The 144,179-nt window shown below is 43.2% G+C and overlaps 1 protein-coding gene across 4 annotated transcripts; it reads left to right on the top strand.

The window, feature by feature from the left end:
* The first annotated feature begins 62,958 nt into the window (after positions 1-62,958).
* gnb1l (guanine nucleotide binding protein (G protein), beta polypeptide 1-like) lies at positions 62,959-136,668 on the top strand. Of its 4 annotated transcripts, none has more exons than XM_073051880.1 (7): positions 62,959-63,108; positions 90,115-90,245; positions 102,389-102,514; positions 112,379-112,541; positions 117,793-117,891; positions 134,004-134,219; positions 136,262-136,668. In XM_073051880.1, exons 2-7 carry the CDS (start codon positions 90,130-90,132, stop codon positions 136,526-136,528), a joined length of 987 nt encoding a protein of 328 aa, XP_072907981.1. In that variant the 5' UTR covers positions 62,959-63,108; positions 90,115-90,129; the 3' UTR covers positions 136,529-136,668. The 4 variants fall into 4 exon arrangements, with proteins under 4 accessions (XP_072907981.1, XP_072907980.1, XP_072907982.1 ...); XM_073051879.1 differs by having other exon boundaries at positions 62,971-63,097; XM_073051878.1 differs by lacking the exon at positions 62,959-63,108 and adding an exon at positions 83,364-83,476.
* Positions 136,669-144,179: the final 7,511 nt, after the last annotated feature.

The following is a 144,179-nucleotide window of genomic DNA, read 5'->3' as shown; positions in this document are numbered from 1 at the left end:
AAAAAAAAGTAGTGAGTTAGTGTTCATGGGTTCAGTGTTCATTCAGAAATTGGATGGCAGAGGGGAAGAAGCTGTTTCTGAATCATTGAGTGTGTGCCTTCAGGCTTCTGTACCTCCTCCCTGATGATAGCAATGAGAACAAGGCATGTCCTGGGTGATGAGGATCCTTGATGTTGGATGCCACGTTTTTGAGATGTCCTGGATGCTACGGAGGCTGGTGTCCATGATGGAGATGACTAAGTTAGAATGCTCTCCATGCTACAACCGTAGAAATTGCGAGTGTTTATTGGTGACATACAAAATTTCCTCAAACTCCTAATGAAATATAGCCACTGTCGTGCCTTCTTTGTAGCTACATTGATATGTTGAGCCCTGGATAGTGTGGTGAACTACATATACCTGTCTGGACATGCCCCCTAATGACTGCTCCTGTGGCTCCTCCCACAGACCCCTGTATAAAGGTGATGGAAGTCTGAGCCCGGCCTCTCAGTCTCCAGGATGTAGTATGGTGGTCACTCACTGCTTGTTCCTTCTTTCAGTCAATAAAAGCCGATACGTCGCTTTTACGTCTCAGAGTGAGTTATTGATGGTGCATCAATTTTATTGACTGGAAGTTTTAAAACATGGAAAGCGTTTTACGTCCAGAAAGATTGGATTTGGACCCCCAAGCCCCTGAAGCAGCTCCTGCCTTTGAACTCTGGCTTGCATGCTTCCAATCATACTTGGAGGAGGTTAGTGCAAGTGAACCCGCTGTTATGCACCGAATTCTCCTCTTGAGGGTCACCCCAAAAGTTTATTCACTTATCAGGGATCTGTCGACCTACGAAGGGGCACTGGACGCCCTCAAAAGACAGTACCTGCGGCCGGTGAACACCGTCTACACAACACATCGTTTAGCTACCCGACGACAGCGGCCTGGAGAATCGAGTGCCCAATTTCTCCGAGCCCTACAGACACTCGTCCGAACTTGTGATTGCAAAACTCTCACGGCGGAACAGCATGCGGAGCTGCTAGTACGAGACGCCTTTGTGACAGGAATGAGGTCAGTGTACGTGCGTCAGCTGCTGCTGGAAAATCCCGACCTCACCTTACGCTCGGCGATCAAGACGGCCGACACGCTGGAGGCTGCTCTGCACAACGCTGACGCTGTCCAGCCGCGCGATTCCCCGCTGGTTCCATGGACACCTCAGACCCCGCCGCTGCCGGTTCCCACGAGCGAATTCGCCAACGCCGCTGCCAGTCGCGATTCCACGAACTTCCCGAACTCGACCACGGCTGTGGCCAGGCGAAAGCCTGAGCTGTGTTATTTCTGCGGGCTCGAAAAGCACCCCCGAAAACATTGCCCGGCCCGAGAAGAGACCTGCTCCAGCTGCAGGAAGAAGGGCCATTTCGCCAAGGTCTGTAAGTCTAAACTACGAGCGGGGTCGGGCAGCGCGGCGTGTGAGACATGGGGGCCGCCATCTTGCATGCCCGGATGTGGGCGGCCATCTTTGTCGGCGTCGGCATGCCCCGCCCCCGACCCACCGGTGTTTACCGGGCACCAAGCCGGCTCAACTCTGGCCACCGTAACCCTCGACCAAAGCGCCCCACACCAGCTTGCAAGGTCAATGATGGACATCCTGGTGGAGGGGCACAGGACTAGCTGCCTGTTTGACACAGGCAGCACTGAGAGTTTTATTGACCCGGACACAGTGCAACGCTGCGGACTCATGACACGGCTGGTAAGTCAGAGGATCACCTTGGCTTCTGGGTCACATTCCACAGACATCCGGGTGGGTTGTGTAGTGACATTGGTGGTGCAGGACACAGAATATCGGAACTTTGCGCTACTGGTCATGCCTCAACTGTGCGCGCCTGTGCTATTGGGGCTGGACTTCCAGAGCCACCTGAAAAGTGTGACAATGGAGTATGACGGGCCCCTCCCATCAATCACTGTCAGAAATCCTCAGTTTGGTGGGTCTTCGCCATATACCCCGCTACTGACCACACACACACACCGACCCACACATCCCACCCACACCATGCCAACAGCTGCGCTACTGACACTACTTGCAGCCTCTCCACCCTCAAGATCCCTCCCCCATCGCTGTTCGCCAACCTGACCCCCGACTGTAAACCGGTGGCAACTAAAAGCAGGAGGTACAGCGTGGGGGACAGGGCCTTCATTCAGTCGGAGGTGCAGCAGCTGCTCAGGGAGGGGATCATCGAGCCAAGCACAAGCCCTTGGCTGTCCCAGGTGGTTGTTGTTCGGACTGTGCAGAAAAATAGGATGGTCGTGGACTATAGTCAAACCATCAATAGGTTCACGCAGCTTGACGCGTACCCCCTACCCCGCATCGTGGATATGGTCAACCAGATAGCTCAGTACAAGGTGTACTCGACAATAGATCTGAAATCCGCTTATCACCAGCTCCCCATCCGCCCAGAGGACCGCCCCTACACCGCCTTCGAGGCGGGCGGCAAGCTCTATCACTTCCTGCGTGTCCCCTTCGGTGTCACAAATGGTGTCTCGGTCTTCCAGACGGAAATGGACCGGATGGTGGACCAGTACCAACTGGAGGCCACATTTCCCTATCTGGATAACATCACCATCTGTGGTTGCAACTGGTCGGATCACGACGCCAACCTCCAACGATTTTTCCAAGTGGCCGAAGCTCTGAACCTTACTTATAACAGGGACAAGTGTGTGTTCGGAACCACCCGACTCGCTATCCTTGGGTATGTCGTGGAAAACGGGGTCATTGGCCCTGATCCCGACCGTATGCGCCCCCTGTTAGAACTCCCTCTTCCCACCACTCTTAAAGCCCTCAGACGGTGCCTGGGTTTTTTTTTTCCTATTACGCCCAATGGGTCCCCCATTACGCAGACAAGGCCCGCCCCCTGGTCAAGTCTACCACATTTCCCCTCTCTGCCGAGGCCTGCGCGGCCTTCAGCCGCATTAAAGGGGACATTGCCAAAGCAACGATGCATGTGGTGGACGAGACCATTCCCTTCCAAGTAGAGAGTGACGCCTCCAATTTCGCGCTTGCCGCTACCCTCAATCAGGCAGGCAGGCCAGTAGCATTCTTTTCTCGTACCCTTCAAGGCTCTGAAATTCGGCACTCCACGGTGGAGAAAGAAGCCCAGGCCATAGTGGAAGCTATTAGGCACTGGAGGCACTATCTCGCCGGCAAAAGGTTCACCTTGCTGACCGACCAGCGCTCGGTTGCGTTCATGTTCAGCAACCAACAGCGGGGCAAAATCTAAAATGATAAAATTTTGCGGTGGAGAATAGAACTCTCCACCTACAACTATGATATCCTGTACCGGCCTGGCAGACTCAATGAGCCCCCTGATGCCCTATCCCGGGGAGCGTGTTCCAGCGCACAGCTCGACCGGCTATACGCCCTCCATGCAGATCTTTGCCACCTGGGGGTCACCCGATTTTACCATTTCGTGAAAGCCCGGAACCTGCCGTACTCCCTGGAGGACATCAGGATGATGACCAGGGACTGCCAAATCTGCGCTGAGTGCAAACCGCACTTCTACCGTCCTGAAACGGCGCAACTTGTCAAGGCCACCCGCCCCTTTGAGCGACTGAGTGTTGACTTTAAGGGCCCCCTTCCCTCCACCGACCGCAATGTCTACTTTCTCAATATTATCGACGAGTACTCGCGGTTCCCCTTTGCCATTCCCTGCCCCGACACCACTACCACGTCCGTCATAAAAGCCCTGCGCCAGCTCGTCACTCTGTTCGGATATCCCTGCTATATCCACAGTGATAGAGGGTCCTCCTTTATGAGTGACGAGCTGCGCCGGTACCTGCTAGCTAGGGGCATTGCTACTAGTCGGACCACGAGCTATAATCCCCGGGGAAATGGACAGGTGGAGAGGGAGAATGCCACAGTGTGGAAGGCCACACTTTTAGCCCTTAAGTCAAAAGGGTTGCCGGTCTCTCGATGGCAGGAGGTCCTCCCTGAGGCACTCCACTCTATCCGCTTCCTGTTATGTACGTCCACCAATGCTACCCCTCACGAACGCCTATTCTCTTTTCCCAGGAAGTCTGTCACTGGGACCACCCTACCAGTTTGGCTGACGTCCCCAGGGCCAGTGCTGCTCCGGAAACATGTGAGGAGTAATAAATACTCCCCACTGGTCGAGAGGGTTCACCTTCTACATGCGAACCCCCAGTATGCCTACGTGGTCTTACCTGATGGGTGGGAGGACACGGTCTCCGTCCGCGACCTGGCGCCCGCAGGAGCAGCAGACCACTACCCCGAACACTCCACAGTAACTAAGAACCCTGTACCCGAGGTGACACCGCGCACACCAAGCCCTACACTGACCCCTCACGACACTCCTATACCAGGTGTCTCATACACGTATATTCCAGGCGCCTCGCACACGCGTGAGGGATCACTGATGCCTAGTGGGCTGACACCTCCAGTTAGGCCGGAACCAGCACAACCTCCGTCTCCGGTGCAAGCACCACCGGTGCTACGTAGATCGCAGCGACAGATTCGACCACCTGATAGACTTAACCTGTAAATATGCTTGTCAGGAACTTCGCCATATGGGGACTCTTTTTAAAACAAAGGGGGGGTGAATGTGGTGAACTACATATACCTGTCTGGACACGCCCCCTGATGACTGCTCCTGTGGCCCCTCCCACAGACCCCTGTATAAAGGTGATGGAGGTCTGAGCCCGGCCTCTCAGTCTCCAGGATGTAGTATGGTGGTCACTCACTGCTTGTTCCTTCTTCCAGTCAATAAAAGCCGATACGTCGCTTTTATGTTTCAGAGTGAGTTATTGATGGTGCATCAGATAGATCCTCAGAGAAATTGCTCATTCTCTCCACTTCTGATCCCTCTATGAGGACTGGGTGTGTGCTCCCTCGTGTTACCCTTTCAGAAGTCCACAATCTGCTCTTTGGTCTTACTGATGTTGAGTGCAAGATTGTGGCTGTGGCACCACCCAACTAGCTGGCATATCTCGCTCCTGTATGCCTTCTTCTCACCCTCTGAGATTCTGCCTACAATGGTTGTATCATCAGCAAATTTATAGATGGCATTTGAACTGCCACACAGAAGTCTGAAGTGGCCACCCATACAGATAATCTCATCATATCAGTTCATTGCGATAGTGGAAGGGATAACGCAAGAAGAAAATTATATACAATGCAGAATAAAATGTTACTGTTACACAGTGCAGGCAATAAAATGCAAGCCAAAACAAGATGGACTGAGTTCATCTGATCATACTAGGGGACTGTTCAATAGTCTTATAAATGTGGGGTAGAAGCTGTCCTTGTCTGGTGGTACAGCTTTGGTATCTTTTGCCTGATTCGGGGTAGGGGTGGGGGTAGAAGACCAAATGGACAGGATGGAAGGAGTCTATGATTACTTTGGCTGCTTTAGTGAGGCAGTGAGCAATGGAGACAAGGGTTCGTGGAGGGGAGGCTGATTTCTGTGATGAGTCAACAACTCCCTGCGGTTTCTTGTGGTCACGTGCAGAGCAGTTGCCGTACCAAGCATGACGCATGTGGATGGGATTGTTTCCATAGTGCATTGATAAAAATTGATCAGGGTCAAAGAGGCAGTTTGGAGGTGTGAAGAATGCTTTGTGTGTGTGATTTCAGTTAGCAATTCACTTATAGAACACATGAAGTATTCATCCCATACTTTGGACTAAGAAGCTTGGGGCCCTGTACCTGCTGGATTATTGCAAAGTTGACCTGGATATAGAACACACCTAGAGGATGATAGATTCTTCACCACATCTGAAAGCCTTTCAATTCAAGTGCTGTTCCTGTCTCTGAGGTCCCATCAGGCTCTTGAAATGTTCCCACAACCTAAGAACTCACTTTCAAGGACTCTTCATCTCATGTTCTCAATATTTAATGCTTGCTTGCTGATTTATCTATTTGTTTATTTATTTATTTATTTATTTGTATTCGCACAGTTTTTTGTCATCTGCACCCTGGCTGAACACCCTAGTTGGGCAGTTATGGCTATCGTTGGAACATAGAACAGTACAGCACAAGAACAGGCCCTTCAGCCCACAACATTGTGCTGAACCAGTTAAAAAGCAAATCAAAAACACACAAACATTAATCTCTCCATCGTCCTTACGTCCATGTGCCTATCTAAACTTCTCTTAAAAGCCTCTAACATATTTGCCTCTACCACCATACCAAGCAGTGCATTCCAGGCACCCACTACTCTCTGAGTATTTACCCCTCCCATCCCCTTTGAACCGACCCCCTCTCAGCTTCAATGCATGCCCCTTGGGTTTAGACATTTCAACCCTGGGAAACAGATACTCTCTTTCTACTCTATCTATTCCTCTCATAATCTTGTAAACCTCCATCAGATCTCCCCTCAGCCTCCGGCACTCCAACGAAAACAGCCCAAGCCTCTCACCCACACCCTCTAAACAAGGCAGCATCACACACAATGTAGAATGCCCACAAGAAAATGAATCTTAGGGTTGTACCTGGTGACATATCTGTACATTGATAATTAAAAGTTACTTTGAACTTTGAATAAATAAAGTGGTGCCAGAGGTGCTGTGTGAGAGAACAGAGGTGTGGTGGGTGCGCTGGAAGGGGGCTAGCTCCTGCAGACTGGTTCTCCCATTGGTGCTCCTCTCCAGTGTTCGCTCCCTAGAAGACAAGCAGGATCATGTTCGTCTGTGGCTGTGAGAGATGAGGAATTGCTGTGTGCTTGTTCTTGCAGAAACGTGCCTCCAAGATAACATCACATGCATCATCAATCTTTAGGCCATACCACTCAGGGACTTGTGCTAATTTTATTTTGTGATTGTATGTACCTTGTTTTGAACATTGGCACTGGGAGAACAATGCTTCGTTTAGCTGTATGTGGCTGATTGATAATTAAACTTGAACTTGAAACTCTGATACCTGTATCCCAAGAAGAAGTAAATAAAATTGACATTAAGTGACGTTAGTTGAAATACAAAAATTATCATGGAAAGCAGGAAAAGGACCTTAATACTTTGCAAAATGCTGCCAAGGAATTACTTTTACTTACAGTACTGTGCAGAAATCTTAGACGCATATATATCACTAAGGTGCCAAAGATTTTTGCACAGTACAGTATCTGTCAACGTGGAGCACAGAGCAAAGGATGGTGGGAATGGTGAGGGGCGTGGGACAGGTGGCAGAGGAGGAGTGCCAGGGGTGGGACAGGGGAGGGTGGCATGGGTGCAGACACACCCAACCCCGAGACAGACAGACATACTTTATTGATCCCGAGGAAAATTGGGTTTCATTACAACAGCACCAACCAAGAATACTGTAGAAATATAGCAATATAAAACCATAAATAATTACCGAAGATTCCGGACTACAGAGCGCACCTGATTAAAAGCCGCTGGCTCTAATTTTAGAAATAAAATCAATTTTTTACTTGTAAAGGCCGCACCGGATTTAAGGCCGCACCGGATTTTAGGCCGCACCGGATTTTCGGCCGCAGGTGTCCCACGTTGTAATATGAGATATTTACACAGAAAGATATTACACGTGAGGATTTTTTAACTTTTAATTAAATCCATATGGTAACAAAAACAAATACATATTGCAAATGCTTTTTTTCGAACCGTGCCCGTAATGCGGCTACTTTTAAATATACGTTGCGTATACTTCTTTACTGAACAACATTCCAATATCTCCTAACGACTGGTAAAAAATATATATACTGCAGCCTACCAGGAAAAGTTATTGATCGCCTTTAACTTAAAAGCAGCGTTTTCGCTCCGCCGCTCCCCCCCCGCCGTCCCGTTTTATCGCAAACGGCATTTAAAAGCAGCGTTTCGCTCGGCTAATGTGCTCGCCCCCTCCTTCCCGTTTATCGCAAACTGGTATCCCACAAGACGCGGCGAAACCGGGTGTGACGTCATAGCATCCCGCGATGTAGTACAGAAAACAAATATAGTTAAAACACTTCTAACTTTAACTAGAAAATGAATTACTAAGCGAAAATATTATAAACTAAATAACTGCCATAAAGGCAGCACAATGCTTTTCTTCGAGTGTTTTCCATGTTGATGAGGGTGAGTACAAATGACTGATTTACAATAATTTAATTGTGAAAGTGCGCTTGATTTATCGTACAATTTCATTGGACCTCTGTGAACTACTCATCAATTTTATTGGTCTACTGTTACGAGGCAAAATGTTTTCGGCGGCATGAAAAAAAATCATGTATTAGCCGCTCCGTTTTAAAGGCCGCAAAGTTCAAAGCTGTTCAAAATGTGGGAAAAAAGTAGCGGCTTAAAATCCGGAATCTACGGTAAATATCAGATTAGGTAATTTGATTCCAAACAATTGGTTTATTGATCATTACAGAACATCTCTCTGGTGCTTCCCGCTCCCTCCCCTCTCCCTTCCGCTTTTTCCAACCATGATTCCCCTCTCCCTGCCCCCTTCCCACTCTCAGTCCACAATAGAAACTCATATGAGAATCAGGTTTATCATCACTCACATACTGTATGTCATGAAATTTGTTGTTTTTTTGCAGCAGCAGTACAGTGCAATACATAAAATCGTTACACTACTGTGTAAAAGTCTCAGACATCCTAGCGATATATATGTGCCTGAGACTTTTGCACAGGATTGTAGCCAGCTGTCATGGTGGAGTTATCCATACTCGTTCTGCACTTCAATGTCAGTCTCCAGTTCTGCCCTGAAGCCTCATAAAGCTGAATATTCCAGGATATTCCTTGAATTTTCCACAGGTTCTTATATTTTTATACATAATTGGCTTTAGTTTCAATGGGATTATATTAATAGTGAAATAAAGACAGAAGTATTTTTATGTATGTGCACCTGAAATTCAATGATTTGAAGGCATTAACTTCAAGCACAGTTTGTAAAGTGATCTGTGTCGAAGAATGTCTGGCAAACTTACAAATCACAGTACAAATACAACTGATATTCTCATATGACGCAGAAGGCCCCTCAGCCCATTGAGCCTATGCAGGCTCACAGAACAATCCCATTCTCCTCATCATATCTTCGTAATCTTTTCTCTCTCATAGGCCCATCAATTCTCCCAGCACCCAACAACACCAGGGTTAACCTACCTGGGTGGTGGGGTGGAGATACATCTCTACCAAAGGAGGTATAAAGTGATCCTTCCCTCCACTACCCATGGGCAAGGTGTAGCACCTAATTAAACCCCGATCAGGGTCACGTGAAGCCATGGGAGCAGCCGGTGTATATCACAGGTCCTGGTAATGTGACCACTGACACCAAGCAGACAGTCTGAGAGTATTGATAATGGCTGGGCTCACCCATTTTGTAAAGGCACTGCCCAGAGGAAGGCAATGGCAAACCACTTCTGTAGAAAAACTTGCCAAGAACAATCATGGTCATAGAGACCATATTCACCTACATCATACAATGTGGATCATAATGATGAGGATCATCATCAATGAACCCACCCATTAGTGTGTATTTGGGATGAGGATGAACTGTGAGCACCAGGAGTGATCAGTCATGGGGTCGATGTGCCACACGTCATCTGAAACACAGGCAACACTGAATGGTAGGTTCCAACCCAGGTGTACAAAACCCTGAGGGGCATAGATAGAGTGAATAAACTTTACCCCAGGGTAGGGGAGTTCAAAAGTAGAAGGCATGGGTGTAAAATAAGAGGGAACAGATTTTAGAAGTCATTGAGGGCAGTAGTTAATTGGGACCTCTTCAGTGCTGATATAGTTCTGCTACCCATTATCGTTCTATTCTTGTTTCAGTTTAAATTATTTGACATTATTTCAGAACGCAGCATAATTCATGATTTATTTCAACTCAATACAAAATCCAAACGAAACAGTGTTACTCCAGGGTCAAGGTGCAAACACAATACCACCAGTCACACACAGCACAAACCACGCAGAATAAAAGAGTCCAATACTCACGCCATCAATCCACAGGCGACCACAGTAGAACCTGGACACCACACCACACTGCCACCCAACACCCCGGCACAACTGTGTCTGAGGCCCAGTCCTTCACATACAAGACAACAAGCCCATATAGAACAAAATTACAATCACACGAAGTATACTCGTATATAATCAGAACCCCTCCCCCCCCCCCCCCCCCCCCCCCCGAGCCCATCGAAAACTTCAGTCAACCTCCATCGACTCAGGCAGCAGCACGATGTGTCGCTCCTTCGTTTTCTCCACCAGCAAGCAGCTCGCTGATGCTGTAGACCTGCAGTACGTTAAGTATGGCAGGAGCTTGTGATCATTACAAATGTGTTTAAGTACCTTTGATTGAACGTACCACCATCTTATCAGAATGATTTATTATTTAGTAATACTGTAGCGAATAGGCCCTTCCAGCCCTTTGAGCAACTCCACAACCCCCTCCATTTAACCCTAACCTACTCACGGGACAACTTACAATGACCACCCGATACACCTTTGGACTGTGGGAGGACCAGGGAAAACCCACACATTCCATCTTGGATTGGTAACTGCGTCGCTTATATCAATGTGTTTGATGATGCCGGGAGAGAGAGGGTGTTTTCCTTGTAAATGAAAGCCAGCAGCTATACAAAAAAGACAGTACATAATGGCTGAATAGGGAGCTCAGGAGGAGCCTCTTTCCCCAGTGGAATTTGCAATGAAAGGACCAGTAGAACTGAATACCCGAAATGCATTTAAGGAGAAGCTGGATAAACATTCAATGGAGAAGGGACTTTAAGGATATGTTGACAGATTGAAATTAAGAGTGGGTGGAGAAGGTTGTGTGGTGGACACACACTGGTAAGCACCATTGGGCTGAATGGCCTGTTTCTACATTGTCAGGCGTCCTACGGCTGATGAAAATATTTATTTCATTTAGAGATGCAGTATGGAGTTGGCTTTCTGGCTGCTGTGTATTTGATATTTCAACAATATTTGAGTAATCTAGAGTGTACTGTATATATATCCCGTGTCTATGTTTGAATCAGTTTAGTGTTTTGAAGTTACAAAACATAACTTAGGCAATTAAAATGAATCTGAGATGACTATGGACCCGTTCAAGTGCCGCACCACCCCAGCGACTCCCGATGGTGCCGACTTAATCTTAACCTAATCACGAGAGAATCGACAATGGCCTATTAACCTACCCGGTACATCTTTGAACTGTGGAAGGAAACTGGAGCACCTGGAGGAAAACTCACGCACTCCACAGGGAATGTACAGGGACTCCTTACAGAGGATGCTGGAATTGAACTCGGATCTCTGACACCCTGAGCTATAATAGCGTTACACTATCTACTACACTGCTGTGGTGCCCAGTATTTGAGGTCAAAACGATAGAATGTTATTTGTGGTCAAAATATTTCCATAACACTACAACTGTGGAGTACAGGAAAGTTCTGGGGAATATCAGAGAGAGGTGGGTGTGTGGAATGACCTGCTAGGGATAGTGGTAGAGGCAGATACATTAGGGGCATTTAAGAATCTCTTAGATAAATGGAGGGCTATATAGGAGGGAAGGGTTGGATTATCTTGGAGTAGGTTGAAAGGCCAGCATAACTTCATGGGCCGAAGGGCCTGTACTGTGCTGTACTGTTCTATGTATATTTCAGAGCTAATTTGATAGATTTTGGAGCATGAGGGTATATAGCAAGAGGAAGTATGGGACTTTAAATTGCCTGGCTTTTGGGCATGCATGTGTCCTCATGTAATGAGATCAAATTGCACAAACCCAATATGGACAGACCAGCTCCAACTCCACCAAGCCCGGCTGCAAAAGGAGAAGGGTTGGGCACGGGGCTGGCAACCCCATCCTGTAAAAACCCAGTGTTCGGAAACACTAACAGAAACTCCAAAAACCTTGTACCTGGGAGAGGAAAGTTCTTAAACAGACTGCATCTAGAAATGACTTGAAAGACTGGCCCAGGACAGAGACTCTTTAGAGCTGCTGTCGGCAGCTTTGCCCCAGTGGGGTTGAGGTGCTTAAGAACAAAGAGAATCCATAGTCTCAGAATTTTACTGAGAAGGTTCCACGATGCTTGTCCTGGTCTCTTCCATCCCCAGATACAGGGGGCAGTGATGGACAAAGCTCACAGTATAACTTCTATCTCTATTTATAGACCATTTTCACCCACTCCCCTCTCAGCTCGAGCTCAAAATTCACAGATTTTGTATGTCCTTTTCTCTTCAGTATTACACAAAACGTTAACAGACTACCTTCTCATCCACCTCTATTAGCGGTGCCTTCGTTTACCCCTTCGGTACGGTCCTGTGCCGAAGTCTTAGGCACATACATATAGCAAGGGCAGTAATTTTATGTATTGCTGTTGCAAAAAAAAATTCATGACATATGTAAGTGGATTCTGATATGGGTCTCTATTGTGGACTGAGAGTGGGAAGGGGACAGGGAGAGGGGAATCATAGTTGGGAAAATGGGAAGGGAGAGGGGAAGGAGTGGGAAGCACCAGAGAGACATTCTGTAATGATCAATAAACCAATTGTTTGTATTCAAATGACCTTTCCTGGTGTCTCAGGGCTGGGCGTGTCTGCACCCACACCACCCACCCTCCCCACCGCCCCGGCACTGCTTCTCTGCCACCTGTCCCACAACCCTCCCATGATGCTCCACCTTTGCCATTCCCAACATCCTTTGCTCCCAGCAGATTTACAAACTTGCTCTCCGCTCCAGTACTGTTCACAAGTCTTTGGCATCTGAGCTGTATATATGTGCCCAAGACCTTTGCACAGCAAAGCAACTGAAAGTTGATCTTGGCAAATGTGGTGAACTACATATACCCGTCTGGACACGATCAATAATCCCTGCTGCCTGCTCCTGTGGCTCCTCCCACTAACCGTGGCTCCTCCCACGGACCCCGGTATGAAGGCGATTGGAGACAGAGCCCCGGCCTCAGTCTCCAAGATGTAGTGTGGTGGTCAATTGCTGCTTGTTCTTTCTTCCAGCCAATAAAAGCCTATATCTCGCCTCATGTCTCCGAGAGTTATTGATGGTGCATCAGCAAATAATTAAAGTTCCCTGACTTCATTGCATCATCATCACTGAGGCCTGACACAGTCAGTCTGTCAGAAACCTCGTTCATGGTAGAACTGACAGCTCCTTGGGAAGACCGGGCTGAGAAGGTGTTTGAGCGTAAGAGAGCCAAATACCAGGAACTGGTAGAGCAGTGCCAGAGGCAGGGTGGAGAGCACGATGTGTGCCTGTACAGGTTTTGCTGGCAGCTCACTGTGCAGAACCTACTCTCTCATTAGCAAAGAAAAGAGCCAGCAGGACTGTCACAGAGGCTGCTGAGTGAGCCTCTAGATGGCTATGGATCAAGCGGAGTGACCCATGGACCAGTGCTGCTGGGACACCAGCCTGATCATCCCTGGCTGGGTTGCCTGGGCGTGAGTGTCTGTTGTTGAAAGATACGACGACCCCAGGTTACATCACTGACGATGTGTCCCAGCACGTCCTGCGATATACCTCAGTGTCTGCTTGAGTGCGTTGGTGTGCCTACCCCAACCACTCCTTGTGGTAATGGGCATCATCACTCACACATTAGTCTTTTTTTAAACGATTTGTCACGTGAACTTTGAAACATACAGTGAAGTGTAGTGTTTGTGTCAATAATCAACACAGACTAGTGATGTGCTGGGGGTAGCCTGCAAGTCTCATCACCAACACAGCATGTTCATCACTTGCTACCCATGAGTCTTTGGAATGTATGTGGGAGGAAACCAGAGCACCCAGAGGAAACCTACAAGGTTATGGGGAGAGCATGCAAACTCTTTACAGACTGCAGAGAGAATACAATCCCAATCACTGACATAACTGCTGTGCTGCCAGTTCCAAATCTCTGTCTTAACATATGCAAAATAACCATGGGCACCTTCCCCATCCTTTCCATTCCCAAAGAAGGGTCTCAACATGAAAAGGCTTCCTCCTTCCTTTCCATTCCCAAAGAAGGGTCTCAACCCAAATGTCTTCCCTCTTCCTTTCCAGTCTGGAAGCAGGGTCTTGGCCTGAAACATTGACTGCTTGTTCATTTCCATAGATACTGCCTGACTTGCTGAGTTCCTCCAGCATTTTGTGTGCATCGCTTTCGATTTCCAGCATCGGCAGATCTTACAACCGTGTAGCTAGGCATAGCTCAAATGCCGTCGATAAATTTGTTGATGATAAACCATTGCTGGCAGACTCTCAGTTGGTGACGAAAGCACGTTCAGGAGTGAGATACACCAGCTAGTTGAGTGCTGTCGCAGCAACAACTTTGCACTCAACATCAGTGAGACCAAAGAGCTGATTATGGACTTCAGAAAGTTTAAGATGAGGGAACATGCACCAGTCCCCTTAGAGGGATCAGAAGTGGAGAGAGTGAGCAATTTCAAGCTCCTGGATGTTAATTACTCTAAGAATCTATCCTGGTCCCAACATTATCAATGCAGCTATAAAGAAGGCTACATTTCTTTATATCAATGGCTATATTTAATTAGGAGGCTGAGGAGATTTGGAATATCACCTGAAATACTCGCAAATTTCTACAGATAGTCTGTAGAGATCATTCTAACTGGTTGCATCACTGTCTGGGGGGTTGGAGAGGGGCCACTGCACAGGATCAAAGTAAGCTGCAGAGAATTGTAAATGTAGTCAGCTCCATCATGGACACTAGCCTCCATAGTATCCACAGCGTAAGACCATAAGATATAGGAGTGTGTGGCGATTGCAATTACCAGCCGCACCATCAACTGGGCATATTGAAGTGTCCTGTAGCCGACCATCCTCCCGATAAACTGGGAAACGACTGAGCTGTTGCATTACACCAGCCTGAGCAGATGGGGCTGGATAACTGGTTTGTGCCATTCTGCTACAGCCAGAGGGGTTTTCTCTGGAGCTGCCTCATTTATGCCGTACCTTTTTAAGGAGAGGAATCTTTTCTCTCCCCTGCAATTTACTATGGACTTACCAGCATCGAATATAAACCCGCAGTCAGGAGATGAGTGGTGTCTCTTGGTTTGAGGAGTATTTACTATGTTGTTGTAACCAAGTTCTGTTCTGTTTAGCTGGTTCAAGTTTGGACTCTAGAACAGTTCTGTTGAGTTTGTAAATATTTTGAGTAAATAAAAGCCCTATTTTTTTCACCTTTACCTGCTCTCCCAGTTTTATGCTTGTCCTGGTCCTTCACAGAGCAGAAGTAGGCCATTCAGCCCATCGAGTCTGCTCCACCATTCAATCATGGGCTGATCCAATTCTTCCAGTCATCCCCACTCCCCAGCCTTCTCCCCATATCCTTTGATGCCCCGGCTAATCAAGAACCTGTCCATCTCTGCCTTAAATGCACCCAATGACTTGGCCTCTACAGCCACTCGTGGCAACAAATTCTGCAGATTTATCACCCTCTGACTAAAGTAATTTCTCCGCATCTCTGTTCTAAATGGATGTCCTTCAATCCTGAAGTCGTACCGTCTTGTCCTGGACTCCCCTACCATGGGAAATAACTTTGGCATCTCCAATCTGTTCAGGCCTTTTAACATTTGGAATGTTTCTGTGAGCTCCCCCCTCATTCTCCTGAACTCCAGGGAATACAGCCCAAGAGCTGCCAACCATTCCTCATATGGTAACCCTTTCATTCCTGGAATCATTCTTGTGTCAGTATATCCTTTCTAAAAACTGCACACAATACTCCAAGTGCGGTCTCACAAGTGCCTTATAGAGCCTCAACATCACATCCCTGCTCTTATATTCTATACCTCTAGGAATGAATGCCAACATTGCATTTGCCTACTTAACCTGGAGGTTAACCTTTAGGGTATCCTACACAAGGACTCCCAAGTCCCTTTGCATCTCTGCATTTTGAATTCTCTCCCCATCTAAATAATAGTCTGTCTGTTTATTCCTTCCACTAAAGTGCATGACCATACACTTTCCAACATTGTATTTCATTTGCCACTTCTTTGCCCATTCCCCTAAACTATCTAAGTATCTGCAGGCTCTCTGTTTCCTCAACACTACCCGCTCCTCCACCTACCTTTGTATCATCGGCAAATTGAGCCATAAATCCATTAATCCCATAGTCCAAATCATTGACATACACTGTAAAAAGCAGCAGTCCCAACACCGACCCCTGTGGAACTCCAGTGGTAACCGGCAGCCAGCCAGTATAGGATCCCTTTATTCCCACTCTCTATTTTCTGATGATCAGCCAATGCTCCACCCATGCTAGTAACTCCACTGTAAAGCAGCCTCATGTGCGGCACTTTGTCAAAGGCTTTCTGAAAATCCAAGTACACCACATCTACTGCATCTCCTTCGTCTACCCTGCTTGTAATTTCCTCAAAAAGTTGCAGTAGGTTAGTCGAGCAGTATTTTCCTTTCAGGAAACCATGCTGGCTTTGGCCTATCTTGTCATGTGCCTCCAGGTACTCTGTAATCTCATCCCTAACAATCGATTCCAACAACTTCCCAACCACTGATATCAGGCTAACAGGTCTATAGATTCCTTTCTGCAGCCTCCCACCCTTCTTAAATAGAGAAGTAACATTTGAAATTTTCCATTCATCTGGCTCAATGCCAGAATCTGTCGATTCTTGAAAGATCATTGTAAATGCCTCTGCAATCTCTCCAGCTATTTCCTTCAGAACCCGAAGGTGCATTCCATCAGATCCGGGAGGTTTATCCACCTTCAGACCATTAAGCTTCCTGGGCACCTTCTCAGTCGTAGTTTTTACTGCACAAACTTCACTTCCCTGGCACTCTTGAATGTCCAGTATACTGCAGGGAGCGGTGTCTCAGGAAGGCAGCGTCCACAATTAAGGACTCCCATCACCCAGGTCATGCCCTCTTCTCATTGCTACCATCGGAGGGGGGGGGGCGGGTACAGGAGCCTGAAGCACACACACTCAGTGATTCAGGAACAGCTTCTTCCCCTCTGCCATCTGATTTCTGAATGGACATTGAACCCATGAACACATCCTCACTACTTCTTAATTTTTTGTTTTTGCAAAACTTATTTAACTATTATATATTACATGAATACATGAACTATTATATAAAATACATATAAAAACATAAGTTACAATAAATATATATACATATATATTTACTGTAATTCATGTTTTTTCAATATTATCATGTATTACACTGTACTGCTGCTGCATATCAACAAATTTCATGACAATGCCAGTGATATTAACCCTGATTCTGATTCTTATGCATATCACATGTACGGGCAGTGGTATCCCAATAATAAAGGCAGGGACAGTCAGTAGTTAAAGACATGGTGCAGCCTCATTCCTTTCAGAATGGCCACTCAGTTTTGTATGTAAATATACAACAGTTAAGGCTTGGAGTTATAAATGAGAACGTGAAGATATCCTTTGCTTTCTAAGCCAGTTTCACCATTTAATAACATCATGATTAATCTTCTACATCTTCCACATTCCTGCTCTATCCCCAAATCCCTTGCTTACTTTAGTATGTGAAAACCTGTCAATCTTTGCCCTGAATGCATGACACAAAAATCCCCAGCTCTATGAATCATGAATTCCAAAAAACAAAACACAGCTTTTTAAGGAGGAACTTTCTCCCCATTTCACTCATGCACGACTGACCAGCAACACTTATCCTAAGAAGGTAGCTTTTCTGAAACGCCACAGGTAGCACGAGTACCCTCTCAATATCTACCACATCAGGCTTCTGAAGAATTTGACTTATTTCAATGGAACAGTATCTCGTGCTTATACTTTCTGTGGAACATAGACCTGCAGTAGTGTGCAAGAGTCTTATTTTATTTACTTATCCCTCTATCTATTGATTGATTGAGATACAGCGCAGTTTAGGCCAGCCAGCAATCCTCCACTTTAACCTTAGCCAAATCATGGGACAATTTATAATGACCAATTAACCTAAAAACCAAAGTATTTCGGAAACTACTGATCCCTTGGAATCTTCACGCACAACACTCTCGAGTTTATAGAGAATGGTGCAAAAAACAACAAGTGTGCAGCAGATCTGTGGGTGAAAATGTCTTGTAAATGAGAGGGGTCAGAGGTAACTGTATGCAGCACATCTGGTATGGGTGTGGGTCACGTCACAGAATCAAAAAAACCTGCAGAAAGCTATAAACTCAGTCAGCTTCATCAAGGGCACTAGCTTCCGTAGATCCAGGACATCTTCAAGGAGTGATGCCTCAAAAAAGCAGCGTCCATTATTAGGGACTCCCATTACCCAGGTCATGCCCTCTTCTCATTGTTACCATCAGAGAGGTGGTACAGGAGCCTGAAGACACACACTCAACAATTCAGGAACAGCTTCTGCCCCTCTGCCGTCCGATTTCTGAATGGACATTGAACTCATGAACACTACCTCACTTCTTTTTATTTCTGTGTTTGCCCTACTCGTTGAATTTAACTATTTTATATATACTTGCAGTTTTTTCTATAGTTATCATGTATTGCATTGTACTGCTGCTGCGTAACAACAAATTTCACAACGTATACCTGTGATATTAAACCTGATTCTGTATCTAATTCTGATTTAATGACAAGTTACAAACTGAACAAACTTGACTATGGCTCAGCATTTAACACTATCGTTCCCTTAGTCCTGATTGATAAGTTACATAACCTGGGCCTCTGTACCTCCCTCTGCAATTGGAACCTTGATTTCAGAAGACCACAATAACAATATCTGCTCTTTGCTGACGATCAACACTGGCGCACCTCAGGGGTGTGTGCTTAGCCCACTGCTCTGCTCTCTCTATACCCATGACTGTGTGGCTAGGCATAACTTAAATACCATCTATAAATTTGCTAATGATAGAATCATTGTTGGAAGAATCTCAGATGGAGACAAGACGGTGTACAGGAGTGAGATATACCAGCTACTGGAGTGGTGTCACAGCAACAACCTGGCACACAACGTCAGCAAGACCAAAGGGCTGATTGTGGACTTCAAAAAGGGTTAGATGAGGGAAAAAAATACCAATCCTCACAGGGGGATCAGAGGTGGAGTGAGTGAGCAGTTTCCTGGGTGTTAATGTCTCTGAGGATCTAATCTGGTCCCAACATATCGATGCAGCTATAAAAAAAAGGCAAGACAGCAGCTACTAGGAGTTTGATGAGATTTTGGTTGTCACCGAAAATACTTGAAAACTTCTACAGATGTACTGTGGAGAGCATTCTGACTGGCTGCATCACTGTCTGGAATAGAGAGGTCTGAAAGAAACTACAGAAAGTTGTAAAATTAGTCAGTTCCATCTTGGGCACTAGCCTCTGGAGTGTCCAGGACATCTTCAAGGAGTGATGCCTCAGGAAGGGGGCATCCATCATTAAGGATCCTCATCATCCAGGATATGCCCTTTTCTCATTGCTACCATCCAGGAGGAGGTACAGAAGCCTGAAGGCACACACTCAATGATTCAGGAACAGCTTCTTCCCCTCTGCCATCCGATTCCTAAGTGGACTTTGAATCCATGGACACTACTGATGCACCATCAATAACTCTCTGAGACGTGAGACGAGATATCGGCTTTTATTGGCTGGAAGAAAGAACAAGCAGTAGTTGACCACCATACTACATCCTGGAGACTGAGGGCCGGGCTCAGGCCTCAATCGCCTTTAAACCGGGGTCTGTGGGAGGAGCCACAGGAGCAGTCAGCGAGGGGGGGGGGGCGTGTCCAGACAGGTATATGTAGTTCACCACAACTACCTCACTTTAAAAAAATATTATTTCTGTTTTTGCACTACTTTTAATTTAACTATTTAATATACATATACACTTACTGTAAATAATTTACTTATTATTTTTTTCTCTATTATCATGTTTTGCATTGTGCTGCTGCCACTAAGTTAACATATTTCATGACGTATGCTGGTGATATTAAACCTGATTCTGATTCTCATTCTCATTCTTTCTCCCCATTTCACTCCTGCACGTTTGACCAACAACACTTATCCTAAGAGGGTTTCTTTTCTGAAACGCCACAGGTAGTGCAAGTACCCTCTCAACATCTACCACATCAGGCTTTTACTTTATTTCAATGGAACAGCATCTCATGCTTATACGTTCTCCGGAACATAGACCTGCAGTATTGTGTAAAAGTCTTATTTTATTTATTTATTCAACTATCTATTGATTGATCGATTGAGATACAATGCAGAATAGGCCTTTCCGGCCCAGCAACCCCCGGTTTAACCCGAGCCTAATCACATGACAATTTACAATGATGAATTAATCTACCAACTGGTACGTCAATCTACTGTGGGAGGAAACCAGAGCACCTGGAGGAAACCCACGCGGTCACAGGGAGAACATGCTAACTCCTTGCAGGCAGTGGCAGGAATTGAACCCAGGTCTCTGGTACTGTAAAGCATTGTGCTAACCACTAGTTTACTATGCCATAGCTAGATTGCCTAAAACTTTTGCACAGGACTGTAGTAATTTTATGTACTGCACTGCTGCCACAAAAAAAAAATTGTGACATACATGAGTGATGATAAACCTGATTCTGATCTGGGTCTCTCTTATGGAATGAGAGTGGGAAGGGGGCAGGGAGAGGGGAATCATGGTTGGGAAAAGGGGAAGGGAGAGGGGAGGGAGCGTGAAGCACCAGAGAGACGTTCTGTAATGATCAATGAACCAATTGTTTGGAATCAAATGACCTTGCCAAGTTTTCCAAGGCTGGTGTGCCTGCACCACCACGCCCCTCCCCGGCACTCCTTTTCTGCCTCCTGTTCCACATCCCTCCCGCAGAGCTCCACCCCACCATTACCAACATCCTGCCGGATTTACAAACTCACTCTCTGCCCCACTTTGCCACATACAGAACTGTGCAAAAGTCTTTGGCACCCCCTGTGCCCAAGATTTGTGTACTGTGCTGTTGTCTGCACAATCACAGATCTACTCTCCCACCAACTAACTTAATTGTAAAGAGTACGTGTTCACCTGAAACCTTTTGCCAACAATGTGACAACTCTGCAGTCTCCCTGAGGGTGCACAGTTGACAGTTTAATCCACAAGAAAATAAGTGTTGCGTTACATGGTGGCGAGCGCCTGGGTGCATCAAGGCCTCTGTCTTAATCTAGCATTCTAGTCAAATATGAACTGTAATCACAAGCTCAGGGAAGTGCTTTGCAGACTTTAATTAAAACAATAATATAATGTCAGTGTACATGATTTAATTTATCACGGAAGTGAGAGACGGGCTGAAGTCAGGACTATATACACTCAGTAGCTTCTTTATTAAGTATACCTGATCAGTAGTGCAAATACCTAACCAGCTGATCATGTGGCAGCAACTCAATGCAAATAAGCATGCAGTCATGGTCAAGAGATTCAGCTATTGCTCCAACCAAACATCAGAAAGGGGAAGAAATATGACTTTGACTGTGGATATTTGTTGGTGCTCAGGAACTGCTGATCTCCTGGGACCTCCATGCACAACGGTCCCTGAAGTTTACGGAGAATGGTATGAAAAGAAACATCCAATGCATGGCAGTTCTGTGAGCAAGGACACCTTGTTAATGAGAGAGATGAGAGGAGAATGGCCAGAACAGTTCAAGGTGACAGTAACTCAAATAGCCACGTGTTATAACAGTGGGGTGCAGAAGAACATCTCTGCATGCACAATACATTGAACCTTGAAGACCAGTGTCAGTTGTGTGTGTTTGTGTTCAAAAAGCAGTGATTTTTGTCACTGATCATTGGTGAGAAATAAGCAGTAAGATAATTCGGAACTGTTTTGCTCACTGCGGTTTCAAGCATTCAGGCTTGGAGATGGCAGAAACGGCTGGGAATGAAAATGAAACAATACCACTACTTGAAGAAGTTCATCATCTTGATTGTTACAATGGAAATGAAGAGTTGGAGGATGCAATCATCTAAAGCATTTCATAAGGCAGTTCATTATCTGCACTTGGAGTTCACGCTGATTTTGTGCATTTACAGTCAGTCAAAACAGCACGGCAGATGAATTCCTCCATCATTAACTACTAGGAACTATACACAGTTTTATAGTACAGCAAAGTACTATACTGTAATTTATTATCAAAGATTCATACCGTATGCCATCTTGAGATACGTCTTCTTGCAGGTAGCCATAAAACAAGATAAAGCAATAGAACCTGTCTATTTATTTATTTTATTGACATACAACTGGGAGTAAGCCCTTCTTGCACCCAGCAATCACTGATTGAAACCTAGCCTAATCATGGGACAATTTACAATGATCAATTAACCTACCAACCAGTACATCTTTGGACTATGGGAGGAAACCAGACCACCCAGGGAAAACCCATGCGGTTACGGGGAGAACGTGCAAACTCCTTACAGGCAGTGGTGGAACTTGAACCTGTAAAGTGTTGTGCTAACCACTACCACCCCAATTTATTCTGCATTTCATTTAAATACACAAATTGTTACTCAGTTAAATGGTATTTTGTCCTTTTAACTATTTTCATGAAACTTGGGCTAATTGGCACAGCCTCTTAATTGGGCCACCATATACTGGTCCCGATGTGTCCCAATAAATCAGAATCCATTGGATGTACAAGATATGCAAAACATTTAATTGTGAGGCAAAATTTTGATTTCAAAGAGCACTTTGCATTGACAGATCAAACTGTACAAGAATGTAGTCTACTGCAAAGTCAGCTTACCACTGATAGTCAGGCAAAAGGCAGAATCAATGCAAGATATCTAATCTTAGTGTAAACTGACAATCATTTTTGTTTATGTAATAAGGGAATACAACAGAATTTATGAAAAGTTATACAAAGACTGACAAACAACCAAAGTGCAAAAGAAGGCAATAAATAAATAAACAATACTGAAACATGAGTTGTAGGGTCCTTGAAAGTGAGCCCAGAGGTTGTGGAATCAGTTATCCGTGCTGGTACAGGAGCCTGATGGTTAAGTGTTCCTGAACCTGGTGGTGTGGAAGCTGAGGCTCCTGATGGTAGCAGCAAGAAGGGAGCATGCCTGACTGGTGGGGATTCTTGCTGACGGATGGTGCTTTCTTGTGGCAACGCTCCACTCAAACGTGCTTAGTGATGGGAGGGCTTTGGCTGTGATGGTCTGGGCCGTATCCACCACCTTCTGTAGAATTCTCCATTCCTGGGAATTGGTGTTCCCATACCAGGCCATGAAACAACCAGTTAGGAACTCTCCACTGTGCATCTATGGTGGTTGTTAATTGTGTGTGACATTGACAGGAAACCTGAGTGGGGGAGCTTTTAAAGTGGAAAAGCCGTTGCACTGGGTTAGTTGCACTCTCCTGGCCTCAGCATCTGGTCCAGAGGTATGAACCAGCGTCACAAACTGGGGTCTTCCTTGTTTACAGTGGGTGACCATGATGTCTCCTGTGCCTCGTCATGCCCTTCGCTCTCCATGGAGCGTTGCAGAACCGCCTTCCTGGCCATTGGATCTCATCACCCAGTCCGCTGGAGCCGACTTCGCGTGCTGGGACAGGCACGTCCCTATCTCATTGGAACATTGGGCCTGCTGGCCCACCTGTTGAAATGGTGTACTGGTGTGTGGCCACTGGCAGGCAAACAGCTACTTGGAGCCACAGTTGACAGCTGAGTGCCTGGTGGGAACCCGGAATGGACATGACAAGCCCTTCACCAGAGGTGCTCCTCCTCCCTGCACATCCCTGCATCTACAGAGGTTTATCAAGTGTACCCCCCCCCTCTTTAAAATGGGTAAGCACAGCTCAAATGCCATCTATAAACTCACTATTAATACAACCATTGTTGGCGCAATCTCAAATGGTGACAAAAGGGCATGCAGGAGCGGGGTATACCAGCTAGCCAAGTGGTGTCACAGCAACAAACTTGCACTCAGCGTCAGTACGATCAAAGTATTGATTGTGGACATCAGAAAGGGAAGACAAAAGAACACACACCAGTCCTCATTGAGGGATCAGAAGTGGAGAGAGTAAGCAATTTCAAGTTCCTAGGTGTTAGTATCTCTGAGGACCTAACTTGGTCACAATATATCAATACAGCTATAAAGAAGGCAAGACAATGGCTATATTTCATTATGACTTAGTACGTCACCTAAAACTCTTGCACATTGCTACAGATGTACCCGTGGAGAATATTCTAACTGGCTGCATCACCAGCGCTATGAGGGGTGGGGGGGGGGGGGGGGGAAACGGCACAGGATCGAAATAAGCTGCAGAGTGTTGTAAACTCAGTCAGTTCCATCATGGGCAATAGCCTCCATAATATCCAGGACATCTTCAAGGAGCGATGCCTCAAATGGCGGGATCTATCATTAAGGATCCCCATCACCCAGGTCATGCCCTCTTCTCATTGCTACCATCAGGAAGGAGGTACAGGAGCCTGAAGACACACACTCAGCGATTCAGGAACAGCTACTTCCCCTCTGACATCCGAGTTTTGAATGGACATTGAACCCATGAACACTACCTCACTTCTTTTTTATTTTTGTTTTTTGCACTACTTATTCAACTGTTTAATACACTTACCATAATATACTGTTTTTCTCTCTATATTCATGTATTGCTGCCGCATAGTTAACAAATTTCACGACATATGCCAGTAATGTTAAACCTGATTCTGAGATTTACAATGCTAAATACACTCCAGATGTCTAGTGCCTCCAGTTATTCTTTGGCACGGCTGATAAACTGAGTTTAAGTTAATCCAATGTGTTGTAATTGGTACTTAGAATCAGAATCAGGTTTAATATCACTGGCATATTAAAAGTGATTTTGATTACATCTGTTGATAAGCATTTCCCTGTGATTTTACCATACTTGCATGCATAAACATATTTGAAAACGTTCTGATCAGCTGAGGCCCTCCATTGGTCAGGGTTGGCCTTGGCTGTTGTGTGCCAGTCGTCGACATGGTACATGTGCCAGGGCAGTACGATATGGAGAGCAAGCTGTGGTCCATGCAGCAGGCTCCTCCTCTCTACGTCGCTGTTGAATCCAAAGGAACGGCAGAGACCAATACAGTTTGGCAACATCGGCAATGCAGGGGTTGCCAGTCAGTATTGAACTCCAGCTCAGGATGAGTGGGTAAAGCCACAAGGTTTGAGATCAGAGTTTTCGTCCTCCACAATGAGACGTCAATGCTTGGCTGACGAGCCCCATCTGCCAAATTCTGATCCATATCTACTCTAAAGAGTATGACATTCTGTTGAATTGAAAACTCTCTTCCTTCACTTGGAACAAGAGCATCAGTGCTCTGCAAATCTATTATAATAAGCCTTTATCTTTATAAAACTTTATAAAACTCTGGTTCGGCCACATCTGGAGTATTGCATACAGTTCTGGTTGCCCCACTATAGGAAGGATGTTGAGGCTTTGGAGGGGCTACAGAAGGGGATTATCAGACTGTTGCCTGGTTTCGAGGCATCTGCTATCATGAGAGGTTGGATAAACTTGGGTTGTTTTCTCTGGATGTCAGAGGTTGAGGGGAGATCTGATGGAGGTTTACAAGATTATGAGAGGCATAGATAGAGTAGACAGGGAGTATCTGTTTCCCAGGGTTGAAATGATTAATAGCAAAGGGCATGCTTTGAAGGTGAGAGGGGGGTAGGTTCAAGGGGGATATGAGGAATAAGTATTTTACTCAGGTATGGTGATAGAGGAAAATACATTAGTAGCTTTTAAGAGATGTTTGGATAGGCACATGAATGTAAGGAAGATGGAGGGATATGGGCGTTGTGTAGGTAGGAGGGATTTGTATTTGGGGATTTTTGATTTGCCTTTTAGCTGGTTAGGCACAACATTGTGGGCCGAATGGCCTGTTGTTGCGCTGTACTGTTCTGTGTTCTACGTTCTAATGTACACACTTCAATAAAGAAACCATACAGAGCAGCCCTCTCTGTTAATTAGGTACAGCAGTTGCTCCAATAGATTGTATTACAGCAAGGCTTTTCTTTCAGATATCATCTCCTTACCCCAAACAAATTATTCTCCAGACAGCGTACAAAAAAAAACTAGCAACTTCCACAAGCTCAGGAGACAAGCAGCTGCAATGGATATGATTTTGTTGGCAGAGAAAGGGGCGAATCCTAAAACTCTTTCTCTCTCTCTCTCTCTCTCTCTTTCTCTCACAGACACACAAATTAAAACATTGCTTGGGTATTTCTGTAGCTAAATCGTCATGCTGAGTCTCAGGTATTTGGAGCTGTATCAGGTAAACATTTGTCAACGTGTATTCAAGAAAGGGCTCCCCATTCATGCAAATAATCAGGTAACATTCAGTGATAAAATGAGGAGCAAAAGATTAATTCTTGCACAAAATACTCGTGTGACCAAGCTGCTTATTTGACTCATTAGGACGACCATGTTTCCTGTTAGATCATCTTTAAGATTATTATTATTTCTCACAGGCTCTTCCCAAATTCTCCCAAACACCTGTGATTAGCCAAAGGCGGAAAACTGGCCCTGATGTTTGAACTGGCTTTACAGAGAATGAGGCTGTTTCAGGGTGCTTCATGGAGTAATCCAAATCTGCAAATAGGTTTAAAACACTCTGGTTTCATCTAATCCTGAAATCCAAACCGGTTTCTTAAAACCTCGATGTACCAGAGCAATGGGAAGAAAATAAAGGATCCTTTTGGTGAAATACAGGACAGAAAGGGCTGTGTGTATTCTTTGGATCAAATCCTCACAGTTTTTCCTAAGGAGGCTCACGAGGATTTTGTTCAGTTTTAAGTTTATTCAGTAGTGTGGTTCAGAGGTTCTTGGAAAGGGATAACATGCATCAAAACAGCCAGCGAGGCAAGACACCATTAACAGATTCCCCATGGACGAGTTAGTACAATATGCAATCATTAGTTCATTTCTTAAACCTTAACCCTTACATACTGTTCAGGTCAAATTTGACCCTTTTTGACATTTGACAGCAGTAAAAACACCCTAAATACCATTTTTTAGCCAAAATTTGATGACTTTTCCTAAAGTGACCCAAAATGGGCAAAAATGAAAATATTTAAAAATTTTATACTTTTGTACAGGTGCTACAAATTTTATACATTGAGGCTGTTCCGGGTCAAATTTGACCCGTATCTTTTGAAATGAATTTTAGATCTCTGAAATATTAATTATGGATGAATCACCCATTTATTAATGTCAGATAGGCTACTTATACATTCTAAATAGATCTGTGCTTCAAAATTTGGTATAGACACTTGTTATGAGGGGATTCTCGGGCCGGGTCAAAATTGACCCGCACCATACTGCGAAGGAATAGAATATGAACAGTATGTAAGGGTTAACAAAGAACAATTTTATTATGTTAGGGGATGTATAGAACCATAGAACATTAAAGCACAGAAACAGGCCTTTTGGCTCTTCTTGGTTGTGCCGAACCATTTTTCTGCCTAGTCCCACTGACCTGCACCTGGCCCATATCCCTCCATACACCTCTCATCCATGTACCTGTCCAAGTTTTTTTTAAATGTTAAAAGTGAGCCTGCATTTTCAACTTCATCTGGCAGTTCATTCCACACTCCCACCACTCTCTGTGTGAAGAAGCCCCCCCCTAATGTTTCCTTTAAACTTTTCCCCCTTCACCCTTAACCCATGTCCTCTGTTTTTTTTCTCCCTAGCCTCAGTGGAAAAAGCCTGCTTGCATTCACTCTATCTATACCCATCATAATTTTATATACCTCCATCAAGTCTCCCCTCATTCTTCTACGCTCCAGGGAATGAAGTCCTAACCTATTCAACCTTTCTGTGTAACTCAGTTTCTCAAGTCCTGGCAACATCCTTGTAAATCTTCTCTGCACTCTTTCAACCTTATTAATATCCTTCCTGTAATTCGGTGACCAAAACTGCACACAATACTCCAAATTCGGCCTCACCAATGCCTTATACAACCTCACCATAACATTCCAACTCTTACACTCAATACTTTGATTTATAAAGGCCAATGTACCAAAAGCTCTCTTTACAACCCTATCTACCTGTGACATCACTTTTAGGGAATTTTGTATCTGTATTCCTGGATCCCTCTGTTCTACTGCACTCCTCAGTGTCCTACCATTTACCTTGTATGTTCTACCTTGGTTTTTCCTTCCAAAGTGCAAAACCTCACACTTGCCTGTATTAAACTCCATCTGCCATTTTTCAGCCCATTTTTCCAGCTGGTCCAGATCCCTCTACAAGCTTTTAAAACCTTCCTCACTGTCCACTACACCTCCAATCTTTGTATCATCAGCAAATTTGCTGATCCAGGTGAAGTTCCAATGCCCAGATTTCCCAGGAGATCAGTTTCCTCATTTTTTAAAAACCACTGATCTTGTAGGCATTTGTAGAGTCACCTCCACCCATTTCAAGAAGAACTGTTTGTTACTGATGGACTTTGGAGGGGCATCACCATTATCATCATTATGTACTGTGCCATCTGACAATTGTTCTTGGCAAATTTTTCTACAGAAGTGGTTTGCCATTGCCTTTTTCTGGGCAGTGCCTTTACAAGACGGGTGACCCCAGACATTATCAATACTCTTCAGAGACTGTCTGCCTGGTGTCAGTGGTCACATAACCAGGACTTGTGACATGCACCAGCTGCTCATACGAACATCCACCACCATGGCTTCATGTGCTACACCTTGCCCAAGGATGTCCCGCAGACTAGCAGAGGGAAGGAGTGCCTTACATCTCCTTTAATGGAGACATATCTCTATCCTGCCATCCATGTACATACCCTGATAATAAATTTTCTTTGACTTTAACTACTGGTAATTTGTGTTGCTAGATCAGAAGAAAAAGCATAAATACAGGAGTACAGATAGAAGTTGGGTTGAGAAGAGAGATCAAACCTGTTAAGGGAAGGAAGACCTATCAGGTCAGGAGGCGTGGGATCCTGGGGAAACTTGGCTGTGATGATTCAGAGTTGGCTTGCCCACAAAAATTCAAAGTTAATTTACTACCAAAGTATATATATGTCAGCATATACAACCCTGAGATTCATTTTCTTGTGGGCGTACTCAATAAATCCGTAATAGAATCAATGAAAGACCACACCGACTTGGGCATTGAACTAGTGAGCAAAGACAACAAAACTGTGCAAATACAAAAAGAAATAAATAATAATAATAATAATAATAAATAAATAAGCAATAAATATTGAGAATATGAGATGAAGCACCTTTGAAAGTGAGTCCAGAAGTTGTGGGAACAGTTCAGTGATAGGGTGAGTGAAGTTGAGTGCAGTTATCCCCTTTGGTTCAAGACCTTGATGATTGAGGGGTAATAACTGTTCCTGAACCTGGTGGTGTGGGTTGGAGGCTCCTGTAGCACCATCCTGATGGCCGCAGCAAGAACATAAGAACGTAAGAAATAGGTGCAGGAGTAGGCCATCCGGCCCATTGAGCCTGCCCCGCCATTCAATAAGATCATGGCTGATCTGACCATGGACTCATCTCCACCTACCTGCCTTTTCCCCATAGCCCTTAATTTCTCTACTATGCAAAAATCTAAACCAACCTTGTCTTAAATATATTTACTGATTAGCCTCCACTGCTTCATTGGGCAGAGAATTCCACAGATTCACCACTCTTTGGGAAAAGCAGTTCCTCCTCATTTCTATCCTAAATCTGCTCCCCCAAATCTTGAGGCTATGTCCCCTATTTCTAGTCTCATCTACGAATAGGAACAACTTTCCTGCCTCTAGCTTATCTACCCCATTCATAATTTTATGTTTCTATAAGATCTCCTCTCATCCTTCTGAATTCTAGCGAGTACAATCCCAGGTGACTCAATCTCTCCTCATAGTCTAACCCCCGCATCTCTGGAATCAACCTGGTGAATCTCCACTGCACTGCCTCCAAAGCCAGTAAGGAGACCAGAACTACATACAGTACTCCAGATGTGGCCTCACTAGTACCCTATACAGTTGCAGCATAAATTCCCTGCTCTTAAATTCAAACTCTCTCGCAATGAAAGCCAATATACCATTTGCTTTTTTGATAGCCTGCTGCACCTGCAAACTAAACTTTTGCGATTCATGCACAAGCATTCTCAAGTCCTTCTGCACAGCAGCATGCTGCAATTTTTTACCATTTAAATTATAATCTGATCTTCTATTTTTCCTTCCAAAATGGATGACCTCACATTTTGAACATTGCACTCCATCTGCCAGACTCTTGCCCACTCACTTAACCTATCTTTATCTCTCTGCGGACTCTGCACAATTTGCTTTTTCACTCAATTTAGTGTCATCAGCATACTTAGATACACCACACTTGGTCCCCTCTTCCAGATCGTTAATGTATATCGTGAACAGTTGCAGACCCAGCAACCAACCCCTGTGGCATACCGCTCACCACTGAATGCCAACTGGAGAAACACCCATATATCTCAACTCTCTGCTTTCTATTGATTAACCAATTCTCTATCAAAGCTAATACATCACCCCCAACTCTATGCATCCTTATCTTATGGATAAGTCTTTTATGTGGCACCTTATCGAACACCTTCTGGAAATCCAAGTTAGTAACGTCCATCTGTTCCCCTCTATCAAATGTGCCTATTATATCTCAGAAGAGAGCATGACCTGGATGGTGAGGATCTCAGATGATGGATGCTCCTTTCCTGTGACAGTGTTTCATGTAGATGTGCTCAATGGAGGGGTGGGCTTTACCAGTAATGGACTGGGCTGTATCCACTACTTTTTGTAGGATTTTCTGTTCAAGGGTATTGGTGTTTCTGTTCTAAGCCGTGATACAGCCAGTCAATATACTCTCCATCACACATCTATAGAAGTTTGTCAACATTTTAGATGTCATTCCAAGACTTTGCAAACCTGTAAGTAGAGACACTGCGTACTTCCTTTGTAATTGCGCTTATGTGCTGGGCCCAAGGACAGGTCCTCTGAAATGAGAACATTTAAGTGCAGTGGTGTTTCCATATTAGGCTGCGATGCAACAGTCAATATACTGTCCACCACACAGCTCTCGAAGTTTGTCAACATTTTGGATGTTCACAAACTCCTGAGGAAGCAGAGGCACTGCTGTACTTTCTTTGTAATTGCACATATCTACAGGGCCCCAGGACAGGTTTTCTGAAACGATAACACTGAGGAATAACTCTCTCCACCTGTGATCACCCAATGAGGACTGGTCATGGATCTTTGGTTTCCTTCTCCTGAAGTCAAAAGTCAGCTCCTTGGTCTTGCTGACATTGAGTAAGAGGTTTTTGTAGTGGCACCACACAGCCAGCTTTTCAATCTCCCTTGGTATGCTGATTCATCACCACCTTTGATTTGACCTACGACAGTGGTGTCAGCAAACTTGAATATGGCATAGGAGCTGTGCTTAGATACACAGTCAAAAGTGTAAAGTGAGTAGAGCAGGGCCTAAGCACCCAGCCTTGTGGTGCACCTGTGCTGATGGAGATTAAGGAGATTCACCAATCTGAACTGGCTGGAGTGTGCAAGTGAGGAAATTGAAGATCCAATTGAACAAGGAGGTATTGAGGCCAAGGTCTTGAAGGTTATTGATTGGTGGTAGTAGATGGAAAGTAATCTGTCTGGAAGTCTGTGACCAGTGGTATTCTGCAGAGATCTGTCCTGTTCCTTATTGACTTCGATGAGGATGTTAATAAATTTGCAGATGACACAGTGATTGGTGGTGCTGTGGATAGTGTTGTAGTAGGGTTGCTGTAGGTTATAACTGGACATTGACAGGATGCAGAGCTGGGCAAGAAGTGGCAGATGGAGTTCAATCTGGAGCAGTGTGAAGTAATTCACTTTTGGAGGTCAAACCTGATGGCAGAGTACAGGGTTAATGGCAGGATTCTTAACAGTGTGAAGGAATAGTGGGATCTTGGGGGGGGCCAAGCCCATAGATCCCTCAAAGTTGCCACAAAAGTTAGTTATCAGGGTAAGAAGGTTGGCTTTCATTAGTCATGGGATTGAGTTCAAGAGCCATGAGGTAAAGCTGCAGCTCTATAAAACTCTGGTTAGACCAGGGGTTCCCAACCTTTTTTATGCCATGGAACCCTGCCATTAACTGAAGGGACAGTGGACCTCAGGTTGGGAACCCATGAGTTAAATCGTACTTGAATATTGTGTTCAGTTCCAGTCACCTTGTTGTAGGAATGATGTGGAAGCTTTAGAGAGAGTGCAGAGATTTACCAATCTGCTCTTTGGATTAGAGAGCATGTCTTAAGAAGAAAGATTGGGTGACCTAGAACTTTTCTCTTTGTAGCAGAGGAGGATGAGAGGTGTGATAGAAGTGTATAAGATGACAAATTTAAATAGAGTGAGCAGCCAATGCCTTTTTCTCAAAATGGCAATGGCCAATACAAAACAGCATAACTTTAACATTATTGTTGGAAAATATAGAATGCAGGGAAGAACTATAATTAGCGTGGAACTGGCCAGTGCAAGTGGTGTTACTACGGTATTTAGAGGAGAGTGTAGGGGGGATGTCAAAGGTAATGTTTTTACACAGAGTGATGTGTGCATTGTACTATCGGGGGTGGTGGTAGAGGCAGATTCATTGGAGATATTTAAGAGAATCAGGTTTAATATCACCGGTATATGTCATGAAATTTGTTATTATGCAGCAGAGGTACAATGTAATACATAATAATAAAAACTATAAATTACAGTAAGAAGTATATGTATCTGTGTCTGTTAAAATGTTAAATTAAATAAGTAGTGCAAAAAAGTAGTGAGGTGGTATTCATGGGTTCAACGTCCATTCAGAAATCAGATGGCAGAGGGGAAGAAGTTGTTCCTGAATTTCTCCGTTCAAAGTAAATTTATTATCTGAGTACATATATGTCACCAGTTACAACCCTGAGATTCATTTTCTTGTGGGTATACTTGATAAATCCATAGAATAATAACCATAACAGAATCAATGAAAGACTGCACCAACTTGTGCGTAGAAAGACACCCAAGATAGGCAGGTGGATGAAAGAAAATTGGACGTCAACGTGGGAGGGAATGGGTAGATTGACTGTGGAGTGTGTTAAAAGGTCAGGACAACATTGTGACCAAGGGGCCTCTTCTGTGCCGTACTTGTTCTGTGGTTGTGGATTCTGAATCATTTGAGATGGTCATTACCCTAGGTCCAAGTCACTGTTCAAAGTTCAAAGTAAATTTTATTATCAAAGTAGATATATGTCACTATATATAAACTTGAGATTCATTTTCTTGCAGGCAAACTTGGCAAATTTATAGAATAGTAACTATAACAGGTTCAATAAAAGATCAACCAGAGTGCAGAAGACAACAAACTGTGAAAATGCAAATATAAATAAATAATGAGAACATGAGATAATGAAATAAATAGTCCTCATCTCAGTGGATGAGTAAATAAGTGTAGTTATTCAAGAGTCTGATGGTTGAGGGGTAGTAACTGTTCTTGAATCTGGTGGTGCGAGTCCTGAGGCTTTTGTACCTTCTACCTGATGGCAGCAGCAAGAATAGAGCATGGCCTGGGTGGTGGGATCTGTGATGATTGATGCTGCTATCCTACAGCAGTGTTTTCTATAGATGTGCTCAATGGTTGGGAGGGTTTTACCCATGATGTACTGGGATGAATCCACTACCTTTTGTGTGATTTTCTGTTCAAAGGCACTGGTGTTTCCACCAATGAAGCATGCGCTGATTTCTTGAAGGATGATTGACGCAGAGACCGGGTACAAAGTGATCCAAACATTTTCCGTTTGGCATTAATTACCAAGCTTGACTGCACTTCAGTGAATACCTGTGGTCAGCTTGGCATGTTGGTTACTTCCTTGACATTGAAATAAGGGAAATCTTTCAACAGCATCTCTATTTAAATTACTTTTATTCTATCTAAAGTCATATATAAAAAAATTATAGTACAAATATTTTCCTGTCTGGCAAAGATGAAAAGTGCTGTCATCACATCAAGAAATAAAGTTGAAGGGTTATACATTTATATTGTAGGGATATTAGAATCATGAAAAACTAGAATGACACAAATATTATGAAAAAAATCTCAAGAATTAGAGCATTGTTCATTGGAATGGAAAAGGTTAAGGAATTTTGAACACTGTCCACCTCAGAAGTGTCACACAACCATGCCATGACACTACAGTTCCAAAAGGAGTTCACTAGGCTAGTTCCTGGCCTAAGATGGCTGTCCTATCACAAAAAAACTAAAGAGATAAGATCTGTGGAGCTTACTAGAATGAGGGATAACCCTAATGTGTTACACAATTGTGGCGGTGGACAAACCCAAGCACAGAACACGAGCGCGGAGGCAGGTGTTATTGATGTAGCGAGCGTGGAATCGGTATCCAGGAGAGAATCCAAGAGTGATGCTAGACTTAGAACTGACTGTCCTAATAACCATGAAACGAGGTTACTCACACCAGAGTTGACCAACGAACTGGCAGCTCCTTGTTGTGATCACAGGGTCTTTATCCTGCATTTCTGATGGAAAGCAGGTGTGTGTAGTTAGTGGAACCTGGGAATGATTGGAAGCTAAATGAGGGGATTGAGGCCCAATTCCTAAGGTAAATAGCAAGCTGGGGGATTGCCAGAAGGGACCATGACATAATGATGCATACAAGATCCTGAGGAGACATGACATGGTGGATACTGAGATGGTTCCATTAGTAGAACTTTGAACATTGAGACATTGCCACAAGATTTAGGGGGGGGTCATTTAATATTGAGGTGTGTAGGAATTTCTAATAACATTCTTTATCCGAAGAATGGATGGTAGGGATATGAAAGGTTATGCTCCTAGTGCAGATCAATGGGAGTAGGCATTTTAAATGGTTCAGCACGGACTAGATGGGTGGAAGGGCTTATTTTTGTGCTGTGCTTTTCTATGACTCTAAAAAAGTACATACAGTAATGCGCAAAAGCCTTAATCAAAAGTGTTCCAGCATCTTCAGAATCTTTTGTGTTTATCAGTCACACCCCATGTTCTTTCCACCTGAGTACTCACTGACCTCTGAACTTCCACCTATGGCTTTGCCCTGTTTGCTTTGCCATCCAGACAGATCATTTCAAACATTAGTACATCAAGGCAGTAACAATGAAAAGGAGAATTCAGAATAGAAGTTTATGACATTATGAGACACAGTACTTTGCAAAAGTCTTAAGCACATATATATAGTTAGGGTGCCTAAGACTTTTGCACAGTACTGTAGTAATTTTATGTATTGCACTGTACTGCTGCCACAAAAACAAAAGAATTTCATGACATAGGTGAGTGATGATAAACCTGATTCTGATGTGGGTCTCTATTGTGGGCTGAGAGTGGGAAGGGGACAGGGAGAGGGGAATCATGGTTGGGAAAAGGGGAAGGGAGAGGGGAGGGTGCAGGAAGCACCAGAGTGCTATTCTGTGATGATCAATAAACCAATAGTTTGGAATCAAATAACCTTACCTGGTGTCCTACCCCAGCACTCTTTCTCTGCCTCCTGTCTCACATGCCTCCTGCATAACCCACCCTCACCATTCCCAGCATCCTTTGTGCCCGCCAGGTTTAGAAACTTGCTCTCCGCTCCATGTTGTCAAAGACAGGACCGTGCAAAAACCTTAGACACCCTAGCTACGTATAGCTAGGATGCAGCAATAATTGAACTCAATGTCAGTAAGACCAAAGAGCTGATTGTGGATTTCAGGAATGGTAAGACAAGGGATCATGAACCAATCCTCATAGAGGGATCTGAAGTGGACAGAGTGAGCAATTTTAAGTTCCTGGGTGTCAGGATCTCTGAAGATCTGACCTGGTTCCATCATATCATTGCAACTATAAAGAAGACAAGACAGTGGCTATATTTCATTAGGAGTTTAAGGAGATATGGTTTGTCACCTAAAACACTTGAAAACTTCTGCAGATGTACTATGGGGGGGAGGTTGGTTCTACTGCACAGGGTTTAAAGAAGGTACAGAAAGTTGTAAAATTAGTCAGCACCATCTTGGGGACTAGCCTTTGTCGTATCCAAAACATCTTAAAGGAGAGATGCCTCAGAAAGGTGGGTTCCTTCATTAAGGACCTCCATCACCCAGGATATACCCTCTTCTCATTGCTACCATTAGGAAGGAGGTACAGGAGCCTGAAGGCACACACTCAATGGTTCAGGGACAGCTTCTTCCCCTCTGCCATCCAATTTCTGAATGGACGTTGAACCCATGAACCCTACCTCACTTCTATTATTTCTGTTTTTGCACTATTTTAAATTTAACTATTTATTATACTATTTATTAGTGGTGCTAGAAAGTTTGTAAATCCTGTAGAATTTGCTCTATTTCTGCATAAATATGACCTAAAATGTGATCAGATCTTCACATGTCCTATAACTATATAAAGAGAACCCAATTAAATAAACAGCACAAAATACATTATACCTGTTCATTTATTTATTGAGAAAAATGATCCAATATTACATGTATGTGTTGGAAAAAGTATGTGAACCTTTGCTTTCAGTAACTGGTTTGACCCCCTTGTACAGCAATCGCTTCAACTAAACATTTCTGGTAACTTTAAAGAGGAACTTTAGGCCATTCTTCCTTACAAAATTGCTTCAGCTCTGGGATGCTGGTGGCTTCCCTGTGTGAACTGCTTGCTTCAGGTCCTTCCACAACACTTCTATAGGATTAAGGTCAGGACTTTGACTCGGCCATTCCAAAACAAGAATTTTCTTCTTTTAAAATCATTTTGTTGTTGATTTACTCTTGTGTTTCAAATTGCTGTTTTGTTGCATCATCCAATTTCTATTAAGCTTCAAGTGACTAACTGCTATCCTGACATTCTCCTGTAAGACATTTTGATACAATTTTGAATTCATTGTTCCCTCAACGATTGCAAGCTGTCCAGACCCTGAGGCAGCAAAGCAGCCCCAAAACATGATGCTCCTTCCACCATGCTTCAGCGTTGGAATGGGGTTTTGGTGTTGGTGTGCAGTGCCCTTTTCCTCCAAACAGAGCAATGTGCATTTCTGCCACAAAGTTCTACTTTTGCCTCATCTGTCCACAGAACATTATCCCAGAACCATTGTGGAACATCCTGGTGGTCTTTTGCAAACTTGAGACGTGTAGCAATAATTTTTTGGGGAGCAATGGTGTCCTTCCATGAACACCATTCTTGTTCAGAGATTTTCTTACAGTGGACACATGAACAGAGAATTTAGCAAGTTCTAGAGATTTCTGCAGGTCTTTTGCTGTTACCCTTAGATGCTTTTTCACCTCCTCTGGCTAGGATCTTTATGTCCTCGTTGTCCACGGGAATGTAACCGGAGGATTGGAGGGAGGCGAATGTTGTCCCCTTGTTCAAAAAAGGTAGTAGGGATAGTCCAGGTAATTATAGACCAGTGAGCCTTACATCTGTGGTGGGAAAGCTGTTGGAAAAGATTCTTAGAGATAGGATCTATGGGCATTTAGAGAATCATGGTCTGATCAGGGACAGTCAGCATGGCTTTGTGAAGGGAAGATCATGCCTAACAAGCCTGATAGAGTTCTTTGAGGAGGTGATCAGGCATATAGATGAGGGTAGTGCAGTGGATGTGATCTAAATGAATTTTAGTAAGGCATTTGACAAGGTTCTACACGGTAGGCTTATTCAGAAAGTCAGAAGGCATGGGATCCAGGGAAGTTTGGCAAGATGCATTCAGAATTGGCTTGCCTGCAGAAGGCAGAGGGTCGTGGTGGAGGGAGTACATTCAGATTGGAGGGTTGTGACTAGTGGTGTCCCACAAGGATCTGTTCTGGGACCTCTACTTTTTGTGATTTTCATTAATGACCTGGATGTGGGGGTAGAAGGGTGGGTTGGCAAGTTTGCAGATGACACAAAGGTTGGTGGTGTTGTAGATAGTGTAGAGGATTGTCGAAGATTGCAGAGAGACATTGATAGGATGCAGAAGTGGGGCTGAGAAGTGGCAGATGGAGTTCAACCTGGAGAAGTGTGAGGTGGTACACTTTGGAAGGACAAACTCCAAGGCAGAGTACAAAGTAAATGGCAGGATACTTGGTAGTGTGGAGGAGCAGAGGGATCTTGGGGTACATGTCCACAGATCCCTGAAAGTTGCCTCACAGGTAGATAGGGTAGTTAAGAAAGCTTATGGGGTGTTAGCTTTCATAAGTCGAGGGATAGAGTTTAAGAGACGCGATGTAATGATGCAGCTCTATGAAACTCTAGTTAGGCCACACTTGGAGTACTGTGTCCAGTTCTGGTCGCCTCACTATAGGAAGGATGTGGAAGCATTGGAAAGGGTACAGAGGAGATTTACCAGGATGCTGCCTGGTTTAGAGAGTATGGATTATGATCAAAGATTAAGGGAGCTAGGGCTTTACTCTTTGGAGAGAAGGAGGATGAGAGGAGACATGATAGAGGTGTACAAGATATTAAGAGGAATAGACAGAGTGGACAGCCAGCGCCTCTTCCCCAGGGCACCACTGCTCAGTACAAGAGGACATGGCTTTAAGGTAAGGGGAGGGAAGTTCAAGGGGGATATTAGAGGAAGGTTTTTCACTCAGAGAGTGGTTGGTGCGTGGAATGCACTGCCTGAGTCAGTGGTGGAGGCAGATACACTAGTGAAGTTTAAGAGACTACTAGACAGGTATATGGAGGAATTTAAGGTGGGGGGTTATATGGGAGGCAGGGTTTGAGGGTCGGCACAACATTGTGGGCTGAAGGGCCTGTAATGTGCTGTACTATTCTATTAGTATTGCATGTTGTGATTTTGGTGTGATCTTTACAGGATGTCCACTCCTAGGGAGAGTAGCAACAGTACTGAATTTCCTCCATTTATAGATAATTTCTCTTACTGTGGACTGATGAACACTCAAGTGTTTAGAAATGCTTTTGTAGTCTTTTCCAGCTTCATGCACCTCTATATTTCTTCTTCCAAGGTCCTCTAAATGTTGATTTGATGGAGGCATGGTGCATATAAACAGATCTTTCTTGAAAAGAGCAAGCTCTGTCAGTAACCTGACTTTGTGTGTGTTTTTTATAGGGCAGGGCACCTCTACAACCCTCACCTCCAATCACATCTCATTGATTGCAACACCTGTCTCCAAACAGCTTTTGTAGAAGGCATTTCCTACAAATACATGTAATATTGGATCATTTCTCTCAATAAATGAGTGAACAAGTATAATGCTTTTGTGCTATTTATTTAATTGGATTCTCTTTATCTAGTTTTAGAACTTAAGTGAAGATCTGATGACATTTGAGGTCATATTTATGCAGAAATAGAGAAAACTCCACAGGATTCACAAACTTTCTAGCTCCACTGTGTATATAGTTATTGTAATTGATTTACTTTTTTTTCTATATTATCATATATTGCATTGTACTGCTGCTGCTAAGTTAAACATCTTCATGACATATGCCAGCTACATTAAACCTGATTCTGATTCTGATTCTGATTTGTGTGCCGAAGACTTTTGCACAGTACTGTCAATCAGGGAACAGAGGGGACTAGAGCACCGGCATTGAAGAGGAATCAGGTCAACCGATCACATTGAGGGGCCAAATGGCCTAAACCTTCTCCTAGTTTGCAATTTTGGGTAGGGTGTTAGAAGAGTGTAATGCTTTCCAGTGCCAACAGTAAGATTAGGGTTCAATTCCTGCCACTGTCTTTGAGGAGTTTGTACGTTCTCCCGGTGATCCAGGTGCTCCGATTTCCCCCCATTTTCCAAAACCATACGGTTTGGGATTTGTACATTGTGGGCATATAATGTTGACTCCGCAAGCATGGCAACACTTGTGGGCTGCCCCCAGCACATCTCGGATTCTGTTGGTCGTTGACGCATTTCACGGTATGCTTCGATGTTTCAACGTACATGTGAGAAATAAAGCTAATCTCTTTCTTCCTAACATCTTTCAAAATTCTGCAGAGGTTACATCAGCATTGCCTCTACAGAATCCAAGTCCACCGTCAGGATAGGCAAACTGATGTCAGATCAATGTCAGTGTAGGAGCCATGTATCTGTTCTCTATCTGCTTTGCATTCTGTTTTGAGCATTTAATATGTTTATTGTGGTAACCGTCACATGAGTGGTGACGTGGTAAGGTAAAGGAAATAAGTTACGTTTTCTTGCATATTTCAGGGCAGTTTGTAGCTTGGGATCAGTGGAAGTCATATCTTTTGCTGGCCACTTAATATTGATGAATAATGCTTAGCTTACACTTAGCTTAAGTTCATTGCTTCAAGATTGTACGTTTGCTAATTGCTAACAAAGGATTAGGTTCATTAGAACAATCATTTCATTGGAGCTGAGAGTGCATCATGCAAGTGTAACGACCCTGTGGAGGTCCCAGGCTCGTAGCAAATGTTTTGTTCTGATTTTACAGCTACAAGCAGGATGTCTAATGTAACTGGACAGTACATGGTTAATGGCAGGACCCATTGCTGTGGGGTCCTCTTCAGGGTTTCATCCCAAAAAGTAGACAATTCCTTCCCTCCCACAGATGCTGAGTTTCTCTAGGATATTGTTTGTGAAGCTGGATTTCAGCATTTGGAGTCTTCTTGTGTCTCCAAGTTAGGCTCGGTCAGGTGACATTTCTCACGCACCGAACACCATGTACTCGGAACAAGACACTAATTCCAAGCTCAGTCAGGTGGATAGAGGTACTGGTTGGGTGGTGGTGTGGAGACAGGTCTTGGTAGTTCAGGTTATGATGTGTTTCTGGCTTCTGTTCACTTTTTTTTGTTGCTATTTTGGGTGATTTTGATTGGGGCAGTCTATAGATAAAGAATTGAGCTGAGTTGAATTGAATATGCCTCGACTCTTTCAATTTTATGCCTTTTTTGCCATTTGTGCAATTTGTTATATTTTCACAGATGAGGGAGGTTGTGGTTGAAGTTTTTCTATGAATGGGTTCAGCCTCAGGCAAGGAGCCCTCCCACCAACCAAAATCAGGGTCACGTGAACCCATGGGAGCAGGTGGTGGATGGTCGTGTGAGCAACTGATGCATATCACAAGTCCTGGTTATGTGACCACTGACACCAGGCAGACAATCTCTGAAGAGTATTGATAATGGCTGGGGTCACCCGTCTTGTAAAGACACTGCCCAGAAGAAGTCAATGGCAAACCACTTCTGTCAAAAAATTTGCCAAGAACAATTGTGGTCATAGAAAGACCATGAGCTCCCATGTCATATGACATGGCACATAATAATGATGGTGAGAGTTAATGGTGCTGCTTTATGATTGTTATATGTAGCAAAATGCAGTGAAAAGCTTGCCTTATACACTGTTCATACAGAAAAACAGTGCATTGAGGTAGAAGATGAAACAATAACAATGCAGAATAAAGTGTGACAGCTACAGAGAAATGCAGTGCAGGTAAATGATAAAGTGCAAGATCATAACAATGTAGATTATCAGGTCAAGAGTCCACCTTATAGTACGAGTGATCCATTTAAGTGCCTGACAGCAGCAGAATGGAAGCTGTCCTTGTGCCTGGTGGTATGTGCCTTCAGGTTTTTCTATCTTCTGTCCGATGTGAGAGTGCAGAAAAGAAGAGATGGGGTGACTCAGGGATATTCTCAATGTATCTTCAAAGAGGTTTAATATCCAAGCTGATTGAACAAAGAATGAGCATTGAAAACGAGAGTTTGTTTTTACGAACATTTATAGTCCATTGAGAACTCCAGTGTAAATGGTGGCAGATGTGCGCCACCTCCCAAGCTGAGCCTATAGTGGAGTTTCCGGGTTGCACATTGGCTTCATTTGGTATTTTCTGCCCTCAGGAATGGCCAAGAAAGAGACAGAGGCTCTGCCATACTTTTAGAAAGATCTTTTTAGAAAGTACTGGATCTAACAACGTGGAGCAGACAGCGAATTTGCAAATCTGCTGGAAGAAAAGGATGTTGGGAGTGGCGAGGATGGAGCGCTGTGGAAGGGGGTGTGGGACAGGTGGCAGAGAAGGAGTGCCAGGGATGGGGAGGGGGTGGAGCAGGTGCAGACATGCCCAGCCCTGAGACACCAAGCAAGGTCATTTGTTTCCAAACAATTGGTTTATTGATCATTACAGAATGTCTCTCTGGTACTTCCCACTCCCTCCCCTCTTCCTTCCCCTTTTCCCAACCACAATTCCCCTCTCCCTGTCACCTTCCCATTCTCAGTCCACAATTGAGACTCATATCAGAATCAGTTTTATTCTCATTCACATGTGTCATGAAATGTGTTTGATTTTGCTACAGCAGTACAGTGCAAGGCATAAAATTCCCTCCTTCCAAACTTAGTTCACCTCTTTCTGTTAAATCCGGATATGGAATCAAGTTGCCTCAAGTACAGTTTGTTCCTGGCCTTCTTTCTAATTATTGGTTATCCAATAGAAGGCAGAGAGTTGGTATAAATGGGTGTTTCTCTGGTTGACATTCAGTGGTGAGTGGGGTGCCGCAGGGGTTGGTGCTGGGCCCACAGCTTTTTACCATTTACATTGATGATTTGGAAGAGGGGACTGAGTGTAACGTAGCAAAATTTGCGAATGACAGTAAACTGAGTGGAAAAGCAAATTGTACAGAGGATGTGGAGAGTCTGCAGAGGGATATAGATAGGTTAAGTAAGTGGGCCAAGGTTTGGGAGATGGAATACAACGTTGGTAAATGTGAGATCATCCACTTTGGAAGGAATAATAGAAGAGCAGATTATTATTTAAATGGTGAAAGATTGCAGCATGCTGTTGTGCAGAGGGACTTGGGAGTGCTTGTGAATGAATCGCAAAAAGTTGGCTGGCTTGCAGGTACAACAGGTTATTAAGAAGGCAAATGGAATGTTGGCCTTCATTGCTACAGGGATTGAATTCAAGAGCGGGGAGGTTATGCTGCAACTGTACAGGGAACTGGTGAGGCTGCAACTGGAGTACTGTGTGCAGTTCTGGTCTCTGTACTTGAGAAAAGATATACTGGCTTTGGAGGCAGTGCAGAGGAGGTTCACCAGTTTGATTCCAGAGATGAAGGGGTTAACCTATGAGGAGCGATTGAGTCGCCTGGGACTATACTCTCTGGAATTCAGAAGAATGAGAGGGGATCTTATAGAAACATACAAAATTTTGAAAGGGATAGATAAGATAGAAGCAGGAAAGTTGTTTTCATCGGTAGGTGAGACTAGAACTAGGGGACATTGCCTCGAGATTCAGGGAAGATTTAGGACGGAGATGAGGAGAAACTGTTTTTCACAGAGAGTGGTGAATCTGTGGAATTCTCTGCCCAGGGAAGCAGTTGGGAGCTGAGTTTACGGACAGATCAGCCATGATCTTATTGAATGGTGGGGCAGGCTTGATGGGCCGGATGGCCTACTCCTGCTCCTATTTCTTATGTTCTTATGTTATGTTTATCGTTGTAATGCTGATTAAGAACCATGCAGCAAACCATTACTTTTCATTTAGTAAATAATTATCAAACAAACCATTGCTTTAATTTAGTAAATAATCACTAAATCACTAACTCAGACATTCTCCCTTCTCTGATCTTCAGTTGGATAGAACATAGAAATCTACAGACCATACACACAAAAAATGCTGGTGGAACACAGCAGGCCAGGCAACATCTATAGGGAGAAGCACTGCCGATGTTTCAGGCCGAGACGTCGACAGTGCTCCTCCCTATAGATGCTGCCTGGCCTGCTGTGTTCCACCAGCATTTTTTGTGTGTTGTTTGAATTTCCAGCATCTGCAGATTTCCTCGTGTTTGCTCTTTGAACCTACAGGCCATTACAGGCCCTTCGACCACAATGCTGTGCGACCATGTAACCTACTCTAGAAACTGCCTAGAACGTCCCTAGCGCATACCCCTCTATTTTTCTAAGCTCCATGTATCTATCTAAGGGTCTCTCAAAAGACCCTATCATATCCGCTTCCACCACTGCCGCCAGCAGTGCATTCCGTGCACTCACCACTCTCTGTGTCAAAAACTTAACTTTGACAGCCCCTCGGTACCTATTTCCAAGCACCTTAAAACTATGCCTCCTCGTGTTCGCCATTTCAGCCCTGGGAAAAAGCCTCTGACTATCCACACCATCAATGCCATCAATACACCTCTATCAGGTCACCTCTCCTCCTCCGTCACTCCAAGGGGAAAAGGCTGAGTTCACTCAACCTATTCTCATAAGGCATGCTCTCCAATTCAGGCACCATCCTTGTAAATCTCCTTTGCACTCTCTCTATAGTATCTACATCCTTCCCATAGTGAGGTGAACAGAACTGAACTCAGTACTCCAAGTGGGGTCTGACCAAAGTCTTATATAGCTGTAACATTACCTCACAGCTCAATCCCACGGTTGATGAAGGCCAACTCACCATACGCCTTCTTAACAACACTGTCAACCTGCGCAGCGGCTTTGAGTGTCTTTACAAAAACCTGACAGCATGTACGACCAAAATCGAGGACAGCTTCTACCCCACGGCAGTAAGACTATTAAGTGGTTCCCTAGTATAATCAGATGTTCTCTTGACCTCACCATCTACCTTGTTATGATCTTGCATTTTTACTGATTACCTGCACTACACTTTCCCTGTAGCAGTTACACTTTATTCTGCACTGGTAAGGTTTGCTTCAATGCACTGTATAATGATATTATCTGTATTATCGGAAGAAACCCACATGGTCACAGAGAGAACGTACAAACTCCTTACAGGTAGTGGTGGGAAATGAACCCAGGTCACCTGGTTTGTAAAGCGTTGTGTTAACCATTAAGATCCCATGCCTCCTCAATGCCAGTAGAACTCAGGGCTTTAGGAACTCAACTTGAAAATTCCAATGCAACTTTTATCATCCTTGATCAGCTTTCGGCTACAGTACTTTCTTTAGAGGCAGATTAATGAAGAGAAACAATCTACTAAAGGTGAAACAAAACACAAAAATACAATGGTGTGGATGTTGGAAAGATGAAGTTGAAAGGACATGCTGGAAATATTCAACATGGCAGGCAGCACCTATACAGAGAGAAATAATGCTCAAAGTCCAAGGTAAATGTATTATTAAGGTACATAACACATACAACCCTGAAATTCATTTTCCTGTGGACATACTCAAGAAATCAGAGTGCAAAAGGCAACAAACTGTACAAATACAAAAAGAAAGAAATAATAATGATTAATAAGTAATAGATATTGAGAATGTGAGATGAAGAATCCTTGAAAGTGAGTCATAGGTTGTGGGAAAGTTCAATGATGGGGCAAGTGAAGTTGAGTGAAGTTATCTCTCGGTTCAAGAGCATGATAGTTGAGGTGTAGTAAATGTTCCTGAACCTGGTGGTGTGAGCCCTGAGGCTTCTGTACTCCTTCCTGATGGCAGCAGCGAGAAGAGAACACGATCAGGGTTATGGGGGTCCCTGATGATGGGTACCGCTTTCCTGCAACAGTGTTTCATGTAGATGTGTTCAATGGTAGGGAGGGCTTTATCCAGGGGTTCCCAACCATTTTTTTTTATCATATTGGTATACCATTAAGCAAGGGGTCCATGTCCCCAGGTTTGGAGCCCCGGTCTTTACCCATGATGGGCTGGGCCACATCCACTACTTTTGTAGGATTTTCCATTCAAGTGCACTGGTGTTTCCATACCAGGCTGTGATGCAGCCAGTCAGTGTACTCTCCACCAGACATCTATAGAAGTTTGTCAAAGTTTTAGATGTCATGCCGAATCTTCGCAAACTCGTAAAATAACACTGGTTCTTTATAGCCACTGTTCATTTTGAGATATGGTAGAATATTAAGTGATCACTTCTGTAGTTGCAAGTGTAGAAAAGGGGAAGGATCTCATTGACAGAGTAACCTTTCAGGTTAGTAAACACTTCAGCTTTGAAAGGTGATTCTTTGTGGAATTTATTGGAACACTTTCTCTAAGGACAATAACTACAAGGATAGGTGGTAATTTTAAACTACATGTAATTTTAGTGGTTAGCAGAATGCTTTACAGTATTAATGGTGCGGGTTAATTTCCTGCTGCTGCCCGTAAGGGGTTCATACATTCTCCCCGTGACTCTGTGGGTTTCCTCCGGGTGCCTTAGTTTCCTCACACAGTTCAAAGGTGTACCAGTTAGTTGGTTAATTGGTCAGTGTAAATTGTTTTGTGATTAGGCTTATGGTTAAATTAGGGGGTTTGATGGGCAGTGCGACTCGAAGGGCTGGAGTGGCCTGTTGCATGATGTATCTCAATAAATAAATACATTTCGATAGATTTTTGTTAAAAGGGTTAAAGGTAGGGGGTAAAAACAGGTGTATTTTGGGAAATCATAGGTCAGTCATGATTGTAGAATAAGTTTGTATGGACATCATCTGTGTTGATCTTCTTAAACTGATCTACCTATTTGGAATTTAACTTTCTAAATTCCAATGGATTCCCTGATCTGCAGAAAGTAGCTTGGGAGTGAAAAGATCAGTTGAAGTTTTTTTATTTATTGGAGAGCTTTACTGCGTGCTGAGAGCTTTTTTATCCTTTCTACACACAAGCTGAAAGAGATAAAAGGCAGATGCCAAGTAATCTCTCAAACTTTAAATAATAAGTGTTTGTCTACAGGTACATCCTTTTCGGCATTGGAGAATAATCCTAATCCTGTATAATGGACATCAGTACCAAGATCCGTTCTGTATCTCACCAGAGGAAACTACGGATATAATCCAGAAATGAAACGAACAGGGTGTTAAAAGCATTTCGAAGATTTTTTTACTCTAGATGCATCTCGTGAATGCGTATACAGTGCCTCCTTTGTTTGGACATACTTCTTACTGCCGAATTTGAGAAAGAACAAGGGATGAATTTAAAATTATTTTTGTTACAAAAGGGAAAGTGAGTTATGGTATAAAACTGGACATTATCTGGTATGGAAGCCTATCAATATTGTCAGGTGTGACAATAAAACTTTAAGATATAAGAGCTGAATTGGGCCATTTGGCCCATCGAGTCTGCTCCGCCTTTTCATCATGGCTGATCCATTTCATCACGCTGTGATTGGATAGAAGATGGAATAGGGATAACCTTCTCACCCCAACACAGAGGTTTCACCCGATTCCACAACCTATGGACTCATTTTCAAGAACTCTACAGCTCCTGTTCTCCATAGTTATTTATTAATTATTCATTATTATTATTTTGTTTTACTTTTAGTATTTGCACAATTTGTTGTCTTTTGCATATTAGTCATTTTGTATGTCTTTGTGTAGGTGTTTTTCATTGATTCTACGTGTTTCTTTGTATTGATTATGAATGCCCACAGGTAAATGAATCTTAGGGTTGTATACAGTGACATATCTGTCATCATCATCATTATGTGTCGTGTCATATGTTGTGGGTGATCATGATTGTTCTTGGCAAATTTTTTTACAGAGGTGGTTTGCCATTACCTTCTTCTGGGCAGTGTCTTTACAAGACGGGTGACCCCAGCAATTATCAATACTCTTCAGAGATTGTCTGCCTGGTGTCAGTGGTCGCATAACCAGGACATGTGATATGCACCAGTTGCTCATACAACCATCCACCACCTGCTCCATGGCTTCATGTGACCCTAATCAGCAGGGGAGGGGTTGCTAAGCAAATGCTACACCTTGCTCAAGGGTGATCTTCAGACTAGCAGAGGGAAGGAGCACCTTGAGCCTCCTATGGTAGAGATATATCTCCACTCTGCCACCCTTATACGTATAAAAGTGCATATATGTACTTTGATAATAACTTTACTTTGAACTTTTTGAACTTTGAGTAGTCCAATTTATAGTTAGTCTGCAACTTGGTTTAAAGCACCCTGTTTAGTTGGGTCATGCACAGAAAAGCAGAGTTTAATACTCGCACCAGAGTTTGCTGATAATGTGTTAAAAATATAGGATTACTGTCTGTAAACGTTCCATCGATTAGGTCTCACTTTGATTATGTTATATTTACATAGAGGTTGCAGTTACAATCTGCTGTAGTTTAAAATAATGCGTTACAGTACAGGTGACCTGGGTTCAGTTCCCACTGCTTGTACATTCTCGCTGTGACTGCGTGTGTTTCCTCCGGGTGCTCTGGTTTTCTCCCACATTCCAAAGATGTACCAGTTGGCAGGTTAATTGGTCATTGTAAATTGTTTTGTGATTATAGGCATCTGTTAATCATGAGACCATGGATTTGTGTTTTGGAAGGTTTCCAGGGCGCAGGCGTGGGCAGGGTTGTATGGGAGACCGGCAGTTGCCCAAGCTGCAAGCCTTCCCCCTCCATGCCACTGATGTTGCCCAAGGGAAGGGCACTAGGACCCAAGCAGCTTGGCACCGGTGTCATCACAGAGCAATGTGTTGTTAAGTGCCTTGCGCAAGGACACAAACACGCTGCCTCAGCTGAGGCTCAAACCAGTGACCTTCAGTTCACTAGACCGATGCCTTATCCACTAGGCTACGTGCCAACACTTTTGTGATTAGGCTAGGGTTAAATCAGGGGTTGCTGGGTGGTTCAGCTCAAAGGGCCAGAAGGGCCTGTTCCACACTGTATGTCAATAAATAAATAAATACAAACACAAAACTCCGCAGAAGCAGGAAATCAAAAGCAACATACAGAAAATGCTGGAGGAAATCAGCAGTTCAGGAAGTATCTATGGAAAAGAGTCGATGTTTTGGGCCAAGATCCTTCTTCAGGACAGCTGCTCATACGACCATACACTGCCTGCTCCCATCGGGGGGGGGGGGGGGGGGGGAGAGGCACTAAGCAGGTGCTACACCTTGCCCAAGAGTGACCTGCAGGCTAGTGGAGTGCCTTACACCTCCTTTGGTAGAGACATGAGCCATATCTCCACCTCCCCCCCCCCCCCCCCAATTCTGTTAACGTCAGTCACTGTTTAATTGTGATTAATAAATAGGCGGTGCCTGCACTGGAATGTAATTAAACACTTAGTTTGGTGATATTAGGTTTGCAGCAGTCATGGGGTTAAGGCAATTACCTCTGCAAGATGCATCATCCTGTTTTTATTCGCTGGGCCTGCTTTCGACATGCTATAGATCACTCTTTTAATTATAAAGGGCAGTTATTCAGAAGCTGATAAGAGGGTAACCCTCAATTTCCTGTTCAGTGGGAGGACTTCTGAGACTTCCAAATGCCGGCAGCTGCCAAACATAAATTTGCTTCTCCCTCTACAAGTTTTATTAAGATCCTTGCTTTACTTTCCTTGGGTGTTATTTCATTTGCGGTGAAACCTGGTGGCATTAAAGAAGTCTGTCTTATAATGCTGCCTTTTCACGTCAGTCAATAATACACCAAGGACAATCCACAATGCTAGCTTTATCGAAGACAAGAAAACCTGTTTGTTTTCTTATCGCTAGGGGATTGAAAAGGTTGTCTGTAAAAACATGATAGAAATTCAGTAATTCTCATTTATCTTGCAATATTGATTTATAAAATAAAATTATTTATTGAGATACAGGCCTTTCTGGCCTTTCAAGCCACACTGCCCGTTAAATCCTCTGATTTAATCCTAGCCTAATTACAATGACCAATTAACCCACCAACCGGTACGTCTTTTGACTGAGTGAGGAAACCGGAGCACCCAGAGAAAACCTACACACACACACACACACACACACACACACACACACACACACACACACACACACACACACACACACACACACACACACACACACACACACACACACACACACACACACACAGAGAGAAAGGAACGCACAAATTTGCCACCACTCAGAACGGGGTTGCCGTTCCTCCCTGCTCCTTGCAGTGCTGATGCACCATCAATAACTCTCGGAGACAGGAGGTGAACGATAGGCTTTTATTAGCAGCAAAAGGGACCATGACATCTTGGAGGCTGAGGGGGGAGCAGTGCCTCCAATCGCCTTTATACAGGGGTCTGTGGGAGGAGCCACAAGAGCAGTCAGCAGAGGGGCGTTTCCAGATAGGTATACATAGTTTACCACAAGTGCATCAGGCGGCAACCTTACCGTTTCTTCAGCAATTATCTGTGTTTTACGAGACAGAGTTGCTAGCTCGATATTCAACCCAGCAAGGATGGAAAGCATGCAAGGAGCTTGCTGGATTCATTTGCCTTGAAGTCCAGAGCTGATGGAACTACCCCTCCAGCTGGCTAGAATGGAGTTGAGAGGGGATAATAGATCAGCTCTGATTCTTGATTGCTCAGGTCCTGAAGGGATAGGGGGAGAAGGCAGGAAATTGGGGCCGAGAGGGAAATGGATCAGCTATAATGAAATGGCAGAGCAGACTTGATGGGCCAAATGGCGTAATCCTGCTCAGATATCTTATGGTTTTAATGTGGAATGGCAAAACGGACTCAATAGGCTGAATGGCCTAATTCTGCTCCAGTGTCTTATGGCCTTGAAATGAGGAACGCTTGGGTTACAAAATGCATGTTCGGCAAGCACTTGTGTTTTATACAGGACTCTGCACAGACCTGAAGACAAATGTTCCGGGGTTCAAATCCAGCAGGCTTTCCATCTATGCTGAGTTGAGCATTGAGCTAGCATCTTGCCTCGTAAAAAGCAGACAAATGCTGAAGTGGATGGAATAGGGACTTGTGTTGGTGGGGTGGGGAAAAGCATGGATAATTTGATTAAATACATTCATGAAAGAACCAGATTTGTGGGAAAGGCAGCTACAATGTCCTGGTTATTTTTCTCAGGGAAAAGACAAACAATTTTATAATGACGGTGTTTGCTTTTGGGGGAGGGTATCTCCTTGTTCCTCCAACTCTTTGTGTGTCTCTCTCTAAAAACGCAACCTTCTTAGCACGGACTGAATATTTAGTGGTTTAAAGAGAGAGAAAAATAAAAGGAAGAAGTCAATGCCTGTGGGACAAATACACACCTACAAATTACACACAGCCTCTGTCAGTGGGTAAATAAAGACAATGGTGCATTATAATTTGGTCTATTATCTCTTTCAGTGGCCTTTGTTCTGCATGCAATACCCATAGTAAGCATTATGATTGGCCCAATTGCTATTCTGCCTTTAAAGGATTCCAACAATGGGCAGCCCATATCTCTTGCAATCCAAAGTACTGGAATGCAAGTGAAATAATGATTATGTCCAAAAAACAACAACTTATGTGCACTTAGTTGTGATTACTTGAAGTGAGAGGAGTGAAAGAGGTGCCAGAGGTTTCTGAGGACCTGGACAACTTCTTTGAGTTCATTTATGAAGCAGCTTAAATCTTCTGTCTCATGTCTGTTCTTTTCCCTTTCAAGGTTGCTGGGCTCAAACTGCGTTCTTCACTGACAGTGGGTTCTCGCTCTTCGGAAGTTGCCGAGCCGCCTGCATTTCGGGATCTCCAGGAGCAGCTTGTAAGATGTGCACGTTCCGGGTGCAGCCCTGTTGCATGACCCGATTTCCTGCCAATTGAAGCGTCACAGGAGATGGGAACATCGAGACAGCGGGCATGGCTGTTGGAGGCCTCTTTACTCTCTCTCTCTCTCTCTCTCTCTCGATGGTGAGAGAAAGTCTGCCGATTCTTGAATCCAGGAATTTGAAACTAGTGATGCTGTAGGCTGTAATATCGAAAGAGCAAGCTGTTGGCTCCCCTTTTGCTGTGGCAGGAATGATATCTCTTTCTCCCTCGATTGTGAGAGAGCGGGCCTATTGAGATGTCAAGGTGATGAGGTGGACAGTTGTTTTTGATAGACTCCAGACCATGGTCTCTCGGAGCTTGCAGTTGGCGTTCTAACATTTTCTGGCATTCACTCTTTGGTGTTTTTTTCTGTTTCGTGGATGTTTGTGAAGAGTAAGGATTTTAAGTTGTTTACTGTATCTATTCTCTGATATTAAATTAAACCATTAAACATGGTTCCTTTAACGTAGTAAGATTTCCGGCGTTTTCTGGAGTCATAGAGGTATAGTGCACTACAGCACAGAAACAGGCCCTTCAGCCTGTCTAGTCTGTGCCAAACCTTTAATCTGCCCAGTCCCATCGACATGCATCAGAATCATACCCCTCCCATCCATGTCCTCTTTATCTCATATTCTTGTTATTTATTGCTATTTCTTTTATTTACATTTGCACAGTTTGTTGTCTTCTGCACTCTGGTTGAACCTTCATTAATCCTATTTTGGTTACTATTTGATAGATTTGCTGAGTATGCCCACAGGAAAATGAATCTCAGGGTTGTATATGGTGATATACAGTATACGTCCTTTGATAATCAAATTTACTTTGAACTTACTTATCTAAATTTTCTCATTAATGTTGAAATGGACCCTGCACCAACCACTTGCGCTGGCAACTCATTCCACACTCTCACCACCCTTTCATTTCCCCTCATGTTCCCCTTAAACCTCACCTTTCACCCTCAACCCATGACCTCTAGTTGTAGTTCCACCCAGCCTCAGCAGAAAAAGCCTTCTTACATTTACCCTATCTATACTCTGCATAGTTTTGTAAACCTCAATCAAATCTCCTCTCAATCAAGATTTTCTCAATCAAGAGAACACCAAATTTCTTGGTGTTCACCTGACGGAGGATCTCACCTGGTCCCTCAACACCAGCTCCATAGCAAAGAAAGCCCAGCAGCATCTCTACTTTTTGTGAAGGCTGAGGAAAGCTCACCCCCCACCCCCCACCCTCCTCACATTCTACAGGGGTTGTATTGAGAGCATCCTGAGCAGCTGCATCACTGCCTGGTTTGGAAATTGCACCATCTCGGATTGCAAGACCATGCAGCGGATAGTGAGGTCAGCTGAGAAGATCATCGGGGTCTCTCTTCCTGCCATCACGGACATTTACACTACACGCTGCATCCACAAAGGAAACAGCATTATGAAGGACCCCACGCACCCCTCATACAATCTCTTCTCCCTCCTGCCGTCTGGGAAAAGGCTCCGAAGCATTCGGGCTCTCACGACCAGACTATGTAACAGTTCCTTCCCCCAAGCTATCAGACTCCTCAATACCCGAAGCCTGGACTGACACCTTGCCCTACTGTCCTGTTTATTATTTATTGTAATGCCTGCACTGGTTTTGTACACTTTATGCAGTCCAGTGTAGGTCTGTAGTTTAGTGTAGCTTTCTCTGTGTTTTTTTTTATTAGTTCAGTCTAGTTTTTTGTACTGTGTCATGTAGACCATGGTCCTGAAAAACATTGTCTCATTTTTACTATGCACTGTACCAGCAGTTATGGTCAAAATGACAATAAAAGTTGACTTGACTTGACTTTTATGAATTATAGATTTGATATTGCAATCCTATCTTCTTGGACAAGAAAGAGATACATAGGTATAAAAAACATATTCAGTAAATTTGATTGAGTATAAATAAATGGCTCTTTAATCCTATTACCTTCTGCAAGGTGATTTCTGGCCTGTTGAGTGACTCCGTGATTTTCTTGTGCACATACCTGACTTGTATTTATTGATTTATTGTGATACAGTGTGGGTTAGGCCCTCCCAGCGCTCCCAGTCACATCACAATGCACTGATTCAACCCCAGCCAAATCACAGGACATCACAATGACCAGTTAACAACTTTGCTGTATCTCAAAGTTCAAAGTAAATTTATTCTCAAAGTACATATATGTCACCATTTACAACCCTGAGATTCATTGTCTTGCGGGCATACTCATTAAATCTATAGAATAATACCATAACAGGATCAATGAAAGACTGCCCAAACAGGGTGTTTAACCAGTGTGCAGAAGACAACAAACTCTGCAAATACAAAAAGAAGAAATAATAAAAATAAATAAATAAGCAATAAATATCAAGAACATGAGATGAAGAGTCCTTGAAAGTGAGTCCATTGGATGTGGGAGCATTTCAGTGATGGGGTCGACCCGTGAACTGTGGGAGGAAACCAGAGTATCGAGAACATACAAACTCCTTACAGGCAGCAGCGAGAATTGAACCTGGCTCACTGGTTCTGTAGAGTATTGTGCTAACCACTATGCCACCATGCTGCCCAAATCACTGCTGCCATTCCCTGATATTTATTGACTTCTAGTTGAGCAAAGCCTTAATTTTAAAGTTCATAGCCATTGTTTCTCTTACCTTGGTAGAACTCCATAGCTCTGTGTTTCCCAACACTGGGCTAAACAAGGCAAAAAGTACTGTACAACAAATGACTAAAGGTTTAATAAGTGTCTGCCAAACAGCAGTTGCATAGAGAATCCACAGAGCTGCAGAATGCTACCAAGATACAGACAGCAAATAGCTATAAACTTTCAAATTGAGGCATTGCTGAACTAGAAGCCAATAAAAGTCAGGGAACATAGCAGTGATTTGTAAATCAGAGTTAAGAATGTGTGCAAAAAATCATGGAATTTCTCAGCAGATCAGAAATCACCTTGTAGATTTAAAAGCTATTTATTCATACTGCAATCAAATTTACTGTATATTTTTTATGCCTGTGTATCTCTTTCTTGCCCAACATAGAATTGCAATATCAAATCTGTAACTTATAGTATTGTATAGTATAGGAGCTCTATAAGTTGGCCCAGCTGTTTAAAAACTTTCTAAAATAGACCCACAATTCAACTGCTTCTAATTGCCAAATTAAAAAGATCAGGATGCTGGAGCTGGAGGCAAGGGACGGGCCAGTTCTGGTTGCTGCTCTGCAAGGTTTACTTGCCTCTGAGCTGAACTGACACTGTGGCCTGCTTTGGCTGCAGTGATGCCTAACTTCATGTCTGTGGACACACTTTCATAAAACTTCAGTCTGAATGTTATTTGCTTATTTTTACTGTTGCACTATTTGTTTTTTTTACTCTCTGAACACTGGGTGTTTGACGGTCTTCTCTTTTTAATGGGTTCTATTGAGTTTCTTTACTTTGTGTAAAGAGACAAATCTCAGTTATACTTTAACAATGAATGTACTTTGAACTTTGAAATTAGTTCTCTTTAAGTGCAAGTCACCTTTGCCTTTTGATAGTTTTCATTAGATCTGATCAAACACCTGTAGAATCTCATTTTTCTCTGGTTTTTCTGGAAGTTATTTTACAATGAGCACCTGGATTAGAAAGAACCATTGACCAGGAGTTCCGAACCATTTTTATGCCATAGGCCAATTAAGCATGAGCAGTTATTGCCCTACAACCATCAGGCTCCTGAATCAGTGTGGAAAACTTCACTCACCTCAACACCGAACGGATTCCACAACCTATGGACTTAAGGACTCTACAACTCATGTTCTCAATATTATTTATTTACTTATTTATTATTATTATTAGGAGGTTTTTTTGTATTTGTAGTTTGTCTTCTTTTGCGCATTGGTTGTTTATTAGCCTTTGTGTGTAAATTTTCATTGATTTTATTGTATTTCTTTGTTCTACTGTGAATCCTTACTGCCCATCACACCACTGGCATTTAGGGCAGCAATGAACGCCTTCCCCCCCATTTCTGTCTGTCCTTGGGCACACAGATGTAGAAAGATTCTTCATTGTTGTTTCTATAACAGTTTCGTTTGACTAGTCAGGGTTGTCGGCCCTGAGCTAAACCCCCAAACCTGGAGGACTGGTGGACGACGCTTAGTCTGGCCTCTGACCTTTGACCTATTTGGTATGGGTGACCCTACCGAGAGCCAAAGTATAAAGCTCTAACTCAACCCAACATATAACTGTCTGGGTCACTGAGGCACACAAACCTCCAAGCCACAACAACGTTCCAATGTGAATGTCCACAAGAAAATGAATCTTAGGCTAACGGTGGTTGTCCATTGTTGTCAACTTTGACAGGAAACTTTGGCAGGAGAGTTTTTAAAGTGGAAAAGTCCCTGCACTGGGGAAATTCCACTCCCCCAGCCTCAGAAGTCCAGGTCTAGTGGTACGAACAAGCATCACAAGCTGGGGTCTTCCTTGGTTGCAGTGGATGACCATGACTTCTTTTATGGCATATATGTAATTTGATAATACATTTGCTTTGAACTTCGATCTTTGGATATTTGTGTTTTTGATAGCCCAAACTTTGTGGTGAAGTAATCATAACTAATCAATTGTCAATAATCAAAGGAGAAAGTTGTGGCCAATAAGAGATCATACAGGAAATTAACTCACACAGGCAAAGAACGACACATAACTTATTAAAAATATTTTGTTATTGTAACTTACAGTAATTTTTAAAAGTGTATTGCACCATAAAGCCGCCAGAAAGAGCAAAATTTCATGACAATCGACCCGATTCTGATTGCGATTCATGGCTCTTTAACAAGGAAGATGATGATGTCAAATATGAAAGAAGTGTGATATAGCTGAGAAATTGTATAGATTAAAAATTGATTCTGGACAGTAGTTTTACAAGTCTGGTTGGCTCAATCTCTGTGCAGATTATAGTAACCCAGGACTGCAGTCGTGCATCTACTTACCAATTTAATGCCATCCCCAACAACAGCACCTCTATTTTGGGGTCTGTATATAACTTGCATGGGTGGACGTCCGTCTCTACCAAAGGAAGTGTAAGGCTGTCTTTCCCTCCTCAAGCCACTCCCACCCCACCCACCGTTCAGAGTTATGTAAAGCCATGGGAGCAGCTGATGCTTATCACAAGTGCTGGTTATGTGACCACTGACATCAGGCAGACAATCTCTGAAGAGTATTGATAATGGCTGAGGGATCAGCCATCTTGTAAAGACACTACCCAGAAGAAGGTAATGGCAAATCATTTCTGTGGACAAATTTGCCAAGAACAATCATGGTCATGGAAAGACCATGATCGCCGAAGTCAGATTTAATATCACTGCCATCTGTCGTGAAATTTGTTGAGTTTACGGCAGCAGTACAATGAAATGCATAATATTAGAGAGAAAAAATATGAATTACTGTGTGCATTTCTCTCTCTCTCTCTCTCTCTCTCTCTATATATATATATATATATATATATATATAAAATAGTTAAATGAGTAGTGCAAAAATAGAAATAAAAAAGTAGTGAGGTAGTGTTCATGGGTTCAATGTCCATTCTGAAATCGGATGGCTGAAGGGAAGAAGCTGTTCCTGAATCATCGAGTGTGTGTCCTTATGTTTCTGCATCTCTTTCCTGATTGTGGTAATGAGAACAAGGCATGATCTGGGTGTTGGGGGTCCTTAATGATGGATGTTGCCTTTTTGAGGTATCACTCCTGGAAGATGTCCTGGATACTGCAGAGACTGGTGCCCATGATGGAGCTGACTGAGTTTACAACTCTCTCTAGCTTACATCGATCCTGTGCAGTTGCCCCCACCCCACATCAGACAGTGTCACAGCCAATTAGACTGCTCTCTACAGCTGTAGAAATTTGTGGGTGTCCTTGGTGACATACCACATCTCCTCAAACTGCCAATGAAATATAGCCACTGTCGTGCTTTCTTTGTAACTGCATCGATATGTTATGATGATGATGATGATATAACTTCTCCAGCTTTTCGCATTTCTTAGCTCTACCCATGCAGATTCCCCATCACCTCAACTAACATCCTTCCTCCTTCTTGCTTAATCTCATTTATAACTGATAACGTTATCACGTTTTTTTTCCTTTTTGCATGTCATACATGTCCCTCTTCAACTTCTCTGCAACTTATACTAACTTTTTTTCCTTCTTAATTCTAATGAATAATATTCGGCTTGAAATGTTAAAACTGTTTGTTGCAGGAGCATCAACTCATATTCCATCTGGGTAGCCTCCAACCTGATGGTTTCACCGAGAACCTGCACCTTGTACTCGTTCCCCTTTCCCCACCTTCCTATTCTGATTCTTCCCCCTTCCTTTCCAGTCCTGATGAAGGGTCTCAGAACGTAATGTTGACTGCCTATTCCACTGCATAGATGCTGCCTGACCTGCTGAGTTCCTCCAGCATTTTGTGTGTGTTGCTTTAGATTTCCAGTATAGTTTGTTGCTTGATCTTTTGGGTGCTTTCAGGATCTTCTGTTCATTTTTAACTATTTCAACTTGAGAGCTTTGGTGCATCCCACACTTTCCCAGTGGTTCTACAACAAAACATAACTGCAGGCATTCTGGGTAATTTATTTTATAAAAGGAGGCAAAGATTCCAAGTATATTCATTATCCAAGTATGTATGCAGTATTCAACCCTGAGATTCAGCTTCTCCACAGACAGCCACAAAACAAAGAAACACCAAGGGACACGTTCTAAAGAATCATCAAATACCCAATGTGCAAAAAAAAAGTGAACAAATTTTGCAAATGGCAAAAAAGTGAAAAACACAAATTAAAACACTAAACCACAGAATCATTGAAACAGTTTAGGAATATTCAGTTTGGTCCAGTTCAGTTCAATTTAGCGCTGAGTCATTCATTGACTGCAGGCCGCAGAGCCAGTCAAAATCACATAAAATAGCAGTAAAGAAAGTAACCAGAAATACATCAGAACATGAACAGCAGAGTCCAATCCACAAACTGCGTTGATCAAACCTAATACAGAGGTGAAAGATTATATACAGGTAATGATCAAATCCACAGAATGCTGGAGTAACTGAGCAGGTCAGGTAGCATCTATAGAAATGAATGTTTTGGGCTGACACCCTTCTTCTGGACTGAGAAGGAAGAGGGAAGATGCCAGAAGAAAAAGGTAGTGAAAGGGAAAGAAGGCTAGCTGGAAGGTGATAGGTGAAGCCAGGTGGGTAGGAAAGGTAAAGGACTGGAGAATAATGAATCTGATAGGAGAGGAGAGTGGACCAAGGGAAGGAGGAGAGGATCCAGGAGGAGCTGATAGGCAGCTGAGGAGAAGTAAAATGTCAGAATGGGGAATAGAGGAAGGGAAAGGGATTTTTTTTTCCCTGGAAAGAGAAATCAATATTCCTGCCATTAGGTTGGAGGCTACCCAAATGGAATATAAGGTTTTGCTCCTCCATCCTGAGGGGGCCTCCCCTTGGCACAAGAGGAGTCCATGGACAAACATGTTGGAACACTATCAGATACACTAATTCAAATTAAACAAGTTAGGATACAATCAATGGAATGCCAGTTTATCACACTCAAAACCCATGGCGTGGAACAATAAGATAAGAGTGCTTGACTAATCTATTGGAGTTTTTCGAGGATGTAACCAGGAAGTTAGACAAGGGAGATCCAGTGGATGTAGTGTACCTCGATTTTCAGAAGGCATTTGATAAGGTCCCACATAGGAGATTGGTGGGTAAAATCAGAGCTCATGGCATTGGGGGGAAGATATTGACATGGATAGAAAACTGGTTGGCAGATAGAAAGCAAAGGGTAGCGGTGAATGGGTGTTTCTCGGAATGGCAGGTGGTGACTAGTGGGGTGCCACAGGGCTCGGTATTGGGACCACAGTTGTTTACGATTTACATCAATGATTTAGATGAAGGCATTGAGAATAACATCAGCAAGTTTGCTGATGATACTAAGCTGGGTGGCAGTGTGACATGTGATGAGTATGTTAGGAGAATTCAGGGTGACTTGGATAGGTTGAGTGAGTGGGCAGATACTTGGCAGATGACGTTTAATGTGAATAAGTGTGAGGTTATCCACTTTGGGAGTAAGAACAGGAAGGCAGATTATTCTCTGAACAGTGTAGAGTTAGGTAAGGGAGAAATACAAAGAGATCTAGGAGTCCTTGTTCATCAGTCACTGAAGGTGAATGAGCAAGTGCAGCAGGCAGTGAAGAAGGCTAATGGAATGTTGGCCTTTATTACAAAGGGAATTGAGTACAAGAGCAAGGAAATCCTTTTGCATTTGTACAGGGCCCTGGTGAGACCACACCTGGAGTATTGTGTACAGTTTTGGTCTCCAGGGTTAAGGAAGGACATCCTGGCTGTAGAGGAAGTGCAGTGTAGATTCACAAGGTTAATTCCTGGGATGTCCGGACTGTCTTACGCAGAGAGGTTAGAGAGACTGGGCTTGTACACGCTGGAATTAAGGAGATTGAGAGGGGATCTGATTGCAACATATAAGATTATTAAGGGATTGGACAAGATAGAGGCAGGAAATATGTTCCAGATGCTGGGAGAGTCCAGTACCAGAGGGCATGGTTTGAGAATAAGGGGTAGGTCATTTAGGACAGAGTTAAGGAAAAACAACTTCTCCCAGAGAGTTGTGGGGGTCTGGAATGCACTGCCTCAGAAGGCAGTGGAGGCCAATTCTCTGGATGCTTTCAAGAAGGAGCTAGATAGGTATCTTATGGATAGGGGAATCAAGGGATATGGGGACAAGGCAGGAACCGGGTATTGATAGTAGATGATCAGCCATGATCTCAGAATGGTGGTGCAGGCTCGAAGGGCCAAATGGTCTACTTCTGCACCTATTGTCTATTGTCTATTGATGAGTCTTTGTGTTAAATGAAGAGAGAACAATTCTGTCTCCACACACCCTGGCTTCTCTCTAGTGTTGTTTACTAAGCACTTGACAACATTGCATCCATTTCCCCAACTTCTCACCTACTCTTTTCCAGGACTGAGTAAGGTCAGAATTACCCTGGTCCTCCCCTTCCAGTCCATCAGCCCTCGGATTCAACAGATTTGAATTACTGCCCATTACACCGCTAGCGTTCAGGGCAGCAATGAAGATCCTCCATCTCTGGCGGTGTTCAGGGCTTCCTTCATCATGTCAGTAGCTTCCTCTCAGTTCTCACTACTGTCAGTCATGTAAGTCCTGGATGGAGATTCAGGAATACTGCTGCACTCAGATGTAGAAAGATTCTTCATTGCTGTTTCTGTAACAATTGTTTTTTGACCAGTCAGGGTTGTTAGCCCTGAGCTGAACCTCCGAACCTGGGAGACCAGTGGACCACTCTTCGTCTGTCTCCTACCCTTTGACCTGTTTGGCATGGGTGACCCTACCAAGAGCCAAAGCATAAAGCCCTGACTCCAGTCCATCAGCCCTCGGATTCAACAGATTTGAATTACATTACATTGTAATGGGACAAGGCAGGAATTACACCATTACACAATTACAATTACAATTACACAATTACACCATTACACCATTACGGAATCCCATTACACCGCTGGCGTTCAGGGCAGCAATGAAGATCCTCCATCATCATGTCATTGAGGCACACAAGCCTCCAAACCCTAATTCAAGGTTGTGATATAAAATATTATAATCCACAAATTTTACCACCTAAGTGTTTTCAGCTCTTGAAAGGCCAGATACATCTTTCCCTCTCATCCCCTTTTTGCATTTCACACGGTCTGTTCACTTTACGACCTCCTGGTCCAATATACCATGCCCCTAGTAAACAATGACCAATTCAGTGGATTGCATTCACTGCCAACATTGTGGTTACATTTACATTGGAGACACAAAACATTTTTTGGAGATTGTGTTGCAGTGCAATTGCATACAGTCCATATTAGCAACACCGAGCATCCAATTGCCCACCACTTTAACTCCACATCACACCCCAACACTTTAATTCATTGAAAGGGCTGTCACAGGTTGATAGGCCGCACATTGGCCTTCATAAATCAAGGTATTGAGAACAGGAGATGGGATGTTATGTTGAAGTTATGTAAGAACATAAAAAATAGGAGCAGGAGTAGGCCATCTGGCCTGTCGAGCCTGCTCCACCATTCATTAAGATCATGACTGATCTGGCCATGGACTCATCCCCCACCTACATGCCTTTTCCCCATAACCCTTAATTCACCTATAAGACGTTGTTGAGGCCTAATTTGGAGTATTGTGTGCAATTTTGGTCACCTACCCACAGGAAAATATCAGTAAGTTTTAAAAAATGCAGAGAAAATTTACAAGGATGTTGCCGAGACTGGAGGGCCTGAGTTATAGGGAAAGATTGAATAGGTTAGGACTTCATTCTCTGCAGCATTGCAGAATGAGGGGAGATTTGATATATACAAAATTATAAGGGGTATAGACAGAGTAAATGCAAGCAGGCTTTACCCACTGAGTACTACAACTAGAGGTCATGGGTTAAGGGTGAAAGATGAAAAGTTTAAGGGGAACATGAGGGGAAACTTCTTCACTCAGAGGGTGGTGAGAGTGTGGAATGAGCTGCCTACACAAATGGCACAAGTGAGCTTGATTTCAATGTTTAAGAGATGTTTGGATAGATATATGGATGGTAGGGTTATGATCCCAGTGCAGGTCGATGGGAGTAGACAGTTAAAATAGCTCAGCGTGGACTAGATGGGCTGAAGTGCCTGTTTCTGTGCTGCACTTTTCTATGACTTTATGCCTTATTAGTATGCAGTCCTCTGAAGTGATGCAATGGGGTCAACGTAAATTTAATTAACAGGTTCGGGGTTCAGCTCAGGGCTAACAACCCTGACTGGTAGCAATGAGGAATCCTTCTACATCTGAGTGTGACGATATTCCTGAGTCTCTATCTGGATTTGCATGACTGACAGAAGTGTAAATCAAGAGGAAGCTACTATCATGATGAAGGAAGCCCTGAACACCACCAGAGATGGTGGACCTTCATTGCTGCCCTAAATGCCAGCGGTGTTACGGGCAGTAAGTAAATAAGGAACAACACCTCATCTTTCATACGGGCACATTCTGAACTTGCTATTCACTTCTGTAAGCAATTTGATTTCTCAGACTATATCAGTCATCTATCTGTGATATTGACCCAATATTTTGTTTCTTCCCCACTGGGAGTAGGTACAAAAGCCTGAAGGCCCACACTCAATGATTCAAAAAGTTTCTTCCCCTCTGCCACCCGATTTCCTAACTGTCCATGATGTGGATATGATAGGGTCTTTTAAGAGTCTTTTAGATAAGTACATGGAGCTTAGTAAAATAGAGGGCTATGGGTAAGCCCAGTAATTTCTAAGGTTCACCACAACTTTGTGGGCTGAAGGGCCTGTATTGAGCTGTAGGATTTCTATGTTTGTATGATAACTATTTTCTTACTTCTTATACTATTTTCTTAGTTTTGCACTATTTATTTATAATATGTGTATGACTTTGTAAGATACTGCTGCTGCAGAACAGCAAATTTCATCTCATATGAGGCCATCCCCGTTGGTCAGGGTCGACTACGAAAGTTGCATCCTGGCTGTCTACGTGATGCTAGATTTGCTGAGTATTCCTGCAGTAAAATAAATCACAGGGTTGTATATTGTGACATACGTACTTTGATAATAGAATTTACTTGAATTACCTCATCCTCCGAGAATGCCTACATTTCCCAGTAGGCGCGGCGGCAGCAGCCGGAAGCTGGAACCAGAGCGCGCTTGCACAGACCGTATTGCCGCCGTCGGTGGACATGATGTGACGTGCGTACTTCGGTTGAGAGACGGTCATCGAGCGTGCGTGCTGACACCGTGGTTGCCTTGGTAACGAGGGCGGAGCCTACATGCTGGTGCGGGCCCGGTGAGCTGGGGTCTCGGTGGGAAGGGGGGATCTCAGAGTACGGGCGGCGTGACTGGAATGGGGAGGGTTACCTTCCTGCACGGGAGTGGAGAGGAGGGGCTCCCTCACTCCACTGGGAGGGAATGGGAGATCCCTCACTCATTTCACTTGGAGGGATCCCTCATTCCATTGGGGACTAGACTCAAAGAGTTGTTCAGGCCCTTCAACCCAACGCTTTTGTGGTGACCATTGATTCTATTGTATTTCTTTGTTCCACTGTGAATGCCTGTAAGGCAATGAATCTCAGGGTAGTATATGGTTACAAATACTTTTTTAATACTAAGATGATAATAAATTTACTTTGAAGTGTCTATAAGAGGTGGTCCCATTTGCCTGTGTTTGACCTTTATCCCTCTACGAAACCTTTCTATCCATGTATTTGTCTAATGTCTTTTGAATGTCATAATTGTACCGTCCTCTAGCAGGGGTTCCCAACTTGGGTCCATGGATCGCTTGGTTAATGGCATTGGTCCATGACATAAAAAAGGTTTGGAACCCTGTCCTAGAGTCTCCTCATGGCAGCTTGTTCCACATACCCACCATCAAAATCAGGTTTAATATCACCAGTATATAGTGTGATATTTGTTGTTATAGGGCAGCAGTATGTTGTATTACAGTCAGTATATATTTTACAGACAGACGTACTTTATTGATCCCAAGGGAAATTGGGTTTCATTACAGCCGCACCAAGAATTATGAAGAAATATAGCAATATAAAGCCATAAATAAATAAATAATAATAAGTTAATCGTGCCAAGTGGAAATAAGTCCAGGACCACCCTTATTGGCTCAGGGTGTCTGACACTCCGAAGGAGGAGTTGTAAAGTTTGATGGCCTCAGGTAGGAATGACTTCCTATGACACTCAGTGTTGCATCTCGGTGGAATGAGTCTCTGGCTGAATGTGCTCTTGTGCCTAACCAGTACATTATGGAGTGAATGGGAGTTATTGTCCAAGATGGCATGCAACTTGGACAGCATCTTCTTTTCAGACACCACCGTCAGAGAGTCCAGGTACACCCCCACAACATCACTGGCCTTATGAATGAGTTTGTTGATTCTGTTGGTGTCTGCTACCCTCAGCCTGCTGCCCCAGCACACAACAGCAAACATGATAGCACTGGCCACCACAGCCTCATAGAACATCCTCAGCATCGTCCGGCAGATGATAAAGGACCTCAGTCTCCTCAGGAAATAGAGATGGCTCTGACCCTTCTTGTAGACAACCTCAGTGTTCTTTGACCAGTCCAGTTTATTGTCCATTGGTATCCCCAGGTATTTGTAATCCTCCACTATGTCCACACTGACCCCTTGGATGGAAACAAGGGTCACCGGTGCCTTAGCCCTCCTCAGGTCCACCACCAGCTCCTTAGTCTTTTTCACATTAAGCTGCAGATGAATCTGCTTGCACCATGTGACAAAGTTTCCCACCGTAGCCCTGTACTCAGCCTCATCTCCCTTGCTGATGCATCCAACTATGGCAGAGTCTTCAGAAAACTTCTGAAGATGGCAAGACTCTGTGTTGTAGTTGAAGTCCAAGGTGTAGATGGTGAAGAGAAAGGGAGACAGGACAGTTCCCTGTGGAGCCCCAGTGCTGCTGACCACTCTGTCTGACACACAGTGTTGCAAGTGCACGTACTGTGGTCTGCCAGTCAGGTAATCAATAATCCATGACACCAGGGAAGCATCCACTTGCATCACTGTCAACTTCTCACCCAGCAGAGCAGGGCGGATGGTGTTGAACGCACTGCAGAAGTCAAAAAACATGACCCTCACAGTGCTCGCCGGCTTGTCCAGGTGGGCGTAGACACGGTTCAACAGATAGACGATGGCATCCTCAACTCCTAGTCGGGGCTGATAGGCGAACTGGAGGGGGTCTAAGTGTAGCCTAACCATAGGCCGGAGCTGCTCTAGAACAAGTCTCTCCAGGGTCTTCATGATATGGGAGGTCAATGCAACCGTTCTGTCGTCATTGGAGCCACTGGGGCGCGGCATCTTCAGTGCAGGAATGAGGCAGGACGTCTTCCAGAGCACAGGAACCCTCTGGAGACTCAGGCTCAGGTTGAAGACATGGTGCAGTACTCCACATAGCTGGGGGGCACAGGCTTTGAGCACCCAGAGGCTGACACCATCCGGGCCTGCAGCCTTGCTTGGATGGAGATGTTTCAGCTGTCTTCTCACCTGTTCAGCTGTGAAGCCCACCGTGGTGGTTTCAGGTGAGGGAGGGGTGTAGTCACGAGAGCAGGGTGGGGGGCTGTGAGGAGGGGTAGGAGGGGAGAGTGGAGTATGTTGGTTGGGGGCCGACAACAGATGAATCATGTGGGGGATGATTAAAAAGTTAAATAGCGCAAAAAGAGAAAAAAAGTAGTGAGGTAGTGTTCATGGGTTCAGTGTCCATTCAGGAATCGGTTGGCAGTGGGGAAAAAGCTGTTCCTGAATCACTGAGTGTGTGCCTTCAGGCTTATGTACCTCCTCCTTATTGCTAACAATGAGTACAAGGCATGTTTCTATATCCTGGGTTTCTATGTTTCTATATCCTGGGGACTTAATGATGGAGACCACCATTTTGAGGTATTGCTCCTTGAAAATGTCCTGGATGCTGGGGAGCATTTTTCTATGTGGAAAAAGTCGCTCCTTGGGTCTTTAGTAAATATTTCTTCTCTTACCTCTAGTTTTACACTATTCTACCCTGCGGAGAAAGTACTGCAGACATTCTCCTTATCTACACCCTTCTTGATTTTGTATTACCTCAGAAGGTCACCAGGAGCCTCCCACGTTCCAGAAAGAGGTTTCCTAGCCTCTCCAACCTCCTTATAACTCAAACCTTGCATCCTTCTGTGTATGGAGTTCAAAAGAATCAATAACGTAAATCATAGAAGACTACAACACAGTAACAGGCCCTTTGGTCCATGCCGATCTGTTTCCTACCTAGATCCATTGACCTGCACCTATCCAAATCACTCTTAAGCATTGAAATCGAACCTGCATTCACCACTTCCATTGGCAGCTCGTTCCACACTCTGAATGAAGAAGTTCCCCCTCAGGCTCCTCTTAAATATTTCAAAGTTCACCCTAACCTATGACCTTCAGATCTATCTCACCTACCATAGTCGGAAAGGCCCTCTTCCATTTACCCTATCAATAATTTTGTATACCTCTATCAAATCTCCTCTTAATCTTCTTTATTCCAAGGGAATAATGTCCTAACCTATTCAACCTTTCCATGTAGCTCAGGTCCTCCAAGTCCCTGCAACGTCCTTGTAAATTATTTATGCACTCTTTCAATCTTATTTATATCTTTCCTGTAGGTAGGTGACCAAAACTGCATATAGTACTCCAAATTAGCCCTCATCAAGGTCTTATACAGCTTCAGTATAACATCCCAACTCCTGAAGATTGTTTAATTCAAGATTGGAGATAGTTTAATGTCATTTCCTGTATACAAGTGTAAAAGAGAACAAAAAGTTACTCTGGATCTGATGCAGTACCAAAAAATCCACAGAGCTAATGAACACAATAATAATAAAGCACAATAAATATAAAAACATAAGGTAGCTTATCTTAGCAATCCATAATCCATCATCAGGGACCCTCACCACCCAGGACATGCTCTCTCTCACTGCTGCCATCAGGGAGAAGGTACAGGAGTCACAACACTGGGTTCAGGAACAGCTATTACCCTTCAACATCGGGTTCTTGAACTAGAGGGAACAGCTTCAGTCATCTTCACTATCCCATCACTGAACTGTCCCACAACCTACAGACTCACTTTCAAGGACATTTCACCTCATGTTCTCGACGTTTATGTATTTATTATTATTTTTTCTTTCTTTTTGTACTTGCACAGTGTGTTCTCTTTTGCACACCTCAGATCCACCTCATTAGTGCGGTCTTTTATTGATTGTATTATGGTTATTGGATTTATTGAGTATGCCCGCAAAAAATGAATATCAGAGTTGTATATGGTGACGTATATGTACTTTGATAATATATTTACTTTGAACTTTATATACAGTACTTTGCAAAAGTCTTAAGATCGTGGTGCATTCAATTTCCCTCTCAACCCTCCCTAATAAATCTATCTGTTTGAATAGATTCTTGATTAGAAAGTCTGCCAAAGGTGAAAGGGAGAAGCAGGAGAATGGGGTTGAGAGGGAAATTGAATGAAGCATGATTGCATCATGAAGCAGACTTGATGGGCTGAATGGCTAATTACGATCATAAGACATAGGAGCTGAATTAGGCCATTTGGCCCATCAAGACTGCTCCACCATTCCATCAGGGCTGATTTATTATCCCTCTCAATCCTATTCTCCTGCCTTCTCCCCATAACCCTTGATACCCTTATAATCAAGAACCTCCACAGGTATCTGTGGCAATGAATTTCACAGATTCACCACCCTCTGGCTAAATAAACTCATCCTCATCTCTGTTCTAAAAGGATGAGGCTCGATTCTGAGTCTGTGCCTTCTGGTCCATGACTCTCCCTCTACAGGAAACATCTTCTCCATGTCCACTCCATTCAGGCCTTTCAGTATTTGTTAAATTTCAATAGGATCTCCTCTCATTCTTCTAAAAACTCCAGTGAGTACAGGGCCAGAGCCTTCAAATGCTCCTCAAATGTTAACCCTTTCATTCCTGGGATCATTCCTATGAATCTCATAATTCTACTCCTCTGACTTATGGTGAGATATTAAAGAAAGCCTTTCTACTCAGACAGAAAACATCCTTGGGTGGTATTTTAAAGCAGAGCAGGGGAACTATCCCAGGTGTTGCCAGCAATATCTAGCTCAGAACAAACATGACAGAAATGAAATACTTCAGTAAGCCCTTGAGTGTTGTGCTTCCTACATTACAGATGTGACTGTAATTCCAAAAACCTCTCATTTGACTGAGGTGGTAAAAGTGAGGTTGTACAATCATACAAGTTCCTCTGTTTATCTTTCTTTAAGTGCTGTACTTACAAAGGCCATAAACCCAAGAGCTTCTGCAGATGCTGGAAATCCAGACAACCACTCACAGAAAATGTTGGAAGAACTCAGCATCTATGGAAATGAATAAACAATAGACAATAGACAATAGGTGCAGAAGTAGACCATTTGGCCCTTTGAGCCTGCACCGCCATTTTGAGATCATGGCTGATCAATTACTATCAATACCTGGTTCCTGCCTTGTCCCCATATCCCTTGATTCCCCTATCCATAAGATACCTATCTAGCTCCTTCTTGAAAGTATCCAGAGAATTGGCCTCCACTGCCTTCCGAGGCAGTGCATTCCAGACCCCCACAACTCTCTGGGAGAAGTTCTTTTTCCTTAACTCTGTCCTAAATGACCTACCCCTTATTCTCAAACCATGCCCTCTGGTACTGGACTCTCCCAGCATCTGGAACACATTTCCTGCCTCTATCTTGTCCAATCCCTTAATAATCTTATATGTTTCAATCAGATCCCCTCTCAATCTCCTTAATTCCAGCGTGTACAAGCCCAGTCTCTCTAACCTCTCTGCGTAAGACAGTCCAGACATCCCAGGAATTAACCTTGTGAATCTACGCTGCACTTCCTCTACAGCCAGGATGTCCTTCCTTAACCCTGGAGACCAAAACTGTACACAATACTCCAGGTGTGGTCTCACCAGGGCTCTGTACAAATGCAAGAGGATTTCCTTGCTCTTGTACTCAATTCCCTTTGTAATAAAGGCCAACATTCCATTAGCCTTCTTCACTGCCTGCTGCACTTGCTCATTCACCTTCAGTGACTGATGAACAAGGACTCCTAGATCTCTTTGTATTTCTCTCTTACCCGACTCTACACCGTTCAGATAATAATCTGCCTTCCTGTTCTTACTCCCAAAGTGGATAACCTCACACTTATTCACATTAAACGCCATCTGCCAAGTATCTGCCCACTCACCCAGCCTATCCAAGTCACCCTGAATTCTCCTAACATCCTCATCACATGTCACACTGCCACCCAGCTTAGTATCATCAGCAAATTTGCTGATGTTATTTTCTATGCCTTCATCCAAATCGTTAACGTAAATGGTAAACAGCTGTGGTCCCAATACCCAGCCCTGTGGCACCCCACTAGTCACCACCTGCAATTCCGAGAAACACCCATTCACCGCTACCCTTTGCTTTCTATCTGCCAACCAGTTTTCTATCCATGTCAATGCCTTCCCCCCGATGACCTGAGCTTTGATTTTACCCACCAATCTTCTATGTGGGACCTTATCAAATGCCTTCTGAAAATCGAGGTACACTACATCCACTGGATCTCCCCCGTCTAACCTCCTGGTTACATCCTCGAAAAACTCCAACAGATTAGTCAAGCATGATTTACCCTTGGTAAATCCATGCTGGCTCGGCCCAATCCTATCACTGCTATCTAGATATGCCACTATTTCATCCTTAATAATGGACTCTAGCATCTTTCCCACCACCGATGTCAGGCTGACAGGTCGATAGTTCTCTGTTTTCTCCCTCCCTCCTTTCTTAAAAAGTGGGATAACATTAGCCATTCTCCAATCCTCAGGAACTGATCCTGAATCTAAGGAACATTGGAAAATGATTACCAATGCATCCGCAATTTCCAGGGCCACCTCCTTTAGTACCCTAGGGTGCAGACCATCGGGACCTGGGGATTTGTCAGCCTTCAGTCCCATCAGTCTTCTCATCACCGTTTCCTTCAGAATGTCAATCTGTTTCATTTCCTCTGTTACCCTATGTCCTTGGCCCATCCATACATCTGGGAGATTGCTTGTGTCTTCCTTAGTGAAAACAGATCTAAAGTACTCATTAAATTCTTCTGCCATTTCTCTGTTTCCCATAACAATTTCACCCAATTCATTCTTCAAGGGCCCAACATTGTTCTTAACTATCTTCTTTCTCTTCACATACCTAAAAAAGCTTTTGCTATCTTCCTTTATATTCCTGGCTAGCTTGCGTTCGTACCTCATTTTTTCTCTCCGTATTGTCTTTTTAGTTAAGTTCTGTTGTTCCTTAAAAACTTCCCAATCATCTGTCCTCGCACTCACCTTAGCTCTGTCATATTTCCTTTTTTTTAATGCTATGCAATCTCTGACTTCCTTTGTCAACCACTGTGGCCCCTTTCCCCCCTTTGAATCCTTCCTTCTCTGGGGGATGAACTGATTTTGCACCTTGTGCATTATTCCCAAGAATACCTGCCATTGCTGTTCCACTGTCTTTTCTGCTAGGCTATCCGTCCAGTCAACACTTTGGGCCTAGATCGAAAAGAAGGGGGAAGATGCCAGAATAAAAAGGTGGTTGGAGGGAGTGGAAGGAGGATAGCTCAAAGGTGATAGCAGAAGTCAGATGAATGGGAAAGGTAAAGGGCTGGAGGGGAAGGAATCTAATAGGAATGGAGAGTGGACCATGGGAGAAAGGGAAAGAGAAGGGGGCCCAGGGGGAGGTGATTGGCAGGTGAGAAAAAGTAAGAGGCTAAATTGGAGAATAGAAGAGGTGATGGGGAGGAGTGATGCTGCCTTTCGAATGTTGAAAGGCCTCGATAGAGTGGATGTGGAGAGGAGTGGTGAGGGAATGTATAACCAGATGAATCAGACTCAGAATAGAGGGTTGTCCTTTTAGAGCGGAGATGAGAAGGAATTTATTTCGCCTGAGAGTGGAGAATCTGTAGAACAGGTGGCTGTGGAGGCCTTGGGTATATTTAAGGCAGAGGTCAATAGATTCTTGATTAGTCAGGGCATGAAGGGATTGGGGCAGAGAGTGAAAATGGATCAACCATGATGAAGTGGTGGAGCAGACTCGATGGGCCAAATGGCCTAATTCTGCTCCTATATCTTATGGTGTTATTAAATAACCATACCGTACTTCTGATTTTGATGATGTAAGTGAAGCTCTTCACTAGGCGGTTGAAGTTTTTATTCCTTTCAGCTCGCAACTGAGTGCCAACATGCTAGTGTAACTAATCCTTTTAGAATGTAAGATTAAGCACTAGTGAGTATGCCTTAATAGGGGAATTGGGTTTTGAGGTGATGACACTAACACAATTCTGTTTCTCTGTGCCCACATAAGATCAGGAACCTATGGTGGTGTTCTCTGTCAATTTTGTTGTGTGACATTGGGTGGCCTGGTGGAGATAACATCTCCTTCCTTCTGCTAGCCTGGTGTAAGGGGTCCTTTCCTTCTGTTAGCTTGCAAGTCACCCTTGGATAAGGTATAGCATCTGCTTAGCAACCCCCCCTCACCCCACTGCCGATCAGGGTCACGTGAAGCCATGGGAGCAGTTGGTGAATGGTCATATGAGCAGCTGGTACATATCACAAGCCCTGGCTATGCGACCACAGACGCCAGGCAGACAATCTCTGAAGAGTATTGATGATGGATGGGGTCACCTGTCCTGTCAAGATGCTGCCCAGAAGAAGGCAATGGCAAACCATGTCTGTAGAAAAATTTGCCAAGAACAATCATGGCCACGGAAAGAGCAACAGTGTGAAGGGGGTCTTCCCCACAGACAACAATCCCTCACGTGGTAGACAGATTAAAGGCATATATAAGACCATGATTACCCATGTCATACAACATTGCACATAATGATGATGATGATGACATTAGTAATCATTCAGGTTAAATTTTAGGTCAGTGAGCACCAACCACCTTTTTTTGCAGTGATAGGAAAAAATATATTTCAAAGTTCGAAGTACATTTATTATCAAAGTATGTATATGTAAAACATAGAACATAGAAGAGTACAACACAGGAAGAGGCCATTTGGCCCACAATGTTGTGCCTAACCAACTAGAAAGCAAATCTAATCCCTCCTACCTACACCATGTCCATATCTCTCCATCTTCCTCACATCCATGTGCCTATCCAAACATCTCTTAAAAAGCCTCTAATGTATTTGCCTCTACCACCATACCAGGCTGCACATTCCAGGCATCCACCACTCTCTGAGTAAAAAACTTAACCTTCACATTCCCCTTGAACCTACCCCCTCTCATGTTCAATGCATGCACTCTGGTGTTAGGCATTTCTACCCTGGGAAACAGATACTCTGTCTACTGTATCTGTCCCTCTCATTATCGTATAAACCTCTATCAGATCTTGCCTGTCCAGAGAAAACAACCCAAGTTTGTCTAGCCTCTTGTGATAGCACGTGCTAAACCTCCTTCAATAACCTGCAGTAAATCCCATCAGGCCCTGGGGACTTATCCACCTTAGAACTCATTAGGAGGCCCAACACTTCCTCCTCCTAGACCTCTAATTGCCCTAACATATTTATACATTCAGCACTGATCTCCTAGTCCTCCACATCCTTTTTGTTGGTAAATACTGAAGGAACGTTCTCATTAAGTACCTCATTCACATTCTCTGCATCCAAGCAAATGTTCCCCCCCCCCCCCCCATCCTTGAGTAGTCCTACCCTCTCCCTAGTTATCTCTTGATATAGAATGCCTTGGGACTCATCATTATCTACTGTACGTTATACAACCTTGTGATTCATCTCCTAGCAGGGAGCCAGGAAACAAAGAAACCCAAAAAAAAAACCCCATAAAGAAGACAGTCAAATACCCAATGTGCAGACAAAAAAATCAGGCCTCCACGCTGCCTGTGACAGAAGTTGACAGATTCTTGATTTTTCAGGGCATGAAGGGATACGGGGAGAAGGCAGGAGATTAGGGCTGAGAGGGATATTGGATCAGCCATGATGAAATGGTGGAGCAGACTTGATAGGCCAGATGGCCTAATTCTGCTCTTTTATCATATGGTTTATCATAAATCATGCAAACAATAAACACAAGTGAGTAGCATTCTGAACTGAAGTCCACAAAAAGAGTCCGTACACAGACCTTTAGTTCAGCACAAAGAGGAGCAGTGAGCTGAACCGGCCCATCCCACACCTTGGCTCAGACCACAATACCCTGACCTTTTCAATTTGGCCTGGTGCCAAAATTGTGGTCCAAACATGGAGTTCAGTCTCTTTGATCTGCTCTGGGGGCCTGTACCCTGCCGCCTTGAGTCAGTCCATACCCAACCTTTCCCATTCAGCCACACATATGAAACATAACAAGCTCATTGAGACTTATGTAAGACAGCTTACCTTGCAGGAACTTCAATTGTTGTCTGTAGCTGAGATATATTTTACATTCTGTTGCCCTTGGGCACTAAACAGTGAAACTCCACTTAAAGACATACAATGAGGTTTAATTTCATATTGTTGACACTGCTTTCATAACTATTGCAATGCAAATATGCCGACAGTTTATAAAGTTCATTTTCTATCCCTCTTAACAGCTGCTGTGTTCAATGTGTGTGGGCTGGTGTAACTATTATGCGTGTTGCCACCTATCTACAGTCTGACCCTATTTCCCCAGACGATGGAGGGTACAGGAACCAACACAGAATGATTATCACATCTTGTGCTGCTTTCAGAGCACACATTTTCAGCTGGAGTGATATTGAAACCCTTTCAAAAGTCAACAGTTAAAAATAATTGCTGTTTATGTTCATTTTCACTAAATAGAAAGAGTCGAGGAAAATTATTTGTTCCTATTTAGATTCATCCATATAAACATAATGTGCTGTCTCTTGCTCAGATTATAACATTCAGTCAATTAATACCTTTATCTTTGTTGTTCTACTAACATGTCTTCAGGACTTCCGGCTGGCTGCCGGTTGCCAGTGGAGTTCTACAGGGGTCGGTGTTGGGACCGCTGGTTTTTACGATGTATGTCAGTGATTTGGACTATGAGATTAATGGATTTGTGGCTAAATTTGCTGAGCATACAAAGATAGGTGGAGGAGCGGGTAGTGTTGAGGAAACAAAGAGCCTGCAGAGAGACTTAGATAGTTTAGGGGAATGGGCAAAGAAGTGGCAAATGAAATACAATGTTGGAAAGTGTATGGTCATGCTCTTTGATGGAAGGAATAAACGGGCAGACTATAATTTAGATGGGGAGAGAATTCAAAATGCAGAGAGACAAAGGGACTTCGGAGTCATTGTGCACGATACCCTAAAGGTTAACCTCCAGGTTGAGTCGGTGGTGAAGAAGGCAAATACAATGTTGGCATTCATTTCTAGAGGTATGGAATAATAGAGCAGGGATGTTAAGGCTCTATAAGGCACACGTGAGACCACACTTGGAGTATTGTGTGCAGTTTTGGGCTCCTTATTTTAGAAATGATATATTGACATGAGAGTGATTCCAGGAATGAAAGGGTTACTGTATGAGGAACATTTGGCAGCTCTTGGGCTGTATTCCCTAGAGTTCAAGAGAATGAGGGGGGATCTTGTAGAAACATTTCAAATGTTAAAAGGCACGAACAGATTTGATATGGCAGTTATTTCCCATGGTAGGGGAGTCCTGGACAAGAGGGCACAACTTCAGGATTGAAGGATGCCCATTTAGAACAGAGATGTGGAGAAATTTCTTTAGTCAGAGGGTGGTAAATTTGTGGAATTTGTTGTCATGAGTGCCTGTGGAGACCAAGTAATTGGGTGTATTTAAGGCAGAGATAGATCTTGTTTAATCAGGGCATCAAAGGGTATGGGGAGAAGGCAGGGGAGTGGGGATGACTGGAAGAATTGTAACAGCCATGATTCAATGGCGGAGAGAGCCCAGGAAATTATAGACCAGTGACTCTTACTTCAGTGGTTGGTAAGTTGATGGAGAAGATCCTGAGAGGCAGGATTTATGAACATTTGGAGAGGTATAATATGATTAGGAGTAGTCAGCATGGCTTTGTCAAGGGCAGGTTGTGCCCTACAAGCCTGATTGAATTTTTTGAGGATGTGACTAAACACATTGACGAAGGAAGAGTAGTAGATGTAGTGTATATGGATTTCAGCAAGGCATTTGATGAGGTACCCCATGCAAGGCTTATTGAGAAAGTAAGGAGACATGGGATCCAAGGGGACATTGTTGTGCTTGCCCACAGAAGGCTGAGTGGTTATTCATTTCTCTGCAACTTTCATGGTAAATTCCTTTAGAGATGCTCAGAGTCATCTCAAATTTTTGCTGATTTGCCCTCGAATGTCCTTCAATGAAGTTACCTCAGTACTGAATGTTATGTGCATCATGTCATACTGGGTGTCTTTGTACTTTACCATAGAAATTACAGAGCTGGATTACGTAATTCAGTTTTGGCTCATTGTGCCTCTACTGGCTGTCTGAGTGAGCTGTTATCTCAGCTTTACTTCCCTGACCATGTTGTTACAGTTTTTCTTCTAAAATATTTATGTACTTCCTTTGAAACTACCTTATCAATCCTTTCTTTATTCATCAGCATCATTATGTGCCGTGTTGTATGACATGGGTGATCCTGGTCTTTCCACAGCCATGATTGTTTTCTACACAAATCATTTTCCATTGCCTTCTTCTGGGCAGTGTCTTCACAAAACAGGTGACCTCAGCCATTATCAATACTCTTCAGAGTTTGTCTGCCTGGTGTCAGTGGTCACACACCCAGGACTTGTGAAATGTATGAGCTACTCATACGACCGTCCTCCACCTGCTTCCATGGCTTCCTGTGACCCCGGATTTTGGTGGTGGGGGGGGGGGGGGGGGAAGCTAAGCAGGCGCTGCACCTTGTCCAAAGGAGACCTGCAGGCTGGAGAGAGTCCTTTGGAAGAGAGGTATCTCCACCGCGCCACCCAGCTGTCCAGTAAAACCATGCCCAATGCTTGGTCTACTTTTTTCAGTTCAATCCATTTTAGTCATTGAGGGCCCAACATACATTTCAGTCCACTTAAAAATAATATTCTAATCTGCCTGACAGTGTAAAAGGTGAACATTTGTATATTCCTCAAGTGGGTTGAATACCTGACTATGAATCATGGCTACTGTTTTGCCGGTGAATGGAAGTTAGAACATAGAACAGTACAGCACAGGAACAGGCCATTAGGCCCACAGCTAAAAAGCAAACCCAAAACAGCCAAACATTAATCGTTCCACCTACACAATGCCCGTATCTCTCCATCTTCCTTACATCTATATGCTCGCCAAACATTTCTTAATGCTGATAAGTGTGAGGTGCTACATTTTGGTAGGAATAATCAAAATAGGACACACATGGTAAATGGTAGGGCATTGATGAATGCAGTAGAACAAAGTGATCTAGGAATAATGGTGCATAGTTCCCTGAAGGTGGAATCTCATGTGGATAGGGTGGGGAAGAAAGCTTTTGGTATGCTGGCCTTTATAAATCAGAGCATTGAGTCTTGGAGTTGGGATGTAATGTTAAAATTGTACAAGGCATTGGTAAGGCTGAATTTGGAGTATTGTGTACAGTTCTGGTCACCGAATTATAGGAAGGATGTCAACAAAATAGAGAGAGTACAGAGAAGATTTACTAGAATGTTACCTGGGTTTCAGCACCTAAGTTACAGAGAAAGGTTGAACAAGTTAGGTCTTTATTTTTTGTAGTGTAGAAGGTTGAGGGGGTCTTGATAGAGGTATTTAAAATTATGAGGGGGATAGATAGAGTTGATGTGGATAGGCTTTTTCCATTGAGAGTAGGGGAGATTCAAACAAGGGGACATGAGTTGAGAGTTAAGGGGCAAAAGTTTAAGGGTAACACGAGGGGGAATTTCTTTACTCAGAGAGTGGTAGCTGTGTGGAACGAGCTTCCAGTAGAAGTGGTAGAGGCAGTTTTGATATTGTCATTTAAAGTAAAATTGGATAAGTATATGGGACAGGAAAGGAATGGAGGGTCTTTGGCTGAGTGCAGGTCGGTGGGACTAGATGAGAGTAAGCGTTCGGCACAGAGACTAGAAGGGCCGAGATGGCCTGTTTCCATGCTGTTATGGTTATATGGTTATATAATGTGTCTGCCTCTACCACCATAGCAGGCAGTGCATTCCAGGCATCCCCGTCTATGTCGCCCCCCCCCCCCCCCCCCGTATCTGTCGTCCCCTCCGTCTCTGGCCGATCCTATCCCCAGCATCTCTCTCTCTCCATGTCACCCCTCTGCCCACCATTTAAAATGCCTTGTTTCACTAAAAGCTGATTGAACTTAAAAAAATGACCATATCTTTGGCAAGATGTCAGCGGAGATGCCAGGAGTCCAGCACCACCCAAATTCCAGGAATCTAATTTGGAGCTATTTTGCTGTTGTCACATGTACGAAGATAGAGTGAAAAGCTGTTGTTTGCATGCCATACAGACTCTAGTTTCCACTCTTCCCCTCCTCTATCCCGGTGACGACTAATCTGTGTGTTTCATTTTGTTTTCAGTGCTCTACAAGCTGAATGAGTAAAACTGCAAACTCCACAATTTTGCTGATTTCAGAGTAAGGTCTGGAATCAGAAACGGGTTTAATATCACAGGCTGGTCACCGAATTATAGGAAAGATATCAATAAATTAGAGAGAGTGCAGAGACGATTTACTAGGATGTTACCAGGGTTTCAGCACTTAAGTTACAGAGAAAGGTTGAACAAGTTAGGTCTCTATTCATTGGAGCGTAGAAGGTTGAGGGGGGATTTGATCGAGGTATTTAAAATGTTGAGAGGGATAGATAGAGTTGACGTGAATAGGCTGTTTCCATTGAGAGTAGGGGAGATTCAAACGAGAGGACATGATTTGAGAGTTAGGGGGCAAAAGTTTAAGGGAAACACGAGGGGGTATTTCTTTACTCAGAGAGTGATAGCTGTGTGGAATGAGCTTCCTGTAGAAGTAGTAGAGGCCAGATCAGTTGTGTCATTTAAGGTAAAATTGGATAGGTATATGGATAGGAAAGGAGTGGAGGGTTATGGGCTGAGTGCGGGTAGGTGGGACTAGGTGAGATTAAGAGTTCGGCACGGACTAGGAGGGCCGGAATGGCCTGTTTCCGTGCTGTGATTGTTATATGTTATATGTTATATGTTATATGTCATAAAGTTTCTTGTCTTTGTGGCAATAGTACAACACAATGCATGATAATAGAAATAAACGTGAATTACAGTAAGTGTAGCAAGTAGTTAGATTAAATAAGTAATGCAAAAATAGGAAATAAAAAAGTAGTGAAATAGAGTTCATGGGTTCAATGTCCATTCAGAAATCGAATGGCAGAGGGGAATAAGCTTTTCCTGGATCGTTGAGTGTGTTTTTTCAGGCTCCTGTACCTCCTCCCTGATGGTAACAATGAGAAGAGGGCATGTTCTGGTTGATGGGGTCCTTAATGATGTTGCTGCATTTTTGAGGCATCACTCCTTGAAGATATCCTGGATACTAAGGAGGCTAGTACCCATGATGGAGCTGACAAATTTTACAACTCTCTGCAGCGTACTTATATCCTGTGCAGTAGACCGCCCCTTCCCACATACTAGACAGTGATGCAGCCAGTTAGAAAGCTCTCGATGGTACATCTAGAAACTTACGGGAATCAGATTAATCAAAACAGACAGTAAAAAAGTTAGTTGTGTTAATAAGCAGAGCATGTGCTGTGGGCAGTCCAGTGTCGCCAGAGTCCAGTGCCAACATTGTTTGGCCACAATATTTGGCAGAACCTGTAGCCGGCTGTGCTGTCAGAATCACGTTTAATATCACTGACATTTGCATGAAATCAGTTGATTTTGTGGCAGCAATACATAATAAACATTGCTCTCTCCCATTTCCCTGTTTCATTTCTCTTGAAAGTTTTACGATTTAGAAGAGTTATGGCCTCAGATGTGTTCTTTTGTCATATCTTGTAAGAAGTTCAATTCCTGACACTGTCTATAAGGAGTTTGTACATTCTCCTCCATGACCACGTATGCAGGTCTTTCGTAGCAGCGAGTGTTTGAAAAATCAGGGGGCGGGGGGGGGGGGCACCTGTACCCTGTCTATACCCCTCATTATTTTGTATATCTTAATCAAATCTCTTTTCAATCTTCTACATTCCAAGGAATAAAGTCCTAACCTATTCACTCTTTCTTTACAACTCAGGTGCTCCAGTCCCAGTGACATCCTTGTAAATTTTCTCTGTCTTTCTATCTTTGGAAATGTTAATTGTCCCATGATTAAGCGAGGGTTAAAGTTGTAGGTGTGGCTCGAAGGGCCGGAAGGGCCTGTTCTGCACGGTATCGCAATAAAGTAAAATAAAAAAATAAATAGTACTTGAATGTGTCAAAACTTTAAATCACGTGTTTCTTTGAAAAGTTTTATCCATCAGGTACACAGTTTTACGCTTTTTCCATTTATCTTGCATAAGCGGAAAGAGAATGTATTCAGGCCTTACTGACCAGGTGAAATTCCAAGCTCCTGTTTTTAGCCGTTGACCTGTTTTGCTGAAGGTTCGTTGCTGGCAATGGTTTACAGCTTGTGGTCACAGCGTACATGGTGAAGGATTAATGGCTTTGTGTTATTCATTGCAAGTTTCATCTGGGGTAATGTTAAATAATTAACTACTGGAAAATAATCCAATCTCAGAGTCAGAATCAGGTTTAATATTACTGGCATATGTCGTGAAATATGTTAACTTTGTGGCAGCAGTACAATGCAATACATGATAAATGTAGAAAAAATCTGAATTACAGTAAGTATATATATATTAAATAGTTAAATTATGTTATGTCGTGCAAAAGCTGAAAATTTTAAAAAAGTAGTGAGGTAGTGTCCAAGGGTTAAATGTCCATTCAGAAATCAGATGACAGAGGGGAAGAAGTTGTTCCTGAATCATTGAGTGTGTGCCTTCAGGCTCCTGTACCTCCTTCCTGATGGTAGCAATGAGAAGAGGGCATGTCCTGAGTGGTGGGCATCCTTGATGATGGACGCTGCTTTTCTGAGGCATCTTGAAGATATTCTGGATGCTATGGATGCTAGTGCCCTTGATGGAGCTGATTAATTTTATAATTCCATGCAGGTTGCTTTGATCCTGTACAGTAGCAACACGCCCCCCATACCAGATGGTGATGCAGCCAGTCAGAATGCTTTGCACGGTACAATTGTAGAAGCTTTTGAGTGTTCTGGGTGACAAAGCAAATCTCCTCAAACTTCTGATATCTTGCCTTTATACTTAGCTGCATCGATACGTTGGGACAAGGTTAGACCCTCGGAGGTGAAGTTAATCGGAAATTAATTTCAGTTTCTCTTTTTCAATCCTCTGTAACTTTTCAGATATGGTTCACTCATTCATTACTGGGTCACTGTCATTTAATGAACTACAAAGCAATAAAGTAGCTTTCTCTGAACTTAACAAGAAACATCCTGAATGCCAAATAAATGTGACATTCTGTAGTATCTGGAATGACAGAACTCATGCCAAAAGTTGGAAATAGAATTGGCAAGTCTTGTACAAGTTAACTTTGAAAACTTCCTCAAGTTTTAATAGAATCCATGTTTTTAAAACTTTATCTAAATCCTACAGAGTCCTCTATAAGTGCTCATGGGTAACAGAATCATGACTCTAATCAATCTGTTCTGTCTTTGTCAAAAGTATTGGACTTGTATAGAATCCATTCTTCTGACACTGATCCTGTTCTCCTTACTCTGTCTGTACGCCGTGTTCTGTTATGAATCCATTTTAAAAGTTTAGTACACCATTCATCCAATCTTAGCACACAAAAGCTAATCGGTATCTTTCTGGAGCAGTAATTTGTGAAATAATGCCGGGGTCAAGGGTGCCACTGTCAGTCATACAGACGCATCCACTCCCGAGAATGCATCTTTGGCGCACTGCAATGGGACCTGGATCTTTTGAAGCCAGGAGGAATTGCCAAGCAAGCCCTTCCAAAGGCTGGGCCTGATAGTGGTTTCAATTGAATTAGGGTCTCCGGTCCCTCAGGTGCTGACAGAAGCCCCGGCTCGCGATTATTTCTGATTTAATAACATGAAGGGGAAGCAGGCTTTTGCTTGATAATTAGGCCTAATTAGTGAGAATGTGTTGATGGACAGGCCATCATACGGTCACAAGGAAACAAACTTTCTTTATCCAAGGCTTAGAGTCAGATTACAGTTCCTGTGTTATCTGCTTCTGCCGACTACAAGGCCGACTCATGGTTACTTCTTCAAAGAAGGATAGGATCCACGATATATGGGATTGGGAAGAGAATATTGAAAAAGAATATCTCTTTGATTCATTTTAACTAAATTAATTATACCCTCCCCCCATTAAATTATCACTGTCTTTTAGTTGGAATTACAGAAGTGATCCAATTTCAGGTTTGGTAAAGCAATGAATAAGAATCTTTTATCAATTTATTTCTAAATGAGTTCAAAGCTGCCTATTGCTTAATGCAGATAAGAAGTATTTAGTAATTGTACAGTTTTGATAAAATACTGCCTTTGTTTTTCTGCTGTCTCATTGAAAGAAAAGAATGGAATGGGCACTGTGAGCCACTAATTGATTTCAGCACTCTTTGTCACGCACTGATCACACAAAGTGGATGTTGTCTTTTCCTGTTTACTAATTTCTAAAATGCTGTATCTCAGGCCATAAGGTGCAAGAACAGAATTAGCCCATTTGGCCTGTCGGGTCTGCTCAGCCATTTCATCATGGCTGGTGCATTTCCCTCTCTGCCCCAATCTCCTGCCTTCTCCCTATATCCCTTCGTATCCCAATGGATCAAAAATCTATCGATCTCTGCCTTAAATATACCCACAGCCACCTGTGGCAATGAATTCCACAGATTTGCCACTCTCCGGCTAAAGAAATTCTTCCTCAGCTCCATTCTAAGTGAACATCCCTCTATTCTGAGGTTGTGTCCTCTTGTTCCCCATCTCCATTCTAAGCCGGGCGGCACAGTAGTGTAGTGGTTAGCACAATGCTTTATAGTACTGGTGACCCACTGCTGCCTGTGAAAAGTTTATATGTTCTCTCCAGGGCCGCCTGGGTTTCCTCCGGGTGCTTTGGTATCCTCCCACAGTCCAAAGACGTACCAGTTGGTGGGTTTAATTGGTCATTATAAATTATACCATTATTAGGCTGGGGTTAAATTGGGGAATTGCTGGGTGGCGTGGCTGGAAGGGCCTAGTCCACACTGCGTCCCAAATCACAAAGAAGAGAAAATCTGCAGGTGCTGGGTCCAAGCAACACACACAAAATGCTGGAAGGATGAAGTAAAGAGCTGGGAAGTTGATTGGTGAAAGAGAAACAGGGCTGGAGAAGGGGGAGTCTGATAGGAGAGAACAGAAGGCCTTGGAAGAAAGAAAGGAGGGGAGGAGCACCAGAGGGGGGTGATGGCAGGCAAGAAGATAAGGTGAGAGATGGGGAATGGTGAAGGAGGTGGGGAGCATTACTGGAAGTTCAAGAAATCAATGTTCATGCCATCAGGTTGGAGGCTATCCAGATGAAGTATAAGGTGTTGCTCCTCCAACCTGAGTGTGGCCTAATCGTGACACGGGAGGAGGCCATGGATGGACATATTGGAATGAGAATGGGAAGTGGCCATTGGGAGATTGTGCTGCTTCTGGCAGATAGAGTGTAGGTGCTCGGCAAAACGGTCCCCCAGTCGATATCAGGACACACCGATATACAGGAGGCCACACGAAGAGCACCGAACACAGTATATGACCCAAACAGACTCACAGGTGAAGTGTTGCCTCACCTGGAAGGACTGTTTGGGGCTGTTTGTCATGAGGGAGGAGGTGTAGCATTTGTTCCACTGCAAGAATAAGTGCCAGGAGGGAGATCAGTGGTGAGGGACGAATGGACAAGGGAATGATCCCTGTGGAACGCAGAAAGTTGCGGGGGGGGGGGGGGGGGGGGAGAGGGAAAGATGTACTTGGTGGTGGGATCCCGTTGGAGATGGCAGAAGTTTCGGAGAATTATATGCTGCACATGGAGGCTAGTGGGGTGGTAGGTGTGGACAAGAGGAACCCTATCCCTGGTAGGGTGGCAGGAGGATGGGATGAGAACAGACATACATGAAATGGAAGAGATGCAGTTGAGGGCAGCATTGATGGTAGAGGAAGGGAAACCCCTTTCTTTGAAAAAGGGGGACATCTCCTTCATTTTAGAATGAAAAGCCTCATCCTGTATCTCAATCTGAATCAGGAATTAGAATCAGAATCAGGTTTAATATTACTGGCATATGTTGTGAAATTTGTTAACTTTGCGGCAGCAGTACAATGCAATACATAATAAATGTAGGGAAAAAAACTGAATTTCAGTAAGTATATACAGTGTATGTTTGTTAAATAAGTAGTGCAAAAAAAAATAGGAAATTAAAAAAGTATTGAGGTAGTGTTCACGAATTCAATGTCCATTCAGAAATCAGATGGCAGAGGGGAAGAAGCTGTTCCTGAATCATTGAATGTGTGCCTTCAGGCTTCTGTACCTTCTCCTTGATGGTAGCAATGAGAACAAGGCACATCGTGGGTGATGGCGGTCCTTAATGATGGATGCTGCCTTTTTGAGACATCGCTCCTTGAAGATGCTCAGGATACTATGGAGGTTAGTGCCCATGATGGAGCTGATTAAGTTTACAATTCTGCAGCTTATTTCGATCCTGTGCAATGCTCCCTCCCCCTGCCCCCCCCCCCCCCATACGGTGATACAGCCAGTTAGAATAAATAAATAAATGCAGTCTTAAAAGTTAAAATATTTGAATATTAAACAATCTGGTATATAATTTTTCATCTCTGCACCCGTTTCTGATACTAAAAATGTCTCACTGCTCATGGTGCAGCCTGTAACACTTTTTTATGTATGTAGATCTTCAGCTATGACAGTATTGTGAAATTAATTGCTATTAAAATAACATTCCATATGTTTGACAAAGGAGTGATAAGTGAAAGCCTTTTTGTCAAACATATGTTCAAAGGAGCAATGAGCTAGCACAAAACATACTTCCTAACAGTTAAGAGAACATGGCTGTGAGAACTTCTTAATCCTTCAACGTTTACTTAGGAAGCATTACCCTGCAGTGGCTTTAATTAGGGAGGCTGGGCGGACAAATCTGAGTGGTTGACAGATTAGCAATGCACAATTAAGCCGGGGCTTTTTAACCAAGCAGTTTTCTAATCGCAACAGGATATCCAGGTCCTTTTTTCCTCTAGATGTTTGCGGACATTACTCACCGAGGCCAGTTTGCACGTAGCATCAAAAATAAATCATGAGACTTGCTGTTTGAAGGAGAAAATTCTTGCCTTCAGTATTCTTAGACTGGGTGTCAACATCTATCTTGGGCCCAACATATCGATGCAGTTACAAACGAAAGCACGACAGTAGCTATAGTTCATTGGGAGTTTGAGGAGATTTGGTATCACTTGCAAATTTCCACTAATGTACCATGGAGAGCATTCGAGCTGGCTGCATCTCCATCTGGTGTGGTGGGGGGGGGGGGGGGGTGCTACTGAACAGGATCAAAAGAAGCTGCAGAAAGTTGTGAACTCAGTCAGCTGCATCATGGGCACCACCAGCCTCAGTAGTATCCAGAGCAATGCATCATTAAGGCGGCATCCATCATTAAGGACCCACATCACCCAGGACATGCCCTCTTCTCGCTGTTACCATCAGGAAGGAGGTACAAAAGCCTGAAGGCACACACTCAGCTATTCAGGAATAGCTTCTTCCCCTCTGCTATCCGATTCCTGAATGGACATTGAACCCATGAACACCACTGTTCACTACTTCTTTGCACTACTTATTTCATTTAACTGTTTTATATTTATAATTCTATATCCACAATTTTTATTATGTATGCTATATTACTGCTGTCGCAAAACAACAAATTCCATGACATAAGCCAGTATTATTAAACCTAATTCTGATATCATTCGTAAGAGGGATTGAGTTGGTGGGGAAGAGAAGAATGTTCAAGTCTTTCACGTGATACATACTTTATTCGTTGTTCTTACTGTGTCATGCTGCTGGTCAGCTTGGGCTGGTTCCGGCCTGCAGTCAATGAATGACACAATGCTAAATTGACTGTTTCAAGGACTCTGTGGTTTGGTGTTTTATATTCTGTGTGTTATTTGCTCTTATTTTTGCCATTTGCCCAATGTATTCTTTTTTTTGCGTGTGGGGTGTTGGATGTTTTTTGAACGGTTTCCAAGGTGTTTCTTTGTTTGGTGGCAGTCTGTGGAAAGGCAAATCTCAGAGTTGTATACTGCTTATGTACTTAGATAACAAATATATTTTGATTCTTTTTGAACTTCAATGTTTTCAACAGAGTAGCTTCACGGGAAGTAAGTGCTGCTAAACAGACATGGAACAAACCTGAGGACAAGTCATAAATAGAGGTTATAGGTACCATCCCGTGCAGTCAGTGTAGTTTAGGTCATGCAAGTGTTAAAGAAGATTCAAAATCATTAATCGTCATTCTTAAGTACGTGAATGTAAAGGAGATCAAAATAATTGTTACTCCGGATTTATTGTAGCACAAAAAACATTAAAAACATAATAAATATATATAATACCAATTGTATAAAACACAATGTACCAGTGACTGAGTGTGGCTGTAAGTACACAAGATTAGCATGTATACATATTCTGATTGTATGTACATGAAGTGATGCCAGGCCCAGGAGTTCAAAGTGAATTTATTATCAAAGTACCGATATATCACCACATGTAGCCCTAAGATTCATTTTCTTGCTGGTATAAAGCCAATAACCATAACAGAATCAATGAGAGGGTGGACAGTCAATGTAAAGCAGTTGCTGATTGGTAGGAGGCAAAGAGTGGGTATAAAGGGAGCCGTTTCTGGTTGCCTGCTGATGATTAGTGGTGTTCCACAGGGGTCTGTATTGGGACCAATTCTTTTTGCACGATATGTCAACGACTTGGATGACAAAATTGAATGGCTTTGTTGCAAAGTTTGTGGACAATACAAAGATAGGTAGAGGGAGATGTAGTTTGAGAAAGTAGAGAGGCAACAGAAGGATTTAGACAGATTAGAAGAATGGGAGAAGAAGTGGCAGATGAAAAAGAGTGTCAGGAAGTGTTTGGTCATGCACTTTGGTAGAAGAAACAAAAGGATACTCTATTTTCTAAATTGAGAGAAAATTCAAAATTCCAAAGGGACTTGGGAGTCCTTGTGAGGGATTCCCCGAAGGTTAATTTGCAGATTGAGTCTGTAGTGAGGAAGGCAAATACAATGTTAGCATTTATTTTGAAAGGACTAGAATATAAATGCAAGGATGTAATGTTGAGACTTTATAAAGTACTGGAGAGGCTTCACTTGGAGTATTGTGAGCAGTTTTGCGCCCTTTATCTAAGAATGGATGAGCTGACATTTGAGAGGGTTCAAAAGAGGTTCACAAAAATGATTCCACAATTGAAAGGCTTCTCAAATAAAGCTTTTTAATTGCTCTGGGCCTGTGCTCACTGGAATTCTGAAAATGAGGGGTGACCTAATTGAAACCTATTGAATGTTGAAAGGCCTTTATAGAGTGGATGTGGAGAGGATGTTTCCTATGGCGGGTGAGTCCAGGACCAAAGGGAACAGCCTCAGAATAGATGGGCACTCATTTAGAACGGAGATGAGGAGGAATTTCTTCAGCTAGAGAGTGGTGGATCTGCGGAATTTGTTACCAAAGGTGGCTGTGGAGGCCAAGTCATCAGGTATGTTTAAGGTAGAGGTTGATAGATTGTTGATTGGTCAGGGCGTGAAAGAATAAGGGCAGAAGGCAAGAGATTGGAGCTGAGAGGGAAATTGGATTAGCCATGGTGAAATGGTAGTGCAGACTCAATGGGGCAAATGGTCAAATACAAAAAGAAAGGAATATAATAATAATAAATAAGAAATAAATATTGAGAGTGTGAGATGAAAAGTCCTTGAAAGTGAGTCCATAGGTTGTGGGAGCATTTCAATGACAGGGTGAGTGAAGTTATCCCCCCTGGACAAGAGTCTGATGGTTGAGGGATAATAACGGTTCCTGGACCTAGTGGTGCGAGTCCTGATGCTCTTGTACCTTCTTCCTGATGGTAACAGTGAGAAGACAGCATGACCTAGGTGGTGGGGGGCGCTGATGATGGATGCTGCTTTCCTGCAGCAGTGTTCATTGTAGAAGATGTGCTCAAATGTAGGTGGGGCTTTACCCCTCATAGACTGTGTTATCTCCACTCTGTAGATGTGCAAGTAGATGGATGTTAAATTAAATGTATTGTTGAGAAATGCAAGATATAGCTTTGAAGGGGAGAAGTAAATCACTCTATGATCTTTCTGTTGCACGTGGGCAAAAATTCTGTCTTTTTATTGCATTTCTCTTAAATTACATGGTTAAAGTCAGAAACTCTACCAATGGTAAATGAGATTTACCATACTTGGACTCTGCCCCAGGTATCACGGGCACATTCCTCCCCACCATGGGTAGTATCTGTGGGAGGCACTGCCTCAAGAGGGCAGCATCTATCATCAAAGATCCCCACCGTCCAGATTATGTCAGCTTTTCTTAGCTTTGTTATAGAAGCCTAAAGTCCCACACCATCATCTTCAAGAACAGGTACTTCCTTTCAACCAATTGGTCCTTGAAACAATCAGCAAAACTGGAATCACCACAGTTTCTTGTTAAAGATGTGGACAACTTGTGTTTAAATTATGTTTTTCTTGTGAATGCTGCTTATCTGATGCTACACGTCTGATTGGACTACAAGACAGTTTTTCATTGTGGCTGTGCTTACATGCACAGTGCTGTGCATAAGTCTTAGGAACAAAATATGGCTAGGGTGCCAAAGAATTTTGCACAGTATTGTAGTAATTTTATGTATTGCTGCTGCTGCAAAAAAAAGTTCATGACATATTGAGTGATGATAAACCTGATTCTGATATGAGTCTCTATTGTGGACTGAGAGTGGGAAGGGGAATCTGGTTGGGAAAAGGAAAAGGGCCAGGGAGGGAGCAGGAAGCATCAGAGAGACATTCTGTAATGATCAATAAACGGATTGTTTGGAAAATGACCTTGCCTGGTGTCTCAGGGTTGGGTGTGTTTGCACCCAGACCACCCACCTCCTGCGATGCTCCACCGCTACCATTCCCAGCATCCTTTGCTCCCACCAGATGTACAAACTTGCTCTCCGCTCCACGTTGACAAATATTGTATTGCGTAAAAGTCTTTGGCACCCTAACTATATGTATGAGCTTAAAACTTTTGCATAGGACTGTACAATGACAATAAACTTGATTTTGACCTTTGACCTAAAATTTTGTTTGTTCTAATATATGGTGTTACCAGGAAGATTATTCATTTTAGATATATATCGTACCCAATAATGTCTGTTTTGTGCTGTATCCACTGAGTGACCCCTCCACCTGTGTTTTCTGAATCTGCTCTGAATAATTGCTATTAGATGCTTAAATTTGTTATAAAATATATTCTACTATCCTCATGTAGCTCAGAATATGTGAGCTATTTCTATGATTTACCAAACAAAATTTAGAATGTCATTTGGATGTCATAACCAACCTCCCCAGTGCATTGTGAATTATAGAATGTTAGAGCAATATTCTTGAAACTCTTCATAAAAAGTAGTAGATATGGCCCGCTCTGTTACGGGTAAAGCCATCCTCACCATTTGGCACATCAACGTGAAATGCTGTTGTAGGGAAGTAGCACCCTTAATCAGGGACCCCCACCACCTTCTTCCTGCTGCCATCAGGAAGAAGGTACAGGAGCCTCAGGACTCGCGCTACAAGGTAAAGGAACAGTCATAACCCCTCCACCATCAGGCTCTTGAACCAAAAGGGAATAACTTCACTCAACATCACTTGCTCCATCACTGAAATGTTCCCACAACTTATGCACTCACTTTCAAGGACTCTTCATCTCATAAGACATAGGAGCAGAATTAGGCCATTCAGCCCATCAAATCTGCTCTACCATTCCATCATGGCTGATCCCAGATCCCACTCAACTCTATACACCTGCCTTCTCACCATATCCTTTGATGCCCTGACTGATCAGGAAGCAATTAAATTCTGCCTTAAATGTACCCACAGACTTGGTCTCTGCTGCAGTCTGTGGCCAAGCATTCCACAGATTCACTACTCTCTGGCTAAAAAATCCTCCTTATCTGTGTTCAAAAAGGTTGCCCCTCAAATTTGAGGCTGTGCCCTCTAGTTCTGGATACCCCCAGCATAGGAAACATACTCTCCACATCCAACCTATCTAATCCTTTCAACATTTGAGAACCCCCGCATTCTTCTAAATTCCAGTGAGTACAGGCTGAAAGCTGCCAGATCCTCCTCATGTGTTAACCCCTTCATTCCCAGAATCATCCTTGTGCAGCTCGTCTGGACTCTCTCCAATGACAACACATCTTTTCTGAGATATTGTGCCCAAAACTGTTGACAATACTCCAAGTACAGCCTGACTAGTGAATTTTAAAGGCTCAGCATTATCTCCTTACTTTTATATTCTATTCACCTTGAAATAAATGTCAACATTGCATTTACTGCCTTTACCATAGACTCAACTTGTAAATTAACCTTTTGGGAGTCTTACACAAGGACTCCTAAGTTCCCCTGCACTTCTGATGTTTGAACCTTCTCCCCATTTAGATAATAGTCCACACTATTGTTCCTTTTACCAAAATGCATTATCATACATTTCTCAACACTGTATTCCATCTCCCACTTTTTGACTCATTCGTCCAATTTGTTTAAGTCCTGCTGCAATTGCATTGCTTCCTCAGCACTACCTACTCCTCCACCTATCTTTGTATCATCTGCAAACTTTGCTACAAAGCCACAAATTCCATTATCCAAATCATTGACAAACAATGTGAAAAACAGCGGACCCAATACTGACCCCTGAGGAACACCACTAGTCACCGGCAACTGACCTGAAAAGGCCTGTTTTATTCCCACTCACTGCCTCCTGCCTGTCAGGCATTCCTCTATCCATGCTGGTATCTTTCCTGTAACACCATAGGATTTTATCTTGTTAAGCAGCCTCATGTGTGGCACCTTTTGAGAATCTAAGCAAATAACATCCACTGCCTCTCCTTTGTCCACCCTGTTTGTTACTTCCTCGAAGAACTCTAGCAGATTTGACAGGAAAATGAATCTCAGGGTTGTATATGGTAACATACATGTACTATGATTTACTTTGAACTTCCCATAATTTATTGGCTGTTTCTCTCTGCAGAATAGTGGTACACCCATGGCCTTACATCCCCCTGATCCAAAGTTTGTTCTTCGAGGGACCGGAGCTTCAGTAAACACGCTGCATTTCTGCTGCCGAAGCCCAGTGAACTGTGATTCAGTACTCTTCTCAGGGTGAGGAGCATCTCCTGCACCTCCTGAAGGGCATGGAGTTTCGTGATGAAATTTAGTGGCAATGTTGCATGTGTGTGAGACCAACAAAGTGGAAGATGAAAGGTGAAAAGATACCGAAAGTGGTGCAGGCACCCTGTCGTGTGAGGCTAAATGAAAAGTGATCCTTAAAACACAAAATGCTCAAAATGTTGAGGAACTCAACAGGTCAGGCAGCAAAGTTCAAAATAGATTTTATTATCAAAGTACATGTATGTCACCATAGACAACCCTGAGATTCATTTTCCTGTGGGCATACTCAGCAAATCTAAAGAATAGTAATTATAGCAACATCAATGAAAGATCAAGTAGAGTGCAGAAGACAGCAAACTGTGCAAATGCAAATACGTATAAATAAGTAGTAATAATGAGAACATGAGAAAAAGAGTCCTTAAAGTGAGATAATTATTTATAGGAACATTTCAATGATCGGTGTGTAGTTATCCCATTTTATTCAAGGACCTGATGGTTGAGGGGTAGTAACTGTTCTTGACCCTGGTGGTGCTATTTGTTGTTTTCACGATTTGTTTCTTTTCTTTCTCATCACAATGGGTGATGGTCTTTTTTATGGATTGTTTTGGGTTTCTTTATTTTGTGGAGATGAATCTCAAGGTTGTATAACATCATGTACTGGTAGGGAGGGCTTTACACATGATAAGGTTTACTACTTTTTGTAGGATTTTCCATTCAAAGGCATTTGTATTTCCATACCGGGCTTGATGCAGCCAGTTAATATACTCTCCACTACACAAAACTTTAGATGTCATGCCAGATCTCCATAGTCTCTTAAGGTGTGAAGGCGCTGTCGTGCTTTTTTGCAAAGGCACTTATGTGCTGGGCCCAGGACAAGTCCTCTGAGGTAGCAACACACAGGAATTTAAAGTTATGAACCCTCCCACCTCTGATCCTCCGATGAAGACTGGCTCATGGATCTCTGTTTCTTTCTCCTAAAGCCTATGTGCCTATCTAAGAGTTTCTTAAATCTTTCTAACGTACCTACCTCTAACAGCACCCCAGATGATGTTAGAGGTAGCATCTTCCACACAAGAATATCTCAGCTCTTTGGTCTTGCGGACACTGTGCGAGAGGTTGTTGTTGTGGCACCACTGAGCCAAATTTTCAATCTCTGTCCTGTATGCTTATTCATCGCCACGACAGGACTGAAACCTGATGAAGGATTTCGGCCTGAAACAACAACTGTTTACTCCTCTCCATTGATGCTGCATGACCAGCTGAGTTCCTCCAGCATTTTGTGTGTATCTTACTCTGGATTTCCAACATCTGCAGAATCTCTTGTGTATAGATGATCCATAAATAAATTTTTACTGCAAGTTCCTTATTTTCACCATGCATCATAAGGATGCCATAAGGTTATAATATAATTTTTACACAGAGAGTGCTCTTTGATGTTCAGTGTTCACTGAGCTCGGCAATCAGCTTGTAGACGTTCCACCACCAGTTGAGGTGACATGCTCAGTGTGCAGTAGTTGGTGTTTCTCTCTGGGAGTGCTCGCATTTATATAGGCCTCCATTTGCTTGCCTCAGTCCTGACTGGCTACCCCTTCAGTGACCTTTGAATTCTTTCGGCTCAAGTTTCTTTGGCTCTTAGGGATTTGTAAATGGCGTCTATTTCTCTTGTTTGTTTATGGAGTTATCAGAAGAGGACCACACTTCTGAAAATTCTCATGCCTTCTTTGTGTTTGCCTGTGTCAGAACATTCACAGTGTCCCAGCTAAAGTGTTGCCCTTCTTGGTCTTCATGTGGTCCATTGTTGCTGATTTCAGTACATGTCCTTACTGCCAGTTTGTGTTCCCGTAAACTTATTGATAGTTTACATTGTGGCTGATTGATGTAGTTCTTGTTGCAGTCTTCACTGGTGATCCTGTACACCACATTGCTTTTGTCAGTTGTCTTTACTGGTACCTTGGTTCTTGAGGCAAGCTTCCTTAAAGTCACAGTTGGTTTGTGAATGATTGTGATGCCAATTTCAAGCTGTCATTTCTGAGATATTCTTGTGTGGAACACACCATCTGGGGTGATGTTAGAGGTAGATACATTAGAGAGATTTAAGAAACTCTTAGATAGGCACATAGAAGAATGGTTCAAAGATTTATTTTATTGTCAAAGTGTACATGTACAGTACAACTCTGATATTCATCTTATTCAGATAGCCATGAAATATAGAAAGACCATGAGAGTTGTGAAAGAAAAGACATCAACCCCCTCTCCTGCTAAGAAAAGGAATAAATCTCGCAAACCCTAAAATACCCCCTACCCCTCCCTCGCAGATAAACAGCAACAATAGCATTAAAATCTTCCACCCCCTCCCTGCAGGAAAAAACACCAACAATGACATCAACTCCCCGAACCACTCACTCGCAGAAAAGAACAGTGACGATAGCATCTAATACACACCTCATATTCACACACACACACACACACACAGTCAGACACACAGATCACACACACACACACACACACACACACACACACACACACAGCAACAATAGCATTTAAATCTTCCACCCCCTCCCTGCAGGAAAAAACACCAAGAATAACATCAACTCCCCGAACCACTCACTCGCAGAAAAGAACGATGACAATGGCATCTAAACTCCCAACCACCCTCATACACACACTACACACGCACACGCACACACACGCGCACGCAGACATGCACACAGAGACAGCATCAATAGCATTCAAATCTTCCACCCCCTCCCTGCAGGAAAAAACACCAACAATAACATCAACTCCCCGAACCACTCACTCGCAGAAAAGAACGGTGACAATGGCATCTAAACCCCCAACCACCCTCATACACACACTACACACACACACTACACACACACACCACACACACACACACACACACACACACACACACACACACAGACAGATATAGACAGACACACAGATCACACACACACATACACACACACATCACACACATAGAAAAACACCAACATCACCTCAAAAAAAAGGATGAAAGAAAAATGGAGTGCTACACGGGAGGGAAGAATCAGATTCATCTTGGAATAGGTTAAAAGGTCAGCACAATATTGTGCACCAAAGGGCCCTTACTGAGCTGTGCTGTTCTATGTTCTGCTGAGTTTTTCCAGTGTTTTGTATGTGTTCCGGTTTTGTGTTTTATTAGAGCCATACAGAGGTACAGCACAGAAACAGGCCCTTCAGCCTTCAGTCCATGTGTGCCATTTAAACTGCCTACTCCCATATAGAATTACAGAATATTTTTCTAATAACCTTCATACAGCATTCATACAAATGATGAGCAATAAACTGATATTATTTCTAGGTGGAAATAATTCAGAAGATGTGTAGCTCGGGTGGATGATGGTTGAGTTAAGTTGTTCTCCAATCTTGGCAATTTACTTGTAAACGCTTTGTCACCACGTGAGGAAAGATTGTCAGTACGCTGTTAATTAACAGTTCACTGATGATGTCTCCTCACTTGGTGATGAAATCTTTGCAAGTGCAAGTAAATTGTCAAGATTGGAGAACGACTCAACCCAAGTATTTCTGGGTTTTAAATGTGGGGGTCTTCTTTGTGACCTAGAATTTTTTTCATTATATATTTTATATAGCTGCTTGTGGGAGGGGAGGGGAGATTTAGGGTTCTAACGTTTCTGTCATTCATTCTTTGAGTTTTTTTTTCTGTTTCGTGAATGTCTGGGAAGAGTAAGGATTTCAGGTTGTATACTGTATATATTCTCTGATAGTAAATGGAACCATTGAACCATTGTTTCAGCCCTGTAAGGAGCTGCTTTAGAAAACAAATATCATGCTGATTATTTGGAATATTTAATGGTAATACCCCTACAAGGTGGACATTACAGTCTGGTGTTATATCTCTGATCATGGTATTGCATCTCCTGTCTGATAGTTTAACTTTTGCTGATGACAAAAATGAAATAGCACAAATGATAAGTAGTATTTATGTGGCACCAGTATGTTTCATCAGCGATACTGTAAAATACCCAGGAGAAGCTAGAACCAAATTTTGGCTGTGGTCTGAAAAACTAAGGACTGCTTGGAAATGGGTGCAGAGTTTTTAAATTGGGGCTGGCATCAAGATTGGGGTGTACTGGACAGGGAGGAAGGCTACCATGGCTTGTAGAGGGATCTGCATCAGCTGGAAAAATGGCAGATAGAATTTTATGCTGACAAGTGCAGTTTAGCACTTTGTTAGGAACGACCAAGGTAGGTCTTACACAGTGAATGTTAAAGCACTGAGGAATGTGGTAGAACAATAAGATCTGGGAATGCAGGTCTATAATTCATTGAAAGTGGTGGCACAGGTAAATAGCGTTGTAAAGAAAGCTTTTGGTACATTGGCCATCTTAAATCAATGTATAGAGTACAGGAGATGGGATGTTACATTGAACTTGTATAAGACGTTGGTGAGGCTTTATTTGAAGTATTGAGTGCAGTTTTGGTCACCTACCTACAGGAAAGATGTAAACAAGGTTGAAGGAGTACAGAGAAAATTTACAAGGACATTGCTGGGTATGGAGGACCTGAGTTATAAGGAAAGATTGAATAGGTTAGGACTGTATTCTCTAGAATGTAGAAGACTGAAAGGAGATTTGATAGAGGTGTACAAAATTATCAGGAGCATAGAAAGTGTGAATGCAAGCAGACTTTTTCCACTGAGATTGGGTGGAACCACAACCAGAGGTCATGAGTAAAGGGTGAAATGTGGGAAGTTTAAGGCGAACATGAGAGCAAACTTCTTCACTCAGAGGGTTGTGAGTGTAGAATGAACTCCCAGTGCAAGTAGTGCATGCGAGCTCGATTTCAAAGTTTAAGTGAAGTTTGGATAGATAAATGGATAGTGGAGGTATGGAGGTTCCCATAGTCCCAGTGCAGGTCGATGAGAGAAGGCAGTTTAAGTGGTTTTGGCATGGACTAGATGGGCCAGACTGTGCTGTACTTCTCTTTGACTCTATTTATGAAATGAAATCAGAAGGATTGGTATTGCTAAATGCACATTGAGCAAGATACTGAGGAATAACGTAATTTCTCTGGGTATGAAACTCGGAGTGTTGCAGTGCTGTGTTCACTCTGCACTAACATATGGAAGCAAATGTTGGACAAAAGTAAATGAAGGAAGACTCGAAGCTGCAGAAATATGTTTTTGAGAAGAATGATGAAAATATTGTGGAAAGGCAGAAATGACAAAGTGCTGCAAAAAGCTAGAACAAGAAGAGAGTGATATCAGTCAAGAAATGGTAGCTGGCATTTTTGGGACATGTTCTGAGAAAAGAGAAGCTCGTGCTTCTCACAGTGATGGGAAATATTGATGGAAGAAAAAGTCACGGTTGACAGCACATGGCATTCATGAGTTACATCAAATGATGGACAGGCAAAAGTTTTGAAGAGCTTATTAGAAATTCTCAGATTAAAGACATATGGAAGAACATGAATGCCCTTGTCATACGACACGGCAAGTGATTATGATGATGCTATGGATAGAGAGAGTGCACTGTCTTTATCTGGCACCCCATTGGCTTTATTAAAGATTTAATTCTTGGTGGGCTTAGGCTAGAATTAATGCTGCATCTCTTGTTCCACTTGAAAAGATGGCAGTGATAGGTGACTAGAAAGATTTAAGTAAAGGCAAGCAGTCAGTGGCCCTAGTAATGATTTCACAATGAGGTATATGTAGAGTGAGAACCAATCAACATTAAAGCAGAGGGAAAATTTCAATATTCTTTGCCGTGTGATAGCTGTGTTTCTCCCCTCCCCCTCCCCCCACTTTCTTACTCTGGCTTCTTCCCCCTTCCTTTCCAGTCCTGATGAAGAGCCTTGGCGTGAAATGTCAACTGTTTACTCTTTTCTATAGATGTAGCCTGGCCTGCTGAGTTCCTCCAGCATCTTATGTGTGTTGCTATGGAGCTGGCTGAATCAACAACCCTCCACAGCGTCTTGAAATTCTGTGTGTTGGAGCCTCTATACCTGGCTTTGATACAGCCAGTCAAAATGCCATCCACCGTATACCTATAGAAATCTGCGAGATTCTTTGGTGACATCTCCACAAATTCCTGACGAAGTGGAGCTGCTGGCATTCCTTCTTTGTAATTGCATCTGTGCTGGTCCTAGGATAGTGTTGATCGTCAGGAATTTAAAGCTGTTTACCATTTCCACCATTGACCCTTCCAACAAGGATCAGTGCATGTTCTCCCAACTTCCCTTTCCTGAATCCACAATCAATTCCTTTGCTTTGCTTAATCTAAGTACCATATCTGTCCATCCTTCTACTCGTGAATGCAGTCAAAAACTTGTTCTCCACTTATATTTTGCTGCCCCACCTCAGTGAGCATCACCATCCAACAGTTTTGAGGGTTGAACTGGTTGTTATTTGTAAATGTGCTTTTGTATAAGGGTCCAAGGAATTCAAAGTCTTAAGTTCAAAGTACATTTATTATCAAAGTATGTATATACTTAAGTCAATCAAACATCAGCCCTTAGGCCTGGGCCCCACTGCCTTGACTCGGTTCTGCCACTTCGAATCATCTCCAGGTCTGCTCCAGCAATAGCAAAATATAGTATACCTTGAGGTTCATTTCCTTATAAGCAGCTACCAAAAAAAAAATAAACCCAGCACCATAACATAGCAGTCAGCACAACGCTTTACAGTACTAGCAAACCAGATTCAAATTGCGCTGCTGTTTGTAAAGAATTTGCACATTCTCCTTATGACCGCGCGGGTTTCCTCCAGGTGCTCCGGTTTCCATCCGCAGTACAAAGTTGTTAGGTTAATTGGTCATTGTAAATTGTCCCATGATTAGGCTAGGGTTAAATCGGGGGTTGCTGGGCGACGTGGCTTGAAGGGCCAGAAGGGGCCTATTTTGCGCTGTACTAAAATAAATAAATACATAAATAAGAAAGAAAACTGTCAAACACCCAATGTACAGAAAAAGGGAACAAATCATGCAAACAAAAGTAAGCAAATAACATTCAGAACTAAAGTTCACAAAAGTGAGTTCACAGCCACAAAGCCAGTCATCATTGCAGACAGTCCAGGAGCCTGTTAGTTGCAGGCCACAGCCTTAGTTCACTGCAGAGATGAATAAACCTGTCCAAGAAGTGAGCTGATTAATGGCCCGTCCCTCGCCTCTGGCCCTGACACCCTGATATTTTCAGTCTGGCTTGGCACTTAAGTCAAGCCCTCAGGTCTGGGCCCCACTGCCTTGACTCAGATATGCCACTTTGAATTGTCTCCAAGTCCGCTCCAGCAATGGAAAACTGCTTGTTCCTTGCTCTCAGACCTGGACCCTGCTGCGTCAATTCGACTTGTACATACAACACCACCACCATTGTGCAATTATTCCTTCTGATCTTTTTGATCCAAAGCAATAATTAAGAATAATAGGCATGAAACAAGCTAGATTATAGTTACCACTATTTGTCATTGAGTTGAATGATGGAACTCCTGCTGGGTGTTACCAGTACCAGGTCGTAGGTTGTTGCATCACACCATCATTTACAAAGGCATATTTTGAAACTGGAGAACAGGTAATTTGGTACTGATTTTCAAAATAATTACAATCTTTTAGAAGGAAAGGGATGAACAAGGTCAAGTTTCTTCTTGACTTCAATACTGGTGCTTTGAATATCTTGCCAAATATCTTTCAGTTTTCAAAAGGACTGAAATAACTCCCTTTATTCAATGTTTCTTAACATTTCCATAGGGATGTTTGAGATTGAAATAGTAGAGAATATGAATTTGTAATTTAATTTGGGTCTGCCTATTTATTATATAATTTCATCAGTTTTAGTTATTTACTGTAGTATGTTTTCTGTATTTAAGAAATATTTGGGTTTTTTCAGCTAAATGACTCTTAAATGGGTTGGCACGGTGACGTAGTAGTTAGCGCAATGCTTTACAGTACAGGTGACCCTGGCTCAATTCCCGCTGCTGCCTGTAAGGAGTTCGTACATTCTCCTTGTGTCCACGTGGATTTCCTCCCACAGTCCAAATATGTTTCCGTCCGAAGGTTAATTGGTCATTGTAAATTGTCCTATGGATTAAATCAGAGGGTTGCTGGGCAGTGTGGCTGGAAGGGCCTATTCTGTGCTGCATCTCAATAAATAAATAAATAAATAAATAATCTGTGCTCTGTCTTGTTACCAGGAAGGACCAGAGTGGCAGTCAATCAGAATCAGGTTTAATATCGCTGGTATATGTCAAGTTAGTTTTTGTTTTGCAGCAGCGGTACATTGCAATACATAATAATACTTAACTATAAATTATAATAAGAATATACAGTATATAAAAAATTAAATAAGTAATGCAAAATAGTAAGGGAAAAAATAGTGGGCTAGAGTTTATGGGTTCATTGACCATTCAGAAATCTGATGGCGAAAGAGAAGAAGCTATTCCTGAAATGTTGAGTGTGTGCCTTCAGGCTCCTGTACCTCTTCCATGAGCAATGAGAAGAGGGCATGGTAAAGAAATAAAAATCGATGCTGTTCTATTTCTCTCAGCAAAGATCAAGTTCTCCTCCAAGTCCTCCAAGCAAATGCTGAAGATGTTCTATAGGTCAGTTGTGGAGAGCGCCCTCTTCTTTGTGGTGGCGTGTTGGGGAGGAAGCATTAAGAAGAGGGACGCCTCACGTCTTAATAAGCTGGTAAGGAAGGCGGGCTCTGTCGTGGGCAAAGTACTGGAGAGTTTAACATCGGTAGCTGAGCGAAGGGCGCTGAGTAGGCTACGGTCAATTATGGAAAACTCTGAACATCCTCTACATAGCACCATCCAGAGACAGAGAAGCAGTTTCAGCGACAGGTTACTATCGATGCAATGCTCCTCAGACAGGATGAAGAGGTCAATACTCCCCAATGCTATTAGGCTTTACGATTCAACCGCCAGGACTTAAGAACTTTTTAAAAGCTATTATTAATGCTTTTTGAGATAGTGATTTAGATGCATATCATATTTTTTACTGAGTTAAGTATTGTATGTAATTAGTTTTGCTACAACAAGTGTATGGGACATTGGAAAAAAGTTGAATTTCCCCATGGGGATGAATAAAGTATCTATCTATCTATCTATCTATCTATCTAATACACTGTCCTCCAAGCAAATACACTGTAGTGATCATTCTAACTGGTTGCATCACCATCTAATACAGAGGGGCTACTGCACAGGATCGGAAAAAGCTGCAGTGGGTTGCAAACTCAGCCAGCTCCATCACGGGCACTAACCTCCACAGCCCTAAGGACTACTACGAAAGGTGCTGCCTCAAAAAGTCAGCATCCATCATTATGGACCTCTGTCACCCAGGACATGCCCTCTTCTTATTACAATTATCAAAGAAGAGGTTCAGGAGCATGAAGACACACACTCAATGATTCAGGAACAGCCTCTTCCATCCATTATCAGGTTTGTGAACAAACAACCCATGAACACTACCTCACTATTTTTACTTATAAAATTTGCGCTATTTATTTAATTTAACTTTTAAAATATATTATTGTAATTTATTGTTTTTTAATGTATTGCACTGTACTGCTGCTGAAAAAGCAACAAGTTTCACACCATATCAAAGTTCAAAGTAAATTTTACTATCAAAATACTTATATGTCACTATATACGACCCTGTGATTAATTTTCTTGTGGGTATACTCAACAGATCTATAGAATAGTAATTATAATCATTTGCAGATGATACTAAGATAGGTGGCGTTGTGGATAATGAAGTAGGTTTTCAAAGCTTGCAGAGAGATTTAGGCCAGTTAGAAGAGTGGGCTGAACGATGGCAGATGGAGTTTAATGCTGATAAGTGTGAGGTGCTACATTTTGGTAGGACTAATCAAAATAGGACATACATGGTAAATGGTAGGGCATTGAGGAATGCAGTAGAGCAGAGTGACCTAGGAATAATGGTGCATAGTTCCCTGAAGGTGGAATCTCATGTGGATAGGGTGGTGAAGAAAGCTTTTGGTATGCTGGCCTTTATAAATCAGAGCATTGAGTATAGGAGTTGGGATGTAATGTTAAAATTGTACAAGGCATTGGTAAGGCCGAATTTAGAGAATTGTGTACAGTTCTGGTCACCGAATTATAGGAAAGATGTCAACAAAATAGAGAGGGTACAGAGAAGATTTACTAGAATGTTACCTGGGTTTCAGCACCTAAGTTACAGGGAAAGATTGAACAAGTTAGGTCTTTATTCTTTGGAGCATAGAAGGTTGAGGAGGGACTTGATAGAGGTATTTAAAATTATGAGGGGGATAGATAGAGTTGACATGGATAGGCTTTTTCCATTGAGAGTAGGGGAGATTCAAACGAGGACATGAGTTGAGAGTTAAGGGGCAAAAATTTAGGGGTAACAGAAGGGGGAATTTCTTTACTCAGAGTGGTAGCTGTATGGAACGAGCTTCCAGTAGAAGTGGTAGAGCGCAGGTTCAATTTTGTCATTTAAAAAAAAAATTGGATAGGTATATGGACAGGAAAGGAATGGAGGGTTATGGGCTGAGTGCAGGTCGGTGAGACTAGGTGAGAGTAAGCTTTCGGCACGGACTAGAAGGGTCGAGATTGCCTGTTTCTGTGCTGTAATTGTTAAATGGTTATATAACAGGATCAATGAAAGATCACCCAGAGAACATGAGATGAAGTGCCCTTGAAAGTGAGTCCATTGGTTGTGGGAACATTTCAATATTGGGGCGTGAAGTTGAGTGATATTAAACCTAATTCTGATTCTGAAATCCTGCATCATCCTGGTTTGGAAGAATACTGTTCTTTCCCTGGGGCAAGGTTCAGACCTTCTCAACCAACAGTGCTGTTGGTGTATCGTCAGTGCTGTTGGTGTATCGTCAGTAACTGACTGCCGTGGTTTGAAGTAAAGAGCGTCTTTCACCTCTGTGAATGCTGATGTTACTGTCATTCGAAACAGTGGACTATTTACATGTCCAGTTCCACACCAGACTGGACTCTGATCAGATACTGAAAGACCTGCTCTATGGACAGCTGGCAGAGGTTGCTTGTCTAGTCGTTTGCCCACAGCTTCACTTCAAGGACGTCTGCACCGGGGACTTGCATGACTGACAGTAGTGAAAACCGAGAGGAAGCTACTGACATGATGAAGGAAGCCCTGAACACCACCAGAGATGGAGGAGCTTCATTGTTGCCCTAAACGCCAGCAGCGTATTGGGCAGGAAGTAAGATCAATCTAACCCTTAAGTCCTTATGTCAACAGTCTGCCTGTGTAGTTCTTCAATGAGTTTGCACTGGAATTTGCACAGAAGTTCATTGCTAAACATCTGACATGACTCTGTATCCATCTGCACACATTATCAGACATTTTGGGTCAACTATCAACTTTATTGGGTGACGAGGAGGAGATGGGTCTCTACCAAAGGAGGAGTAAGGCGCCCCTCCCATCTGCAAGCCTGAAGGTCACCTTTGGACAAGGAGCCCCCACCCTCTGCCAATCAAGCTCGAGTGAAGCCATGGGAGCAGATAGTGGATGGTCTTGTGAACAGTTGGTGCATTTCACAAGTCCTGGTTATGCGACCACTGACACCAGGCAGACAATCTCTTAAGAGTATTGATAATGGCTGGAGTCACCCATCTTGTAAAGACACTGCCCAGAAGAAGGCAATGGAAAACCACTTCTATCAAAAAATTTGCCAAGAACAATCATGGTTACCATGATCGCCCACATCATACAACACGGCACATAATGATGATGATGATCAGTTTATGCCTTTGGGAATAGCTAAGTGCATGAACTTTGGATTAAATATTCAAATTGGGTTAATTCCATCTAATACTGATGTACAATCTTGTAGTGTAGTAATCATTAGGGGCAGCACAGTAGGTTTTACATTACAGATTCAATTCCCACCCCTGACTTTGAGGAGTATGTACATTCTGTCCGTGGCTGTGTCAGTTTACTCTGGGTTCTCCAGTTTCCTCCCACAGTCCAAAGACATACAGTTGGTAGGTTACTTGGTTATTATAAATTATCCTGTGATTAGGCTAGGATTAAATCGGGGATAGCTGGGCTGTTTGGCTCGAAGGGCCTATTCTGCACTGTATCTCAGTAAATAAAAATAACTACTTTTTTTTCTATTAACAGGTCAGCTAATGGATTAATACACATATGGAACTTAAAGACACACAGGGCAGATACAGTACTGGAAAGCCATGATAAAAATTCAGTATTATGGATACAAACATTGCAATGGAGATACTCTCTCATCAGGTTAGTATGCACCAGAATTTCACTACTTGGAAGCAGTATATTCAAGAATGTAGATTTCTGCACATTTGTTGAAATTCCTGAGAACCACAATGTTTTAACACAGAGGAAATTGACAGGTTAGATTAGAATAACGCACCAGTCAGGGGTACCAAGGATGCATCTCCTGAATTGTTACCCCAAATAAGATCAGTTAAACACCCAAAATGCTGGAGGAACTCAGCAAGTCAGGCAGCATCTATGGAAATGAATAAACAGTTGACGTTTCGAGCCAAAACCCTTCATCAGGACTAGAAAGGAAGAGGAGAACTCAGAGTAAGAAGATGGGGAGAGGGAAGGAAGAAGTGGAATGTGGTTGGTAATAGGTGAAACTGGGAGGGGGTAAACTAAAGAGCTGGGTACTTGATTGGTGAAAGAGATAAAGGGCAGGAGAAGGTGGAATCTGATAGGAGAGGATAGAAACAGTAAGGATTGAACTAGAAATCTCCCTGACACCTGAAGTTGAGCTTCTCATTTGTCATCTCACGGAGTTATCAAATACATCAAATGGTTTAATTTAATATCAGAGAATGTTTACAGTATGCAACCTGAAATTCTTACTCTTTGCAGACATCTATGAAACAAGAAACCCCATAGAATGAATGATAGAAACATCAGAACATTGGATTGCAGACCATAGTCTCTTTGGAGGCTTTGCTATTGCTTGCTTGGTGGGTGGTGGGCGCTGATGCTTCTTGTTGGTACAAGTGGGGGGAGGGAAGGAGGGACAGTTGATGTTGTGCTGCTGCTTAATTGTGGGAGGGGGGTTTGGGGGGGACTTCAGGGTTTTGATGTTTCTATCATTCATTCTTTGATGGATGTTTTATGGATGTCTTTGAAAAGTAAGATTTCAGGTTGTATATTCTCTGATACTAAATGGAACCATTGAACCCCGGTCCTTTCTACCCCCTATCGCACAAGCAAACTTCAAAGGGAACTTCTTAAATAATTCAATAAGTAACAATGAATTGGGGAACGTTATTTGTGTGAAACTAAATTCTTATCCCACTGATATTTGCTCTGTTTAAGCCAGGTGCCACCAATCTTTTTTTAATGCTATGGTCCCCAACCATTAACTGAGGGATCCATGGACCCCAGTTTGGGATCCCCTGGCTTAAGTGATTTAGTGAGGACATATAAAGGAAGTTGAAAATACAATCTGTTTCCACTCAGTTTCAGATTTGTATCTTTCCAGGTGTATTTTCTGCAGATTGTTTCACATAGGACTGCTAGGTCCTGGCTCATTCCAAATGACTGTCAAGCACTTTAGCCCAAGTTCTTAGGGCATAAGCCAATTGAATCTGGCCCACTTTTAACTCGTGAATCTCCTCGGCTATTGACAATAGTAAGAACCTCTGCCAACCCAGAAAGCCCATAGCTTTTGTCTAAGCTGGAACCCAAACACAGCCTCAGCCCAGATCATCAGCAGGCTGGCTCGCTACTGCATCTGACTAACAACTGAAAATCAGTCTTGGCAAGAAATTAAAGTTGCTCCAACCTGATGGCATGAATATCAATTTCTCCTTGCGGTGAACAAATTTCCCCCCTTCCCTCTTCCTCCATTCCCCACTCTGCCCTTTTACCTCTTCTCACCTACCTTTTACTTACCCTGGGTCCCCTCCTCCTTCCCTTTCTCCACTTGTTCACACTCCTCTCCTATCAGATTTCTTCCTCACTAGCCCTTGACCTTTCCACCCACCTTCCAGCTATCCTCTTTCCCTTCCCTCCACCTTTTTTATTCTGGCACTTCCCCTTCCTTCTCAGTCCTGAAGAAAGGTCTCGACCCGAAATGTTGACTGTTTACTCTTTTCCGTAGATGCTGCCTGACCTGCTAGTTCCTCCAGCATCTTGCATGCATTGCTTTGGATTCCCAGCATCTGCAGACTTCATTGCAGCATTATCACTGAGGCCTGACTTGGTCATTCTGTCAGAAACCTCAAAGTAGTTAGTGGTCAAAATAGAGCTGACAGTGCTTTGGGACGAACAGATTGAGGAGGTGTCTGAGCATAAAAAAGCCAAATACCAAGAGCTGGTAGAGCAGTGCCAGAGACAAGGTTGGAGGGCACGATGCCAGCATATAGAGGTGGATGTAGAGGTTTTGCTGGCAGCTCGCTGTGCAGAACCTACTCTCTCTTTGGCATTACAGGTAGGGGTGGGGTGATGGGGGACTGCAAAGAAAAGAGCCATCAGGACTGCTGAGCGAGCCTCTAGGTGGTTGTGGATCAAGAGGTATGGCCCTTGGAGCAATGCTGCTGGGACACAAGCCCGGCTGGGTCACCTGGGCATGAGTGTCTGATGTTGAAAAACCTGAAACACCCGATGGCCCCAAGTTACATCACTGATGATGTGTCCCAGCGCACCCTAGGATGTATCTCAGCATCAGGGAAGTGTGTTTGCACCTGTGTGTGTTTGATAAGATAGATGTGTATTGTGCACAATGCACAATGTGTATTATATTAGCCTTTCTCGTAGCAATGTCTTTTCCAAAAGCTCCCTTCTAGAAAGTACTATAGGGTTGTTAAATCAAAACCTTCACACTATTCAAAAAATGTCTTCCCCCCATGCCCCAAGGCTGTTAATCTGATTAATCATTCTAGTTAGCCCACTCCCACCCCTTCTATCTCAGTCAGTGCACTGCACAACCTTCAAGCCACATTTATTAATGCTGTTTACATTGTAAATACAGTACCATGTGAAAGTCTTAGGCACATGTGCAACATGAAGATGTTTTCAAAAATAATGAATTGCCAAATTTACCTTAAGAAGCAGTAAACCATAGAACTGTAGAACATTACAGAAACAGCCTTTTGGCCCTTCTTGGCTGTGCCGAACCATTTTTCTGCCTAGTCCCACTGACCTGCACCTGGACCATATCCCTCCATACACCTCTCATCCACATACCTGTCCAAGTTTTTCTTAAAAGTTAAAAGTGAGCCAGCATTTACCACTTCATCTGGCAGCTCCATTCCACACTCCCACCACTCTCTGTGTGAAGAAGCCCCCTCCTAATATTCCCTTTAAATTTTTCCCCCTTCACCCTTAACCCATGTCCTCTGGTTTTTTTCTCCCTAGCCTCTGTGGAAAAAGCTTGCTTGCATTCACTTTATCTATACCCATCATAATTTTATACACCTCTATCAAATCTCCCTTCATTCTTCTATGCTCCAGGGAATAAAGTCCTAACCTATTCAACCTTTCTGTGTAACTCAGTTTCTCAAGTCCTGGCAACATCCTTGTAAACCTTCTCTGCACTCTTTCAACCTTATTAATATGCTTCCTGTAATTCGGTGACCAAAACTGCACACAATTCTCCAAATTCGGCCTCACCAATGCCTTATACAACCTTACCATAACATTCCAACTCATACTCAGTACTTTGATTTATATAGGCAAATGTACCAAAACTCCCTTTACCACCCTATCTACCTGTGACACCACTTTTAGGGAATTTTGTATCTGTATTCCCAGATCCCTCTGTTCTACTGCACTCCTCAGTACAGTAAAATAATAAATGAAATCAAGCCCAAGAGTACATCAGAGCGGCAGGGCCAGGATCCGAGAGAGAGGTATGATCCGAGATTAGGAAGATTTAAGCACTGGACATGATTGAAAAGGCCAGGGTATCAGGGCCAGAGGCAAGGGATGGGTGGTTCCGCTCACTGCCCGATGAGGTTTACTCAGCTCTGCACTGAACTGAGGCTGTGGCCTTATAACTAATGGACTCCTGGATCGCTTCAGAGATAACTGGCTTTGTTGCTGTGGACTCACTTTCATCACCTTCAGTTGTTTGCTTGCTTTTATTGTTGGCATGATTTGTTCTTTTTTCTGCACATTGGGTGTTTGGTGGTCTTTTTTAAAAAATGTTTTCTGTTGAGTTCTTTGTTTTGTGGCTACCTGTAAGGAGATGAATCTCAAGGTTGTATAATGTATACTTACTTTGATAATGAATGTACTTTGAACTTTGTACTTCATTTGGTGTGACTACCCTATGCCTTTAAAACTACATTAATCCCCTTAGGTACACTGTTGTGCAGTTTTATAAGAAAATCAGTTTGTAGGTGTTTCAGTCATCTTGGAGAATATGCAACAGTTCTTCTGCAGACATTGGGGTTGCTCAGCAATCCCTCAATTTAATCCTAACCTAATTCCAGGACAAAATACAATGACCAATGAACCTACTGTAATGTCCTGGTAAGCTTTGAGTGTCCTATTGACTTGGACCCCAAGATCCCTCTGATCCTCCACACTGCCCAGAGTCTTACCATTAATACTATATTCTGCCATCATATTTGACCTACCAAAATGAGCCACCTCACACTTATCTGGGTTGAACTCCATCTGCCACTTCTCAGCCCAGTTTTGCATCCTATCAATGTCCTGCTGTAACCTCTGATAGCTCTCCACACTACCCACAACACCCCCAACCTTTGTATCATCAGCAAATTTACTAACCCATCCCTCCACTTCGTCATCCAGATCGTTTATAAAAATCACAAAGGGTAGGGGTCCCAGAACAGATCCCTGAGGCACACCACTGGTGACCGACCTCCATGACCCGTCTGCAGCCACCCTTTGCCTTCTTTGGGCAAGCCAGTTCTGGATCCACAAAGCAATGTCCCTATGGATCCCATGCCTCCTTACTTTCTCAATAAGCCTTGCATGGGGCACCTTGTCAAATGTCTTGCTGAAATCCATTTCGTTGTCGTGGCTATCCCTCGAGGTCGAGGATGATTGTCTTTGTTCTGTGATCTATTTATGGGTTCTCAAGTGGCTTATGCCAATCTTGACTTTGAAAGTTCTTCCGCATTCAGCACGGGTAGTTCCAGATGGCAGATCGGGCTTTGGTTGTTGCTGCCTCTCTTTCCATTTTCTTCTCTTTTCTTCTAATTCTGCACATCTGTTGGCTTCAAAAGTTGCTGTTCCTTCTTGGATGATGGCTTGCCAGAGTTTCCTGTCCTTGGCATTGGTTTCCCAATTGTTGATGTTACATTTCTTCATGTTGGCTTTTAAGACATCTTTGAATCTCTTCTGTTGTCCGCCTCTTTTACGTTTGCCTTCTTTAAGCTGGGAGTAGAAGATTTGTTTCGGCAGATGTTCGTCTTTCATCCGAACAACATGACCACTCCGCCTTAGTTGGTTCTTGATGATGTGGGCTTCAATGCTTGTTGTTTTTGCTTCATTTAGCACATTGACATTGGTTCTTTTATCATCCCAGCTGATATTTAAGAAGTTTCGAAGACAGCGTTGATGGAACTTTTCAAGTCCCTTCAGATGTTGTTGGTATGTTGTCTAGGTTTCTGATGCATACAGGAGCGTTGAGATTACCACTGCTTTGTACACTATCATTTTGGTGTCTGTTCGGATGTCATGATCATGAAAGACTCTTGTTCGGAGATGTCCAAAAGCTGTTCCAGCGCATTTAAGACGATGTTGGATCTCATCATTAAGGTCGACATTGGAGGAGAGGTGACTTCCAAGATACGGAAAGTGGTCCACATTTTCCAGGGTTATCTCGCCAAGTTGAATTGATGGTTCAATCCGATTTGTCTCAGTTGGTGACGGTTGGTAGATGATCTGAGTCTTCTTGGAATTGATGGTAAGTCCAAGTGTCGTGTATGCACGGTTGAAGGCAGTCAGAATCTGTTGTAGGTGGTTTTCTGAGAGAGCTGCAACACTGTTGTCATCTGCGTATTGGAACTCGATGAGGCAACTTGTAGATGTCTTGTTTTTGGACTTGAGACAGGCAAGATTGAAAAGTCTGCCATCTGTTTTGTAGATGATTTCGATTCCTGGGGGTAAGTTGTCCTTGATAATGTGGATGATTGTCGAAATGAAGGTAGTGAACAAAGTTGGGGCAATCACGCATTCCTGTTTTACTCCTGATCTAACTTGAAAAGGCTCACAGTTACTTTTGCTGGCCATGACAATGGCAAGCATGCCATCAGGGAGGAGTCTCAAGATTCGAATGTACTTTTCAGGGCATCCATAGGTGGATAGGACATCCCATAAGAGTTCCCTTGATACCGAGTCAAAGGCTTTGGTGAGGTCGATTAATGCCATGTACAAAGGTTGAAGTTGTTCATGACATTTTTCTTGTAGTTGTTGCTTTGTGAAGATCATGTCGATTGCTCCACGTAATGGTCTAAAACCGGCTTGTGTCTCTGGAAGGATGTTCTCAGCTAAAGGCTTGAGCCAGTTGTTCAAGATGGGGGTGAGGATCTTTCCTGCTGTTGCTAACAGGGAAATTCCACAATAGTTTCTGCATTCGGATCGATCGCCTTTCCTTTTGTAGATGGTAACGATTGCTGAGTCTCTAAAGTCTGCTGGTACATCTTCATTTATCCAGATCTTGATGAGAAGTTGATGTAGTTGATAACGAAGTGGGTTAACTCCAATTTTGTAAACCTCGGCTGGTATTCCATTGAGTCCAGCGGCCTTGCTGTTTTTCAAGGTGTTGATGGCTTCCTTAACTTCTTCAAGTGTTGGTATTTTGCTTAGGGAGTCGGCAACGGGTTGTTTTGGAATGTTGTTAATCACATTCCTGTCAAATGAGACGGTTTGATTTAGAAGATCTTCAAAGTGCTCCCTCCATCTAGAATTGATGTCAGCATTGCTCTTCAGGATGGTTGAACCATCTTTGCTTTTGAGTGGGGCTTGACCGTGAGTGGATGGGCCAAAAATAGCTTTAGTGGCCTTGAAAAAGCCTTGAGTGTCGTTGGCGTCTGCTGGTTGTTGGACTTCCTGAGCTTTCTTCCTCCATCATTGGTTTTTCAGGTTTCGGGTGCTCTTCTGGACTGCAGCCTTGCATTCCTGATAGCGCTTCCTTTTGGTAGCTGGTGGTTGGTCATTTTGTAAGGTAATGAAAGCTTTTCTCTTTTCGTCGATGAGCTGTTGTAGTAGTTTGTCGTTATCATCGAACCAATTCTGATGTTTTTTCATCTTGAACCCAATTGTTTCTTTGCAGGAGGTGATGATAGCATTCTTCAATTGATTCCAGTGTTCTTCTGCAGACGGTGGGATTTGTTGAGGCAGTTGTTCTTGAAGATTTTGTTGGAACTTCTGTACATGGTTGATGTCTTGAAAGATGTCAACATTGAATTTCTTAATACTGTTCTGATTTTGGTGTTTCCTTTCAGGCCGGATCTTCATTCTCATGGTGGATGAGATGAGTCGATGGTCTGTCCAGCACTCGTCGGCACCAGTAACAGCTCTTGTTATCAGTAAATCTTGTTGGTCCCGAGATCGTATGATGTTGTGGTCGATGAGGTGCCAGTGTTTGGAGCGTGGATGCTGCCAGGAGACTTTGTACCTGTTTTTCTGGTGAACTAGGGTGTTTGTAATCACCAGGTTGTGTTCAGCACATTTGGTGAGGAGGAGTGTTCCATTGGCGTTGACCTTACCAACTCCTTCCTTGCTTATTATTCCAGTCCAGAGCCTATGATCTTTCCCAACTCTGGCATTGAAGTCTCCCAAAAGAATGAAATTGTCATTGTTGGGAACAGAGGAAAGGACGTGGTCAAGTTGGGCGTAGAAGTTCATCTTTACTTCATCTTCAGTGTCCAGAGTTGGAGCATAGGCACTGATGATGGTGGCGTGTTGGTTCTTGACAAGCTGGGTTCGCAGAGTCATGAAACGTTCATTGATTCCCAGTGGTTGCTCTGTCAACTTCTGAAGTAGGCTGTTTTGGATGGCAAAACCTATTCCATGGATCCTCGGTTGTTCAGGATCAAGTCCTTTCCAGAAAAAGGTGTATTGACCTTGCTCTTCCTTTAGTTGCTCTTCTCCAGCTCTACAGATCTCACTCAGAGCAATAATGTCAAAGTTGAATTTTTGGAGTTCCCGGGCAACAAAAGCAGTTCTCCTGTCTGGTCGGTCTGAGTTTGGGTTATCCAGCAGAGTTCGTATGTTCCAGGTTCCAAATTTCATAGTTTCACTTCTCGATGTTTTTCGACCGTATGATGGTGATCTGTCTGGATGTGGCTTTCCAGACAGGATGGAGTGAAGCAGACTATTTTTAGGGCACCTTTTCTAGCCCCTTCCCGGTTCAGGGTGAGCAGAGTGGATCCTAAATAGGGCTGCTCAGATGTGAATACTGCTGCTGAACAACTTTCCTGCTTCTGTCCAAACATTGAGTGAATTTACCGCTTTTGTGCCGGATGAGGAACTTCCAGCTATCACGTTGCCTGCTCCTGTCGCCCTCCCCCGATTGCCGAAAGACTTGAAGAAGTGACTCACAGAATGAAGACGCCTGTGTGTGTATTTGTTTAACGTGTACTTGGTGTTGCACTCCAAGAAGCACACAATACTTCACAAATCAACCAACTGATTCCAATGGCATGGAAACCACGACGATTGGAGCTGATGGGTTTGTTGCAGCCTCCATCTGCCTTCACAGTCATTGAGTTTGAAGTAACTTCATTCGCCTGTTCCATCGTTGAGGTCTTGGTTGGATTGTTCTTTGTCATGCACCTCACCCTTGACCTCACCACCATGGGTGACCCTACCAGGAGCATAGCTCCAGATGGCATCGCTCTCGGGATCTCAGGACCACACAAGCTTCTCCACAGCAACAAGGTGACAATCCATGGAGAAGACACTACATTTATATGCATATTAAATAGTTAAATAAGTAGTGCAAAAAAATAGGAAATAAAGTAGTGAGGTAGTGTTCACGGGTTCAATGTCCATTTAGAAATCAAATGGCAGAGGGGAAGAAGCTGTCCCTGAATTGCTGAGAGTGTTCCTTGAGGCTTTTGTACATGGTGACAGTGAGAAGAGGGCATGCCCCGGGTGATGGGGATCATTACTGATGGACACAGCCTTTTTAAAACATCACTCCTTGAAGATGTTGAGGATACTACGGAGGCTATTGCTCATGATGGAGCTGACTCAGTTTTCAACTCTCTGCTCTTTGATCCTGTACAGTAGCCCCCCCCCCCCATACCAGACAGTGATACAGCCAGTTAGAATGTTTGCCATTGTACATCTGTAGAAATTTACCAGTATTTTTGGTAACATACCAAATCTCCTCAAACTCCTAATGAAATATAGCTATTGTTTTGTCTTCTTTCTAGCTGCATCGATATGTTGGGTCCAGGTTAGGTTCTCCGAGATATTGATACCCAGAAATTTGAAACTGCTCACTTTTCCACTTATGATCCCTCTATGAGAACTGAGTCTGATGTCTGGATGATTTAATTGCCAGGCTGAATTGGAAGGGTCAAGTACAGGCTAAATCGAGGCGATGGGGTCCAGGCCCCAGGGGGTCCAGGCCCCAGAGTGTATCAAAGTGACTGAACCTGATGTTTGAATGATTTGATTGTCAGTCTGAATTGGAAAAGTCGGGGCCAGGCCCCAGAGCACATCAAAGTGACTGAACCTGATGTTTGGGCGATTCAGTGCCCGGACCAGATTGTAAAGGTCAGTGCATTGGGACGCAAGGCGAAGGACGAGCTGGTTCTGCTCTGCTGAACTAAGGGTCTATGGACAGGACTGTTTTAGTAGACTTCAGTTCAGAATGCTATTTACTTGTTTATTGTTTGCATGATTTGGTTTTTTTTTGGGTGGTTGATGATCTTTTAAAATTTTTTTTGGAGTTTCTTTGTTTTGTGGCTGCCTGTAAGGAGTCAAATCTGAAGGTTTCTAATGTATACTTACTTTGGTAATAAATGTACTTTGAACTTTGAAATAACTAAGTTATGGGTTGAATGCTAATGTTTAAAATCACTGCAACTAAAGCTTTGTTTGAATGGCAGATTATTGTTCATTTATTGAAGAAATGTGTTCAGCATCCTGCTTTGTGTTGATAGGTTCCATATTTTCTTCCAGCCAAGGTCGTGATTCGACTGTCTGCATGTGGGATCTAGCTGAAGGGCGTAAAATGGTCGTGGATTCCATTCCTCTGGATAGCTATGGATTCTGCCAGTGTTCACTATTGGATAGAGGTGTTGGCAGCTACCTCTTAGCTTTGCCTGGCAAGGATTTGTCAGAGGTAACTCGATAGATCTGAGGGTCCTATTATACAGAGGTGCAGTATCCATAAAACATAGGAGTAGACTTAGGCCATTCGGCTTATCAAGTCTGCTCCACCATTTCATCATGATTGATCCATTTTCCCTCTCAACCCCATTCTTCCTGTAATCTTCCACACTCTGACCGATCAAGAACCTATCAACCTCCGCCTTAAATAAGCCCAGTGACCTGGCTTACACAGCTGCTTGTGGCAACGAACTTACCATAAGACCATAAGATATAGGAGCAGAATTAGGCCATTTGGTCCATTTAGTCTGCTCTGCCATTTCATCATGGCTGATTCATTTCCCTCTCAGCCCCAGTCTCCTGCCTTCTCCCTGTATCTCTCCATGCTCTGACCAATTAAGAATCTTATCAAACTCTGCCCTAAATATACCCAATGACTTAGCTTCCATAGTCACACACAGCAACAAATTCCACAGATTAACCAACTTCCAGCTAAAGAAATTCCTCCTCACCTCTGTCCTAAATGAACGTCACTCTATTTTGAGTTTCTGTCCTCTGGTCCTAGACTCCCCCGCTATAGGAAACATCTTATCCACATCTGCTCTATCGAGGCCTTTCAGCATTTGATAGGTTTCAATGAGATTCCCCTTATTCTTTTAAATTTCAGTGAGTTGGGGCCCAGCACCATTAAATACACCTCAAATGACAAGTTTTTCAATCCTGAAATCATTTTTGTGAACCTCCTTTGAACCCTCTCCAATGTCAGGACATAATTTCTTAGATGAGGGCTCCAAATTTGTCACAAAGCTCCAAGTGAGGCCTCACCAGTGCCTTATAAAGCCTCAACATTACATCCTTGCTTTTATATTCTTGCCCACGCGACCAAAAAAATCCTCCTCATCTCTGTTCTAAGTGGACTGCTCTCTATTTTATGACTGTGACCTCTGGTCCTAGATTCCCCCACCATCGGAAACATCCTCTCCTGTAGTCAATCCATGCTTAGGTTCTACAGTATTTATACAAATTACCCTGAAAATTTTGTTCAAATATTAATTGAATCATGTTGTCTCCATTCCATTCTCTGTATGTAGTCAATGGCTTTGTTTTTAGAAACATAGAAAACCTACAGCACAATACAGGCCCTTCAGCCCACAAATTTGTGCCGAACATATCCCTACCTTAGAAGTGACTTAGGGTTACCCATAACCCTGCTCCACCATTTCATCATGATTGATCCATTTTCCCTCTCAAGCCCATTCTTCCTGTAACCTTTCACACTCTGACTGATCAAGAACCTATCAACCTCCGCCTTAAATAAGCCCAGTGACCTGGCTTACACAGCTGCTTGTGGCAACGAACTTACCATAAGACCATAAGATATAGGAGCAGAATTAGGCCATTTGGTCCATCTAGTCTGCTCTGCCATTTCATCATGGCTGATTCATTTCCCTCTCAGCCCCAGTCTCCTGCCCATATTTCTAAGCTCCATGTACCTTTCCAGGAGTTTCTTAAAAGACCCTATTGTATCTGCCTCCACCACCATCACTGGCACCCCACACTCTTCATCACTCTCTGCATAAAAAAACTTACCACTGACATCTCCTCTGTACCTCCTTCCAAGCACCTTAAAGCTGTACCGTCTTGTGCTAGCCATTTCAGCCTTGGGAAAAAGCCTCTGACTATCCATACAATCAATGCCTCTCATCATCTTATACACCTCTATCAGGTCACCTCTCATCCTCCATCACTCCAAGGAGAAAAGGCCAAGTTCCCTCAACCTATTCTCATAAGGCATGCTCCCCAATCAATCAACATCCTTATAAATCTCCTCTGCACCCTTTTATGGTTTCCACATCTTTCTTGTAGTGAGGCAACCAGAACTGAGCACAGTACTCCAAGTGGGGTCTGACCAGGGTCCTATATACAGCTGAAGTCAGAAGTTTACATACACCTTAGCCCAATACATTTAAACTCAGTTTTTCACAATTCCTGACATTTAATCGTAGAAAACATTCCCTGTCTTAGGTCAGTTAGGACCACTACTTCATTTTAAGAATGTGAAATGTCAGAATAATAGTAGATAGAATGATTTATTTCAGCTTTTATCTCTTTCATCACATTCCCAGTGGGTTAGAAGTTTACATATATTTTGTTAATATTTGGTAGCATTGCCTTTAAGTTGTTTAACTTGGGTCAAACATTTTGGGTAGCCTTCCACAAGCTTCTCACAATAAGTTGCTGGAATTTTGTTCTATTCCTCCAGACAAAACTGGTGTAACTGAGTCAGGTTTGTAGGCCTCCTTGCTCTGTTACGTACCCGTGCCTGTCACATGACCATGATGTAATTGAGGCTATGCTGGGCATGATGTAATGGTCTTGTGATGGTGGAGTGACGTAATTTTCCCCACCAGTGAGAGGTCATGTGATAATTTTTTTCAACAGGGTATAAAAGGAGAACCCCTCCCTGTGACGCAGGGCAGTTCGTGGTTGAATTCATCAGTGACTCTGTTCTGCTGCATATTTGATTTTATGATGCAGTTTCCTTTTAAAAGTGGAGTTTTAATTTCTACTGTAAGAATTGTTGTGCCAGCAGTTCTGAAAATTACTGCCAGTTAAAGTCCAGTCGGAGAGCGAAGATTTATCGAAGTTCGGGAAGCTGAAAGTTCGAGGAAAGTTGATGTCGACAGTAAACAGGTTCAACCTTATTTAATCTCCGTACAAGGAATTAGTAACTTGTGTCCAAGATAGCTCCTGCATTTCTGAAAGCAGAAAGAGTTGGATGCAGAGTTTCGCCAAGGAAAGGTCAGTACCTTTAAGCCGTTTATTTCCTTCAATCGTAAATCCCTCTGCAAAGCATACTTCGGCTGGGATCAGCAGTAATGTCACAAAAGAGGATTTTATTACTTCAAGGAAAGTCTCTCCTAACTGACTGTAAATCATTTTGGACTTTTTGCAATACTACTTTAAAGAACTGAGTTCGCATTTCTCGCTTTAAGAACTGTTCGAGCTACCGTATAGCAGTCCACTTCCGGTTAAGTTAGTCGTTTGTTTACTTTTGGGATTTTTGTAGCAGTGTTTAATAAGTGTTTTATTTGTTATAAAAAACCTGTCTCAATTATATATTCATTGTTGCTGAATCGTAACAGCTCGCACATGCTTTTTCAGTTCTGCCCACAAATTTTCCATTGGATTGAGGTCAGGGCTTTGTGATGGCCACTCCAATACCTTGACTTTGTTGTCCTTAAGCAATTTTGGGGTCATTGTCCATTTGGAAGATCCATTTGCGACCGAGCTTTAACTTCCTGGCTGATGTCTTGAGATGTTGCTTCAATATATCCACATAAATTTTCTTCCTCATGATGCCATCTATTTTGTGAAGTGCACCAGTCCCTCCTGCAACAAAGCATCCCCACAACATGATGCTGCCACCCCCATGCTTCACAGTTGGGATGGTATTCATCGGCTTGCAAGCCTCACCTTTTTTCCTGAAAGGCTGATCAGCAAGGAAGAAGCCACTGCTCCAAAACCGCCATAAAAATGCCAGACTACAGTTTGCAAGTGCACATGGGGACAAAGATCTTACTTTTCGGAGAAATGTCCTCTAGTCTGATGGAACAAAAATTGAACTGTTTGGCCATAATGACTGTCGATATGTTTGGAGGAAAAAGGCAATGCTACCAAATACTAACGAAGTGTATGTAAACTTCTAACCCACTGGGAATGTGATGAAAGAAATAAAAGCTGAAATAAATCATTCTCTCTACTATTATTCTGACATTCCACACTCTTAAAATAAAGTGGTGATCCTAACTGACCTAAGACAGGGAATGTTTTCTAGGATTAAATGTCAGGAATTGTGAAAAACTGAGTTTAAATGTATTTGGCTAAGATGTATGTAAACTTCTGACTTCAACTGTAGCTGCAACATTACCTCTTGGCTCTTAAACTCAATCCCACGATTGATGAAGGCCAATGCACCGTATATCTTCTTAACCACAGAGTCAACATGTACAGCAACTTTGAGTGTCCTATGGACTTGGACCCCAAGATCCCTCTGATTGTCCACACTGCCCAGAGTCTTACCATTAATACTATATTCTTCCATCATATTTGACCTACCAAAATGAGCCACCTCATACTTATCTGGGTTGAATGCCATCTGCCACTTCTCAGCCCAGTTTTGCATCCTATCCATGTCCTGCTGTAACCTCTGACAGCTCTCCACACTACCCACAACATCCCCAACCTTCATGTCATCAGCAATTTACTAACCCATCCCTCCAATTCGTCATCCAGATCGTTTATAAAAATCACGAAGAGTAGGGGTCCCAGAACAGATCCCTGAGGCACACCACTGGTGACCGACCTCCATGACCCATCTGCAGCCACTCTTTGCCTTCTTTGGGCAAGCCTGTTCTGGATCCACAAAACAATGTCCCCTTGGATCCCATGCCTCCTTACCTTCCACAGAAAGTGTCCACAGCATGGATGATTAATAAGTTCATGGCCAAAGGTAGAAGGAGATGAGTTATATCTCTCTCGTTACATGCGCATGCAGTACGACTCTTTGAGTGATTATGCAGAAAGTTTGAAGTTAATAACTCATCTCCTACCTCAGGCCACAAACTTATCAATCACCCCATGCTGTGGACCACTTCTGGAGGTCCAAGACAACAATTTCCACAAAGAAGGGATCCGTATGCTCCATGACTGCTGGACTGTGTGTGTAAATGTAGGGAAAATAAATGTGCTAGGTTTTCTAAAATTAACTCAGTCTACCTTAGGCCATGAACTTATCAATCACCCCTCGTAAATGCCAAACAATAAATGTATCACGTGATACAGATGATATTTCCGAAATAAAAATAATTGTTGTGGATATCCTGTTTGCACTAGAGTAAAGCGGTTTGTTTATATTCAAAAACACAATGATGGTATTGATTGAGACACAGTGGAGATAATCCGTATCTCGAGTAGTGACAATGGAGTTTTACTTTCCTGTGGGACAACTTTGTGATTTCTAATTATTACCGAATTGTTGCCGGTGGCTTTCTGTGTCAGTTAGAGCCTGTAGGCCTGGCATACCATTATATTAATTGCCTTTATTCTATTTGCCACCTTTCTAAATATAGATGACAGCTTGCTATTTTCTAGTTATTACCATATTGCTGCTGGTGGCTTTCTGCGTAGACTACAGCCTGGAAGACTGGCGTGCCATTAAATTGATTGTCTTTATGATATTTAACTCCCTTCTTAAAATATAGGTTAAGATTGTAGATCTACCTAACAAGACACCAGTCTGGACCCTAAATCCACCAACAGATGCTAAACTGGGCATGCCGATGTGTCTGAAGCTGTGGCAGGTAAAACACACCGAATGCGTTGCAGAAATCTGTGCACTGACTCATTTTGCCTTGAGCATGTGATTCATGTTTTGTTTAGCTGATATTTTTTTCTGTTTTCAGCTTGTCTCCCGTTCATCCGCAAAACTAATTTTTTTGGAACACAGATGCACTTATTGTTGCAGATGGTCAGACAGCAGGCGCTGTTTGTTTCGTGCTAAGTGCACGGGTGGGGGCAGAGGGGTGGCTGAGAAGTTTGGCACTTTGTCAACGTCAGGAACAGGAAATAATAATATTGACTTTAGACTATTTTGTGATTAGCAAGATATTCTTTCAAAAAGATGTTTAATTACAAAGCTACTGGTTAGGTACCTTTAATAATAATGATTCTAAACCAGTGAGATCTAGAGTAATCATAAATGGTCCAGGATCTGTACTTAACTGACTGAATGTAGAATGGTATACAGTACTGTATAAAAAACTTAGGCACATGTATATAGTTAGGGTGCCTAGGACTTTTGCACAATACTGTATTTCTCAATGTGGAGCAGAGAGTGAGTTTGTAAATCTGGCGGGAACAAAGGCTGTTGGGATTGGGGGTGGGTGGAGCTCCGTGGGAGGGGTGTGGGGCAGGTGGCAGAGAAAGAGTGGTGGGGGTGGGGCAGGTGGTGCAGGTGCAGACGCACCCAGCCCTAAGACACCAGGCAAGGTCATTTGATTCCAAACAATTGGTTTACTGATCATTACAGATTGTCTCTCTGGTGCTCCCTCCCTCCCCTCTCCCTTCCCCTTTTCCCAACCTTGATTTCCCTCTCCCTGGTCCTTCCCACTCTCAGTTCCCAATAGGGACCCATGACACGGTAGCTTAGTGGTTAGCATAACGCTTTACAGTACCAGTGATCTGGGTTTAATTCCCATCACACGGTAGTGTAGTGGTTAGCACAATGCTTTACAGTACCAGCGACCCGGGTTCAATTCCCATCGCACGGTAGTGTAGTGGTTAGCACAACGCTTTACAGTACCAGTGATCTGGGTTTAATTGCCATCACTGCCTGTAAGCAGTTTGTACAGTTTCTCTGTGACCATGTGGGTTTCCACTTGGTGTTCCGGCTTAGTTTAATTGGTCATTGTAGATTGTCCCGTGTTTAGGCTGGGGTTAAATCAGGGGTTGCTGGGCCGTGCGGCTGGAAGGGCCGGAAAACGGCCTACTCTGTGCTGTATTTCAATAAGGAAGGAGAAAGAATATCAGAATGAGGCCATGCATGGATATTGTTGACAAATGTTCCTTGTAAACTTTATTTACTTGCTATTGGCACATACTAATTACAATTTAACAGGGGAAAAAGTACTTGGTGACAAAACTGAAAATATCAGCAGTGGCTTCTCTTTTGATGCTGTTTTTGTGTTACTGAAGTCTTTCTTGGGCCTGTGGACAAAGGAGTTTGTTACACATCTCATTTGTCTTCTCAGAGCACTGTCCTATGGGATTTGATGTAGTTTTGCTGATGAACCCTTTGAGACTTTTTCCATTCATTTCAGCTGGTTTCTATGTCTTTTGACTGCTTCTTAATGCTCCACACCTGTTATACTGGATACCCTTCACCCTAATGTGACCTTTATTAGTATTGTGGAAAACATGCACTTAATAAGCAGTTTATTTTAACTTATTTATCCTTGGCTAAAATTTGAACTCATTGGGGGATGGCAAACCATTTTTAATAATAGTATTATTATTAGTTGCCTGTCATGCTGCTGGCACTTAAGGCAGCAGTGAAGGTCCTCCATCTCTGTTGTCTGTCTTTGGTCACATAGAAGAGATCTTCAATTTGTTTCCATAGCATTTTTTTTTAACCAGTCAGGATTGTTAGCCCCAAGCTGGAGGACTGGTGGACCACTTTTAGTTTGGCCTCTTCCCTTTGACCTGTTTGTTATGGGAGACCTGACCAACAGCCAAAGCACAAGGCCCTGATTCCAGCCAACATAGCTCTCTGGGTCATTGAAGCATGCAAGCCTGCAAACCCTACAACAACGTTGTGGTCCTCTTGGAGTTCTTAATAGCAATAACATACACAATATGCTGGAGGAACTCAGTGGATCAGGCAGCATCTATGGAAAGGAGTAAAGCGTCAACATTTTGGGCTGAGTCTTGATGAAGGGTCATTCAGTTCATTACTCCTTTCCATAGATGCTGCCTGACCTGCTGAGTTCCTCTGGATTTCCAGCATCTGCAAAATCTCTTGTGTTTACCTTTTTAATAGCTGCAGTTTCTATAGACTCCATTATACATTTAATAATGCGATTTATTAAATAAAGGTAAAATATAATGTCACAAAAGTGTTAGGCACATATATATAGCCCTGGGGTCTAAGACTTTTGGACAGTACTGTATTTGTCCATGTGTGGTGGAGAGCAAGTTGGTATATCTGGTGAGGGTGGAAAGTCACAGGAGGGGTTTGGCACAGGTGGCAGAGAAGGAGTGCCGGGGGTGGGTGGCACGGGTGCAGACACACCCAGCCCTGAGACACCAGGCAAGGCCATTTGATTCCAAACAATTGGTTTATTGGATAGTGGACTACTTGACAGATAGACCTCAGTATGTGCGGTTGGGAGACTGTAGGTCTGACACGGTGGTCAGCAGCACAGGGGCGCCGCAGGGAACCGTACTCTCTCCGGTCCTGTTCACCCTGTACACATCAGACTTCCAATATAACTCAGAGTCCTGCCATGTGCAGAAGTTCGCTGATGACACGGCCATAGTGGGATGTGTCAGGAATGGACAGGAGGAGGAGTATAGGAAACTGATACAGGACTTTGTGATATGGTGCAACTCAAACTACCTGCGTCTCAATATCACCAAGACCAAGGAGATGGTGGTGGACTTTAGGAGATCTAGGCCTCATATGGAGCCAGTGATCATTAATGGAGAATGTGTGGAGCAGGTTAAGACCTACAAGTATCTGGGAGTACAGTTAGACGAGAAGCTTGACTGGACTGCCAACACAGATGCCTTGTGCAGGAAGGCACAGAGTCGAATGTACTTCCTAAGAAGGTTGGCGTCATTCAATGTCTGTAGTGAGATGCTGGAAGATGTTCTATAGGTCAGTTGTGGAGAGCGCCCTCTTCTTTGTGGTGGCGTGTTGGGGAGGAAGCATTAAGAAGAGGGACGCCTCACGTCTTAATAAGCTGGTAAGGAAGGCGGGCTCTGTCGTGGGCAAAGTACTGGAGAGTTTAACATCGGTAGCTGAGCGAAGGGCGCTGAGTAGGCTACGGTCAATTATGGATAACTCTGAACATCCTCTACATAGCACCATCCAGAGACAGAGAAGCAGTTTCAGTGACAGGTTACTATCGATGTAATGCTCCTCAGACAGGATGAAGAGGTCAATACTCCCCAATGCCATTAGGCTTTACAATTCTACCGCCAGGACTTAAGAACTTTTTAAAAGCTATTATTAATGCTTTTTGAGATGGTGATTTAGATGCATATCATATTTTTTTACTGAGTTAAGTATTGTATGTAATTAGTTTTGCTACAACAAGTGTATGGGACATTGGAAAAAAGTTGAATTTCCCCATGGGGATGAATAAAGTATCTATCTATCTATCTATCTATCTATCTATTGATCATTACAGAATGTCTCTCTGGTGCTTCCTGCTCCCTCCCCTCTCCCTTCCCCTTTTCCCAGCTATGTAAATGTGCTTAAGACTTTTACACAGTACTATAATTATAGGAATCAGTGAAAATATAGAAAGCCTAAAGGGGGCGAACAGAAATAAAAGAGAAATGATCATTTGCAAGATATTCTGAACAATAATTCTAGCTCTAGAAACACTAGGTCGATAATGTTATCAGACATGATACAGTAAATTTCTGATCATCTGGCATGCCAGGGACTTTGTTGGTGCTGGCCTGATCAACTTTTCCAGACTAGGGGTGGTTATTTTTATCAATATCCTAATTTGGCAAATGCTGTACATTAGCCATGGTTGGCAGCTTGTCTTGGAGAAGGAAAACTGATCTCAAGCCTACATTACCTGTACCCACTCATGGGGAAGGCATTGCGAGTAAACCCCAAGGGAAACATCTGTGGGTAAGGCTGTCCTACCTTGAGTTCAGTGGAGCTCCTAGACCACAAGACCATAAAATATAGAAGCAGAATTAGGCCATTTGGCCCATCGAGTCTGCTCCACCATTTCATCATGGCTGATCCAAATTTCCTCTCAGCTCCAATTTCCTGCTTCCTCCCTGTATCCCTTCATGTCCTGACTAATCAAGAATAAACAATAGACAATAGGTGCAGCAGTAGACCATTCGGCCCTTCGAGCCTGCACTGCCATTCTGAGATCATGGCTGATCATCTACTATCAATACCCAGTTCCTGCCTTGTCCCCATATCCCTTGATTCCCCTATCCATAAGATACCTACCTAGCTCCTTCTTGAAAGCATCCAGAGAATTGGCCTCCACTGCTTTCCGAGGCCGTGCATTCCAGACCCCCACAACTCTCTGGGAGAAGAAGTTTTTCCTTAACTCTGTCCTAAATGACCTACCCCTTATTCTCAAACCATGCCCTCTGGTACTGGACTCTCCCAGCATCTGGAACATATTTCCTGCCTCTATCTTGTCCAATCCCTTAATAATCTTATAAGTTGCAATCAGATCCCCTCTCAATCTCCTTAATTCCAGTGTGTACAAGCCCAGTCTCTCTAACCTCTCTGCATAAGACAGTCCGGACATCCCAGGAATTAACCTCGTGAATCTACGCTGCACTTCCTCTATAGCCAGGATGTCCTTCCTTAACCCTGAAGACCAAAACTGTACACAATACTCCAGGTGTGGTCTCACCAGGGCCCTGTACAAATGCAAAAGGATTTCCTTGCTCTTGTACTCAATTTCCTTTGTAATAAAGACCAACATTCCATTAGCCTTCTTCACTGCCTGCTGCACTTGCTCATTCACCTTCAGTGACTGATGAACAAGGACTCCTAGATCTCTTTGTATTTCTCCCTTACCTAACTCTACACCGTTCAGATAATAATCTGCCTTCCTGTTCTTACTCCCAAAGTGGATAACCTCACACTTACATTAAACATCATCTGCCTAGTATCTGCCCACTCACTCAGCCTATCCAAGTCACCCTGAATTTTCCTAACATTCTCATCACATGTCACACTGCCACCCAGCTTAGTATCATCAGCAAACTTGCTGATGTTATTCTCAATGCCTTCATCTAAATCATTGATGTAAATCGTAAACAGCTGTGGTCCCAATACCGAGCCCTGTGGCACCCCACTAGTCACCACCTGCCATTCCGAGAAACACCCATTCACCGTTACCCTTTGCTTTCTATCTGCCAACCAGTTTTCTATCCATGTCAATATCTTCCCCCCAATGCCATGAGCTCTGATTTTACCCACCAATCTCCTATGTGGAACCTTATCAAATGCCTTCTGAAAATCGAGGTACACTGCATCCACTGGATCTCCCTTGTCTAACTTCCTGGTTACATCCTCGAAAAACTCCAACAGATTAGTCAAGCATGATTTGCCCTTGGTAAATCCATGCTGGCTCGGCCCAATCCTATCACTGCTATCTAGATGTGTCACTATTTCATCTTTAATAATGGACTCTAGCATCTTCCCCCTACTGATGTTAGGCTGACAGGACGATAGTTCTCTGTTTTCTCCCTCCCTCCTTTCTTAAAAAGTGGGATAACATCAGCCATTCTCCAATCCTCAGGAACTGATCTTGAATCTAAGGAACATTGGAAAATGATTACCAATGCATCCGCATTTTCCAGGGCCACCTCCTTTAGTACCCTAGGATGCAGACCATCTGGATCTGGGGATTTGTCAGCCTTCAGTCCCATCAGTCTACTCATCACCGTTTCCTTCCTAATGTCAATCTGTTTCATTTCCTCTGTTACCCTATGTCCTTGGCCCATCCATACATCTGGGACATTGCTTGTGTCTACCCTAGTGAAGACAGATCTAAAGTACTTATTAAATTCTTCTGCCATTTCTCTGTTTCCCATAACAATTTCACCCAATTCATTCTTCAAGGGCCCAACATTGTTCTTAACTATCTTCTTTCTCTTCACATACCTAAAAAAGCTTTTGCTATCCTCCTTTATATTCCTCGCTAGCTTGCGTTCGTACCTCATTTTTTCTTCCCGTATTGCCTTTTTAGTTAAGTTCTATTGTTCCTTAAAAATTTCCCAATCATCTGTTCTCCCACTCACCTTAGCTCTGTCATACTTCCTTTTTTTTAATGCTATGCAATCTCTGACTTCCTTTGTCAACCACAGTGGCCCCTTTCCCCCCCTTTGAATCCTTCCTTCTCCGGGGGATGAAATGATTTTGCACCTTGTGCATTATTCCCAAGAATACCTGCCATTGCTGTTCCACTGTCTTTTCTGCTAGGCTATCCGTCCAGTTAACTTTGGCCAGCTCCTCCCTCGTGGCTCCATAGTTTCCCCTGTTCAACTGCAACACTGATACCTCCGATCTGCCCTTATCCTTCTCAAATTGCAGATAAAAACTTATCATATTATGATCACTACCTCCTAATGGCTCCTTTACTTCAAGATCGCTTATCAAATCCTGTTCATTACACAAGACTAAATCCAGAATAGCCTTGTCCCTGGTCGGCTCTCGTACAAGCTCGTTCCAAGAATGCATCCCGTAGGCACTCTACAAACTCCCTATCCTGGGGTCCAGCACCAACCTGATTCTCCCAGTTCACCTGCATGTTTAAATCCCCCATAACTACTGCGACATTACCTTTGCCACATGCCAATGTTAACTCCCTATTCAACTTGTACCCAATATCCATGCTACTGTTTGGTGGCCTGTAGACAACACCCATTAAGGTCTTTTTGCCCTAACTGTTCCTCAGTTCTATCCACACAGACTCTACTTCTCCTGATCCTATATCCCCCCTTGCAAAGGACTGAATCTCATTCCTCACCAACAGGGCCACCCCACCCCCTCTGCCCACATTTCTGTCCCTACAATAGCATGTATACCCTTGTACATTCATTTCCCAGGTCTGATCTCCCTGCAGCCATGTCTCCGTTATCCCAACAACATCATAGTTACCCATTCGCACCTGAGCTTCAAGCTTATCCGCCTTATTTCTGACACTTTGTGCATTCAGATATAGAAATTTTAGCCTATTTCTCCTCTCTCTGTTTAAATCGCTGCCTATTGTGCTTAACCCAGCTCCCCGAACGCCCTTCGGGCTATACGCTCCTTGAATTTTGTTGTCCTTCCTAAATTTACTTATTCTTTCTGCACATTTAACTCCATGTTCCATCAGACCATCCCTCTGTACATGTGTCCTCCTTATCACTTGTTCCGCCTCACCTTTCTCTACTACACACTTAATATTCCGGAATTGTTTAGTCCCCACCTGTCCTTTATTCTTCATCTCGCTATCCTCTCTCGCATTCTGTATCCTTGCCCCCTGCAAATTTTGTTTAAACCCCCCTGAGAAGCACTAGCAAACTTTCCTGCAAGAATGTTAGTACCGCTCCAGTTGAATCTACCAAAGGATTCAACTTGGCTACCCAGCTGCCAGTGGCAAAGAATTCCACAGATTCACCACTTTCTCGCTAAAGAAATTCCTCCTTATCTCTATTCCAAAAGGACACCCTTCTATTCTAAGGCTGTGTCCTCTGGTCTTAGACTTTCCCACCATAGGAATCCTCCTCTCCACATCCACTCTTTCAAGGCCTTTCACTATTTGTTAGGTTTCAATGAGGTCACCCCCCCGAATCCTAGTGAATACAGGCCTTGAGCCATTTAACGCTCTTCATATGACAAGCCATTCAATACTGAAGTCATTTTTGTTAACTCTTTTGAACTCTCTCCAGTTTCAGCACATTCTTTCTAAGATAAAGGGCCCAAGACTGTTCACAATACTCCAAGTGATGCCTCACCAGTGCTTTATAAAGTTTCAGCATTGCATCCTTGCTTTTATATTCTAGTCCTCTCGAAATGAATGCAAGCCTTGCATTTGCCTTCTTCACCACAGACTCAACTTGCAAATGAACCTTTAGGGAGCCCTGCACAAAGACTCCTAAGTCTCTTCCAGCCTAATTTTTTTTGTATTTTTTCTCCATTTAGAAAATAGTCAACGCTTTTTTCTTCCGGTCTTGGACAGGAAAACTTCCATACCAGGTTGTGATGCACCCTAGAAGAATGCTTTCTATGGTGCATCTATAAAAATTAGTGAGAGTTTTAGGGGACAGGCCAAATTTCTTCAGCTTTCTCAGGAAGTAAAGGCGCTGGTGGGCCTTCTTGGCAGTGGTCTCTGCTTGGTTAGACCAAGTCAGGTCATTTGTGATATTCAGCCCAAGGAACTTAAAGCTTTTGACCTGTTCTATCTGTGCACCACCAATGTAGATGGGGTCGTGCTACTCCTTCTGAAGTCAACAACCAATTCCTTCATCTTGCTGACGTTGAGGGATAGGTTATTGTCTTCGCACCATGCCACCAGGTTCTTAATTTCCTCTCTGTACTCAGACTCATCATTACCCAAAATACGGCCTACAATTGTGGTGTCATCAGCAAACTTGTATATTGAGTTTGATGGAAACTTGGCTACACAATCATGGGTGTACAGTAAGTACGGCAGGGGGCTGAGTACACAGCCTTGTGGGGCACCAGTGCTCAGAGTGATTGTAGAGGAGAGCTTGTCCCCTATTGTTACAGCCTGGGTCCTGTCTGTGAGGAAGTTGAAGATCCAGCTGCAGATCTGAGTGCTAAGACCCAGGTTCCGGAGCTTAGGAATCAGTTTATTTGGAATGATGGTATTAAAGGCAGAGCTGTAGCCAATGAAAAGGAGCCTTACATATGCGTCTTTATTCTCCAGGTGTTCTAAGGAGGAACGTAGTGCCAGAGAGATGGCATCTGCCATTGACCTGTTGCTCCGGTAGGCGAATTGCAAAGCGTCGAGGTTGACCGGTAGGTTATGGTTGATGTGTGCCATAACCAATCGCTCGAAGCACTTCATAGCAATTGATGTCAGAGCCACAGGTCGGTAGTCATTCAGGCATGTCACCTTGCTTTTCTTCGGCACCGGGATTATCGTTGCCTTCTTAAAACACGAGGGGATCTTAGACTGAAGCAGGGAGCAGTTGAAGATGTCAGCAAACACTCCAGCTAACTTGCTTGCACAGGCCTGGAGAACCTGTCCTGAGACGCCATCTGGGCCCATCGCGTTCCTTGGATTTATCTTCAGGAAGGCTTTTCTAATGTCTTCCTCGGTGACAATGAATCTCGATGCCACCAGGTCCGGTTCATCCGGAGGGGGCGGGACGCTCCTCTTCTGTTCGAATCTTGCGTAGAAAACGTTAAGTTCGTCAGGAAGAGAAGCGGTACAGTTATTGATATTCCCAGCCTTTTCTTTGCACCCAGTGATCTCACTTAGACCCTGCCATAGTCTACTGACATCCCTCTGGTTAGCCTGGGCTTCCAACTTGGCTTGATATTACCTCTTGGCACCCTTAATGGCTTTCCGGAGTTCATGCCTGGATTCTGTGTAGCGACTGGTATCCCTGGACCTAAAAGCCGCAGCTCTAGCCTTCAACAGGGACTGGACCTCATAATTCATCCAAGGTTTCCGGTTAGGGAATACCCGGATCGCCTTGCGAGACACACAGTCCTCTGTGCATTTCCAGATAAAGTCCGTGACAGCTGAGGCATACTCATCGAGATTAGCTGCCGAGTCCTTGAATACTAACCAGTCTACCGATTCAAAGCAGTCACGGAGGACCTCATCCGTTTCCTCTGTCCAACGCAACACCACTCTTGACACCGTGACCTCCCACTTCAGTTTCTGTTTGTAAGCCGGGAGGATGGTCCAATCTTCCGAAGTGAGGTAATTGGACGGAACGGTAGGCATCCTTGATTGCTGTGTAGCAGTGGTCAAGTATATTCGGGCCTCTAGTGGAGCAGGAGACATGTTGGTATAACTTTGGCAGCGCTTTTCTGAGGTTGGCCTGGTTAAAGTCCCCGGCTGTAATGAGCAAAGCCTCCGGATACCTCGTCTCAAGTTCACTGATGTTGGCAAACAGTGTATTCACAGCACACTCCACGTCCGCCTGGGGGGAATGTAGACCGCTGTCAGTATGACCGAGGTGAATTCCCGTGGCAGATAATAAGGACGACACTTCACCGACAGATGTTCCAGGTCCGGACTGCAGTAGCTTGTCAGTGCCACTGTGTCCGAGCACCACGCAGTGTTGATCAGCAGGCAGACACCACCTCCCTTCGTCTTGCCCGAAGACGCCGTGCGGTCCATCCAATGGATCGAAAATCCCTCTGGTCAGATGGCACAGTCGGGGGTGGCAGGGGAGACCCAGGTCTCTGAAACAGAATACACAGCAGTTCTGCATCTCCCTGCAGTAGGTGAGTCTCCCTTTAAGATCATCCAACTTGTTCTCTATGGCTTGCACATTAGCTAGTAGGATGGTGGGCAGAGGGATCTTAAAGCCCCTCCGCTTCAATCTGACCAGCAGCCCAGCTCTTTTCCCACGCATCCTCGGTATTTTGTGCATCTTTCCAGGTTTCCATCGATGCAGTGTGTTGTTGGCAGCTCTTTGAGGTTGATGGATGCGTCCCGTGGGGATCGATCAGCCAGTCGTGTCGTTGGGCGCTCCAGGTCGGGCCGAGTGACAGGGGAGGCTCCGCTGCCACTTCCAGCTGCTGGGGGCCCGGGCTTTCAATTGGGTCTTGCCCCGAAGCTGACACTTAATCCCAGAGAGCCGGGCTGCCAGCTGAAACAAGTCCGTGAACTGAGTCATGGTTGCGGAGGCCTCCGCTCCAGCCGAGCCCCGGGCTTGATTTCCGAGGTCGGTGACGGAGGCCTCACTTCTGGCAGTTGTGGATGGCCAGCAACGGGGCTCTACGGTGGTTGCTCCGGGGAAGCATCTGGGGTACCTTGAGGTCTCCGACGTCACTTCTGTGTGGTCGTCTGCTTCAGAGAGGTGCTGGTTGGAATGGGCTGTGTCTCCAGGTGCTCCGACATGGTAGCAGGCCACGGGCCTCCGGGAACGTGGTGGACCTCGGACCAGGCCTCGCTGATCGGGTCCAGGTGCAGTCCGGAGTTGGAAGAAGCAATTCTGGCGCGTCGATGATCTCCAGCTGGGTCAGTAGCTTCGCCAGGGTGTTGTTGATCTCGCTGGATGTAGCAAATTGGAGGTTTGGAAGGGTTTCTTGGGTATAGGATAATGTAGATGGCAGTTTGCTTGGGAGAGCACGCGCAGAGTCGCCAGATACCGGCACCATCTTAATTATTAAGATATGTAAGTAAGGGACTGATAAAAAGATAGCCAACATCGCTTCGTGTGTGGTAGGTCATGTCTAACCAATCTTATAGAGTTTTTCGTGGAAGTTACCTGGAAAGTGAATGTTGTCTACGTGGATTTTAGGAAGGCATTTGACAAGGTCCTGCATGGGAAGCTGGTCAAGAAGGTTCAGTCACTTGACATTTTGGATAAGGTAATAAATTAGATTAGACACTGGCTTTGTGGGAGAAGCCAGAGAGTGGTAGTAGAGGGTTGCCTCTCTGACTGGAGGCCTGTGACTAGTGGTGTGCTGCAGGGACCAGTGCTGGGTCTTTTGTTGTTTGTCATCTATATCAATGATCTAGATGGTGATGTGGTTAGTGGGATCAGCCAGTTTACAGATGGCACCAAAATTGGGGGTGTGGTGGACAGTGAGGAAGGCTTATGATGTCTTGCAGAGGGATCTGCATTAGCTGGGAAAAATGGGCTGAAAAATGGCAGATGGAATTTATTGCAGACAAGTGCACGATGTTGCACTTCGGCAGGATCAACTAGGGTAGGGCACTGAGCAATGTGTGGTAGACCAAAGGGATCTGGGATTACAGGTGCATAATCCGTTGAAAGTGCTGTCACAGTAAAGAAAGCATTCGGAACCTTGGCCTTCATAAATCAGTGTATTGAGTAGAGAAGTTGGGATGTATGTTGAAATTATGTAAGACTTTGGTGAGACCTAATTTGGAGTATTGTGTGCAGTTTTGGTCACCTACCTAAGGAAAGATGTAAACAAGGTTGAAAGAGTGCAGAGAAAATTTACAAGGAGAACCTGAGTTATAAGGAAAGATAGAATAGGTTAGGATTGTGTTCTTTAGAATATAGAAGACTGCGAGGAGATTGGATCGAGGTATACAAAATTACGAGGGGTAGAGATAAAGTAAGTGCAGCAGGCTTTTTCCACTGAGGTCGGTTGGGACTACAACTAGAGGTCGTCGCTTAAGGGTGAAAGGTGAGTTTAAGGGAAACATCTTCACTCAGAGGGTCATGAGAGTGTGGAATGAGCTGCCAGCACGTGGTCCACGTGAGCTCAATATCAGTGTTGAAGAGAAGTTTGTAGAAGTACATGATAGTAGGGGAATGGAGGGCTGTGGTCCTGATACAGGTCCTTAGGAGTAGGCAGTTCAAATGGTTTTTGGCATGGACTAGATGGGACGAAGGGCCTGTTTCTGTTCTGTACTTCTCAGTGACTCTAACTTTACAGTTATTATTTCTTCTTTTTGTTTTTCCATGGTTTGTTGTCTTCAGCACTTGGTTGAATGCCCTGGTTAAGTGGTCTTTCATTGATTCTGTTTTAGTTATTATTCTATAGATTTGTTGAGTATTCCCACAGGAAAATTAATCTCAGGGTTGCATATGGTGATGTGTATATTTCAATAACATCATTTATTTTGAGCTTTGAACTTTAATGCAGACCCTTAAGAACAGTGAAAATGGACAAAGCTGCCTTAGTAATCACTTTGTGGAAATGGAATTATTACCCAATTCTTACCAATTAGAATTTTTTTTCTTGGAACTGCCTAAATGTGGAGAGGGGGAGCCTGCTGCATAGGCAACAGTTTGCTCTCCATATCGTACTGCCCTGGCTTGCAGACAGCTGGAACACAACATCCAAGGTTGACCCTGACCAACGGAGGGCTTTTCAGATTTTAATACACTTTAAAATTGTTTTTATAGGTGTAACCCAGTATTAGAATTAATTTTGAAGTCTACATGGGAAGCATCAAGGCAATGCATAATGGAGCAGTTACAGCAATGCTTTATGGTGTCAGCTATAGTATCAGGATTCAATTCCTGTATACAGTTTGAATGTTCTCCCTATGGTCGCTTGCAATTGCTCCGGATGCTCTGCTTTCCTCCCATGCTGTTAAAAGTGCATGCTTTGGTTGTGGGCAGGTTGGGTTGGCACTGTAAGTGTGTCGACACTACAAGCCTCTGTAATGTGATATGATGCATTTCACTGTATGCTTTAATGTACTTGTGATAATTAAAGCTGATCTTAATGTTTTTAATGTGTGACACAGGGCTTGAGTGAACTGCAAGAAACATGGGAACTGAGGCTCTGGTGGTTTCAAAGGAGGATGGGAACCAGGGCCCCGATTGTTCTCGTGGGACCCAGAGCCCTGATGTGTTTCTTGAGAGCCAGGGCTCTGATGGTTCTCATGGGAACCGGGTCCCTGAGGGTCATAATGGGATCCAAGGTTCTCATGGGAATTCAGCTGTGGTGAATTTCAGAGGAGAATGAGAAATGGGGCCTCAGAATCTAAAAGGATCAGGGGAAACCGGTGCCCGGCAAATCTCAAGGGAGCATGGGAAATGAGTTTCAAGGGAATTCAGTATCTAGGCTCTGATTATTATCAGGGATGGGGGTGTACAGTTTGGGAGCTGAGGTTCAGTGAGGAACACAGGAAACATATTTAATATCATATGCCAAACTATCAGACCACAGATGGATAGAAGAATATCAGAATTTTACCAAGTGGCAATTTGTGTAAGATTATGGGGAGAAGACACAAGAATGCATTTGAGAGTGATAATAAATCAGCCATGATGATGGAATGGTGGACAGGCTTGATGGGCTGAATAGCCGAATTCTGCTCTGATGTCTTATGGCCTTTTTTAAATCTGTGGACTAGGTCCTTCTGGCACTTTGAGCTACACCACCCCAACTCCTCAATGTCCTCCAATTTAACCCTAAACTAATCACAGGACAATTTACAATGACTATTTAGCCTACCCAGTACATCTTTAGACTGTGGGAATCCGGAACACCCAGGGAAAACCCACGTATTTCACGGGGAGGAAGTACGGAGACTCCATACAGAATGGCACTTGAAAAGTACTCCGGGACGCCCTGAGCTGTAATAATGTTGCGCTAACCGTTACACTGGTGTGGTGTTCATATATATACAGCACTGTGCAAAAGTCAAAGGGTGCCTAAGATGTTGCACAGTACTGTATTTGTCAATGTGGAGTGGAGAACAACTTTGTACATCTACCTGGAGCAAAGGATGTTGGGAATGGTGAGAATGGAGTGCTGTGGGACAGATGGTAGAGGAGTGCTGGGGTGGTGGGTGGTGCGGGGGCAGACACACCTAGCCCTGAGACACCAGGCAAGGTAATTTGATCAATACAGAATGTACCTCTGATGCTACCAGCTCCCTCCCCTCTCCCTTCCCCTTTTCCCAACCACGATTCCCCTCTCCCTGCCCCCTTCCCACTCTCAGTCCACAATAGAGACCATATCAGAATCAGGTTTATCATCACTCACTTATGTCATGAAATTTGATATTTTTTATGGCAGCAGTACAGTGCAATACATAAGATTACTACAGTAATATGAAAATGTCATAGACAACGTAGCAGCGCAGTACCTTACACACACACACACGCACGCACGTACGTATGTACGTACGTACATTTTATGAATTACATTGTACTGGAGCCAAAAGACAACAAATTACAAGATGTAAGTCAGTGATAATAAACCTGATTCGTATTACATCATTTATTAATGCAGTATAACAATGAATGCAAACAGATTTTACAGAGTGGGTGAGTGCAAAGGCTTCAGGAATTCTGATGGAATAGTGGGAACTACAGGAATCAGTAATAAATCATCCTTAATGATGGTGGTAATGACTTTGATTTCAGACGAGGATAGCAGTTAATTCACAAATAAATGAACACATACCGATTTTAGTGGGACTTAATGAAACAGTTCTGAATGCATCTATTTGAGAACAGCTAGAACACAGGAATAGGATAGGCTCCTTGAGCTTGCTTCATCCATTCTAATAGTCATCATTTGCCTGCTGAGGTTTGATGCTGCATCTCAAAATTAAAGTAAATTTTGTTATTGAAGTACTATATGTCGCCATATATGACCCTTAGTTTCATTTTCCTGTGGGCATGCTCAGCAAATGTGTAGAATGGTAACTAACAGAACCAATGACAGGTCAGCCAGAGAGCAAAAGACTTGTCGTGTGCAAGAAGTCACTGGAGAGACGCAGCTGGTAGATATAGAGCAGTCTCTTTATTCGACAAAATGAGACCCCTTTTGGAGGAGGAGGCTTGCTCGATTCAACACTACATGACATTTTATATGCTGAAGATCAAAGGACAAGTCTATATTTACAATGTATCTACAATGCTTCCTTTGAATGACATGTAACTTTCACAGTTTCTTCTTCACACATACACTACAGACAATGCTAATCAACATTGTCCAGTTTTTCAATTAATTGTGGTTCACGGTTATTAGGAACCTATTGTCCAGTGCTGCATTTTAAATTTAATCTACAGTCCATATTCAGATCTGAAGGTTGGCTGCTAAAGTCAAAATTTACATGTCCTTACCCCAGAAATAGCCTAACAAAGATGACAAACTGGGCACATGCAAATATAAATAAATAGCAGTAAATAACAAGAACATGAGGTATGAGATAAAGAGTCCTTAAAGTGGTATCATTGGTTATGGGAACATCTCAATGGATGGGCAAGGGAGTGAAGTCATCTCCTTTGTTTCAGAGCCTGATGGTTGAGGGGTAGTAACTGTTCTTTAACCTGTGAGTCCTGGGGCTCTTGTACCTTCTACCTGATGGCAGCAGGAACAAAAGGGGCTAACCTGGGTTGAATCCACTACCTTGTTTCTTGGTAATACTGGGTGAACTGTGGGTTGTTTTATTTTTTTTATTGTATTTATAGTTTAACTGAATCTAAGTTCAAAGTCTATCAGTGTACATTACATATTGCATTACTGTCTGTCTCTGCTTTCGTTTTTGACTAGCCTCCTTCCTGTTCTCGGCCTTCAATATTGATTGGATACGAGGACGGATCAGTGACCCTGTGGGACCTATCAGAAAAGAAAATGTTGAGCCGTCTCACCTGCCACAAAGAGCCAGTCATGTGTCTTGATTTTGATCCGGAAAAAGTCAAAGGCATCTCTGGCTCGTCAGAAAAAGTTGTAGCCTCTTGGAGCCTTGACCAGCAACAGAACCTTAAGGTCAGCATCGTTTATTAGGGGTTACACCAATGGTCTGATAAGCTGAAAAAATATTTTGTCATGAAGAGGAGTAATTGCAGACCCCAGATAATTAATCATGTAACATCTCCAATATGTGTAGCCAGAGCATAGTTTGACAGTTGTCAATTTAGCAGATACTAAACAGTAGTGAGGTAGAGTTTATGGGTTCAATGTCCATTCAGAACTGGGATGGCAGAGGGGAAGAAGTTATCCCTGAACCGCTGAGGTATGCCTTCAGGCTTCTGTATCTCCTTCCTGATGGTAGCAATGAGAAGAGGGCATGTCCTGGGTGATGGGGATGCTTAATGATGGATGCTGCCTTTTTGAGGCATCAGTCTTTGAAGATGACCTGGATGCATGATGGAGCTGACTGGGTTTACATCTTTCTGCAGCTTATTTTAATCTTGTGCAGTCATCCCAACCCCCACCCGGCCCCACCAGATGGTGATGCAACCAGTTAGAATGCTCTCCATGGTACATCTGTAGAAATTTTCAAGTGTCCTTGGTGACATTCCAAATCTCCTCAAACTCCTAATGAAATATAGCCACAGTCTTATCCTCTTTCCTCTTTTGATACCTCTATGAGGACTGGTCTGTGTTCCTGCATCTTACCCTTTCAGTTATCTGGTCCTTCTGACATTGAGTTCAAGGTTGTTGCTGTGATACCAATCAACTAGCTGATATTTCTCTGTCCTGTACTCCCTCTTGTCACCGTCTGAAATTCATAGTTAAAAGTTCAAGTAAAATTTATTATCAGTATACCTACATGTCCCCACATAGAACCCTGAGATTCTTTTCTGTGGGCATACTTAGCAAATCTATCTCTAAAACAGTTACTGTAAACAAACTTGTGCAAATGCAGATATAAGTAAATAGCAATAAACCTTGAATTTTATTTCCAATCCACACAGACTGCGGTCTTTCAGTGAGAAAGTTTAGGATGCAGTTACAGAGGGAGGTACAGAGGCCCAGGTTTTAGAGCATTTTGATCAGAACTCTAGGAGTGATTGTGTTAAATGTTGAGCTGTAATGAAAAGCAGCTTTTCACAGGTATTAGTATTGTCCAGGTGATCCAAGTCCAAGTGAGGAGCCAGTGAGATTGCATCCACTGTAGACCTATTGTACAATTAATTTCACAACATATGCCCTTGATATTAAACCTGATTCTGATCCTGATGTCCTGTGTCTTATAAAGTCAATAGAGTCAATTTGTTAACAGTAATTTATTAAGCCTAGTTGGATCACAGAGCAAGGAAAAGCTAAAGACAAGGAATGATTCTGAGCATGAAAGATGGCATTTTATACTCAGCTCTTCATCCTCTTTAGTATATTGACCTGCGAACAAAACAAACTGTGGAACACAATCAAAGGATGTCACGTATCTGTCACTGTTCATCATAATGAAGAGCATTGCTCCATTATGCTAAGGTGCTTACACTGAAAGATTGAGTCTAAGAGTTTTGATGTTACATTATCCAAGATATGACAGTATTTATTCTTGCTGCAACTTGTTTCAGTTCCCTGAGGTAAAAGTATTCCGTCTGAATTGCTATAGTGTACAATAGACCTAAAATTGGAATAAAGACGTAAAGAATATTATTGAAACCGATGATAGCTAATAACTAAATACATTATTATTTTAGTTATTAGTCTACATATCAAATTTTAGAAAATTTAAGACTTTAAAATGCATAAAAAGCTTTGTGGCTAGTACAACCCTTTATAGTGCCAGTGACCATGTTCAACTTGCACCACTGTCTGTAAGGAGTTTGTAAGTTCCTTCCCATGACCGCATGGGTTTCCTCCGGGCGCTCTGTTTTCCTCCCACAGTCCAAAGACTTACCAGTTGGTAGCTTAATTGGTCATGGTAAATTGTTTTATGATTTGTCTTGGATTAAATTTGGTTGCTGGGTGGTGTGGCTCATTGGCTAGATCTCAATAAATAAATAAAAATAACTAGGAGAAAATTATATCTTGAAAATTTGCCAAAAAAGCTAATTAATTCTAATTTAATTCCTCAGCTGAAGAACGTGGTGAAGTTAGTGAACGCTGGGATAGCTCACACCTGCCTTCGTCAAGACAAGAAGATAGTAGCCACGGGCGGTTGGGATCATCGGATCCGCATCTTTGGCTGGAAAAACCTGAAGCCCCTGGCTGTCCTGTTGTACCACACAGCGAGCATCCACTGCGTGACCTTCTCTGACCATGCCGATCTGAGCGAAAGGTTAATGGCTGCAGGCTCTAAAGACCAGCGCATAAGCTTATGGTCCCTTTACAACGAACCATGAAGAGCAGATTTTCTAAGAAGCCACCATCTGTATTTTCACTCAGAGAAGTCTGTGTGGGCATCATAACTTAATTGGTGACGGACATCAGTCTTGACCATAATTTGTACTGTAATTCAATTACAATAATATTTTAATTTGAACTGTCTCCTGTTGAATCAACTTTTAAGGAGGAAGGAAAACAGCATTGACACAATAGTTCATACAAGGTCATTCACAGCCAGTACATAATTTCTCTTCAGTTATCATCGTTTGGAAGACGGCACAGTAGCTGATTTTACATGTTGTGAAGATCCACAAGTATTCTGGCTGGGTAGCCTCCAGCCTGATGGCATGATTTCTTTCCCCGTATCTTTTTTCCCATTCCCAATTCTGGTTCCCCTCTCAACCTTTCCTTTCTCCTCACCTACCCATTACCTCCTTCTGGTTCCTCTCCTACCCTTCTATGCTCCACTCTCCCATCCCTGTTTCTTACTTCTTCCACCCTCCCCCTCCCCCCATCCATGATCCCCCCCCCTCAACTCATCTCACTTATCACCTGCCAACTTGTACCCCACCTCCTCCCCCCCACCTTCTTATTCAGCCTTCTTCCCCCTTCTGTTTCGATGAAGGGTCTTGGCTTGAAATGTTGACTGTTTGTTCCTCTCCATAGATGCTGCCTGACCTGCTGAGTTCCTCCAGCATTTTATGTATGTGTTGCTCTAAATAACACATTGTTTTCAAATCATATTTTTATTATTGAGATACAGAATGAAGTAGGCCATGTGGCTGTTCGAGCTGTGCCACCTAGCAATTTCCCAGTTTAACCCTAGCTTAATCACAGGACAATCTACAAGGACCAATTAACCTTTCAACTTTGGACTGTGGGAGGAAACCAGAGCACCCGGATGAAACCCACACAGTCACGAGGAAACATTCAAACTCCTTACCGGCAGTGGCGGGAATCGAACCCTAACCTCCTGTATTGTAAAGCGTTGTGCTAACCACGACACTACCATGCTGCTTTCGATGTTGCTCTTCTTTCCCCTTTCCCCCACCTTCTTATTCCAGCATCTTCACACTTCCTTTCCACTCCTGGTGAGGTGTTCAGAGGGTGGGGGATACATTTTTAAATTGATCACTGCTTTGAAAAGTGCCACGGGATTTTTCTAAAGAATCAGTCTACATGTAGTACCACGTAATAGCGCTTTTAGAGTTTAAAACTTGTTGGTACAAAGTTAATGTTAAAAATAAGATTAACTCTGATGCCTCATGAGAGTTTATTGTGTTTAGCGAACTGCTTCCTTTGTAGAGGAGACAGAGGTCTTGAATTTTGACACAAATAGCTTCCAGTTATATAGTGCCTTTAATAGCAAAATGCCCTGAGGCACCTGAGGAGTTTTGTAATAAAATTTAATACCAAAGCACTTAAGGAGATAATAAGCAGATGTCGAAATGCTTCATAAAAGAAAGAAGTCTTAAGGGGTATCTTAAAGGAGGAACGAAAGACAAATAGGCAGACAGAACTATTAAGGAGGGAATGTTGTCAGAGTTTAGAACTTGGTAGCTAAAGGCATTCCTGCCATTAGTGGGGGTTGGGTCATGTGATTAAATATACGTAGATTTTAGATTGTTAAGGAAAAGTGTTATGATAACTACTTGAGCCCAGAGTGCTTGTGCTGGGGGCGGGTGTGCCAAGGCTTTCATTGGTCAGACTGCCCTTGCAGTATTGTGAGCTGTTTGACCCCCTTATCCAAGAAAGGATGTGCTGGCACAGGGTAGCATCTGGAGAAGATTCATGAGAATGATCCTGGAATGAAAGCATTAACGTATGAGAAGTGTTTGATGACTTGGTCTGTACTTGCTGGAGTTTAGAAGAATGGGGGGGATCAAGGGATCTCACTGAAACCTATTGAATATTGAAAGACCTAGATAGAGTGGGTGTGGAGAAGATGATTCCAATAAAGTTCAAAGTTCAAATTAAACTTTATTATATGTCACTGCACAACCCTGAGAATAACTTTCTCATGGACAATCTCATTAAATCTATAGAATAATAGCCATACCAGAATCAATGAATGACTGCACAGCGAGGGTGCTCAATCAGAGTGTAGGAGACAAGAAACTATTGTGGGGACATCTCAGTGATGAGTCAAGTGATGTTGAATGAAGATATTCCCTTTGGTTCAAGAGCCTGATGGTTGAGGGGTGGTGTGGACCTCTGATAATGTATGTTGCTTTCTTATGACAGCATTTTGTGTAGATGTGCTTAATGTTGGGGAGGGGTTTACCCGAAATGGACTGGGCCGTATTGACCAATTCTGTGCAGTTTTCCGTTCAAAGGCTTTGGTGTTTCCATACCAGGCTATGATGCATCCAGTCAATATACTCTCCATCACACATGTTCCTTAGAAATTTGTGAAGATTCAGCATGGCAAACTCTTATAGACATATGGTCAGGAGCTGGACTGAGATGTCAGAGGCAATTTGAGACACATGCCTTTATAGATAGTGGGAGCTTATCCCCACTACCATCCCCGACTATAACAACCTGAAGAAACACATATAGCAATAAAATCTACTATAAGTTAAACTACAAGAAAAATAACAATTCTACACCCCATTTCATCGAAGTGTTGAGGAAACTCAATTTCACTCGACTGGGAGATGAAAAACAGCAAGTTGAAGCTGAATCGGAGAGAGAGCAATGAAATGAGGGGTTTTGTTTGGAGAGGTCACACAATTTAGGCGGAAACATATTCCCGTGGATGGGATTGCCAAACCAAATTCCTGTTGATAGTAGAATGTATTGAAGGGAAGGGACAGTTATGTCAGAAAGAGGGAACATCAGATTGTAAAGGCCAGCAAGCATGTATGGAGGGTAAAAGGGAAAATTAAATTCAAAGAAAATTTTATTATCAAAATAGATACATTATATGTCACCATATTCAACCCTGAGATTCATTTTCCTGTGGGCATACTCAGCAAATCTATAGAATAGTAACTATAACAGGATCAATGAAAGCAGAAGACAACAAACTGCGCAAATAAGTAGTAATAAATAATGAAAACATGAGAAAAAGAGTCCTTAATGTGAGATCATTGGTTGTAGGAACATTTCAATGATAGGACAAGTGAGTGTAGTTATTCCATTCTATTCAAGAGCTGATGATTGAGGGGTAGTAACTGTTCTTGAACCTGGTGGTATGACTTCTGAGGCTCTTGTACCTTCTACCTGATGACAGCAGTAATAAGAGAGCATGGCATTGGGTGATCATATCTCTGATGATGGATCCACCATCTTTTATAGGATTTTCCATTCAAAGGCATTGGTGTTTCCATACTAGCTGTGATGCAGTCAGTGAATATACTCTCCACTACACATCTATAGAAGTTTGGCAAAGTTTCAGATGTCATGCCAAATCTCCACAGATTCCTAAAGAAGTAGAGACGCTAAAAATAAGCAAGATTCGAAATTGTTTAAGATTCAGAATTGTTTAATATACTTTGCTGTACACAAGTGTAAAGGAGAATGAAATAATTGTTGTTCCTGATCTGATACAGCACAAAAAACACACAATAAGATCATCATTATGTGACATGTCATATGATGGGGATGATCATGGACTTTCCATGACTGTGATTGTTCTCGGCAAATATCTCTACAGAAATGGTTTGCCGTTGCCGCCTTCTGGGCAGTGCCTTTACAAGATGGGTAAACCCCAGCCATTATCAATACTCTTCAGAGATAAATGAGATAAAACACAATAATAATAAAAAAATACAATAAATATAAATACATAAGATAGTTTAGATACATGGATTAATTGTATGTCCATAGAGTGACGCAAGGCACAGGTGCGTCTACGTGAGGTGATTCTGACAGGAAATGATAAAGTAGTGGTGGTTGCGGGTGTGGAGGGGTGATGGGTTAATGAATGAAGGTGTTGATCAGCTTTATTGCTTGAGAAAAATAACTGGTTTTGAGTCTGGTGGTGGTGGAGATACATCTCTGCCAAAGGTGGTGTCAGGTGCTCTGTCCCTCCACTAGCCTGCAGGTCACCCTGGGGCAAGGTGTAGCAACTGCTTAGCCCCCCCCCCCCCCCCGGATCAGAGTCATGTGAAGCCATGGGAGCAGGTGGTGGACAGTCGTATGAACAGCTGGTATGTATCACAAGTCCTGGTTATGTGATGGCTGTCATCAGGCAAACAATCTCTGAAGAGTATTGATAATGGCTGGGTCACTTGTCTTGTAAAGACACTGCCCGGAAGAAGGCAGTGGCAAAGGATGTTGGGAATGACAAAGGGAGCGCTGCGGGACAGGTGGCAGACGATTGCCAGGGGTGGGGTTGGCATGGGTACACACCCATTCCTGAGACACCAGGCAAGGTCATGTAATTCCAAACAATTGGTTTGTTGATCATTACAGAATATCTCTTTGGTACTTCCCACTCACTCCCTTCCCTTTTCCCAACCTTGATTCCCCTCTCCCTGTCTCCTTCCCACTCTCAGTCCACAATAGACTCTCAGACCCATATCAGGTTTATCAGGACTCACGTATGTCATGAAATTTGTTTTTTTATGGCAACAGTACAGTGCAATATATGAAATTTCTCCGCTGTCTCACAAACACAATACCAACAAAGAGTGGTTCTTTATTACTTGCAAGGGGAAAGTTCACCTCCACTCCCACCAGGGATGATAGGGGACTTCCAACACACCATTTACTAAGCATTCTTTTTATACGTACATATGGATGAGATGAGGTTACTATTTCCAGTGAGCTCAATCCTTCTGGCACATTAGTTGTTGTTTGCAATCTCTGCTACTTCCTTATTCTTGCACAATGTTCAGTACTTTGGGTGCCTGCAGTTACCTATTCCTTTAGTAAGACCATTTCTTGTCATTTCTACTTGTTACTTCAGCCACGTACAGATTAGCTTAGCACTCTGATTTTCTACTCCATTTTGTCACATCAAATGGTTAAAAAATGTGAAGTTCAATATATATTTGCACAGTACTGTATTGGCAAGTAATACCAAAGGAAATACAAAGATGTTCATAAGTGTGTAAGGGGCAATCAGATAATTAAGGAAATAATAATTGTGACTGGAAATGTGGGTAGGAATCTTTGCAGCTCTGTCCACACCCTACAAGGGAGACTATGACAATGTAGTAGTTAAGGGAGTTGGAGTGTGAAATGTTGGATGGATAAATATTGTGGAAGATACTGGAGGACCGCAAATGTTATTCTTCTGTTGTTTGGAAAAAGGATAAGCTGAGTAATTACCATACATTTGGTTTAATTTCACTGGTAGTCAAATTGGAATATCCAGAGGGACAGGATAAAGTATCATCCAGAAAGTTGTTAATCAATCAAAAAAAGTCAGCGTAGATCTGATAAAGGAAGGTCATGTCTGCTTAGCTTCATTTTGGGATGTATAACAAGGACAGTCCACACATGCACTTGGCATTGATCTAAGCAACATTTTTGTTGAGGTCAAAAGCCCATGGAGTTGAAAGAAGAGAGGCAAATTGGATCCAAAGCTGACTCTCTGGCAGGAAGCAAAGGCTAATGGTTAACAAATTGTTTTGCAAATACGAGGCTGTTACTAGTGGGATTTCACAGGACTTGTTGTTTCAACCCTTTATGTTAGATGTGCTAATTAATTAAACTGCAGGAAACAAGAGGTTTGACGAGGGTACAGAACTTGGCTGTGTGATTGACAGAGTAAGGCCTTACACTATGATGAGTCCAGGCAAGTAGACACCAACATCAAAATGGAACTTAATTCTAAGAATAAACAGTACTGTGATAAAAAGTTTTCGTCACCCAAAATTTTTTTTATATGGTTTCATCTGATATGGAAGTAAGCGAGACAGCCAACTCCTGGCAAGTTACTTGGAACAACCTACTAACAGATTTCTTTATAAAACTACACAACAGTGTACCTCAGAGAACTGATGAAGTTCCACAGTAAATATTGATTTGATTGTGTTTTGTTTACTGTTTTCTGCTCTTTGTAGTAATTTTTTTCACTATTTCATTATTTTTGAAAGCATCCTTGCTTTACAGTTTTTTTAAAACATGGTCTTAAAGACTTTTGCTCAGTACCGTTGTTCTTTTTCGCACCTTATGGTGCATTAGGCAGCATTTTTTTTTCCGTAGCATTTGTCTGTTTTTGATAAGACCAAGTTGCTAGCTCAATGCTCAGCTCAGCTCAGCATGGATGGAAAGCATGCAAGGACCCAGGACCATTTACCCGATGTCACTGCACCACTGGCCAGCCACAGTGCTGTATAGTCATGCATTTGGGGAAATATTACAATGCAAGGAAACAACCAGCAAATGGGAAGGTACTGAGAGGTGTGTAGATAATGGCGTGTATCCTCACAGATTAAAGACAAGATAGATCAATAAAATGGTTCTGAGTGGCATATACTGTAGGTGTTTTCCTTTATTAATGGAATATAAGAATTATTGTTGGCAGAATTTCAGATGTTGATAAGATGGCATACAGGAATGAGATGTATCAGCCATTTGAGTGGTGTCGCAGCAACAAACTTGCACTCAACGTCAATAAGATCAAAGAACTAATTGTGGACTTCAGGAAGGGTAAGATGAGGGAGCACACACCAGTCCTCAGAGAGGTCAGAAGTGGAGAGAGTGAGTAATTTCAAGTTCCTGGGTGTCAATATCTCTGAGGATCTTTCCTGGGCCCAACATATCGATGCAGCTACAAAGAAGGCACAGCAGCTGCTATATTTCATTAGGAGATTGAGAAGGTTTAGAACATCACCAACGATGCTCTCAAATTTCTACAAACGAACCGTTGTGTGCATTCTGACTACATCACCACCTAGTATGGGGAGGGGTACTACCGGTCAGGATCGAAGTAAGCTGCAGAGTCGTGCACGTAGTCAGCTCCGTTATGGGCAGTAGCCTCCATGGTATCCAGGACATCTTCAAGGAGTGGGCCTCAGAAAGGCAGCATCCATTGTTAAGGACCCCATCACCCAGGACACACCTTGTTCTCATTGCTACCATCAGGTAGGAGATACAGAATCCTGAAGGCACACACTCAATGATTTAGGAACAGCTTCTTCCCCTCTGAAATATGATTTCTGAACATTAAACCCATGAACACTACCTCACTACTTTCTTATTTTCATTTTTGCACTACTTATTTAATGTAACTAATATGTATACTTCCTGTAGTTCACATTTTCTCTATAATTATGTACTGCATTGCACTGCTTCAAAGACAACAAATTTCACCACATTTAAGTTCAAAATAAAATTTATTATCAGAGTACATACATGTCACCACATACAACCCTGAGATTTTGTGTGTGCAGGGATACTTGGGAAATGTATAGAACTAACTGTAAACAGGATCAGAAACTAAAATGTAAACAATTTGTGCAAATGCAGATATAAATATCAAATAATGAGCATGAAATAACAAGATAAAGGAGTTTTTAATTTAGTGTAGTTATTCCCTTTTATTCAAGAGTCTGATGGTTGAGGGGCAATAACTGTTCCTGTACCTGGTGGTGTGAGCCTTGAGGCTCCTGTGCCACCTTCCTGATGAGAAATGAGCATAGCCTGGGTGGTGAGGGTCTTTGATGATGGACACTGCTTTTCTACAGCAACATTTCATGTAGATGTGCT

Source organism: Hemitrygon akajei, chromosome 7 (genome assembly GCF_048418815.1).
Source record: "Hemitrygon akajei chromosome 7, sHemAka1.3, whole genome shotgun sequence".
NCBI classification, from domain to species: Eukaryota; Metazoa; Chordata; class Chondrichthyes; order Myliobatiformes; family Dasyatidae; genus Hemitrygon; species Hemitrygon akajei.
Note: the sequence above shows the minus strand (reverse complement) of the source record. Positions and strands in the feature narration are given on the sequence as shown.

What these genes read in the sequence shown, in the direction of transcription:
- gnb1l (XM_073051878.1), top strand. Translation starts at nt 83,405, where the DNA reads ATGGCGGTCCTTAATGATGGATGCTGCCTTTTTGAGACATCGCTCCTT. An exon ending in CTGGCAAGGATTTGTCAGAG is followed by an intron (nt 112,542 to 117,792) that starts GTAACTCGATAG and finishes CTTAAAATATAG; the next exon opens with GTTAAGATTGTAGATCTACC. An exon ending in ACCAGCAACAGAACCTTAAG is followed by an intron (nt 134,220 to 136,261) that starts GTCAGCATCGTT and finishes TTAATTCCTCAG; the next exon opens with CTGAAGAACGTGGTGAAGTT.